Source organism: Lissotriton helveticus, chromosome 4_1 (assembly GCF_964261635.1).
Source record: "Lissotriton helveticus chromosome 4_1, aLisHel1.1, whole genome shotgun sequence".
NCBI classification, from domain to species: domain Eukaryota; kingdom Metazoa; phylum Chordata; class Amphibia; order Caudata; family Salamandridae; genus Lissotriton; species Lissotriton helveticus.
In genome coordinates, this window is record NC_136063.1 from 1,075,811,910 (window position 1) to 1,075,956,088 (window position 144,179).

The following is a 144,179-nucleotide window of genomic DNA, read 5'->3' on the forward strand; positions in this document are numbered from 1 at the left end:
TTTTAACATTTAATCTTTTGACTTTAAATTACTGTTGGATGTGAATTATTACTTTTTCAACTCAAATAAGTGTGTTTAAAGTAATTTCTGTGCCTGAAATAGGTCAAAATTGAAGCTTCTGAGTAAGCAAAACTCTGTAATAAATGGCAATTTTGGTCAATGTGAGGGTTTAAAAAGTAGTTATTCAACATGAGGCCCGATCCAAATGACATTTGGAATCATTTTTGGTAGAGGCCAAAAAATCAATTTTATGATGAAAAACGATGACCCCGGACCAGTCTAACGTTCAAAAAAGTGGTCAATATTGATGAAATTTTAACATTTAATGACTGTTGGATGTGAAGTATTACTTTTTCAACTAAAATTAGTGTGTTTAAAGTGATTTCTGTGCATGAAATTGGTCAAAATTGAAGCTTCTGAGTAAGCAAAACTCTGTAAATATGACAATTTTGGTAACTGTGAGGGTTTAAAAAGTGGTTATTCTACATGAGGCCTGATCCAAATGACATTTTGAATCATGTTTGGTAGAGTCCAAAAAATCAATTTTATGATGAAAAACGATGACCCCGGACCAGTCGAATGTTCAAAAAAGTGGTCAATATTGATAAAATTTTAACATTTAATCTTTTGACTTTAAATTACTGTTGGATGTGAATTATTACTTTTTCAACTTAAATATGTGTGTTTAAAGTCATTTCTGTGCCTGAAATAGGTCAAAATTGAAGCTTCTGAGTAAGCAAAACTCTGTAATAAATGGCAATTTTGGTCACTGTGAGGGTTTAAAAAGTGGTTATTCAACATAAGGCCCGATCCAAATGACATTTTGAATTATTTTTGGTAGAGTCCCAAAAATCAATTTTATGATGAAAAACGATGACCCCGGACCAGTCGAACGTTCAAAAAAGTGGACAATATTGATGAAATTTTAAAATTTAATCTTTTGACTTTAAATGACTGTTGGATGTGAATTATTACTTTTTCAACTAACATAAGTGTGTTTAAAGTGATTTCTGTGCCTGAAATTGGACAAAATTGAAGCTTCTGAGTAAGCAAAACTCTGTAAAAATGGCAATTTTGGCCACTGTGAGGGTTTAAAAAGTGGTTATTCAACATGAGGCCCGATCCAAATGACATTTTGAATTATTTTTGGTAGATTCCCAAAAATCAATTTTATGATGAAAAACTATGACCCCGGACCAGTCGAACGTTCAAAAAAGTGGTCAATATTGATAAAATTTTAACATTTAATCTTTTGACTTTAAATTACTGTTGGATGTGAATTATTACTTTTTCAACTAAAATATGTGTGTTTAAAGTCATTTCTGTGCCTGAAATAGGTCAAAATTGAAGCTTCTGAGTAAGCAAAACTCTGTAAATATGAAAATTTTGGTAACTGTGAGGGTTTAAAAAGTGGTTATTCTACATGAGGCCCGACCCAAATGACATTTTGAATCATTTTTGGTAGAGCCCAAAAAATCAATTTTATGATGAAAAACGATGACCCCGGACCAGTTGAACGTTCAAAAAAGTGGACAATATTGATGAAATTTTAACATTTAATCTTTTGACTTTAAATTACTGTTGGATGTGAATTATTATTTTTTCAACTAAAATATGTGTGTTTAAAGTCATTTCTGTGCCTGAAATAGGTCAAAATTGAAGCTTCTGAGTAAGCAAAACTCTGTAATAAATGGCAATTTTGGTCACTGTGAGGGTTTAAAAAGTGGTTAATTCAACATGAGGCCCGATCCAAATGACATTTTGAATCATTATTTGGTCGTCCAAAAAAAATCAATTTTATGATGAAAAACGATGACCCCGGACCAGTCGAACGTTCAAAAAATTGTCAATATTTATCAAATTTTAACATTTAATCTTTTAACTTTAAATTACTGTTGGATGTGAATTATTACTTTTTCAACTAAAATATGTGTGTTTAAAGTCATTTCTGTGCCTGAAATTGGACAAAATTGAAGCTTCTGAGTAAGCAAAACTCTGTAAAAATGGCAATTTTGGCCACTGTGAGGGTTTAAAAAGTGGTTATTCAACATGAGGCCCGATCCAAATGAGATTTTGAATCATTTTTGGTAGAGCCCAATAAATCAATTTTATGATGAAAAACGATGACCCCGGACCAGTCGAACGTACAAAAAATTGTCAATATTGATGAAATTTTAACATTTAATCTTTTGACTTTAAATTACTGTTGGATGTGAATTATTACTTTTTCAACTCAAATAAGTGTGTTTAAAGTCATTTCTGTGCCTGAAATTGGTCAAAATTGAAGATTTTGAGTAAGCGAAAACTCTGTAAAAATGGCAATTTTGGTCACTGTGAGGGTTTAAAAAGTGGTTATTCAACATGAGGCCCGATCCAAATGACATTTTGAATTATTTTTGGTAGATTCCCAAAAATCAATTTTATGATGAAAAACTATGACCCCGGACCAGTCGAACGTTCAAAAAAGTGGTCAATATTGATAAAATTTTAACATTTAATCTTTTGACTTTAAATTACTGTTGGATGTGAATTATTACTTTTTCAACTAAAATATGTGTGTTTAAAGTCATTTCTGTGCCTGAAATAGGTCAAAATTGAAGCTTCTGAGTAAGCAAAACTCTGTAAATATGACAATTTTGGTAACTGTGAGGGTTTAAAAAGTGGTTATTCTACATGAGGCCCGACCCAAATGACATTTTGAATCATTTTGGTAGAGCCCAAAAAATCAATTTTATGATGAAAAACGATGACCCCGGACCAGTTGAACGTTCAAAAAAGTGGACAATATTGATGAAATTTTAACATTTAATCTTTTGACTTTAAATTACTGTTGGATGTGAATTATTACTTTTTCAACTCAAATAAGTGTGTTTAAAGTCATTTCTGTGCCTGAAATTGGTCAAAATTGAAGCTTTTGAGTAAGCGAAAACTCTGTAAAAATGGCAATTTTGGTCACTGTGAGGGTTTAAAAAGTGAATATTCAACATGAGGCCCTTTCCAAATGAGATTTTGAATCATTTTTGGTAGAGCCCAAAAAATCAATTTTATGATGAAAAACGATGACCCCGGACCAGTCGAACGTACAAAAAATTGTCAATATTGATGAAATTTTAACATTTAATCTTTTGACTTTAAATGACTGTTGGATGTGAATTATTACTTTTTCAACTAAAATTAGTGTGTTTAAAGTGATTTCTGTGCCTGAAATTGGTCAAAATTGAAGCTTCTGAGTAAGCTAAACTCTGTAAATATGACATTTTTGGTAACTGTGAGGGTTTAAAAAGTGGTTATTCTACATGAGGCCCGATCCAAATGACATTTTGAATAATTTTTGGTAGAGCCCAAAAAATCTATTTTATGATGAAAAACGATGACCCCGGACCAGTCGAACGTTCAAAAAATTGTCAATATTGATCAAATTTTAATATTTAATCTTTTGACTTTAAATTACTGTTGGATGTGAATTATTACTTTTTCAACTCAAATAAGTGTGTTTAAAGTAATTTCTGTGCCTGAAATTGGTCAAAATTGAAGCTTTTGAGTAAGCGATAACTCTGTAAAAATGGCAATTTTGGTCACTCTGAGGGTTTAAAAAGTGGTTATTCAACATGAGGCCCGATCCAAATGACATTTTGAAATATTTTTGGTAGAGTCCCAAAAATCAATTTTATGATGAAAAACTATGACCCCGGACCAGTCGAACGTTCAAAAAAGTGGTCAATATTGATAAAATTTTAACATTTAATCTTTTGACTTTAAATTACTGTTGGATGTGAATTATTACTTTTTCAACTCAAATAAGTGTGTTTAAAGTAATTTCTGTGCCTGAAATAGGTCAAAATTGAAGCTTCTGAGTAAGCAAAACTCTGTAATAAATGGCAATTTTGGTCAATGTGAGGGTTTAAAAAGTAGTTATTCAACATGAGGCCCGATCCAAATGACATTTGGAATCATTTTTGGTAGAGGCCAAAAAATCAATTTTATGATGAAAAACGATGACCCCGGACCAGTCTAACGTTCAAAAAAGTGGTCAATATTGATGAAATTTTAACATTTAATGACTGTTGGATGTGAAGTATTACTTTTTCAACTAAAATTAGTGTGTTTAAAGTGATTTCTGTGCATGAAATTGGTCAAAATTGAAGCTTCTGAGTAAGCAAAACTCTGTAAATATGACAATTTTGGTAACTGTGAGGGTTTAAAAAGTGGTTATTCTACATGAGGCCCGATCCAAATGACATTTTGAATCATGTTTGGTAGAGTCCAAAAAATCAATTTTATGATGAAAAACGATGACCCCGGACCAGTCGAATGTTCAAAAAAGTGGTCAATATTGATAAAATTTTAACATTTAATCTTTTGACTTTAAATTACTGTTGGATGTGAATTATTACTTTTTCAACTTAAATATGTGTGTTTAAAGTCATTTCTGTGCCTGAAATAGGTCAAAATTGAAGCTTCTGAGTAAGCAAAACTCTGTAATAAATGGCAATTTTGGTCACTGTGAGGGTTTAAAAAGTGGTTATTCAACATAAGGCCCGATCCAAATGACATTTTGAATTATTTTTGGTAGAGTCCCAAAAATCAATTTTATGATGAAAAACTATGACCCCGGACCAGTCGAACGTTCAAAAAAGTGGTCAATATTGATAAAATTTTAACATTTAATCTTTTGACTTTAAATTACTGTTGGATGTGAATTATTACTTTTTCAACTCAAATAAGTGTGTTTAAAGTAATTTCTGTGCCTGAATTAGGTCAAAATTGAAGCTTCTGAGTAAGCAAAACTCTGTAATAAATGGCAATTTTGGTCAATGTGAGGGTTTAAAAAGTAGTTATTCAACATGAGGCCCGATCCAAATGACATTTGGAATCATTTTTGGTAGAGGCCAAAAAATCAATTTTATGATGAAAAACGATGACCCCGGACCAGTCTAACGTTCAAAAAAGTGGTCAATATTGATGAAATTTTAACATTTAATGACTGTTGGATGTGAAGTATTACTTTTTCAACTAAAATTAGTGTGTTTAAAGTGATTTCTGTGCATGAAATTGGTCAAAATTGAAGCTTCTGAGTAAGCAAAACTCTGTAAATATGACAATTTTGGTAACTGTGAGGGTTTAAAAAGTGGTTATTCTACATGAGGCCCGATCCAAATGACATTTTGAATCATGTTTGGTAGAGTCCAAAAAATCAATTTTATGATGAAAAACGATGACCCCGGACCAGTCGAATGTTCAAAAAAGTGGTCAATATTGATAAAATTTTAACATTTAATCTTTTGACTTTAAATTACTGCTGGATGTGAATTATTACTTTTTCAACTTAAATATGTGTGTTTAAAGTCATTTCTGTGCCTGAAATAGGTCAAAATTGAAGCTTCTGAGTAAGCAAAACTCTGTAATAAATGGCAATTTTGGTCACTGTGAGGGTTTAAAAAGTGGTTGGTTATTCAACATAAGGCCCGATCCAAATGACATTTTGAATTATTTTTGGTAGAGTCCCAAAAATCAATTTTATGATGAAAAACGATGACCCCGGACCAGTCGAACGTTCAAAAAAGTGGACAATATTGATGAAATTTTAAAATTTAATCTTTTGACTTTAAATGACTGTTGGATGTGAATTATTACTTTTTCAACTAACATAAGTGTGTTTAAAGTGATTTCTGTGCCTGAAATTGGACAAAATTGAAGCTTCTGAGTAAGCAAAACTCTGTAAAAATGGCAATTTTGGCCACTGTGAGGGTTTAAAAAGTGGTTATTCAACATGAGGCCCGATCCAAATGACATTTTGAATTATTTTTGGTAGAGCCCAAAAAATCAATTTTATGATGAAAAACGATGACCCCGGACCAGTCGAACGTTCAAAAAAGTGGACAATATTGATGACATTTTAAAATTTAATCTTTTGACTTTAAATGACTGTTGGATGTGAATTATTACTTTTTCAACTCAAATAAGTGTGTTTAAAGTCATTTCTGTGCCTGAAATTGGTCAAAATTGAAGATTTTGAGTAAGCGAAAACTCTAAAAATGGCAATTTTGGTCACTGTGAGGGTTTAAAAAGTGGTTATTCAACATGAGGCCCGATCCAAATGACATTTTGAATTATTTTTGGTAGATTCCCAAAAATCAATTTTATGATGAAAAACTATGACCCCGGACCAGTCGAACGTTCAAAAAAGTGGTCAATATTGATAAAATTTTAACATTTAATCTTTTGACTTTAAATTACTGTTGGATGTGAATTATTACTTTTTCAACTAAAATATGTGTGTTTAAAGTCATTTCTGTGCCTGAAATAGGTCAAAATTGAAGCTTCTGAGTAAGCAAAACTCTGTAAATATGACAATTTTGGTAACTGTGAGGGTTTAAAAAGTGGTTATTCTACATGAGGCCCGACCCAAATGACATTTTGAATCATTTTTGGTAGAGCCCAAAAAATCAATTTTATGATGAAAAACGATGACCCCGGACCAGTTGAACGTTCAAAAAAGTGGACAATATTGATGAAATTTTAACATTTAATCTTTTGACTTTAAATTACTGTTGGATGTGAATTATTACTTTTTCAACTCAAATAAGTGTGTTTAAAGTCATTTCTGTGCCTGAAATTGGTCAAAATTGAAGCTTTTGAGTAAGCGAAAACTCTGTAAAAATGGCAATTTTGGTCACTGTGAGGGTTTAAAAAGTGGTTATTCAACATGAGGCCCGATACAAATGACATTTTGAATCATTTTTGGTAGAGGCCAAAAAATCAATTTTATGATGAAAAACGATGACCCTGGATCAGTCGAACGTACAAAAAAGTGGTCAATATTGATGAAATTTTAACATTTAATCTTTTGACTTTAAATGACTGTTGGATGTGAATTATTACTTTTTCAACTAAAATTAGTGTGTTTAAAGTGATTTCTGTGCCTGAAATTGGTCAAAATTGAAGCTTCTGAGTAAGCTAAACTCTGTAAATATGACATTTTTGGTAACTGTGAGGGTTTAAAAAGTGGTTATTCTACATGAGGCCCGATCCAAATGACATTTTGTATAATTTTTGGTAGAGCCCAAAAAAATCAATTTTATGATGAAAAACGATGACCCCGGACCAGTCGAACGTTCAAAAAATTGTCAATATTGATCAAATTTTAATATTTAATCTTTTGACTTTAAATTACTGTTGGATGTGAATTATTACTTTTTCAACTCAAATAAGTGTGTTTAAAGTAATTTCTGTGCCTGAAATTGGTCAAAAGTGAAGCTTTTGAGTAAGCGATAACTCTGTAAAAATGGCAATTTTGGTCACTGTGAGGGTTTAAAAAGTGGTTATTCAACATGAGGCCCGATCCAAATGACATTTTGAATCATTTTTGGTAGAGGCTAAAAAATCAATTTTATGATGAAAAACGATGACCCTGGACCAGTCGAACGTACAAAAAATTGTCAATATTGATGACATTTTAACATTTAATCTTTTGACTTTAAATTACTGTTGGATGTGAATTATTACTCTTGCAACTAAAATATGTGTGTTTAAAGTCATTTCTGTGCCTGAAATCGGTCAAAATTGAAGCTTCTGAGTAAGCAAAACTCTGTAATAAATGACAATTTTGGTCAATGTGAGGGTTTAAAAAGTAGTTATTCAACATGAGGTCCGATCCAAATGACATTTGGAATCATGTTTGCTAGAGTCCAAAAAATCTATTTTATGATGAAAAACGATGACCAGTCGAACGTTCAAAAAATTGTCAATATTGATCAAATTTTAACATTTAATCTTTTGACTTTAAATTACTGTTGGATGTGAATTATTATTTTTTCAACTAAAATATGTGTGTTTAAAGTCATTTCTGTGCCTGAAATAGGTCAAAATTGAAGCTTCTGAGTAAGCAAAACTCTGTAATAAATGGCAATTTTGGTCACTGTGAGGGTTTAAAAAGTGGTTAATTCAACATGAGGCCCGATCCAAATGACATTTTGAATCATTATTTGGTCGTCCAAAAAAAATCAATTTTATGATGAAAAACGATGACCCCGGACCAGTCGAACGTTCAAAAAATTGTCAATATTTATCAAATTTTAACATTTAATCTTTTGACTTTAAATTACTGTTGGATGTGAATTATTACTTTTTCAACTAAAATATGTGTGTTTAAAGTCATTTCTGTGCCTGAAATTGGACAAAATTGTAGCTTCTGAGTAAGCAAAACTCTGTAAAAATGGCAATTTTGGCCACTGTGAGGGTTTAAAAAGTGGTTATTCAACATGAGGCCCGATCCAAATGAGATTTTGAATCATTTTTGGTAGAGCCCAATAAATCAATTTTATGATGAAAAACGATGACCCCCGACCAGTCGAACGTACAAAAAATTGTCAATATTGATGAAATTTTAACATTTAATCTTTTGACTTTAAATGACTGTTGGATGTGAATTATTACTTTTTCAACTAAAATATGTGTGTTTAAAGTCATTTCTGTGCCTGAAATTGGTCAAAATTGAAGCTTCTGAGTAAGCAAAACTCTGTAAATATGACAAATTTGGTAACTGTGAGGGTTTAAAAAGTGGTTATTCAACATGAGGCCCGATCCAAATGACATTTTGAATTATTTTTGGTAGAGTCCCAAAAATCAATTTTATGATGAAAAACTATGACCCCGGACCAGTCGAACGTTCAAAAAAGTGGTCAATATTGATAACATTTTAACATTTAATCTTTTGACTTTAAATTACTGTTGGATGTGAATTATTACTTTTTCAACTAAAATATGTGTGTTTAAAGTCATATCTGTGCCTGAAATAGGTCAAAATTGAAGCTTCTGAGTAAGCAAAACTCTGTAATAAATGGCAATTTTGGTCAATGTGAGGGTTTAAAAGTAGTTATTCAACATGAGGCCCGATCCAAATGACATTTGGAATCATGTTTGGTAGAGTCCAAAAAATCAATTTTATGATGAAAAACGATGACCCCGGACCAGTCTAACGTTCAAAAAAGTGGTCAATATTGATGAAATTTTAACATTTAATCTTTTGACTTTAAATGACTGTTGGATGTGAAGTATTACTTTTTCAACTAAAATTAGTGTGTTTAAAGTGATTTCTGTGCATGAAATTGGTCAAAATTGAAGCTTCTGAGTAAGCAAAACTCTGTAAATATGACAATTTTGGTAACTGAAAGGGTTTAAAAAGTGGTTATTCTACATGAGGCCCGATCCAAATGACATTTTGAATCATTTTTGGTAGAGCCCCAAAAATCAATTTTATGATGAAAAACTATGACCCCGGACCAGTCGAACGTTCAAAAAAGTGGTCAATATTGATAAAATTTTAACATTTAATATTTTGACTTTAAATTACTGTTGGATGTGAATTATTACTTTTTCCACTAAAATATGTGTGTTTAAAGTCATTTCTGTGCCTGAAATCGGTCAAAAGTGAAGCTTCTGAGTAAGCAAAACTCTGTAATAAATGACAATTTTGGTCAATGTGAGGGTTTAAAAAGTAGTTATTCAACATGAGGTCCGATCCAAATGACATTTGGAATCATGTTTGGTAGAGTCCAAAAAATCTATTTTATGATGAAAAACGATGACCAGTCGAACGTTCAAAAAATTGTCAATATTGATCAAATTTTAACATTTAATCTTTTGACTTTAAATTACTGCTGGATGTGAATTATTATTTTTTCAACTAAAATATGTGTGTTTAAAGTCATTTCTGTGCCTGAAATAGGTCAAAATTGAAGCTTCTGAGTAAGCAAAACTCTGTAATAAATGGCAATTTTGGTCACTGTGAGGGTTTAAAAAGTGGTTAATTCAACATGAGGCCCGATCCAAATGACATTTTGAATCATTATTTGGTCGTCCAAAAAAAATCAATTTTATGATGAAAAACGATGACCCCGGACCAGTCGAACGTTCAAAAAATTGTCAATATTTATCAAATTTTAACATTTAATCTTTTGACTTTAAATTACTGTTGGATGTGAATTATTACTTTTTCAACTAAAATATGTGTGTTTAAAGTCATTTCTGTGCCTGAAATTGGACAAAATTGTAGCTTCTGAGTAAGCAAAACTCTGTAAAAATGGCAATTTTGGCCACTGTGAGGGTTTAAAAAGTGGTTATTCAACATGAGGCCCGATCCAAATGAGATTTTGAATCATTTTTGGTAGAGCCCAATAAATCAATTTTATGATGAAAAACGATGACCCCCGACCAGTCGAACGTACAAAAAATTGTCAATATTGATGAAATTTTAACATTTAATCTTTTGACTTTAAATGACTGTTGGATGTGAATTATTACTTTTTCAACTAAAATATGTGTGTTTAAAGTCATTTCTGTGCCTGAAATTGGTCAAAATTGAAGCTTCTGAGTAAGCAAAACTCTGTAAATATGACAAATTTGGTAACTGTGAGGGTTTAAAAAGTGGTTATTCAACATAAGGCCCGATCCAAATGACATTTTGAATTATTTTTGGTAGAGTCCCAAAAATCAATTTTATGATGAAAAACGATGACCCCGGACCAGTCTAACGTTCAAAAAAGTGGTCAATATTGATGAAATTTTAACATTTAATGACTGTTGGATGTGAAGTATTACTTTTTCAACTAAAATTAGTGTGTTTAAAGTGATTTCTGTGCATGAAATTGGTCAAAATTGAAGCTTCTGAGTAAGCAAAACTCTGTAAATATGACAATTTTGGTAACTGTGAGGGTTTAAAAAGTGGTTATTCTACATGAGGCCTGATCCAAATGACATTTTGAATCATGTTTGGTAGAGTCCAAAAAATCAATTTTATGATGAAAAACGATGACCCCGGACCAGTCGAATGTTCAAAAAAGTGGTCAATATTGATAAAATTTTAACATTTAATCTTTTGACTTTAAATTACTGTTGGATGTGAATTATTACTTTTTCAACTTAAATATGTGTGTTTAAAGTCATTTCTGTGCCTGAAATAGGTCAAAATTGAAGCTTCTGAGTAAGCAAAACTCTGTAATAAATGGCAATTTTGGTCACTGTGAGGGTTTAAAAAGTGGTTATTCAACATAAGGCCCGATCCAAATGACATTTTGAATTATTTTTGGTAGAGTCCCAAAAATCAATTTTATGATGAAAAACGATGACCCCGGACCAGTCGAACGTTCAAAAAAGTGGACAATATTGATGAAATTTTAAAATTTAATCTTTTGACTTTAAATGACTGTTGGATGTGAATTATTACTTTTTCAACTAACATAAGTGTGTTTAAAGTGATTTCTGTGCCTGAAATTGGACAAAATTGAAGCTTCTGAGTAAGCAAAACTCTGTAAAAATGGCAATTTTGGCCACTGTGAGGGTTTAAAAAGTGGTTATTCAACATGAGGCCCGATCCAAATGACATTTTGAATTATTTTTGGTAGAGCCCAAAAAATCAATTTTATGATGAAAAACGATGACCCCGGACCAGTCGAACGTTCAAAAAAGTGGACAATATTGATGACATTTTAAAATTTAATCTTTTGACTTTAAATGACTGTTGGATGTGAATTATTACTTTTTCAACTCAAATAAGTGTGTTTAAAGTCATTTCTGTGCCTGAAATTGGTCAAAATTGAAGATTTTGAGTAAGCGAAAACTCTGTAAAAATGGCAATTTTGGTCACTGTGAGGGTTTAAAAAGTGGTTATTCAACATGAGGCCCGATCCAAATGACATTTTGAATTATTTTTGGTAGATTCCCAAAAATCAATTTTATGATGAAAAACTATGACCCCGGACCAGTCGAACGTTCAAAAAAGTGGTCAATATTGATAAAATTTTAACATTTAATCTTTTGACTTTAAATTACTGTTGGATGTGAATTATTACTTTTTCAACTAAAATATGTGTGTTTAAAGTCATTTCTGTGCCTGAAATAGGTCAAAATTGAAGCTTCTGAGTAAGCAAAACTCTGTAAATATGAAAATTTTGGTAACTGTGAGGGTTTAAAAAGTGGTTATTCTACATGAGGCCCGACCCAAATGACATTTTGAATCATTTTTGGTAGAGCCCAAAAAATCAATTTTATGATGAAAAACGATGACCCCGGACCAGTTGAACGTTCAAAAAAGTGGACAATATTGATGAAATTTTAACATTTAATCTTTTGACTTTAAATTACTGTTGGATGTGAATTATTATTTTTTCAACTAAAATATGTGTGTTTAAAGTCATTTCTGTGCCTGAAATAGGTCAAAATTGAAGCTTCTGAGTAAGCAAAACTCTGTAATAAATGGCAATTTTGGTCACTGTGAGGGTTTAAAAAGTGGTTAATTCAACATGAGGCCCGATCCAAATGACATTTTGAATCATTATTTGGTCGTCCAAAAAAAATCAATTTTATGATGAAAAACGATGACCCCGGACCAGTCGAACGTTCAAAAAATTGTCAATATTTATCAAATTTTAACATTTAATCTTTTAACTTTAAATTACTGTTGGATGTGAATTATTACTTTTTCAACTAAAATATGTGTGTTTAAAGTCATTTCTGTGCCTGAAATTGGACAAAATTGAAGCTTCTGAGTAAGCAAAACTCTGTAAAAATGGCAATTTTGGCCACTGTGAGGGTTTAAAAAGTGGTTTTCAACATGAGGCCCGATCCAAATGAGATTTTGAATCATTTTTGGTAGAGCCCAATAAATCAATTTTATGATGAAAAACGATGACCCCGGACCAGTCGAACGTACAAAAAATTGTCAATATTGATGAAATTTTAACATTTAATCTTTTGACTTTAAATTACTGTTGGATGTGAATTATTACTTTTTCAACTCAAATAAGTGTGTTTAAAGTCATTTCTGTGCCTGAAATTGGTCAAAATTGAAGATTTTGAGTAAGCGAAAACTCTGTAAAAATGGCAATTTTGGTCACTGTGAGGGTTTAAAAAGTGGTTATTCAACATGAGGCCCGATCCAAATGACATTTTGAATTATTTTTGGTAGATTCCCAAAAATCAATTTTATGATGAAAAACTATGACCCCGGACCAGTCGAACGTTCAAAAAAGTGGTCAATATTGATAAAATTTTAACATTTAATCTTTTGACTTTAAATTACTGTTGGATGTGAATTATTACTTTTTCAACTAAAATATGTGTGTTTAAAGTCATTTCTGTGCCTGAAATAGGTCAAAATTGAAGCTTCTGAGTAAGCAAAACTCTGTAAATATGACAATTTTGGTAACTGTGAGGGTTTAAAAAGTGGTTATTCTACATGAGGCCCGACCCAAATGACATTTTGAATCATTTTGGTAGAGCCCAAAAAATCAATTTTATGATGAAAAACGATGACCCCGGACCAGTTGAACGTTCAAAAAAGTGGACAATATTGATGAAATTTTAACATTTAATCTTTTGACTTTAAATTACTGTTGGATGTGAATTATTACTTTTTCAACTCAAATAAGTGTGTTTAAAGTCATTTCTGTGCCTGAAATTGGTCAAAATTGAAGCTTTTGAGTAAGCGAAAACTCTGTAAAAATGGCAATTTTGGTCACTGTGAGGGTTTAAAAAGTGAATATTCAACATGAGGCCCTTTCCAAATGAGATTTTGAATCATTTTTGGTAGAGCCCAAAAAATCAATTTTATGATGAAAAACGATGACCCCGGACCAGTCGAACGTACAAAAAATTGTCAATATTGATGAAATTTTAACATTTAATCTTTTGACTTTAAATGACTGTTGGATGTGAATTATTACTTTTTCAACTAAAATTAGTGTGTTTAAAGTGATTTCTGTGCCTGAAATTGGTCAAAATTGAAGATTTTGAGTAAGCGAAAACTCTGTAAAAATGGCAATTTTGGTCACTGTGAGGGTTTAAAAAGTGGTTATTCAACATGAGGCCCGATCCAAATGACATTTTGAATTATTTTTGGTAGATTCCCAAAAATCAATTTTATGATGAAAAACTATGACCCCGGACCAGTCGAACGTTCAAAAAAGTGGTCAATATTGATAAAATTTTAACATTTAATCTTTTGACTTTAAATTACTGTTGGATGTGAATTATTACTTTTTCAACTAAAATATGTGTGTTTAAAGTCATTTCTGTGCCTGAAATAGGTCAAAATTGAAGCTTCTGAGTAAGCAAAACTCTGTAAATATGACAATTTTGGTAACTGTGAGGGTTTAAAAAGTGGTTATTCTACATGAGGCCCGACCCAAATGACATTTTGAATCATTTTGGTAGAGCCCAAAAAATCAATTTTATGATGAAAAACGATGACCCCGGACCAGTTGAACGTTCAAAAAAGTGGACAATATTGATGAAATTTTAACATTTAATCTTTTGACTTTAAATTACTGTTGGATGTGAATTATTACTTTTTCAACTCAAATAAGTGTGTTTAAAGTCATTTCTGTGCCTGAAATTGGTCAAAATTGAAGCTTTTGAGTAAGCGAAAACTCTGTAAAAATGGCAATTTTGGTCACTGTGAGGGTTTAAAAAGTGAATATTCAACATGAGGCCCTTTCCAAATGAGATTTTGAATCATTTTTGGTAGAGCCCAAAAAATCAATTTTATGATGAAAAACGATGACCCCGGACCAGTCGAACGTACAAAAAATTGTCAATATTGATGAAATTTTAACATTTAATCTTTTGACTTTAAATGACTGTTGGATGTGAATTATTACTTTTTCAACTAAAATTAGTGTGTTTAAAGTGATTTCTGTGCCTGAAATTGGTCAAAATTGAAGCTTCTGAGTAAGCTAAACTCTGTAAATATGACATTTTTGGTAACTGTGAGGGTTTAAAAAGTGGTTATTCTACATGAGGCCCGATCCAAATGACATTTTGAATAATTTTTGGTAGAGCCCAAAAAATCAATTTTATGATGAAAAACGATGACCCCGGACCAGTCGAACGTTCAAAAAATTGTCAATATTGATCAAATTTTAATATTTAATCTTTTGACTTTAAATTACTGTTGGATGTGAATTATTACTTTTTCAACTCAAATAAGTGTGTTTAAAGTAATTTCTGTGCCTGAAATTGGTCAAAATTGAAACTTTTGAGTAAGCGATAACTCTGTAAAAATGGCAATTTTGGTCACTCTGAGGGTTTAAAAAGTGGTTATTCAACATGAGGCCCGATCCAAATGACATTTTGAAATATTTTTGGTAGAGTCCCAAAAATCAATTTTATGATGAAAAACTATGACCCCGGACCAGTCGAACGTTCAAAAAAGTGGTCAATATTGATAAAATTTTAACATTTAATCTTTTGACTTTAAATTACTGTTGGATGTGAATTATTACTTTTTCAACTCAAATAAGTGTGTTTAAAGTAATTTCTGTGCCTGAAATAGGTCAAAATTGAAGCTTCTGAGTAAGCAAAACTCTGTAATAAATGGCAATTTTGGTCAATGTGAGGGTTTAAAAAGTAGTTATTCAACATGAGGCCCGATCCAAATGACATTTGGAATCATTTTTGGTAGAGGCCAAAAAATCAATTTTATGATGAAAAACGATGTTCCCGGACCAGTCTAACGTTCAAAAAAGTGGTCAATATTGATGAAATTTTAACATTTAATGACTGTTGGATGTGAAGTATTACTTTTTCAACTAAAATTAGTGTGTTTAAAGTGATTTCTGTGCATGAAATTGGTCAAAATTGAAGCTTCTGAGTAAGCAAAACTCTGTAAATATGACAATTTTGGTAACTGTGAGGGTTTAAAAAGTGGTTATTCTACATGAGGCCCGATCCAAATGACATTTTGAATCATGTTTGGTAGAGTCCAAAAAATCAATTTTATGATGAAAAACGATGACCCCGGACCAGTCGAATGTTCAAAAAAGTGGTCAATATTGATAAAATTTTAACATTTAATCTTTTGACTTTAAATTACTGTTGGATGTGAATTATTACTTTTTCAACTTAAATATGTGTGTTTAAAGTCATTTCTGTGCCTGAAATAGGTCAAAATTGAAGCTTCTGAGTAAGCAAAACTCTGTAATAAATGGCAATTTTGGTCACTGTGAGGGTTTAAAAAGTGGTTATTCAACATAAGGCCCGATCCAAATGACATTTTGAATTATTTTTGGTAGAGTCCCAAAAATCAATTTTATGATGAAAAACTATGACCCCGGACCAGTCGAACGTTCAAAAAAGTGGTCAATATTGATAAAATTTTAACATTTAATCTTTTGACTTTAAATTACTGTTGGATGTGAATTATTACTTTTTCAACTCAAATAAGTGTGTTTAAAGTAATTTCTGTGCCTGAATTAGGTCAAAATTGAAGCTTCTGAGTAAGCAAAACTCTGTAATAAATGGCAATTTTGGTCAATGTGAGGGTTTAAAAAGTAGTTATTCAACATGAGGCCCGATCCAAATGACATTTGGAATCATTTTTGGTAGAGGCCAAAAAATCAATTTTATGATGAAAAACGATGACCCCGGACCAGTCTAACGTTCAAAAAAGTGGTCAATATTGATGAAATTTTAACATTTAATGACTGTTGGATGTGAAGTATTACTTTTTCAACTAAAATTAGTGTGTTTAAAGTGATTTCTGTGCATGAAATTGGTCAAAATTGAAGCTTCTGAGTAAGCAAAACTCTGTAAATATGACAATTTTGGTAACTGTGAGGGTTTAAAAAGTGGTTATTCTACATGAGGCCCGATCCAAATGACATTTTGAATCATGTTTGGTAGAGTCCAAAAAATCAATTTTATGATGAAAAACGATGACCCCGGACCAGTCGAATGTTCAAAAAAGTGGTCAATATTGATAAAATTTTAACATTTAATCTTTTGACTTTAAATTACTGTTGGATGTGAATTATTACTTTTTCAACTTAAATATGTGTGTTTAAAGTCATTTCTGTGCCTGAAATAGGTCAAAATTGAAGCTTCTGAGTAAGCAAAACTCTGTAATAAATGGCAATTTTGGTCACTGTGAGGGTTTAAAAAGTGGTTATTCAACATAAGGCCCGATCCAAATGACATTTTGAATTATTTTTGGTAGAGTCCCAAAAATCAATTTTATGATGAAAAACTATGACCCCGGACCAGTCGAACGTTCAAAAAAGTGGTCAATATTGATAAAATTTTAACATTTAATCTTTTGACTTTAAATTACTGTTGGATGTGAATTATTACTTTTTCAACTCAAATAAGTGTGTTTAAAGTAATTTCTGTGCCTGAATTAGGTCAAAATTGAAGCTTCTGAGTAAGCAAAACTCTGTAATAAATGGCAATTTTGGTCAATGTGAGGGTTTAAAAAGTAGTTATTCAACATGAGGCCCGATCCAAATGACATTTGGAATCATTTTTGGTAGAGGCCAAAAAATCAATTTTATGATGAAAAACGATGACCCTGGACCAGTCTAACGTTCAAAAAAGTGGTCAATATTGATGAAATTTTAACATTTAATGACTGTTGGATGTGAAGTATTACTTTTTCAACTAAAATTAGTGTGTTTAAAGTGATTTCTGTGCATGAAATTGGTCAAAATTGAAGCTTCTGAGTAAGCAAAACTCTGTAAATATGACAATTTTGGTAACTGTGAGGGTTTAAAAAGTGGTTATTCTACATGAGGCCCGATCCAAATGACATTTTGAATCATGTTTGGTAGAGTCCAAAAAATCAATTTTATGATGAAAAACGATGACCCCGGACCAGTCGAATGTTCAAAAAAGTGGTCAATATTGATAAAATTTTAACATTTAATCTTTTGACTTTAAATTACTGCTGGATGTGAATTATTACTTTTTCAACTTAAATATGTGTGTTTAAAGTCATTTCTGTGCCTGAAATAGGTCAAAATTGAAGCTTCTGAGTAAGCAAAACTCTGTAATAAATGGCAATTTTGGTCACTGTGAGGGTTTAAAAAGTGGTTATTCAACATAAGGCCCGATCCAAATGACATTTTGAATTATTTTTGGTAGAGTCCCAAAAATCAATTTTATGATGAAAAACGATGACCCCGGACCAGTCGAACGTTCAAAAAAGTGGACAATATTGATGAAATTTTAAAATTTAATCTTTTGACTTTAAATGACTGTTGGATGTGAATTATTACTTTTTCAACTAACATAAGTGTGTTTAAAGTGATTTCTGTGCCTGAAATTGGACAAAATTGAAGCTTCTGAGTAAGCAAAACTCTGTAAAAATGGCAATTTTGGCCACTGTGAGGGTTTAAAAAGTGGTTATTCAACATGAGGCCCGATCCAAATGACATTTTGAATTATTTTTGGTAGAGCCCAAAAAATCAATTTTATGATGAAAAACGATGACCCCGGACCAGTCGAACGTTCAAAAAAGTGGACAATATTGATGACATTTTAAAATTTAATCTTTTGACTTTAAATGACTGTTGGATGTGAATTATTACTTTTTCAACTCAAATAAGTGTGTTTAAAGTCATTTCTGTGCCTGAAATTGGTCAAAATTGAAGATTTTGAGTAAGCGAAAACTCTAAAAATGGCAATTTTGGTCACTGTGAGGGTTTAAAAAGTGGTTATTCAACATGAGGCCCGATCCAAATGACATTTTGAATTATTTTTGGTAGATTCCCAAAAATCAATTTTATGATGAAAAACTATGACCCCGGACCAGTCGAACGTTCAAAAAAGTGGTCAATATTGATAAAATTTTAACATTTAATCTTTTGACTTTAAATTACTGTTGGATGTGAATTATTACTTTTTCAACTAAAATATGTGTGTTTAAAGTCATTTCTGTGCCTGAAATAGGTCAAAATTGAAGCTTCTGAGTAAGCAAAACTCTGTAAATATGACAATTTTGGTAACTGTGAGGGTTTAAAAAGTGGTTATTCTACATGAGGCCCGACCCAAATGACATTTTGAATCATTTTTGGTAGAGCCCAAAAAATCAATTTTATGATGAAAAACGATGACCCCGGACCAGTTGAACGTTCAAAAAAGTGGACAATATTGATGAAATTTTAACATTTAATCTTTTGACTTTAAATTACTGTTGGATGTGAATTATTACTTTTTCAACTCAAATAAGTGTGTTTAAAGTCATTTCTGTGCCTGAAATTGGTCAAAATTGAAGCTTTTGAGTAAGCGAAAACTCTGTAAAAATGGCAATTTTGGTCACTGTGAGGGTTTAAAAAGTGGTTATTCAACATGAGGCCCGATACAAATGACATTTTGAATCATTTTTGGTAGAGGCCAAAAAATCAATTTTATGATGAAAAACGATGACCCTGGATCAGTCGAACGTACAAAAAAGTGGTCAATATTGATGAAATTTTAACATTTAATCTTTTGACTTTAAATGACTGTTGGATGTGAATTATTACTTTTTCAACTAAAATTAGTGTGTTTAAAGTGATTTCTGTGCCTGAAATTGGTCAAAATTGAAGCTTCTGAGTAAGCTAAACTCTGTAAATATGACATTTTTGGTAACTGTGAGGGTTTAAAAAGTGGTTATTCTACATGAGGCCCGATCCAAATGACATTTTGTATAATTTTTGGTAGAGCCCAAAAAAATCAATTTTATGATGAAAAACGATGACCCCGGACCAGTCGAACGTTCAAAAAATTGTCAATATTGATCAAATTTTAATATTTAATCTTTTGACTTTAAATTACTGTTGGATGTGAATTATTACTTTTTCAACTCAAATAAGTGTGTTTAAAGTAATTTCTGTGCCTGAAATTGGTCAAAAGTGAAGCTTTTGAGTAAGCGATAACTCTGTAAAAATGGCAATTTTGGTCACTGTGAGGGTTTAAAAAGTGGTTATTCAACATGAGGCCCGATCCAAATGACATTTTGAATCATTTTTGGTAGAGGCTAAAAAATCAATTTTATGATGAAAAACGATGACCCTGGACCAGTCGAACGTACAAAAAATTGTCAATATTGATGACATTTTAACATTTAATCTTTTGACTTTAAATTACTGTTGGATGTGAATTATTACTCTTGCAACTAAAATATGTGTGTTTAAAGTCATTTCTGTGCCTGAAATCGGTCAAAATTGAAGCTTCTGAGTAAGCAAAACTCTGTAATAAATGACAATTTTGGTCAATGTGAGGGTTTAAAAAGTAGTTATTCAACATGAGGTCCGATCCAAATGACATTTGGAATCATGTTTGCTAGAGTCCAAAAAATCTATTTTATGATGAAAAACGATGACCAGTCGAACGTTCAAAAAATTGTCAATATTGATCAAATTTTAACATTTAATCTTTTGACTTTAAATTACTGTTGGATGTGAATTATTATTTTTTCAACTAAAATATGTGTGTTTAAAGTCATTTCTGTGCCTGAAAGAGGTCAAAATTGAAGCTTCTGAGTAAGCAAAACTCTGTAATAAATGGCAATTTTGGTCACTGTGAGGGTTTAAAAAGTGGTTAATTCAACATGAGGCCCGATCCAAATGACATTTTGAATCATTATTTGGTCGTCCAAAAAAAATCAATTTTATGATGAAAAACGATGACCCCGGACCAGTCGAACGTTCAAAAAATTGTCAATATTTATCAAATTTTAACATTTAATCTTTTGACTTTAAATTACTGTTGGATGTGAATTATTACTTTTTCAACTAAAATATGTGTGTTTAAAGTCATTTCTGTGCCTGAAATTGGACAAAATTGTAGCTTCTGAGTAAGCAAAACTCTGTAAAAATGGCAATTTTGGCCACTGTGAGGGTTTAAAAAGTGGTTATTCAACATGAGGCCCGATCCAAATGAGATTTTGAATCATTTTTGGTAGAGCCCAATAAATCAATTTTATGATGAAAAACGATGACCCCCGACCAGTCGAACGTAGAAAAAATTGTCAATATTGATGAAATTTTAACATTTAATCTTTTGACTTTAAATGACTGTTGGATGTGAATTATTACTTTTTCAACTAAAATATGTGTGTTTAAAGTCATTTCTGTGCCTGAAATTGGTCAAAATTGAAGCTTCTGAGTAAGCAAAACTCTGTAAATATGACAAATTTGGTAACTGTGAGGGTTTAAAAAGTGGTTATTCAACATGAGGCCCGATCCAAATGACATTTTGAATTATTTTTGGTAGAGTCCCAAAAATCAATTTTATGATGAAAAACTATGACCCCGGACCAGTCGAACGTTCAAAAAAGTGGTCAATATTGATAAAATTTTAACATTTAATCTTTTGACTTTAAATTACTGTTGGATGTGAATTATTACTTTTTCAACTAAAATATGTGTGTTTAAAGTCATATCTGTGCCTGAAATAGGTCAAAATTGAAGCTTCTGAGTAAGCAAAACTCTGTAATAAATGGCAATTTTGGTCAATGTGAGGGTTTAAAAAGTAGTTATTCAACATGAGGCCCGATCCAAATGACATTTGGAATCATGTTTGGTAGAGTCCAAAAAATCAATTTTATGATGAAAAACGAGGCCCCCGGACCAGTCTAACGTTCAAAAAAGTGGTCAATATTGATGAAATTTTAACATTTAATCTTTTGACTTTAAATGACTGTTGGATGTGAAGTATTACTTTTTCAACTAAAATTAGTGTGTTTAAAGTGATTTCTGTGCATGAAATTGGTCAAAATTGAAGCTTCTGAGTAAGCAAAACTCTGTAAATATGACAATTTTGGTAACTGTGAGGGTTTAAAAAGTGGTTATTCTACATGAGGCCCGATCCAAATGACATTTTGAATCATTTTTGGTAGAGCCCCAAAAATCAATTTTATGATGAAAAACTATGACCCCGGACCAGTCGAACGTTCAAAAAAGTGGTCAATATTGATAAAATTTTAACATTTAATATTTTGACTTTAAATTACTGTTGGATGTGAATTATTACTTTTTCCACTAAAATATGTGTGTTTAAAGTCATTTCTGTGCCTGAAATCGGTCAAAAGTGAAGCTTCTGAGTAAGCAAAACTCTGTAATAAATGACAATTTTGGTCAATGTGAGGGTTTAAAAAGTAGTTATTCAACATGAGGTCCGATCCAAATGACATTTGGAATCATGTTTGGTAGAGTCCAAAAAATCTATTTTATGATGAAAAACGATGACCAGTCGAACGTTCAAAAAATTGTCAATATTGATCAAATTTTAACATTTAATCTTTTGACTTTAAATTACTGCTGGATGTGAATTATTATTTTTTCAACTAAAATATGTGTGTTTAAAGTCATTTCTGTGCCTGAAATAGGTCAAAATTGAAGCTTCTGAGTAAGCAAAACTCTGTAATAAATGGCAATTTTGGTCACTGTGAGGGTTTAAAAAGTGGTTAATTCAACATGAGGCCCGATCCAAATGACATTTTGAATCATTATTTGGTCGTCCAAAAAAAATCAATTTTATGATGAAAAACGATGACCCCGGACCAGTCGAACGTTCAAAAAATTGTCAATATTTATCAAATTTTAACATTTAATCTTTTGACTTTAAATTACTGTTGGATGTGAATTATAACTTTTTCAACTAAAATATGTGTGTTTAAAGTCATTTCTGTGCCTGAAATTGGACAAAATTGTAGCTTCTGAGTAAGCAAAACTCTGTAAAAATGGCAATTTTGGCCACTGTGAGGGTTTAAAAAGTGGTTATTCAACATGAGGCCCGATCCAAATGAGATTTTGAATCATTTTTGGTAGAGCCCAATAAATCAATTTTATGATGAAAAACGATGACCCCCGACCAGTCGAACGTACAAAAAATTGTCAATATTGATGAAATTTTAACATTTAATCTTTTGACTTTAAATGACTGTTGGATGTGAATTATTACTTTTTCAACTAAAATATGTGTGTTTAAAGTCATTTCTGTGCCTGAAATTGGTCAAAATTGAAGCTTCTGAGTAAGCAAAACTCTGTAAATATGACAAATTTGGTAACTGTGAGGGTTTAAAAAGTGGTTATTCAACATAAGGCCCGATCCAAATGACATTTTGAATTATTTTTGGTAGAGTCCCAAAAATCAATTTTATGATGAAAAACGATGACCCCGGACCAGTCGAACGTTCAAAAAAGTGGACAATATTGATGAAATTTTAAAATTTAATTCTTTGACTTTAAATGACTGTTGGATGTGAATTATTACTTTTTCAACTAACATAAGTGTGTTTAAAGTGATTTCTGTGCCTGAAATTGGACAAAATTGAAGCTTCTGAGTAAGCAAAACTCTGTAAAAATGGCAATTTTGGCCACTGTGAGGGTTTAAAAAGTGGTTATTCAACATGAGGCCCGATCCAAATGACATTTTGAATTATTTTTGGTAGAGCCCAAAAAATCAATTTTATGATGAAAAACGATGACCCCGGACCAGTCGAACGTTCAAAAAAGTGGACAATATTGATGACATTTTAAAATTTAATCTTTTGACTTTAAATGACTGTTGGATGTGAATTATTACTTTTTCAACTCAAATAAGTGTGTTTAAAGTCATTTCTGTGCCTGAAATTGGTCAAAATTGAAGATTTTGAGTAAGCGAAAACTCTAAAAATGGCAATTTTGGTCACTGTGAGGGTTTAAAAAGTGGTTATTCAACATGAGGCCCGATCCAAATGACATTTTGAATTATTTTTGGTAGATTCCCAAAAATCAATTTTATGATGAAAAACTATGACCCCGGACCAGTCGAACGTTCAAAAAAGTGGTCAATATTGATAAAATTTTAACATTTAATCTTTTGACTTTAAATTACTGTTGGATGTGAATTATTACTTTTTCAACTAAAATATGTGTGTTTAAAGTCATTTCTGTGCCTGAAATAGGTCAAAATTGAAGCTTCTGAGTAAGCAAAACTCTGTAAATATGACAATTTTGGTAACTGTGAGGGTTTAAAAAGTGGTTATTCTACATGAGGCCCGACCCAAATGACATTTTGAATCATTTTTGGTAGAGCCCAAAAAATCAATTTTATGATGAAAAACGATGACCCCGGACCAGTTGAACGTTCAAAAAAGTGGACAATATTGATGAAATTTTAACATTTAATCTTTTGACTTTAAATTACTGTTGGATGTGAATTATTACTTTTTCAACTCAAATAAGTGTGTTTAAAGTCATTTCTGTGCCTGAAATTGGTCAAAATTGAAGCTTTTGAGTAAGCGAAAACTCTGTAAAAATGGCAATTTTGGTCACTGTGAGGGTTTAAAAAGTGGTTATTCAACATGAGGCCCGATACAAATGACATTTTGAATCATTTTTGGTAGAGGCCAAAAAATCAATTTTATGATGAAAAACGATGACCCTGGATCAGTCGAACGTACAAAAAAGTGGTCAATATTGATGAAATTTTAACATTTAATCTTTTGACTTTAAATGACTGTTGGATGTGAATTATTACTTTTTCAACTAAAATTAGTGTGTTTAAAGTGATTTCTGTGCCTGAAATTGGTCAAAATTGAAGCTTCTGAGTAAGCTAAACTCTGTAAATATGACATTTTTGGTAACTGTGAGGGTTTAAAAAGTGGTTATTCTACATGAGGCCCGATCCAAATGACATTTTGTATAATTTTTGGTAGAGCCCAAAAAAATCAATTTTATGATGAAAAACGATGACCCCGGACCAGTCGAACGTTCAAAAAATTGTCAATATTGATCAAATTTTTATATTTAATCTTTTGACTTTAAATTACTGTTGGATGTGAATTATTACTTTTTCAACTCAAATAAGTGTGTTTAAAGTAATTTCTGTGCCTGAAATTGGTCAAAAGTGAAGCTTTTGAGTAAGCGATAACTCTGTAAAAATGGCAATTTTGGTCACTGTGAGGGTTTAAAAAGTGGTTATTCAACATGAGGCCCGATCCAAATGACATTTTGAATCATTTTTGGTAGAGGCTAAAAAATCAATTTTATGATGAAAAACGATGACCCTGGACCAGTCGAACGTACAAAAAATTGTCAATATTGATGACATTTTAACATTTAATCTTTTGACTTTAAATTACTGTTGGATGTGAATTATTACTCTTGCAACTAAAATATGTGTGTTTAAAGTCATTTCTGTGCCTGAAATCGGTCAAAATTGAAGCTTCTGAGTAAGCAAAACTCTGTAATAAATGACAATTTTGGTCAATGTGAGGGTTTAAAAAGTAGTTATTCAACATGAGGTCCGATCCAAATGACATTTGGAATCATGTTTGCTAGAGTCCAAAAAATCAATTTTATGATGAAAAACGATGACCCCGGACCAGTCGAACGTTCAAAAATTTGTCAATATTTATCAAATTTTAACATTTAATCTTTTGACTTTAAATTACTGTTGGATGTGAATTATTACTTTTTCAACTAAAATATGTGTGTTTAAAGTCATTTCTGTGCCTGAAATTGGACAAAATTGTAGCTTCTGAGTAAGCAAAACTCTGTAAAAATGGCAATTTTGGCCACTGTGAGGGTTTAAAAAGTGGTTATTCAACATGAGGCCCGATCCAAATGAGATTTTGAATCATTTTTGGTAGAGCCCAATAAATCAATTTTATGATGAAAAACGATGACCCCCGACCAGTCGAACGTACAAAAAATTGTCAATATTGATGAAATTTTAACATTTAATCTTTTGACTTTAAATGACTGTTGGATGTGAATTATTACTTTTTCAACTAAAATATGTGTGTTTAAAGTCATTTCTGTGCCTGAAATTTGACAAAATTGTAGCTTCTGAGTAAGCAAAACTCTGTAAAAATGGCAATTTTGGCCACTGTGAGGGTTTAAAAAGTGGTTATTCAACATGAGGCCCGATCCAAATGAGATTTTGAATCATTTTTGGTAGAGCCCAATAAATCAATTTTATGATGAAAAACGATGACCCCCGACCAGTCGAACGTACAAAAAATTGTCAATATTGATGAAATTTTAACATTTAATCTTTTGACTTTAAATGACTGTTGGATGTGAATTATTACTTTTTCAACTAAAATATGTGTGTTTAAAGTCATTTCTGTGCCTGAAATTGGTCAAAATTGAAGCTTCTGAGTAAGCAAAACTCTGTAAATATGACAAATTTGGTAACTGTGAGGGTTTAAAAAGTGGTTATTCAACATGAGGCCCGATCCAAATGACATTTTGAATTATTTTTGGTAGAGTCCCAAAAATCAATTTTATGATGAAAAACTATGACCCCGGACCAGTCGAACGTTCAAAAAAGTGGTCAATATTGATAAAATTTTAACATTTAATCTTTTGACTTTAAATTACTGTTGGATGTGAATTATTACTTTTTCAACTAAAATATGAGTGTTTAAAGTCATTTCTGTGCCTGAAATAGGTCAAAATTGAAGCTTCTGAGTAAGCAAAACTCTGTAATAAATGGCAATTTTGGTCAATGTGAGGGTTTAAAAAGTAGTTATTCAACATGAGGCCCGATCCAAATGACATTTGGAATCATGTTTGGTAGAGTCCAAAAAATCAATTTTATGATGAAAAACGATGACCCCGGACCAGTCTAACGTTCAAAAAAGTGGTCAATATTGATGAAATTTTAACATTTAATCTTTTGACTTTAAATGACTGTTGGATGTGAAGTATTACTTTTTCAACTAAAATTAGTGTGTTTAAAGTGATTTCTGTGCATGAAATTGGTCAAAATTGAAGCTTCTGAGTAAGCAAAACTCTGTAAATATGACAATTTTGGTAACTGTGAGGGTTTAAAAAGTGGTTATTCTACATGAGGCCCGATCCAAATGACATTTTGAATCATTTTTGGTAGAGCCCCAAAAATCAATTTTATGATGAAAAACTATGACCCCGGACCAGTCGAACGTTCAAAAAAGTGGTCAATATTGATAAAATTTTAACATTTAATCTTTTGACTTTAAATTACTGTTGGATGTGAATTATTACTTTTTCCACTAAAATATGTGTGTTTAAAGTCATTTCTGTGCCTGAAATTGGTCAAAATTGAAGGTTCTGAGTAAGCAAAACTCTGTAAATATGACAAATTTGGTAACTGTGAGGGTTTAAAAAGTGGTTATTCAACATGAGGCCCGATCCAAATGACATTTTGAATTATTTATGGTAGAGCCCAAAAAATCAATTTTATGATGAAAAACGATGACCCCGGACCAGTCGAATGTTCAAAAAAGTGGTCAATATTGATAAAATTTTAACATTTAATCTTTTGACTTTAAATTACTGTTGGATGTGAATTATTACTTTTTCAACTAAAATATGTGTGTTTAAAGTCATTTCTGTGCCTGAAATAGGTCAAAATTGAAGCTTCTGAGTAAGCAAAACTCTGTAATAAATGGCAATTTTGGTCACTGTGAGGGTTTAAAAAGTGGTTAATTCAACATGAGGCCCGATCCAAATGACATTTTGAATCATTATTTGGTCGTCCAAAAAAAATCAATTTTATGATGAAAAACGATGACCCCGGACCAGTCGAACGTTCAAAAAATTGTCAATATTTATCAAATTTTAACATTTAATCTTTTAACTTTAAATTACTGTTGGATGTGAATTATTACTTTTTCAACTAAAATATGTGTGTTTAAAGTCATTTCTGTGCCTGAAATTGGTCAAAATTGAAGCTTCTGAGTAAGCAAAACTCTGTAAATATGACAATTTTGGTAACTGTGAGGGTTTAAAAAGTGGTTATTCTACATGAGGCCCGACCCAAATGACATTTTGAATCATTTTTGGTAGAACCCAAAAAATCAATTTTATGATGAAAAACGATGACCCCGGACCAGTTGAACGTTCAAAAAAGTGGACAATATTGATGAAATTTTAACATTTCATCTTTTGACTTTAAATTACTGTTGGATGTGAATTATTACTTTTTCAACTCAAATAAGTGTGTTTAAAGTCATTTCTGTGCCTGAAATTGGTCAAAATTGAAGCTTTTGAGTAAGCGAAAACTCTGTAAAAATGGCAATTTTGGTCACTGTGAGGGTTTAAAAAGTGAATATTCAACATGAGGCCCTTTCCAAATGAGATTTTGAATCATTTTTGGTAGAGCCCAAAAAATCAATTTTATGATGAAAAACGATGACCCCGGACCAGTCGAACGTACAAAAAATTGTCAATATTGATGAAATTTTAACATTTAATCTTTTGACTTTAAATTACTGTTGGATGTGAATTATTACTTTTTCAACTCAAATAAGTGTGTTTAAAGTCATTTCTGTGCCTGAAATTGGTCAAAATTGAAGCTTTTGAGTAAGCGAAAACTCTGTAAAAATGGCAATTTTGGTCACTGTGAGGGTTTAAAAAGTGGGTATTCAACATGAGGCCCGATCCAAATGACATTTTGAATCATTTTTGGTAGAGGCCAAAAAATCAATTTTATGATGAAAAACGATGACCCTGGATCAGTCGAACGTACAAAAAAGTGGTCAATATTGATGAAATTTTAACATTTAATCTTTTGACTTTAAATGACTGTTGGATGTGAATTATTACTTTTTCAACTAAAATTAGTGTGTTTAAAGTGATTTCTGTGCCTGAAATTGGTCAAAATTAAAGCTTCTGAGTAAGCTAAACTCTGTAAATATGACATTTTTGGTAACTGTGAGGGTTTAAAAAGTGGTTATTCTACATGAGGCCCGATCCAAATGACATTTTGAATAATTTTTGGTAGAGCCCAAAAAATCAATTTTATGATGAAAAACTATGACCCCGGACCAGTCGAACGTTCAAAAAAGTGGTCAATATTGATAAAATTTTAACATTTAATCTTTGACTTTAAATTACTGTTGGATGTGAATTATTACTTTTTCAACTAAAATATGTGTGTTTAAAGTCATTTCTGTGCCTGAAATAGGTCAAAATTGAAGCTTCTGAGTAAGCAAAACTCTGTAATAAATGGCAATTTTGGTCAATGTGAGGGTTTAAAAAGTAGTTATTCAACATGAGGCCCGATCCAAATGACATTTGGAATCATGTTTGGTAGAGTCCAAAAAATCAATTTTATGATGAAAAACGATGACCCCGGACCAGTCTAACGTTCAAAAAAGTGGTCAATATTGATGAAATTTTAACATTTAATCTTTTGACTTTAAATGACTGTTGGATGTGAAGTATTACTTTTTCAACTAAAATTAGTGTGTTTAAAGTGATTTCTGTGCATGAAATTGGTCAAAATTGAAGCTTCTGAGTAAGCAAAACTCTGTAAATATGACAATTTTGGTAACTGTGAGGGTTTAAAAAGTGGTTATTCTACATGAGGCCCGATCCAAATGACATTTTGAATCATGTTTGGTAGAGTCCAAAAAATCAATTTTATGATGAAAAACGATGACCCCGGACCAGTCGAATGTTCAAAAAAGTGGTCAATATTGATAAAATTTTAACATTTAATCTTTTGACTTTAAATTACTGTTGGATGTGAATTATTACTTTTTCAACTAAAATATGTGTGTTTAAAGTCATTTCTGTGCCTGAAATTGGACAAAATTGAAGCTTCTGAGTAAGCAAAACTCTGTAAAAATGGCAATTTTGGCCACTGTGAGGGTTTAAAAAGTGGTTATTCAACATGAGGCCCGATCCAAATGAGATTTTGAATCATTTTTGGGAGAGCCCAATAAATCAATTTTATGATGAAAAACGATGACCCCGGACCAGTCGAACGTACAAAAAATTGTCAATATTGATGACATTTTAACATTTAATCTTTTGACTTTAAATTACTGTTGGATGTGAATTATTACTTTTTCAACTCAAATAAGTGTGTTTAAAGTCATTTCTGTGCCTGAAATTGGTCAAAATTGAAGATTTTGAGTAAGCGAAAACTCTGTAAAAATGGCAATTTTGGTCACTGTGAGGGTTTAAAAAGTGGTTATTCAACATGAGGCCCGATCCAAATGACATTTTGAATTATTTTTGGTAGATTCCCAAAAATCAATTTTATGATGAAAAACTATGACCCCGGACCAGTCGAACGTTCAAAAAAGTGGTCAATATTGATAAAATTTTAACATTTAATCTTTTGACTTTAAATTACTGTTGGATGTGAATTATTACTTTTTCAACTAAAATATGTGTGTTTAAAGTCATTTCTGTGCCTGAAATAGGTCAAAATTGAAGCTTCTGAGTAAGCAAAACTCTGTAAATATGACAATTTTGGTAACTGTGAGGGTTTAAAGAGTGGTTATTCTACATGAGGCCCGACCCAAATGACATTTTGAATCATTTTTGGTAGAGCCCAAAAAATCAATTTTATGATGAAAAACGATGACCCCAGACCAGTCGAACGTACAAAAAAGTGGACAATATTGATGAAATTTTAACATATAATCTTTTGACTTTAAATTACTGTTGGATGTGAATTATTACTTTTGCAACTAAAATATGTGTGTTTAAAGTCATTTCTGTGCCTGAAATCGGTCAAAATTGAAGCTCTGAGTAAGCAAAACTCTGTAATAAATGACAATTTTGGTCAATGTGAGGGTTTAAAAAGTAGTTATTCAACATGAGGCCCGATCCAAATGATATTTGGAATCATGTTTGGTAGAGTCCAAAAAATCTGATTTATGATGAAAAACGATGACCAGTCGAACATTCCAAAAATTGTCAATATTGATCAAATTTTAACATTTAATCTTTTGACTTTAAATTACTGTTGGATGTGAATTATTACTTTTGCAACTAAAATATGTGTATTTAAAGTCATTTCTGTGCCTGAAATTGGTCAAAATTGAAGCTTCTGAGTAAGCAAAACTCTGTAAATATGACAAATTTGGTAACTGTGAGGGTTTAAAAAGTGGTTATTCAACATGAGGCCCGATCCAAATGACATTTTGAATTATTTTTGGTAGAGCCCAAAAAATCAATTTTATGATGAAAAACGATGACCCCGGACCAGTCTAACGTTCAAAAAAGTGGTCAATATTGATGAAATTCTAACATTTAATCTTTTGACTTTAAATGACTGTTGGATGTGAAGTATTACTTTTTCAACTAAAATTAGTGTGTTTTAAGTGATTTCTGTGCATGAAATTGGTCAAAATTGAAGCTTCTGAGTAAGCAAAACTCTGTAAATATGACAATTGTGGTAACTGTGAGGGTTTAAAAAGTGGTTATTCTACATGAGGCCCGATCCAAATGACATTTTGAATCATTTTTGGTAGAGCCCCAAAAATCAATTTTATGATGAAAAACTATGACCCCGGACCAGTCGAACATTAAAAAAAGTGGTCAATATTGATAAAATTTTAAAATTTAATCTTTTGACTTTAAATTACTGTTGGATGTGAATTATTACTTTTTCCACTAAAATATGTGTGTTTAAAGTCATTTCTGTGCCTGAAATTGGTCAAAATTGAAGCTTCTGAGTAAGCAAAACTCTGTAATAAATGGCAATTTTGGTCACTGTGAGGGTTTAAAAAGTGGTTAATTCAACATGAGGCCCGATCCAAATGACATTTTGAATCATTATTTGGTCGTCCAAAAAAAATCAATTTTATGATGAAAAACGATGACCCCGGACCAGTCGAACGTTAAAAAATGTTTCAATATTTATCATATTTTAACATTTAATCTTTTGACTTTAAATTACTGTTGGATGTGAATTATTACTTTTTCAACTAAAATATGTGTGTTTAAAGTCATTTCTGTGCCTGAAATTTGACAAAATTGAAGCTTCTGAGTAAGCAAAACTCTGTAAAAATGGTAATTTTGGCCACTGTGAGGGTTTAAAAAGTGGTTATTCAACATGAGGCCCGATCCAAATGACATTTTGAATCATTTTTGGTAGAGCCCAAAAAATCAATTTTATGATGAAAAACGATGACCCCGGACCAGTTGAACGTTCAAAAAAGTGGACAATATTGATGAAATTTTAACATTTAATCTTTTGACTTTAAATTACTGTTGGATGTGAATTATTACTTTTTCAACTCAAATAAGTGTGTTTAAAGTCATTTCTGTGCCAGAAATTGGTCGAAATTGAAGTTTTTGAGTAAGCGAAAACTCTGTAAAAATGGCAATTTTGGTCACTGTGAGGGTTTAAAAAGTGGTTATTCAACATGAGGCCCGATCCAAATGACATTTTGAATCATTTTTGTTAGAGGCCAAAAAATCAATTTTATGATGAAAAACGATGACCCTGGATCAGTCAAACATACAAAAAAGTGGTCAATATTGATGAAATTTTAACATTTAATCTTTTGACTTTAAATGACTGTTGGATGTGAATTATTACTTTTTCAACTAAAATTAGTGTGTTTAAAGTGATTTCTGTGCCTGAAATTGGTCAAAATTAAAGCTTCTGAGTAAGCTAAACTCTGTAAATATGACATTTTTGGTAACTGTGAGGGTTTAAAAAGTGGTTATTCTACATGAGGCCCGATCCAAATGACATTTTGAATAATTTTTGGTAGAGCCCAAAAAATCAATTTTATGATGAAAAACAATGACCCCGGACCAGTCGAACGTTCAAAAAAGTGGTCAATATTGATAAAATTTTAACATTTAATCTTTGACTTTAAATTACTGTTGGATGTGAATTATTACTTTTTCAACTAAAATATGTGTGTTTAAAGTCATTTCTGTGCCTGAAATAGGTCAAAATTGAAGCTTCTGAGTAAGCAAAACTCTGTAATAAATGGCAATTTTGGTCAATGTGAGGGTTTAAAAAGTAGTTATTCAACATGAGGCCCGATCCAAATGACATTTGGAATCATGTTTGGTAGAGTCCAAAAAATCAATTTTATGATGAAAAACGATGACCCCGGACCAGTCTAACGTTCAAAAAAGTGGTCAATATTGATGAAATTTTAACATTTAATCTTTTGACTTTAAATGACTGTTGGATGTGAAGTATTACTTTTTCAACTAAAATTAGTGTGTTTAAAGTGATTTCTGTGCATGAAATTGGTCAAAATTGAAGCTTCTGAGTAAGCAAAACTCTGTAAATATGACAATTTTGGTAACTGTGAGGGTTTAAAAAGTGGTTATTCTACATGAGGCCCGATCCAAATGACATTTTGAATCATGTTTGGTAGAGTCCAAAAAATCAATTTTATGATGAAAAACGATGACCCCGGACCAGTCGAATGTTCAAAAAAGTGGTCAATATTGATAAAATTTTAACATTTAATCTTTTGACTTTAAATTACTGTTGGATGTGAATTATTACTTTTTCAACTAAAATATGTGTGTTTAAAGTCATTTCTGTGCCTGAAATTGGACAAAATTGAAGCTTCTGAGTAAGCAAAACTCTGTAAAAATGGCAATTTTGGCCACTGTGAGGGTTTAAAAAGTGGTTATTCAACATGAGGCCCGATCCAAATGAGATTTTGAATCATTTTTGGTAGAGCCCAATAAATCAATTTTATGATGAAAAACGATGACCCCGGACCAGTCGAACGTACAAAAAATTGTCAATATTGATGACATTTTAACATTTAATCTTTTGACTTTAAATTACTGTTGGATGTGAATTATTACTTTTTCAACTCAAATAAGTGTGTTTAAAGTCATTTCTGTGCCTGAAATTGGTCAAAATTGAAGATTTTGAGTAAGCGAAAACTCTGTAAAAATGGCAATTTTGGTCACTGTGAGGGTTTAAAAAGTGGTTATTCAACATGAGGCCCGATCCAAATGACATTTTGAATTATTTTTGGTAGATTCCCAAAAATCAATTTTATGATGAAAAACTATGACCCCGGACCAGTCGAACGTTCAAAAAAGTGGTCAATATTGATAAAATTTTAACATTTAATCTTTTGACTTTAAATTACTGTTGGATGTGAATTATTACTTTTTCAACTAAAATATGTGTGTTTAAAGTCATTTCTGTGCCTGAAATAGGTCAAAATTGAAGCTTCTGAGTAAGCAAAACTCTGTAAATATGACAATTTTGGTAACTGTGAGGGTTTAAAGAGTGGTTATTCTACATGAGGCCCGACCCAAATGACATTTTGAATCATTTTTGGTAGAGCCCAAAAAATCAATTTTATGATGAAAAACGATGACCCCAGACCAGTCGAACGTACAAAAAAGTGGACAATATTGATGAAATTTTAACATATAATCTTTTGACTTTAAATTACTGTTGGATGTGAATTATTACTTTTGCAACTAAAATATGTGTGTTTAAAGTCATTTCTGTGCCTGAAATCGGTCAAAATTGAAGCTTCTGAGTAAGCAAAACTCTGTAATAAATGACAATTTTGGTCAATGTGAGGGTTTAAAAAGTAGTTATTCAACATGAGGCCCGATCCAAATGATATTTGGAATCATGTTTGGTAGAGTCCAAAAAATCTGATTTATGATGAAAAACGATGACCAGTCGAACATTCAAAAAATTGTCAATATTGATCAAATTTTAACATTTAATCTTTTGACTTTAAATTACTGTTGGATGTGAATTATTACTTTTGCAACTAAAATATGTGTATTTAAAGTCATTTCTGTGCCTGAAATTGGTCAAAATTGAAGCTTCTGAGTAAGCAAAACTCTGTAAATATGACAAATTTGGTAACTGTGAGGGTTTAAAAAGTGGTTATTCAACATGAGGCCCGATCCAAATGACATTTTGAATTATTTTTGGTAGAGCCCAAAAAATCAATTTTATGATGAAAAACGATGACCCCGGACCAGTCTAACGTTCAAAAAAGTGGTCAATATTGATGAAATTCTAACATTTAATCTTTTGACTTTAAATGACTGTTGGATGTGAAGTATTACTTTTTCAACTAAAATTAGTGTGTTTTAAGTGATTTCTGTGCATGAAATTGGTCAAAATTGAAGCTTCTGAGTAAGCAAAACTCTGTAAATATGACAATTTTGGTAACTGTGAGGGTTTAAAAAGTGGTTATTCTACATGAGGCCCGATCCAAATGACATTTTGAATCATTTTTGGTAGAGCCCCAAAAATCAATTTTATGATGAAAAACTATGACCCCGGACCAGTCGAACATTAAAAAAAGTGGTCAATATTGATAAAATTTTAACATTTAATCTTTTGACTTTAAATTACTGTTGGATGTGAATTATTACTTTTTCCACTAAAATATGTGTGTTTAAAGTCATTTCTGTGCCTGAAATTGGTCAAAATTGAAGCTTCTGAGTAAGCAAAACTCTGTAATAAATGGCAATTTTGGTCACTGTGAGGGTTTAAAAAGTGGTTAATTCAACATGAGGCCCGATCCAAATGACATTTTGAATCATTATTTGGTCGTCCAAAAAAAATCAATTTTATGATGAAAAACGATGACCCCGGACCAGTCGAACGTTAAAAAATGTTTCAATATTTATCATATTTTAACATTTAATCTTTTGACTTTAAATTACTGTTGGATGTGAATTATTACTTTTTCAACTAAAATATGTGTGTTTAAAGTCATTTCTGTGCCTGAAATTTGACAAAATTGAAGCTTCTGAGTAAGCAAAACTCTGTAAAAATGGTAATTTTGGCCACTGTGAGGGTTTAAAAAGTGGTTATTCAACATGAGGCCCGATCCAAATGACATTTTGAATCATTTTTGGTAGAGCCCAAAAAATCAATTTTATGATGAAAAACGATGACCCCGGACCAGTTGAACGTTCAAAAAAGTGGACAATATTGATGAAATTTTAACATTTAATCTTTTGACTTTAAATTACTGTTGGATGTGAATTATTACTTTTTCAACTCAAATAAGTGTGTTTAAAGTCATTTCTGTGCCAGAAATTGGTCAAAATTGAAGTTTTTGAGTAAGCGAAAACTCTGTAAAAATGGCAATTTTGGTCACTGTGAGGGTTTAAAAAGTGGTTATTCAACATGAGGCCCGATCCAAATGACATTTTGAATCATTTTTGTTAGAGGCCAAAAAATCAATTTTATGATGAAAAACGATGACCCTGGATCAGTCAAACATACAAAAAAGTGGTCAATATTGATGAAATTTTAACATTTAATCTTTTGACTTTAAATGACTGTTGGATGTGAATTATTACTTTTTCAACTAAAATTAGTGTGTTTAAAGTGATTTCTGTGCCTGAAATTGGTCTAAATTGAAGCTTTTGAGTAAGCTAAACTCTGTAAATATGACATTTTTGGTAACTGTGAGGGTTTAAAAAGTGGTTATTCTACATGAGGCCCGATCCAAATGACATTTTGAATAATTTTTGGTAGAGCCCACAAAATCAATTTTATGATGAAAAACGATGACCCCGGACCAGTCGAACATTCAAAAAATTGTCAATATTGATCAAATTTTAATATTTAATCTTTTGACTTTAAATTACTGTTGGATGTGAATTATTACTTTTTCAACTAAAATATGTGTGTTTAAAGTCATTTCTGTGCCTGAAATTTGACAAAATTGAAGCTTCTGAGTAAGCAAAACTCTGTAAAAATGGTAATTTTGGCCACTGTGAGGGTTTAAAAAGTGGTTATTCAACATGAGGCCCGATCCAAATGACATTTTGAATCATTTTTGGTAGAGCCCAAAAAATCAATTTTATGATGAAAAACGATGACCCCGGACCAGTTGAACGTTCAAAAAAGTGGACAATATTGATGAAATTTTAACATTTAATCTTTTGACTTTAAATTACTGTTGGATGTGAATTATTACTTTTTCAACTCAAATAAGTGTGTTTAAAGTCATTTCTGTGCCAGAAATTGGTCAAAATTGAAGTTTTTGAGTAAGCGAAAACTCTGTAAAAATGGCAATTTTGGTCACTGTGAGGGTTTAAAAAGTGGTTATTCAACATGAGGCCCGATCCAAATGACATTTTGAATCATTTTTGTTAGAGGCCAAAAAATCAATTTTATGATGAAAAACGATGACCCTGGATCAGTCAAACATACAAAAAAGTGGTCAATATTGATGAAATTTTAACATTTAATCTTTTGACTTTAAATGACTGTTGGATGTGAATTATTACTTTTTCAACTAAAATTAGTGTGTTTAAAGTGATTTCTGTGCCTGAAATTGGTCTAAATTGAAGCTTTTGAGTAAGCTAAACTCTGTAAATATGACATTTTTGGTAACTGTGAGGGTTTAAAAAGTGGTTATTCTACATGAGGCCCGATCCAAATGACATTTTGAATAATTTTTGGTAGAGCCCACAAAATCAATTTTATGATGAAAAACGATGACCCCGGACCAGTCGAACATTCAAAAAATTGTCAATATTGATCAAATTTTAATATTTAATCTTTTGACTTTAAATTACTGTTGGATGTGAATTATTACTTTTTCAACTCAAATAAGTGTGTTTAAAGTAATTTCTGTGCCTGAAATTGGTCAAAATTGAAGCTTTTGAGTAAGCGATAACTCTGTAAAAATGGCAATTTTGGTCACTGTGAGGGTTTAAAAAGTGGTTATTCAACATGAGGCCCGATCCAAATGACATTTTGAATCATTTTTGGTAGAGGCTAAAAAATCAATTTTATGATGAAAAACGATGACCCTGGACCAGTCGAACGTACAAAAAATTGTCAATATTGATGACATTTTAACATTTAATCTTTTGACTTTAAATTACTGTTGGATGTGAATTATTACTTTTGCAACTAAAATATGTGTGTTTAAAGTCATTTCTGTGCCTGAAATCGGTCAAAATTGAAGCTTCTGAGTAAGCAAAACTCTGTAATAAATGACAATTTTGGTCAATGTGAGGGTTTAAAAAGTAGTTATTCAACATGAGGCCCTATCCAAATGACATTTGGAATCATGTTTGGTAGAGTCCAAAAAATCTATTTTATGATGAAAAACGATGACCAGTCGAACGTTCAAAAAATTGTCAATATTGATCAAATTTTAATATTTAATCTTTTGACTTTAAATTACTGTTGGATGTGAATTATTACTTTTTCAACTCAAATAAGTGTGTTTAAAGTAATTTCTGTGCCTGAAATTGGTCAAAATTGAAGCTTTTGAGTAAGCGATAACTCTGTAAAAATGGCAATTTTGGTCACTGTGAGGGTTTAAAAAGTGGTTATTCAACATGAGGCCCGATCCAAATGACATTTTGAATCATTTTTGGTAGAGGCTAAAAAATCAATTTTATGATGAAAAACGATGACCCTGGACCAGTCGAACGTACAAAAAATTGTCAATATTGATGACATTTTAACATTTAATCTTTTGACTTTAAATTACTGTTGGATGTGAATTATTACTTTTGCAACTAAAATATGTGTGTTTAAAGTCATTTCTGTGCCTGAAATCGGTCAAAATTGAAGCTTCTGAGTAAGCAAAACTCTGTAATAAATGACAATTTTGGTCAATGTGAGGGTTTAAAAAGTAGTTATTCAACATGAGGCCCTATCCAAATGACATTTGGAATCATGTTTGGTAGAGTCCAAAAAATCTATTTTATGATGAAAAACGATGACCAGTCGAACGTTCAAAAAATTGTCAATATTGATCAAATTTTAACATTTAATCTTTTGACTTTAAATTACTGTTGGATGTGAATTATTACTTTTTCAACTAAAATATGTGTATTTAAAGTCATTTCTGTGCCTGAAATTGGTCAAAATTGAAGCTTCTGAGTAAGCAAAACTCTGTAAATATGACAAATTTGGTAACTGTGAGGGTTTAAAAAGTGGTTATTCAACATGAGGCCCGATCCAAATGACATTTTGAATTATTTTTGGTAGAGCCCAAAAAATCAATTTTATGATGAAAAACGATGACCCCGGACCAGTCGAACGTTCAAAAAAGTGGTCAATATTGATAAAATGTTAACATTTAATCTTTTGACTTTAAATTACTGTTGGATGTGAATGATTACTTTTTCAACAAAATATGTGTGTTTAAAGTCATTTCTGTGCCTGAAATAGGTCAAAATTGAAGCTTCTGAGTAAGCAAAACTCTGTAATAAATGGCAATTTTGGTCACTGTGAGGGTTTAAAAAGTGGTTAATTCAACATGAGGCCCGATCCAAATGACATTTTGAATCATTATTTGGTCGTCCAAAAAAAATCAATTTTATGATGAAAAACGATGACCCCGGACCAGTCGAACGTTCAAAAAATTGTCAATATTTACCAAATTTTAACATTTAATCTTTTGACTTTAAATTACTGTTGGATGTGAATTATTACTTTTTCAACTAAAATATGTGTGTTTAAAGTCATTTCTGAGCCTGAAATTGGACAAAATTGTAGCTTCTGAGTAAGCAAAACTCTGTAAAAATTGCAATTTTGGCCACTGTGAGGGTTTAAAAAGTGGTTATTCAACATGAGGCCCGATCCAAATGAGATTTTGAAACATTTTTGGTAGAGCCCAATAAATCAATTTTATGATGAAAAACGATGAGCCCCGACCAGTCGAACGTACAAAAAATTGTCAATATTGATGAAATTTTAACATTTAATCTTTTGACTTTAAATGACTGTTGGATGTGAATTATTACTTTTTCAACTAAAATATGTGTGTTTAAAGTCATTTCTGTGCCTGAAATTGGTCAAAATTGAAGCTTCTGAGTAAGCAAAACTCTGTAAATATGACAAATTTGGTAACTGTGAGGGTTTAAAAAGTGGTTATTCAACATGAGGCCCGATCCAAATGACATTTTGAATTATTTATGGTAGAGCCCAAAAAATCAATTTTATGATGAAAAACGATGACCCCGGACCAGTCGAACGTACAAAAAATTGTCAATATTGATGAAATTTTAACATTTAATCTTTTGACTTTAAATTACTGTTGGATGTGAATTATTACTTTTTCAACTAAAATATGTGTGTTTAAAGTCATTTCTGTGCCTGAAATAGGTCAAAATTGAAGCTTTTGAGTAAGCAAAACTCTGTAATAAATGGCAATTTTGGTCAATGTGAGGGTTTAAAAAGTAGTTATTCAACATGAGGCCCGATCCAAATGACATTTGGAATCATGTTTGGTAGAGTCCAAAAAATAAATTTTATGATGAAAAACGATGACCCCGGACCAGTCTAACGTTCAAAAAAGTGGTCAATATTGATGAAATTTTAACATTTAATCTTTTGACTTTAAATGACTGTTGGATGTGAAGTATTACTTTTTCAACTAAAATTAGTGTGTTTAAAGTGATTTCTGTGCATGAAATTGGTCAAAATTGAAGCTTCTGAGTAAGCAAAACTCTGTAAATATGACAATTTTGGTAACTGTGAGGGTTTAAAAAGTGGTTATTCTACATGAGGCCCGATCCAAATGACATTTTGAATCATTTTTGGTAGAGCCCAAAAAATCAATTTTATGATGAAAAACGATGACCCCGGACCAGTTGAACGTTCAAAAAAGTGGACAATATTGATGAAATTTTAAAATTTAATCTTTTGACTTTAAATGACTGTTGGATGTGAATTATTACTTTTTCAACTAACATAAGTGTGTTTAAAGTGATTTCTGTGCCTGAAATTGGACAAAATAGAAGCTTCTGAGTAAGCAAAACTCTGTAAAAATGGCAATTTTGGCCACTGTGAGGGTTTAAAAAGTGGTTATTCAACATGAGGCCCTATCCAAATGAGATTTTGAATCATTTTTGGTAGAGCCCAAAAAATCAATTTTATGATGAAAAACGATGACCCCGGACCAGTCGAACGTACAAAAAATTGTCAATATTGATGACATTTTAACATTTAATCTTTTGACTTTAAATTACTGTTGGATGTGAATTATTACTTTTTTAACTCAAATAAGTGTGTTTAAAGTCATTTCTGTGCCTGAAATTGGTCAAAATTGAAGCTTTTGAGTAAGCGAAAACTCTGTAAAAATGGCAATTTTGGTCACTGTGAGGGTTTAAAAAGTGGTTATTCAACATGAGGTCCTTTCCAAATGAGATTTTGAATCATTTTTGGTAGAGCCCAAAAAATCAATTTTATGATGAAAAACGATGACCCCGGACCAGTCGAACGTACAAAAAATTGTCAATATTGATGAAATTTTAACATTTAATCTTTTGACTTTAAATTACTGTTGGATGTGAATTATTACTTTTTCAACTCAAATAAGTGTGTTTAAAGTCATTTCTGTGCCTGAAATTGGTCAAAATTGAAGATTTTGAGTAAGCGAAAACTCTGTAAAAATGGCAATTTTGGTCACTGTGAGGGTTTAAAAAGTGGTTATTCAACATGAGGCCCGATCCAAATGACATTTTGAATTATTTTTGGTAGAGTCTCAAAAATCAATTTTATGATGAAAAACTATGACCCCGGACCAGTCGAACGTTCAAAAAAGTGGTCAATATTGATAAAATTTTAACATTTAAACTTTTGACTTTAAATTACTGTTGGATGTGAATGATTACTTTTTCAACTAAAATATGTGTGTTTAAAGTCATTTCTGTGCCTGAAATAGGTCAAAATTGAAGCTTCTGAGTAAGCAAAACTCTGTAATAAATGGCAATTTTGGTCACTGTGAGGGTTTAAAAAGTGGTTAATTCAACATGAGGCCCGATCCAAATGACATTTTGAATCATTATTTGGTCGTCCAAAAAAAATCAATTTTATGATGAAAAACGATGACCCCGGACCAGTCGAACGTTCAAAAAATTGTCAATATTTATCACATTTTAACATTTAATCTTTTGACTTTAAATTACTGTTGGATGTGAATTATTACTTTTTCAACTAAAATATGTGTGTTTAAAGTCATTTCTGTGCCTGAAATTGGACAAAATTGTAGCTTCTGAGTAAGCAAAACTCTGTAAAAATGGCAATTTTGGCCACTGTGAGGGTTTAAAAAGTGGTTATTCAACATGAGGCCCGATCCAAATGAGATTTTGAATCATTTTTGGTAGAGCCCAATAAATCAATTTTATGATGAAAAACGATGACCCCCGACCAGTTGAACGTACAAAAAATTGTCAATATTGATGAAATTTTAACATTAATCTTGTGACTTTAAATGACTGTTGGATGTGAATTATTACTTTTTCAACTAAAATATGTGTGTTTAAAGTCATTTCTGTGCCTGAAATTGGTCAAAATTGAAGCTTCTGAGTAAGCAAAACTCTGTAAATATGACAAATTTGGTAACTGTGAGGGTTTAAAAAGTGGTTATTCTACATGAGGCCCGATCCAAATGACATTTGGAATCATGTTTGGTAGAGTCCAAAAAATCTATTTTATGATGAAAAACGATGACCCCGGACCAGTCTAACGTTCAAAAAAGTGGTCAATATTGATGAAATTTTAACATTTAATCTTTTGACTTTAAATGACTGTTGGATGTGAAGTATTACTTTTTCAACTAAAATTAGTGTGTTTAAAGTGATTTCTGTGCATGAAATTGGTCAAAATTGAAGCTTCTGAGTAAGCAAAACTCTGTAAATATGACAATTTTGGTAACTGTGAGGGTTTAAAAAGTGGTTATTCTACATGAGGCCCGATCCAAATGACATTTTGAATCATTTTTGATAGAGCCCAAAAAATCAATTTTATGATGAAAAACGATGACGCCGGACCAGTTGAACGTTCAAAAAAGTGGACAATATTGATGAAATTTTAAAATGTATTCTTTTGACTTTAAATGACTGTTGGATGTGAAGTATTACTTTTTCAACTAACATAAGTGTGTTTAAAGTGATTTCTGTGCCTGAAATTGGACAAAATAGAAACTTCTGAGTAAGCAAAACTCTGTAAAAATGGCAATTTTGGCCACTGTGAGGGTTTAAAAAGTGGTTATTCAACATGAGGCCCTATCCAAATGAGATTTTGAATCATTTTTGGTAGAGCCCAAAAAATCAATTTTATGATGAAAAACGATGACCCCGGACCAGTCGAACGTACAAAAAATTGTCAATATTGATGAAATTTTAACATTTAATCTTTTGACTTTAAATTACTGTTGGATGTGAATTATTACTTTTTCAACTCAAATAAGTGTGTTTAAAGTCATTTCTGTGCCTGAAATTGGTCAAAATTGAAGATTTTGAGTAAGCGAAAGCTCTGTAAAAATGGCAATTTTGGTCACTGTGAGGGTTTAAAAAGTGGTTATTCAACATGAGGCCCGATCCAAATGACATTTTGAATTATTTTTGTTAGAGTCTCAAAAATCAATTTTATGATGAAAAACTATGACCCCGGACCAGTCGAACGTTCAAAAAAGTGGTCAATATTGATAAAATTTTAACATTTAATCTTTTGACTTTAAATTACTGTTGGATGTGAATGATTACTTTTTTAACTAAAATATGTGTGTTTAAAGTCATTTCTGTGCCTGAAATAGGTAAAAATTGAAGCTTCTGAGTAAGCAAAACTCTGTAATAAATGGCAATTTTGGTCACTGTGAGGGTTTAAAAAGTGGTTAATTCAACATGAGGCCCGATCCAAATGACATTTTGAATCATTATTTGGTCGTCCAAAAAAAATCAATTTTATGATGAAAAACGATGACCCCGGACCAGTCGAACGTACAAAAAATTGTCAATATTGATGACATTTTAACATTTAATCTTTTGACTTTAAATTACTGTTGGATGTGAATTATTACTTTTTCAACTCAAATAAGTGTGTTTAAAGTCATTTCTGTGCCTGAAATTGGTCAAAATTGAAGATTTTGAGTAAGCGAAAACTCTGTAAAAATGGCAATTTTGGTCACTGTGAGGGTTTAAAAAGTGGTTATTCAACATGAGGCCCGATCCAAATGACATTTTGAATTATTTTTGGTAGAGTCTCAAAAATCAATTTTATGATGAAAAACTATGACCCCGGACCAGTCGAACGTTCAAAAAAGTGGTCAATATTGATAAAATTTTAACATTTAATCTTTTGACTTTAAATTACTGTTGGATGTGAATGATTACTTTTTCAACTAAAATATGTGTGTTTAAAGTCATTTCTGTGCCTGAAATAGGTCAAAATTGAAGCTTCTGAGTAAGCAAAACTCTGTAATAAATGGCAATTTTGGTCACTGTGAGGGTTTAAAAAGTGGTTAATTCAACATGAGGCCCGATCCAAATGACATTTTGAATCATTATTTGGTCGTCCAAAAAAATCAATTTTATGATGAAAAACGATGACCCCGGACCAGTCGAACGTTCAAAAAATTGTCAATATTTATCAAATTTTAACATTTAATCTTTTGACTTTAAATTACTGTTGGATGTGAATTATTACTTTTTCAACTAAAATATGTGTGTTTAAAGTCATTTCTGTGCCTGAAATTGGACAAAATTGTAGCTTCTGAGTAAGCAAAACTCTGTAAAAATGGCAATTTTGGCCACTGTGAGGGTTTAAAAAGTGGTTATTCAACATGAGGCCCGATCCAAATGAGATTTTGAATCATTTTTGGTAGAGCCCAATAAATCAATTTTATGATGAAAAACGATGACCCCCGACCAGTTGAACGTACAAAAAATTGTCAATATTGATGAAATTTTAACATTTAATCTTTTGACTTTAAATGACTGTTGGATGTGAATTATTACTTTTTCAACTAAAATATGTGTGTTTAAAGTCATTTCTGTGCCTGAAATTGGTCAAAATTGAAGCTTCTGAGTAAGCAAAACTCTGTAAATATGACAAATTTGGTAACTGTGAGGGTTTAAAAAGTGGTTATTCAACATGAGGCCCGATCCAAATGACATTTTGAATTATTTTTGGTAGAGCCCAAAAAATCAATTTTATGATGAAAAACGATGACCCCGGACCAGTCTAACGTTCAAAAAAGTGGTCAATATTGATGAAATTTTAACATTTAATCTTTTGACTTTAAATGACTGTTGGATGTGAAGTATTACTTTTTCAACTAAAATTAGTGTGTTTAAAGTGATTTCTGTGCATGAAATTGGTCAAAATTGAAGCTTCTGAGTAAGCAAAACTCTGTAAATATGACAAATTTGGTAACTGTGAGGGTTTAAAAAGTGGTTATTCAACATGAGGCCCGATCCAAATGACATTTTGAATTATTTTTGGTAGAGCCCAAAAAATCAATTTTATGATGAAAAACGATGACCCCGGACCAGTCGAACGTTCAAAAAAGTGGTCAATATTGATAAAATGTTAACATTTAATCTTTTGACTTTAAATTACTGTTGGATGTGAATGATTACTTTTTCAACAAAATATGTGTGTTTAAAGTCATTTCTGTGCCTGAAATAGGTCAAAATTGAAGCTTCTGAGTAAGCAAAACTCTGTAATAAATGGCAATTTTGGTCACTGTGAGGGTTTAAAAAGTGGTTAATTCAACATGAGGCCCGATCCAAATGACATTTTGAATCATTATTTGGTCGTCCAAAAAAAATCAATTTTATGATGAAAAACGATGACCCCGGACCAGTCGAACGTTCAAAAAATTGTCAATATTTACCAAATTTTAACATTTAATCTTTTGACTTTAAATTACTGTTGGATGTGAATTATTACTTTTTCAACTAAAATATGTGTGTTTAAAGTCATTTCTGAGCCTGAAATTGGACAAAATTGTAGCTTCTGAGTAAGCAAAACTCTGTAAAAATTGCAATTTTGGCCACTGTGAGGGTTTAAAAAGTGGTTATTCAACATGAGGCCCGATCCAAATGAGATTTTGAAACATTTTTGGTAGAGCCCAATAAATCAATTTTATGATGAAAAACGATGAGCCCCGACCAGTCGAACGTACAAAAAATTGTCAATATTGATGAAATTTTAACATTTAATCTTTTGACTTTAAATGACTGTTGGATGTGAATTATTACTTTTTCAACTAAAATATGTGTGTTTAAAGTCATTTCTGTGCCTGAAATTGGTCAAAATTGAAGCTTCTGAGTAAGCAAAACTCTGTAAATATGACAAATTTGGTAACTGTGAGGGTTTAAAAAGTGGTTATTCAACATGAGGCCCGATCCAAATGACATTTTGAATTATTTATGGTAGAGCCCAAAAAATCAATTTTATGATGAAAAACGATGACCCCGGACCAGTCGAACGTACAAAAAATTGTCAATATTGATGAAATTTTAACATTTAATCTTTTGACTTTAAATTACTGTTGGATGTGAATTATTACTTTTTCAACTAAAATATGTGTGTTTAAAGTCATTTCTGTGCCTGAAATAGGTCAAAATTGAAGCTTTTGAGTAAGCAAAACTCTGTAATAAATGGCAATTTTGGTCAATGTGAGGGTTTAAAAAGTAGTTATTCAACATGAGGCCCGATCCAAATGACATTTGGAATCATGTTTGGTAGAGTCCAAAAAATAAATTTTATGATGAAAAACGATGACCCCGGACCAGTCTAACGTTCAAAAAAGTGGTCAATATTGATGAAATTTTAACATTTAATCTTTTGACTTTAAATGACTGTTGGATGTGAAGTATTACTTTTTCAACTAAAATTAGTGTGTTTAAAGTGATTTCTGTGCATGAAATTGGTCAAAATTGAAGCTTCTGAGTAAGCAAAACTCTGTAAATATGACAATTTTGGTAACTGTGAGGGTTTAAAAAGTGGTTATTCTACATGAGGCCCGATCCAAATGACATTTTGAATCATTTTTGGTAGAGCCCAAAAAATTAATTTTATGATGAAAAACGATGACCCCGGACCAGTTGAACGTTCAAAAAAGTGGACAATATTGATGAAATTTTAAAATTTAATCTTTTGACTTTAAATGACTGTTGGATGTGAATTATTACTTTTTCAACTAACATAAGTGTGTTTAAAGTGATTTCTGTGCCTGAAATTGGACAAAATAGAAGCTTCTGAGTAAGCAAAACTCTGTAAAAATGGCAATTTTGGCCACTGTGAGGGTTTAAAAAGTGGTTATTCAACATGAGGCCCTATCCAAATGAGATTTTGAATCATTTTTGGTAGAGCCCAAAAAATCAATTTTATGATGAAAAACGATGACCCCGGACCAGTCGAACGTACAAAAAATTGTCAATATTGATGACATTTTAACATTTAATCTTTTGACTTTAAATTACTGTTGGATGTGAATTATTACTTTTTTAACTCAAATAAGTGTGTTTAAAGTCATTTCTGTGCCTGAAATTGGTCAAAATTGAAGCTTTTGAGTAAGCGAAAACTCTGTAAAAATGGCAATTTTGGTCACTGTGAGGGTTTAAAAAGTGGTTATTCAACATGAGGTCCTTTCCAAATGAGATTTTGAATCATTTTTGGTAGAGCCCAAAAAATCAATTTTATGATGAAAAACGATGACCCCGGACCAGTCGAACGTACAAAAAATTGTCAATATTGATGAAATTTTAACATTTAATCTTTTGACTTTAAATTACTGTTGGATGTGAATTATTACTTTTTCAACTCAAATAAGTGTGTTTAAAGTCATTTCTGTGCCTGAAATTGGTCAAAATTGAAGATTTTGAGTAAGCGAAAACTCTGTAAAAATGGCAATTTTGGTCACTGTGAGGGTTTAAAAAGTGGTTATTCAACATGAGGCCCGATCCAAATGACATTTTGAATTATTTTTGGTAGAGTCTCAAAAATCAATTTTATGATGAAAAACTATGACCCCGGACCAGTCGAACGTTCAAAAAAGTGGTCAATATTGATAAAATTTTAACATTTAAACTTTTGACTTTAAATTACTGTTGGATGTGAATGATTACTTTTTCAACTAAAATATGTGTGTTTAAAGTCATTTCTGTGCCTGAAATAGGTCAAAATTGAAGCTTCTGAGTAAGCAAAACTCTGTAATAAATGGCAATTTTGGTCACTGTGAGGGTTTAAAAAGTGGTTAATTCAACATGAGGCCCGATCCAAATGACATTTTGAATCATTATTTGGTCGTCCAAAAAAAATCAATTTTATGATGAAAAACGATGACCCCGGACCAGTCGAACGTTCAAAAAATTGTCAATATTTATCACATTTTAACATTTAATCTTTTGACTTTAAATTACTGTTGGATGTGAATTATTACTTTTTCAACTAAAATATGTGTGTTTAAAGTCATTTCTGTGCCTGAAATTGGACAAAATTGTAGCTTCTGAGTAAGCAAAACTCTGTAAAAATGGCAATTTTGGCCACTGTGAGGGTTTAAAAAGTGGTTATTCAACATGAGGCCCGATCCAAATGAGATTTTGAATCATTTTTGGTAGAGCCCAATAAATCAATTTTATGATGAAAAACGATGACCCCCGACCAGTTGAACGTACAAAAAATTGTCAATATTGATGAAATTTTAACATTAATCTTGTGACTTTAAATGACTGTTGGATGTGAATTATTACTTTTTCAACTAAAATATGTGTGTTTAAAGTCATTTCTGTGCCTGAAATTGGTCAAAATTGAAGCTTCTGAGTAAGCAAAACTCTGTAAATATGACAAATTTGGTAACTGTGAGGGTTTAAAAAGTGGTTATTCTACATGAGGCCCGATCCAAATGACATTTGGAATCATGTTTGGTAGAGTCCAAAAAATCTATTTTATGATGAAAAACGATGACCCCGGACCAGTCTAACGTTCAAAAAAGTGGTCAATATTGATGAAATTTTAACATTTAATCTTTTGACTTTAAATGACTGTTGGATGTGAAGTATTACTTTTTCAACTAAAATTAGTGTGTTTAAAGTGATTTCTGTGCATGAAATTGGTCAAAATTGAAGCTTCTGAGTAAGCAAAACTCTGTAAATATGACAATTTTGGTAACTGTGAGGGTTTAAAAAGTGGTTATTCTACATGAGGCCCGATCCAAATGACATTTTGAATCATTTTTGATAGAGCCCAAAAAATCAATTTTATGATGAAAAACGATGACGCCGGACCAGTTGAACGTTCAAAAAAGTGGACAATATTGATGAAATTTTAAAATGTATTCTTTTGACTTTAAATGACTGTTGGATGTGAAGTATTACTTTTTCAACTAACATAAGTGTGTTTAAAGTGATTTCTGTGCCTGAAATTGGACAAAATAGAAACTTCTGAGTAAGCAAAACTCTGTAAAAATGGCAATTTTGGCCACTGTGAGGGTTTAAAAAGTGGTTATTCAACATGAGGCCCTATCCAAATGAGATTTTGAATCATTTTTGGTAGAGCCCAAAAAATCAATTTTATGATGAAAAACGATGACCCCGGACCAGTCGAACGTACAAAAAATTGTCAATATTGATGAAATTTTAACATTTAATCTTTTGACTTTAAATTACTGTTGGATGTGAATTATTACTTTTTCAACTCAAATAAGTGTGTTTAAAGTCATTTCTGTGCCTGAAATTGGTCAAAATTGAAGATTTTGAGTAAGCGAAAGCTCTGTAAAAATGGCAATTTTGGTCACTGTGAGGGTTTAAAAAGTGGTTATTCAACATGAGGCCCGATCCAAATGACATTTTGAATTATTTTTGTTAGAGTCTCAAAAATCAATTTTATGATGAAAAACTATGACCCCGGACCAGTCGAACGTTCAAAAAAGTGGTCAATATTGATAAAATTTTAACATTTAATCTTTTGACTTTAAATTACTGTTGGATGTGAATGATTACTTTTTTAACTAAAATATGTGTGTTTAAAGTCATTTCTGTGCCTGAAATAGGTAAAAATTGAAGCTTCTGAGTAAGCAAAACTCTGTAATAAATGGCAATTTTGGTCACTGTGAGGGTTTAAAAAGTGGTTAATTCAACATGAGGCCCGATCCAAATGACATTTTGAATCATTATTTGGTCGTCCAAAAAAAATCAATTTTATGATGAAAAACGATGACCCCGGACCAGTCGAACGTACAAAAAATTGTCAATATTGATGACATTTTAACATTTAATCTTTTGACTTTAAATTACTGTTGGATGTGAATTATTACTTTTTCAACTCAAATAAGTGTGTTTAAAGTCATTTCTGTGCCTGAAATTGGTCAAAATTGAAGATTTTGAGTAAGCGAAAACTCTGTAAAAATGGCAATTTTGGTCACTGTGAGGGTTTAAAAAGTGGTTATTCAACATGAGGCCCGATCCAAATGACATTTTGAATTATTTTTGGTAGAGTCTCAAAAATCAATTTTATGATGAAAAACTATGACCCCGGACCAGTCGAACGTTCAAAAAAGTGGTCAATATTGATAAAATTTTAACATTTAATCTTTTGACTTTAAATTACTGTTGGATGTGAATGATTACTTTTTCAACTAAAATATGTGTGTTTAAAGTCATTTCTGTGCCTGAAATAGGTCAAAATTGAAGCTTCTGAGTAAGCAAAACTCTGTAATAAATGGCAATTTTGGTCACTGTGAGGGTTTAAAAAGTGGTTAATTCAACATGAGGCCCGATCCAAATGACATTTTGAATCATTATTTGGTCGTCCAAAAAAATCAATTTTATGATGAAAAACGATGACCCCGGACCAGTCGAACGTTCAAAAAATTGTCAATATTTATCAAATTTTAACATTTAATCTTTTGACTTTAAATTACTGTTGGATGTGAATTATTACTTTTTCAACTAAAATATGTGTGTTTAAAGTCATTTCTGTGCCTGAAATTGGACAAAATTGTAGCTTCTGAGTAAGCAAAACTCTGTAAAAATGGCAATTTTGGCCACTGTGAGGGTTTAAAAAGTGGTTATTCAACATGAGGCCCGATCCAAATGAGATTTTGAATCATTTTTGGTAGAGCCCAATAAATCAATTTTATGATGAAAAACGATGACCCCCGACCAGTTGAACGTACAAAAAATTGTCAATATTGATGAAATTTTAACATTTAATCTTTTGACTTTAAATGACTGTTGGATGTGAATTATTACTTTTTCAACTAAAATATGTGTGTTTAAAGTCATTTCTGTGCCTGAAATTGGTCAAAATTGAAGCTTCTGAGTAAGCAAAACTCTGTAAATATGACAAATTTGGTAACTGTGAGGGTTTAAAAAGTGGTTATTCAACATGAGGCCCGATCCAAATGACATTTTGAATTATTTTTGGTAGAGCCCAAAAAATCAATTTTATGATGAAAAACGATGACCCCGGACCAGTCTAACGTTCAAAAAAGTGGTCAATATTGATGAAATTTTAACATTTAATCTTTTGACTTTAAATGACTGTTGGATGTGAAGTATTACTTTTTCAACTAAAATTAGTGTGTTTAAAGTGATTTCTGTGCATGAAATTGGTCAAAATTGAAGCTTCTGAGTAAGCAAAACTCTGTAAATATGACAATTTTGGTAACTGTGAGGGTTTAAAAAGTGGTTATTCTACATGAGGCCCGATCCAAATGACATTTTGAATCATTTTTGGTAGAGCCCAAAAAATCAATTTTATGATGAAAAACGATGACGCCGGACCAGTTGAACGTTCAAAAAAGTGGACAATATTGATGAAATTTTAAAATGTATTCTTTTGACTTTAAATGACTGTTGGATGTGAATTATTACTTTTTCAACTCAAATAAGTGTGTTTAAAGTCATTTCTGTGCCTGAAATTGGTCAAAATTGAAGATTTTGAGTAAGCGAAAGCTCTGTAAAAATGGCAATTTTGGTCACTGTGAGGGTTTAAAAAGTGGTTATTCAACATGAGGCCCGATCCAAATGACATTTTGAATTATTTTTGTTAGAGTCTCAAAAATCAATTTTATGATGAAAAACTATGACCCCGGACCAGTCGAACGTTCAAAAAAGTGGTCAATATTGATAAAATTTTAACATTTAATCTTTTGACTTTAAATTACTGTTGGATGTGAATGATTACTTTTTTAACTAAAATATGTGTGTTTAAAGTCATTTCTGTGCCTGAAATTGGACAAAATTGTAGCTTCTGAGTAAGCAAAACTCTGTAAAAATGGCAATTTTGGCCACTGTGAGGGTTTAAAAAGTGGTTATTCAACATGAGGCCCGATCCAAATGAGATTTTGAATCATTTTTGGTAGAGCCCAATAAATCAATTTTATGATGAAAAACGATGACCCCCGACCAGTTGAACGTACAAAAAATTGTCAATATTGATGAAATTTTAACATTTAATCTTTTGACTTTAAATGACTGTTGGATGTGAATTATTACTTTTTCAACTAAAATATGTGTGTTTAAAGTCATTTCTGTGCCTGAAATTGGTCAAAATTGAAGCTTCTGAGTAAGCAAAACTCTGTAAATATGACAAATTTGGTAACTGTGAGGGTTTAAAAAGTGGTTATTCAACATGAGGCCCGATCCAAATGACATTTTGAATTATTTTTGGTAGAGCCCAAAAAATCAATTTTATGATGAAAAACGATGACCCCGGACCAGTCTAACGTTCAAAAAAGTGGTCAATATTGATGAAATTTTAACATTTAATCTTTTGACTTTAAATGACTGTTGGATGTGAAGTATTACTTTTTCAACTAAAATTAGTGTGTTTAAAGTGATTTCTGTGCATGAAATTGGTCAAAATTGAAGCTTCTGAGTAAGCAAAACTCTGTAAATATGACAATTTTGGTAACTGTGAGGGTTTAAAAAGTGGTTATTCTACATGAGGCCCGATCCAAATGACATTTTGAATCATTTTTGGTAGAGCCCAAAAAATCAATTTTATGATGAAAAACGATGACGCCGGACCAGTTGAACGTTCAAAAAAGTGGACAATATTGATGAAATTTTAAAATGTATTCTTTTGACTTTAAATGACTGTTGGATGTGAATTATTACTTTTTCAACTCAAATAAGTGTGTTTAAAGTCATTTCTGTGCCTGAAATTGGTCAAAATTGAAGATTTTGAGTAAGCGAAAGCTCTGTAAAAATGGCAATTTTGGTCACTGTGAGGGTTTAAAAAGTGGTTATTCAACATGAGGCCCGATCCAAATGACATTTTGAATTATTTTTGTTAGAGTCTCAAAAATCAATTTTATGATGAAAAACTATGACCCCGGACCAGTCGAACGTTCAAAAAAGTGGTCAATATTGATAAAATTTTAACATTTAATCTTTTGACTTTAAATTACTGTTGGATGTGAATGATTACTTTTTTAACTAAAATATGTGTGTTTAAAGTCATTTCTGTGCCTGAAATAGGTAAAAATTGAAGCTTCTGAGTAAGCAAAACTCTGTAATAAATGGCAATTTTGGTCACTGTGAGGGTTTAAAAAGTGGTTAATTCAACATGAGGCCCGATCCAAATGACATTTTGAATCATTATTTGGTCGTCCAAAAAAAATCAATTTTATGATGAAAAACGATGACCCCGGACCAGTCGAACGTACAAAAAATTGTCAATATTGATGAAATTTTAACATTTAATCTTTTGACTTTAAATGACTGTTGGATGTGAATTATTACTTTTTCAACTAAAATATGTGTGTTTAAAGTCATTTCTGTGCCTGAAATTGGTCAAAATTGAAGCTTCTGAGTAAGCAAAACTCTGTAAATATGACAAATTTGGTAACTGTGAGGGTTTAAAAAGTGGTTATTCAACATGAGGCCCGATCCAAATGACATTTTGAATTATTTTTGGTAGAGCCCAAAAAATCAATTTTATGATGAAAAACGATGACCCCGGACCAGTCGAACGTACAAAAAATTGTCAATATTGATGACATTTTAACATTTAATCTTTTGACTTTAAATTACTGTTGGATGTGAATTATTACTTTTTCAACTCAAATAAGTGTGTTTAAAGTCATTTCTGTGCCTGAAATTGGTCAAAATTGAAGATTTTGAGTAAGCGAAAACTCTGTAAAAATGGCAATTTTGGTCACTGTGAGGGTTTAAAAAGTGGTTATTCAACATGAGGCCCGATCCAAATGACATTTTGAATTATTTTTTGGTAGAGTCTCAAAAATCAATTTTATGATGAAAAACTATGACCCCGGACCAGTCGAACGTTCAAAAAAGTGGTCAATATTGATAAAATTTTAACATTTAATCTTTTGACTTTAAATTACTGTTGGATGTGAATGATTACTTTTTCAACTAAAATATGTGTGTTTAAAGTCATTTCTGTGCCTGAAATAGGTCAAAATTGAAGCTTCTGAGTAAGCAAAACTCTGTAATAAATGGCAATTTTGGTCACTGTGAGGGTTTAAAAAGTGGTTAATTCAACATGAGGCCCGATCCAAATGACATTTTGAATCATTATTTGGTCGTCCAAAAAAATCAATTTTATGATGAAAAACGATGACCCCGGACCAGTCGAACGTTCAAAAAATTGTCAATATTTATCAAATTTTAACATTTAATCTTTTGACTTTAAATTACTGTTGGATGTGAATTATTACTTTTTCAACTAAAATATGTGTGTTTAAAGTCATTTCTGTGCCTGAAATTGGACAAAATTGTAGCTTCTGAGTAAGCAAAACTCTGTAAAAATGGCAATTTTGGCCACTGTGAGGGTTTAAAAAGTGGTTATTCAACATGAGGCCCGATCCAAATGAGATTTTGAATCATTTTTGGTAGAGCCCAATAAATCAATTTTATGATGAAAAACGATGACCCCCGACCAGTTGAACGTACAAAAAATTGTCAATATTGATGAAATTTTAACATTTAATCTTTTGACTTTAAATGACTGTTGGATGTGAATTATTACTTTTTCAACTAAAATATGTGTGTTTAAAGTCATTTCTGTGCCTGAAATTGGTCAAAATTGAAGCTTCTGAGTAAGCAAAACTCTGTAAATATGACAAATTTGGTAACTGTGAGGGTTTAAAAAGTGGTTATTCAACATGAGGCCCGATCCAAATGACATTTTGAATTATTTTTGGTAGAGCCCAAAAAATCAATTTTATGATGAAAAACGATGACCCCGGACCAGTCGAACGTACAAAAAATTGTCAATATTGATGAAATTTTAACATTTAATCTTTTGACTTTAAATTACTGTTGGATGTGAATTATTACTTTTTCAACTCAAATAAGTGTGTTTAAAGTCATTTCTGTGCCTGAAATTGGTCAAAATTGAAGATTTTGAGTAAGCGAAAACTCTGTAAAAATGGCAATTTTGGTCACTGTGAGGGTTTAAAAAGTGGTTATTCAACATGAGGCCCGATCCAAATGACATTTTGAATTATTTTTGGTAGAGTCCCAAAAATCAATTTTATGATGAAAAACTATGACCCCGGACCAGTCGAACGTTCAAAAAAGTGGTCAATATTGATAAAATTTTAACATTTAATCTTTTGACTTTAAATTACTGTTGGATGTGAATTATTACTTTTTCAACTAAAATATGTGTGTTTAAAGTCATTTCTGTGCCCGAAATAGGTCAAAATTGAAGCTTCTGAGTAAGCAAAACTCTGTAATAAATGGCAATTTTGGTCACTGTGAGGGTTTAAAAAGTGGTTAATTCAACATGAGGCCCGATCCAAATGACATTTTGAATCATTATTTGGTCGTCCAAAAAAAATCAATTTTATGATGAAAAACGATGACCCCGGACCAGTCGAACGTTCAAAAAATTGTCAATATTTATCAAATTTTAACATTTAATCTTTTGACTTTAAATTACTGTTGGATGTGAATTATTACTTTTTCAACTAAAATATGTGTGTTTAAAGTCATTTCTGTGCCTGAAATTGGACAAAATTGTAGCTTCTGAGTAAGCAAAACTCTGTAAAAATGGCAATTTTGGCCACTGTGAGGGTTTAAAAAGTGGTTATTCAACATGAGGCCCGATCCAAATGAGATTTTGAATCATTTTTGGTAGAGCCCAATAAATCAATTTTATGATGAAAAACGATGACCCCCGACCAGTTGAACGTACAAAAAATTGTCATATTGATGAAATTTTAACATTTAATCTTTTGACTTTAAATGACTGTTGGATGTGAATTATTACTTTTTCAACTAAAATATGTGTGTTTAAAGTCATTTCTGTGCCTGAAATTGGTCAAAATTGAAGCTTCTGAGTAAGCAAAACTCTGTAAATATGACAAATTTGGTAACTGTGAGGGTTTAAAAAGTGGTTATTCAACATGAGGCCCGATCCAAATGACATTTTGAATTCTTTTTGGTAGAGCCCAAAAAATCAATTTTATGATGAAAAACGATGACCCCGGACCAGTCGAACGTTCAAAAAAGTGGACAATATTGATGACATTTTAAAATTTAATCTTTTGACTTTAAATGATTGTTGGATGTGAATTATTACTTTTTCAACTAACATAAGTGTGTTTAAAGTGATTTCTGTGCCTGAAATTGGTCAAAATTGAAGCTTCTGAGTAAGCAAAACTCTGTAAATATGACAAATTTGGTAACTGTGAGGGTTTAAAAAGTGGTTATTCAACATGAGGCCCGATCCAAATGACATTTTGAATTATTTTTGGTAGAGTCCCAAAAATCAATTTTATGATGAAAAACTATGACCCCGGACCAGTCGAACGTTCAAAAAAGTGGTCAATATTGATAACATTTTAACATTTAATCTTTTGACTTTAAATTACTGTTGGATGTGAATTATTACTTTTTCAACTAAAATATGTGTGTTTAAAGTCATTTCTGTGCCTGAAATAGGTCAAAATTGAAGCTTCTGAGTAAGCAAAACTCTGTAATAAATGGCAATTTTGGTCAATGTGAGGGTTTAAAAAGTGGTTATTCAACATGAGGCCCGATCCAAATGACATTTTGAATTCTTTTTGGTAGAGCCCAAAAAATCAATTTTATGATGAAAAACGATGACCCCGGACCAGTCGAACGTTCAAAAAAGTGGACAATATTGATGAAATTTTAAAATTTAATCTTTTGACTTTAAATGACTGTTGGATGTGAATTATTACTTTTTCAACTAACATAAGTGTGTTTAAAGTGATTTCTGTGCCTGAAATTGGACAAAATTGAAGCTTCTGAGTAAGCAAAACTCTGTAAAAATGGCAATTTTGGCCACTGTGAGGGTTTAAAAAGTGGTTATTCAACATGAGGCCCGATCCAAATGAGATTTTGAATCATTTTTGGTAGAGCCCAATAAATCAATTTTATGATGAAAAACGATGACCCCCGACCAGTTGAACGTACAAAAAATTGTCAATATTGATGAAATTTTAACATTTAATCTTTTGACTTTAAATGACTGTTGGATGTGAATTATTACTTTTTCAACTAAAATATGTGTGTTTAAAGTCATTTCTGTGCCTGAAATTGGTCAAAATTGAAGCTTTTGAGTAAGCGAAAACTCTGTAAAAATGGCAATTTTGGTCACTGTGAGGGTTTAAAAAGTGGTTATTCAACATGAGGTCCTTTCCAAATGAGATTTTGAATCATTTTTGGTAGAGCCCAAAAAATCAATTTTATGATGAAAAACGATGACCCCGGACCAGTCGAACGTACAAAAAATTGTCAATATTGATGAAATTTTAACATTTAATCTTTTGACTTTAAATGACTGTTGGATGTGAATTATTACTTTTTCAACTAAAATATGTGTGTTTAAAGTCATTTCTGTGCCTGAAATTGGTCAAAATTGAAGCTTCTGAGTAAGCAAAACTCTGTAAATATGACAAATTTGGTAACTGTGAGGGTTTAAAAAGTGGTTATTCAACATGAGGCCCGATCCAAATGACATTTTGAATTATTTTTGGTAGAGCCCAAAAAATCAATTTTTTGATGAAAAACGATGACCCCGGACCAGTCGAACGTACAAAAAATTGTCAATATTGATGAAATTTTAACATTTAATCTTTTGACTTTAAATTACTGTTGGGTGTGAATGATTACTTTTTCAACTAAAATATGTGTGTTTAAAGTCATTTCTGTGCCTGAAATAGGTCAAAATTGAAGCTTCTGAGTAAGCAAAACTCTGTAATAAATGGCAATTTTGGTCACTGTGAGGGTTTAAAAAGTGGTTAATTCAACATGAGGCCCGATCCAAATGACATTTTGAATCATTTTTGGTAGAGCCCAAAAAATCAATTTTATGATGAAAAACGATAACGCCGGACCAGTTGAACGTTCAAAAAAGTGGACAATATTGATGAAATTTTAAAATGTATTCTTTTGACTTTAAATGACTGTTGGATGTGAATTATTACTTTTTCAACTAACATAAGTGTGTTTAAAGTGATTTCTGTGCCTGAAATTGGACAAAATAGAAACTTCTGAGTAAGCAAAACTCTGTAAAAATGGCAATTTTGGCCACTGTGAGGGTTTAAAAAGTGGTTATTCAACATGAGGCCCTATCCAAATGACATTTTGAATCATTTTTGGTAGAGCCCAAAAAATCAATTTTATGATGAAAAACGATGACCCCGGACCAGTCGAACGTACAAAAAATTGTCAATATTGATGAAATTTTAACATTTAATCTTTTGACTTTAAATTACTGTTGGATGTGAATTATTACTTTTTCAACTCAAATAAGTGTGTTTAAAGTCATTTCTGTGCCTGAAATTGGTCAAAATTGAAGATTTTGAGTAAGCGAAAGCTCTGTAAAAATGGCAATTTTGGTCACTGTGAGGGTTTAAAAAGTGGTTATTCAACATGAGGCCCGATCCAAATGACATTTTGAATTATTTTTGTTAGAGTCTCAAAAATCAATTTTATGATGAAAAACTATGACCCCGGACCAGTCGAACGTTCAAAAAAGTGGTCAATATTGATAAAATTTTAACATTTAATCTTTTGACTTTAAATTACTGTTGGATGTGAATGATTACTTTTTTAACTAAAATATGTGTGTTTAAAGTCATTTCTGTGCCTGAAATAGGTAAAAATTGAAGCTTCTGAGTAAGCAAAACTCTGTAATAAATGGCAATTTTGGTCACTGTGAGGGTTTAAAAAGTGGTTAATTCAACATGAGGCCCGATCCAAATGACATTTTGAATCATTATTTGGTCGTCCAAAAAAAATCAATTTTATGATGAAAAACGATGACCCCGGACCAGTCGAATGTACAAAAAATTGTCAATATTGATGAAATTTTAACATTTAATCTTTTGACTTTAAATGACTGTTGGATGTGAATTATTACTTTTTCAACTAAAATATGTGTGTTTAAAGTCATTTCTGTGCCTGAAATTGGTCAAAATTGAAGCTTCTGAGTAAGCAAAACTCTGTAAATATGACAAATTTGGTAACTGTGAGGGTTTAAAAAGTGGTTATTCAACATGAGGCCCGATCCAAATGACATTTTGAATTATTTTTGGTAGAGCCCAAAAAATCAATTTTATGATGAAAAACGATGACCCCGGACCAGTCGAACGTACAAAAAATTGTCAATATTGATGACATTTTAACATTTAATCTTTTGACTTTAAATTACTGTTGGATGTGAATTATTACTTTTTCAACTCAAATAAGTGTGTTTAAAGTCATTTCTGTGCCTGAAATTGGTCAAAATTGAAGATTTTGAGTAAGCGAAAACTCTGTAAAAATGGCAATTTTGGTCACTGTGAGGGTTTAAAAAGTGGTTATTCAACATGAGGCCTGATCCAAATGACATTTTGAATTATTTTTGGTAGAGTCTCAAAAATCAATTTTATGATGAAAAACTATGACCCCGGACCAGTCGAACGTTCAAAAAAGTGGTCAATATTGATAAAATTTTAACATTTAATCTTTTGACTTTAAATTACTGTTGGATGTGAATGATTACTTTTTCAACTAAAATATGTGTGTTTAAAGTCATTTCTGTGCCTGAAATAGGTCAAAATTGAAGCTTCTGAGTAAGCAAAACTCTGTAATAAATGGCAATTTTGGTCACTGTGAGGGTTTAAAAAGTGGTTAATTCAACATGAGGCCCGATCCAAATGACATTTTGAATCATTATTTGGTCGTCCAAAAAAATCAATTTTATGATGAAAAACGATGACCCCGGACCAGTCGAACGTTCAAAAAATTGTCAATATTTATCAAATTTTAACATTTAATCTTTTGACTTTAAATTACTGTTGGATGTGAATTATTACTTTTTCAACTAAAATATTTGTGTTTAAAGTCATTTCTGTGCCTGAAATTGGACAAAATTGTAGCTTCTGAGTAAGCAAAACTCTGTAAAAATGGCAATTTTGGCCACTGTGAGGGTTTAAAAAGTGGTTATTCAACATGAGGCCCGATCCAAATGAGATTTTGAATCATTTTTGGTAGAGCCCAATAAATCAATTTTATGATGAAAAACGATGACCCCCGACCAGTTGAACGTACAAAAAATTGTCAATATTGATGAAATTTTAACATTTAATCTTTTGACTTTAAATGACTGTTGGATGTGAATTATTACTTTTTCAACTAAAATATGTGTGTTTAAAGTCATTTCTGTGCCTGAAATTGGTCAAAATTGAAGCTTCTGAGTAAGCAAAACTCTGTAAATATGACAAATTTGGTAACTGTGAGGGTTTAAAAAGTGGTTATTCAACATGAGGCCCGATCCAAATGACATTTTGAATTATTTTTGGTAGAGCCCAAAAAATCAATTTTATGATGAAAAACGATGACCCCGGACCAGTCGAACGTACAAAAAATTGTCAATATTGATGAAATTTTAACATTTAATCTTTTGACTTTAAATTACTGTTGGATGTGAATTATTACTTTTTCAACTCAAATAAGTGTGTTTAAAGTCATTTCTGTGCCTGAAATTGGTCAAAATTGAAGATTTTGAGTAAGCGAAAACTCTGTAAAAATGGCAATTTTGGTCACTGTGAGGGTTTAAAAAGTGGTTATTCAACATGAGGCCCGATCCAAATGACATTTTGAATTATTTTTGGTAGAGTCCCAAAAATCAATTTTATGATGAAAAACTATGACCCCGGACCAGTCGAACGTTCAAAAAAGTGGTCAATATTGATAAAATTTTAACATTTAATCTTTTGACTTTAAATTACTGTTGGATGTGAATTATTACTTTTTCAACTAAAATATGTGTGTTTAAAGTCATTTCTGTGCCTGAAATAGGTCAAAATTGAAGCTTCTGAGTAAGCAAAACTCTGTAATAAATGGCAATTTTGGTCACTGTGAGGGTTTAAAAAGTGGTTAATTCAACATGAGGCCCGATCCAAATGACATTTTGAATCATTATTTGGTCGTCCAAAAAAAATCAATTTTATGATGAAAAACGATGACCCCGGACCAGTCGAACGTTCAAAAAATTGTCAATATTTATCAAATTTTAACATTTAATCTTTTGACTTTAAATTACTGTTGGATGTGAATTATTACTTTTTCAACTAAAATATGTGTGTTTAAAGTCATTTCTGTGCCTGAAATTGGACAAAATTGTAGCTTCTGAGTAAGCAAAACTCTGTAAAAATGGCAATTTTGGCCACTGTGAGGGTTTAAAAAGTGGTTATTCAACATGAGGCCCGATCCAAATGAGATTTTGAATCATTTTTGGTAGAGCCCAATAAATCAATTTTATGATGAAAAACGATGACCCCCGACCAGTTGAACGTACAAAAAATTGTCATATTGATGAAATTTTAACATTTAATCTTTTGACTTTAAATGACTGTTGGATGTGAATTATTACTTTTTCAACTAAAATATGTGTGTTTAAAGTCATTTCTGTGCCTGAAATTGGTCAAAATTGAAGCTTCTGAGTAAGCAAAACTCTGTAAATATGACAAATTTGGTAACTGTGAGGGTTTAAAAAGTGGTTATTCAACATGAGGCCCGATCCAAATGACATTTTGAATTCTTTTTGGTAGAGCCCAAAAAATCAATTTTATGATGAAAAACGATGACCCCGGACCAGTCGAACGTTCAAAAAAGTGGACAATATTGATGACATTTTAAAATTTAATCTTTTGACTTTAAATGATTGTTGGATGTGAATTATTACTTTTTCAACTAACATAAGTGTGTTTAAAGTGATTTCTGTGCCTGAAATTGGTCAAAATTGAAGCTTCTGAGTAAGCAAAACTCTGTAAATATGACAAATTTGGTAACTGTGAGGGTTTAAAAAGTGGTTATTCAACATGAGGCCCGATCCAAATGACATTTTGAATTATTTTTGGTAGAGTCCCAAAAATCAATTTTATGATGAAAAACTATGACCCCGGACCAGTCGAACGTTCAAAAAAGTGGTCAATATTGATAACATTTTAACATTTAATCTTTTGACTTTAAATTACTGTTGGATGTGAATTATTACTTTTTCAACTAAAATATGTGTGTTTAAAGTCATTTCTGTGCCTGAAATAGGTCAAAATTGAAGCTTCTGAGTAAGCAAAACTCTGTAATAAATGGCAATTTTGGTCAATGTGAGGGTTTAAAAAGTAGTTATTCAACATGAGGCCCGATCCAAACGACATTTTGAATCATTATTTGGTCGTCCAAAAAAAATCAATTTTATGATGAAAAACGATGACCCCGGACCAGACGAACGTTCAAAAAATTGTCAATATTTATCAAATTTTAATATTTAATCTTTTGACTTTAAATTACTGTTGGATGTGAATTATTACTTTTTCAACTAAAATATGTGTGTTTAAAGTCATTTCTGTGCCTGAAATTGGACAAAATTGTAGCTTCTGAGTAAGCAAAACTCTGTAAAAACGGCAATTTTGGCCACTGTGAGGGTTTAAAAAGTGGTTATTCAACATGAGGCCCGATCCAAATGAGATTTTGAATCATTTTTGGTAGAGCCCAATAAATCAATTTTATGATGAAAAACGATGACCCCCGACCAGTTGAACGTACAAAAAATTGTCAATATTGATGACATTTTAACATTTAATCTTTTGACTTTAAATTACTGTTGGATGTGAATTATTACTTTTTCAACTCAAATAAGTGTGTTTAAAGTCATTTCTGTGCCTGAAATTGGTCAAAATTGAAGATTTTGAGTAAGCGAAAACTCTGTAAAAATGGCAATTTTGGTCACTGTGAGGGTTTAAAAAGTGGTTATTTAACATGAGGCCCGATCCAAATGACATTTTGAATTATTTTTGGTAGAGTCTCAAAAATCAATTTTATGATGAAAAACTATGACCCCGGACCAGTTGAACGTTCAAAAAAGTGGTCAATATTGATAAAATTTTAACATTTAATCTTTTGACTTTAAATTACTGTTGGGTGTGAATGATTACTTTTTCAACTAAAATATGTGTGTTTAAAGTCATTTCTGTGCCTGAAATAGGTCAAAATTGAAGCTTCTGAGTAAGCAAAACTCTGTAATAAATGGCAATTTTGGTCACTGTGAGGGTTTAAAAAGTGGTTAATTCAACATGAGGCCCAATCCAAATGACATTTTGAATCATTATTTGGTCGTCCAAAAAAAATCAATTTTATGATGAAAAACGATGACCCCGGACCAGTCGAACGTTCAAAAAATTGTCAATATTTATCAAATTTTAACATTTAATCTTTTGACTTTAAATTACTGTTGGATGTGAATTATTACTTTTTCAACTAAAATATGTGTGTTTAAAGTCATTTCTGTGCCTGAAATTGGACAAAATTGTAGCTTCTGAGTAAGCAAAACTCTGTAAAAATGGCAATTTTGGCCACTGTGAGGGTTTAAAAAGTGGTTATTCAACATGAGGCCCGATCCAAATGAGATTTTGAATCATTTTTGGTAGAGCCCAATAAATCAATTTTATGATGAAAAACGATGACCCCCGACCAGTTGAACGTACAAAAAATTGTCAATATTGATGAAATTTTAACATTTAATCTTTTGACTTTAAATGACTGTTGGATGTGAATTATTACTTTTTCAACTAAAATATGTGTGTTTAAAGTCATTTCTGTGCCTGAAATTGGTCAAAATTGAAGCTTTTGAGTAAGCGAAAACTCTGTAAAAATGGCAATTTTGGTCACTGTGAGGGTTTAAAAAGTGGTTATTCAACATGAGGTCCTTTCCAAATGAGATTTTGAATCATTTTTGGTAGAGCCCAAAAAATCAATTTTATGATGAAAAACGATGACCCCGGACCAGTCGAACGTACAAAAAATTGTCAATATTGATGAAATTTTAACATTTAATCTTTTGACTTTAAATGACTGTTGGATGTGAATTATTACTTTTTCAACTAAAATATGTGTGTTTAAAGTCATTTCTGTGCCTGAAATTGGTCAAAATTGAAGCTTCTGAGTAAGCAAAACTCTGTAAATATGACAAATTTGGTAACTGTGAGGGTTTAAAAAGTGGTTATTCAACATGAGGCCCGATCCAAATGACATTTTGAATTATTTTTGGTAGAGCCCAAAAAATCAATTTTTTGATGAAAAACGATGACCCCGGACCAGTCGAACGTACAAAAAATTGTCAATATTGATGAAATTTTAACATTTAATCTTTTGACTTTAAATTACTGTTGGGTGTGAATGATTACTTTTTCAACTAAAATATATGTGTTTAAAGTCATTTCTGTGCCTGAAATAGGTCAAAATTGAAGCTTCTGAGTAAGCAAAACTCTGTAATAAATGGCAATTTTGGTCACTGTGAGGGTTTAAAAAGTGGTTAATTCAACATGAGGCCCAATCCAAATGACATTTTGAATCATTATTTGGTCGTCCAAAAAAAATCAATTTTATGATGAAAAACGATGACCCCGGACCAGTCGAACGTTCAAAAAATTGTCAATATTTATCAAATTTTAACATTTAATCTTTTGACTTTAAATTACTGTTGGATGTGAATTATTACTTTTTCAACTAAAATATGTGTGTTTAAAGTCATTTCTGTGCCTGAAATTGGACAAAATTGTAGCTTCTGAGTAAGCAAAACTCTGTAAAAATGGCAATTTTGGCCACTGTGAGGGTTTAAAAAGTGGTTATTCAACATGAGGCCCGATCCAAATGAGATTTTGAATCATTTTTGGTAGAGCCCAATAAATCAATTTTATGATGAAAAACGATGACCCCCGACCAGTTGAACGTACAAAAAATTGTCAATATTGATGAAATTTTAACATTTAATCTTTTGACTTTAAATGACTGTTGGATGTGAATTATTACTTTTTCAACTAAAATATGTGTGTTTAAAGTCATTTCTGTGCCTGAAATTGGTCAAAATTGAAGCTTTTGAGTAAGCGAAAACTCTGTAAAAATGGCAATTTTGGTCACTGTGAGGGTTTAAAAAGTGGTTATTCAACATGAGGTCCTTTCCAAATGAGATTTTGAATCATTTTTGGTAGAGCCCAAAAAATCAATTTTATGATGAAAAACGATGACCCCGGACCAGTCGAACGTACAAAAAATTGTCAATATTGATGAAATTTTAACATTTAATCTTTTGACTTTAAATGACTGTTGGATGTGAATTATTACTTTTTCAACTAAAATATGTGTGTTTAAAGTCATTTCTGTGCCTGAAATTGGTCAAAATTGAAGCTTCTGAGTAAGCAAAACTCTGTAAATATGACAAATTTGGTAACTGTGAGGGTTTAAAAAGTGGTTATTCAACATGAGGCCCGATCCAAATGACATTTTGAATTATTTTTGGTAGAGCCCAAAAAATCAATTTTTTGATGAAAAACGATGACCCCGGACCAGTCGAACGTACAAAAAATTGTCAATATTGATGAAATTTTAACATTTAATCTTTTGACTTTAAATTACTGTTGGATGTGAATTATTACTTTTTCAACTCAAATAAGTGTGTTTAAAGTCATTTCTGTGCCTGAAATTGGTCAAAATTGAAGATTTTGAGTAAGCGAAAACTCTGTAAAAATGGCAATTTTGGTCACTGTGAGGGTTTAAAAAGTGGTTATTCAACATGAGGCCCGATCCAAATGACATTTTGAATTATTTTTGGTAGAGTCTCAAAAATCAATTTTATGATGAAAAACTATGACCCCGGACCAGTCGAACGTTCAAAAAAGTGGTCAATATTGATAAAATTTTAACATTTAATCTTTTGACTTTAAATTACTGTTGGATGTGAATGATTACTTTTTCAACTAAAATATGTGTGTTTAAAGTCATTTCTGTGCCTGAAATAGGTCAAAATTGAAGCTTCTGAGTAAGCAAAACTCTGTAATAAATGGCAATTTTGGTCACTGTGAGGGTTTAAAAAGTGGTTAATTCAACATGAGGCCCGATCCAAATGACATTTTGAATCATTATTTGGTCGTCCAAAAAAAATCAATTTTATGATGAAAAACGATGACCCCGGACCAGTCGAACGTTCAAAAAATTGTCAATATTTATCAAATTTTAACATTTAATCTTTTGACTTTAAATTACTGTTGGATGTGAATTATTACTTTTTCAACTAAAATATGTGTGTTTAAAGTCATTTCTGTGCCTGAAATTGGACAAAATTGTAGCTTCTGAGTAAGCAAAACTCTGTAAAAATGGCAATTTTGGCCACTGTGAGGGTTTAAAAAGTGGTTATTCAACATGAGGCCCGATCCAAATGAGATTTTGAATCATTTTTGGTAGAGCCCAATAAATCAATTTTATGATGAAAAACGATGACCCCCGACCAGTTGAACGTACAAAAAATTGTCAATATTGATGAAATTTTAACATTTAATCTTTTGACTTTAAATGACTGTTGGATGTGAATTATTACTTTTTCAACTAAAATATGTGTGTTTAAAGTCATTTCTGTGCCTGAAATTGGTCAAAATTGAAGCTTTTGAGTAAGCGAAAACTCTGTAAAAATGGCAATTTTGGTCACTGTGAGGGTTTAAAAAGTGGTTATTCAACATGAGGTCCTTTCCAAATGAGATTTTGAATCATTTTTGGTAGAGCCCAAAAAATCAATTTTATGATGAAAAACGATGACCCCGGACCAGTCGAACGTACAAAAAATTGTCAATATTGATGAAATTTTAACATTTAATCTTTTGACTTTAAATGACTGTTGGATGTGAATTATTACTTTTTCAACTAAAATATGTGTGTTTAAAGTCATTTCTGTGCCTGAAATTGGTCAAAATTGAAGCTTCTGAGTAAGCAAAACTCTGTAAATATGACAAATTTGGTAACTGTGAGGGTTTAAAAAGTGGTTATTCAACATGAGGCCCGATCCAAATGACATTTTGAATTATTTTTGGTAGAGCCCAAAAAATCAATTTTTTGATGAAAAACGATGACCCCGGACCAGTCGAACGTACAAAAAATTGTCAATATTGATGAAATTTTAACATTTAATCTTTTGACTTTAAATTACTGTTGGGTGTGAATGATTACTTTTTCAACTAAAATATATGTGTTTAAAGTCATTTCTGTGCCTGAAATAGGTCAAAATTGAAGCTTCTGAGTAAGCAAAACTCTGTAATAAATGGCAATTTTGGTCACTGTGAGGGTTTAAAAAGTGGTTAATTCAACATGAGGCCCAATCCAAATGACATTTTGAATCATTATTTGGTCGTCCAAAAAAAATCAATTTTATGATGAAAAACGATGACCCCGGACCAGTCGAACGTTCAAAAAATTGTCAATATTTATCAAATTTTAACATTTAATCTTTTGACTTTAAATTACTGTTGGATGTGAATTTTTACTTTTTCAACTAAAATATGTGTGTTTAAAGTCATTTCTGTGCCTGAAATTGGACAAAATTGTAGCTTCTGAGTAAGCAAAACTCTGTAAAAATGGCAATTTTGGCCACTGTGAGGGTTTAAAAAGTGGTTATTCAACATGAGGCCCGATCCAAATGAGATTTTGAATCATTTTTGGTAGAGCCCAATAAATCAATTTTATGATGAAAAACGATGACCCCCGACCAGTTGAACGTACAAAAAATTGTCAATATTGATGAAATTTTAACATTTAATCTTTTGACTTTAAATGACTGTTGGATGTGAATTATTACTTTTTCAACTAAAATATGTGTGTTTAAAGTCATTTCTGTGCCTGAAATTGGTCAAAATTGAAGCTTTTGAGTAAGCGAAAACTCTGTAAAAATGGCAATTTTGGTCACTGTGAGGGTTTAAAAAGTGGTTATTCAACATGAGGTCCTTTCCAAATGAGATTTTGAATCATTTTTGGTAGAGCCCAAAAAATCAATTTTATGATGAAAAACGATGACCCCGGACAAGTCGAACGTACAAAAAATTGTCAATATTGATGAAATTTTAACATTTAATCTTTTGACTTTAAATGACTGTTGGATGTGAATTATTACTTTTTCAACTAAAATATGTGTGTTTAAAGTCATTTCTGTGCCTGAAATTGGTCAAAATTGAAGCTTCTGAGTAAGCAAAACTCTGTAAATATGACAAATTTGGTAACTGTGAGGGTTTAAAAAGTGGTTATTCAACATGAGGCCCGATCCAAATGACATTTTGAATTATTTTTGGTAGAGCCCAAAAAATCAATTTTTTGATGAAAAACGATGACCCCGGACCAGTCGAACGTACAAAAAATTGTCAATATTGATGAAATTTTAACATTTAATCTTTTGACTTTAAATTACTGTTGGATGTGAATTATTACTTTTTCAACTCAAATAAGTGTGTTTAAAGTCATTTCTGTGCCTGAAATTGGTCAAAATTGAAGATTTTGAGTAAGCGAAAACTCTGTAAAAATGGCAATTTTGGTCACTGTGAGGGTTTAAAAAGTGGTTATTCAACATGAGGCCCGATCCAAATGACATTTTGAATTATTTTTGGTAGAGTCTCAAAAATCAATTTTATGATGAAAAACTATGACCCCGGACCAGTCGAACGTTCAAAAAAGTGGTCAATATTGATAAAATTTTAACATTTAATCTTTTGACTTTAAATTACTGTTGGATGTGAATGATTACTTTTTCAACTAAAATATGTGTGTTTAAAGTCATTTCTGTGCCTGAAATAGGTCAAAATTGAAGCTTCTGAGTAAGCAAAACTCTGTAATAAATGGCAATTTTGGTCACTGTGAGGGTTTAAAAAGTGGTTAATTCAACATGAGGCCCGATCCAAATGACATTTTGAATCATTATTTGGTCGTCCAAAAAAATCAATTTTATGATGAAAAACGATGACCCCGGACCAGTCGAACGTTCAAAAAATTGTCAATATTTATCAAATTTTAACATTTAATCTTTTGACTTTAAATTACTGTTGGATGTGAATTATTACTTTTTCAACTAAAATATGTGTGTTTAAAGTCATTTCTGTGCCTGAAATTGGACAAAATTGTAGCTTCTGAGTAAGCAAAACTCTGTAAAAATGGCAATTTTGGCCACTGTGAGGGTTTAAAAAGTGGTTATTCAACATGAGGCCCGATCCAAATGAGATTTTGAATCATTTTTGGTAGAGCCCAATAAATCAATTTTATGATGAAAAACGATGACCCCCGACCAGTTGAACGTACAAAAAATTGTCAATATTGATGAAATTTTAACATTTAATCTTTTGACTTTAAATGACTGTTGGATGTGAATTATTATTTTTTCAACTAAAATATGTGTGTTTAAAGTCATTTCTGTGCCTGAAATTGGTCAAAATTGAAGCTTCTGAGTAAGCAAAACTCTGTAAATATGACAAATTTGGTAACTGTGAGGGTTTAAAAAGTGGTTATTCAACATGAGGCCCGATCCAAATGACATTTTGAATTATTTTTGGGAGAGCCCAAAAAATCAATTTTATGATGAAAAACGATGACCCCGGACCAGTCGAACGTACAAAAAATTGTCAATATTGATGAAATTTTAACATTTAATCTTTTGACTTTAAATTACTGTTGGATGTGAATTATTACTTTTTCAACTCAAATAAGTGTGTTTAAAGTCATTTCTGTGCCTGAAATTGGTCAAAATTGAAGATTTTGAGTAAGCGAAAACTCTGTAAAAATGGCAATTTTGGTCACTGTGAGGGTTTAAAAAGTGGTTATTCAACATGAGGCCCGATCCAAATGACATTTTGAATTATTTTTGGTAGAGTCCCAAAAATCAATTTTATGATAAAAAACTATGACCCCGGACCAGTCGAACGTTCAAAAAAGTGGTCAATATTGATAAAATTTTAACATTTAATCTTTTGACTTTAAATTACTGTTGGATGTGAATTATTACTTTTTCAACTAAAATATGTGTGTTTAAAGTCATTTCTGTGCCTGAAATAGGTCAAAATTGAAGCTTCTGAGTAAGCAAAACTCTGTAATAAATGGCAATTTTGGTCAATGTGAGGGTTTAAAAAGTAGTTATTCAACATGAGGCCCGATCCAAATGACATTTTGAATTATTTTTGGTAGAGCCCAAAAAATCAATTTTATGATGAAAAACTATGACCCCGGACCAGTTGAACGTTCAAAAAAGTGGTCAATATTGATAAAATTTTAACATTTAATCTTTTGACTTTAAATTACTGTTGGGTGTGAATTATTACTTTTTCAACTAAAATATGTGTGTTTAAAGTCATTTCTGTGCCTGAAATTGGTCAAAATTGAAGCTTTTGAGTAAGCGAAAACTCTGTAAAAATGGCAATTTTGGTCACTGTGAGGGTTTAAAAAGTGGTTATTCAACATGAGGTCCTTTCCAAATGAGATTTTGAATCATTTTTGGTAGAGCCCAAAAAATCAATTTTATGATGAAAAACGATGACCCCGGACCAGTCGAACGTACAAAAAATTGTCAATATTGATGAAATTTTAACATTTAATCTTTTGACTTTAAATGACTGTTGGATGTGAATTATTACTTTTTCAACTAAAATATGTGTGTTTAAAGTCATTTCTGTGCCTGAAATTGGTCAAAATTGAAGCTTCTGAGTAAGCAAAACTCTGTAAATATGACAAATTTGGTAACTGTGAGGGTTTAAAAAGTGGTTATTCAACATGAGGCCCGATCCAAATGACATTTTGAATTATTTTTGGTAGAGCCCAAAAAATCAATTTTTTGATGAAAAACGATGACCCCGGACCAGTCGAACGTACAAAAAATTGTCAATATTGATGAAATTTTAACATTTAATCTTTTGACTTTAAATTACTGTTGGGTGTGAATGATTACTTTTTCAACTAAAATATATGTGTTTAAAGTCATTTCTGTGCCTGAAATAGGTCAAAATTGAAGCTTCTGAGTAAGCAAAACTCTGTAATAAATGGCAATTTTGGTCACTGTGAGGGTTTAAAAAGTGGTTAATTCAACATGAGGCCCAATCCAAATGACATTTTGAATCATTATTTGGTCGTCCAAAAAAAATCAATTTTATGATGAAAAACGATGACCCCGGACCAGTCGAACGTTCAAAAAATTGTCAATATTTATCAAATTTTAACATTTAATCTTTTGACTTTAAATTACTGTTGGATGTGAATTATTACTTTTTCAACTAAAATATGTGTGTTTAAAGTCATTTCTGTGCCTGAAATTGGACAAAATTGTAGCTTCTGAGTAAGCAAAACTCTGTAAAAATGGCAATTTTGGCCACTGTGAGGGTTTAAAAAGTGGTTATTCAACATGAGGCCCGATCCAAATGAGATTTTGAATCATTTTTGGTAGAGCCCAATAAATCAATTTTATGATGAAAAACGATGACCCCCGACCAGTTGAACGTACAAAAAATTGTCAATATTGATGAAATTTTAACATTTAATCTTTTGACTTTAAATGACTGTTGGATGTGAATTATTACTTTTTCAACTAAAATATGTGTGTTTAAAGTCATTTCTGTGCCTGAAATTGGTCATAATTGAAGCTTTTGAGTAAGCGAAAACTCTGTAAAAATGGCAATTTTGGTCACTGTGAGGGTTTAAAAAGTGGTTATTCAACATGAGGTCCTTTCCAAATGAGATTTTGAATCATTTTTGGTAGAGCCCAAAAAATCAATTTTATGATGAAAAACGATGACCCCGGACCAGTCGAACGTACAAAAAATTGTCAATATTGATGAAATTTTAACATTTAATCTTTTGACTTTAAATGACTGTTGGATGTGAATTATTACTTTTTCAACTAAAATATGTGTGTTTAAAGTCATTTCTGTGCCTGAAATTGGTCAAAATTGAAGCTTCTGAGTAAGCAAAACTCTGTAAATATGACAAATTTGGTAACTGTGAGGGTTTAAAAAGTGGTTATTCAACATGAGGCCCGATCCAAATGACATTTTGAATTATTTTTGGTAGAGCCCAAAAAATCAATTTTTTGATGAAAAACGATGACCCCGGACCAGTCGAACGTACAAAAAATTGTCAATATTGATGAAATTTTAACATTTAATCTTTTGACTTTAAATTACTGTTGGATGTGAATTATTACTTTTTCAACTCAAATAAGTGTGTTTAAAGTCATTTCTGTGCCTGAAATTGGTCAAAATTGAAGATTTTGAGTAAGCGAAAACTCTGTAAAAATGGCAATTTTGGTCACTGTGAGGGTTTAAAAAGTGGTTATTCAACATGAGGCCCGATCCAAATGACATTTTGAATTATTTTTGGTAGAGTCTCAAAAATCAATTTTATGATGAAAAACTATGACCCCGGACCAGTCGAACGTTCAAAAAAGTGGTCAATATTGATAAAATTTTAACATTTAATCTTTTGACTTTAAATTACTGTTGGATGTGAATGATTACTTTTTCAACTAAAATATGTGTGTTTAAAGTCATTTCTGTGCCTGAAATAGGTCAAAATTGAAGCTTCTGAGTAAGCAAAACTCTGTAATAAATGGCAATTTTGGTCACTGTGAGGGTTTAAAAAGTGGTTAATTCAACATGAGGCCCGATCCAAATGACATTTTGAATCATTATTTGGTCGTCCAAAAAAATCAATTTTATGATGAAAAACGATGACCCCGGACCAGTCGAACGTTCAAAAAATTGTCAATATTTATCAAATTTTAACATTTAATCTTTTGACTTTAAATTACTGTTGGATGTGAATTATTACTTTTTCAACTAAAATATGTGTGTTTAAAGTCATTTCTGTGCCTGAAATTGGACAAAATTGTAGCTTCTGAGTAAGCAAAACTCTGTAAAAATGGCAATTTTGGCCACTGTGAGGGTTTAAAAAGTGGTTATTCAACATGAGGCCCGATCCAAATGAGATTTTGAATCATTTTTGGTAGAGCCCAATAAATCAATTTTATGATGAAAAACGATGACCCCCGACCAGTTGAACGTACAAAAAATTGTCAATATTGATGAAATTTTAACATTTAATCTTTTGACTTTAAATGACTGTTGGATGTGAATTATTATTTTTTCAACTAAAATATGTGTGTTTAAAGTCATTTCTGTGCCTGAAATTGGTCAAAATTGAAGCTTCTGAGTAAGCAAAACTCTGTAAATATGACAAATTTGGTAACTGTGAGGGTTTAAAAAGTGGTTATTCAACATGAGGCCCGATCCAAATGACATTTTGAATTATTTTTGGGAGAGCCCAAAAAATCAATTTTATGATGAAAAACGATGACCCCGGACCAGTCGAACGTACAAAAAATTGTCAATATTGATGAAATTTTAACATTTAATCTTTTGACTTTAAATTACTGTTGGATGTGAATTATTACTTTTTCAACTCAAATAAGTGTGTTTAAAGTCATTTCTGTGCCTGAAATTGGTCAAAATTGAAGATTTTGAGTAAGCGAAAACTCTGTAAAAATGGCAATTTTGGTCACTGTGAGGGTTTAAAAAGTGGTTATTCAACATGAGGCCCGATCCAAATGACATTTTGAATTATTTTTGGTAGAGTCCCAAAAATCAATTTTATGATAAAAAACTATGACCCCGGACCAGTCGAACGTTCAAAAAAGTGGTCAATATTGATAAAATTTTAACATTTAATCTTTTGACTTTAAATTACTGTTGGATGTGGATTATTACTTTTTCAACTAAAATATGTGTGTTTAAAGTCATTTCTGTGCCTGAAATAGGTCAAAATTGAAGCTTCTGAGTAAGCAAAACTCTGTAATAAATGGCAATTTTGGTCAATGTGAGGGTTTAAAAAGTAGTTATTCAACATGAGGCCCGATCCAAATGACATTTTGAATTATTTTTGGTAGAGCCCAAAAAATCAATTTTATGATGAAAAACTATGACCCCGGACCAGTTGAACGTTCAAAAAAGTGGTCAATATTGATAAAATTTTAACATTTAATCTTTTGACTTTAAATTACTGTTGGGTGTGAATGATTACTTTTTCAACTAAAATATGTGTGTTTAAAGTCATTTCTGTGCCTGAAATAGGTCAAAATTGAAGCTTCTGAGTAAGCAAAACTCTGTAATAAATGGCAATTTTGGTCACTGTGAGGGTTTAAAAAGTGGTTAATTCAACATGAGGCCCAATCCAAATGACATTTTGAATCATTATTTGGTCGTCCAAAAAAAATCAATTTTATGATGAAAAACGATGACCCCGGACCAGTCGAACGTTCAAAAAATTGTCAGTATTTATCAAATTTTAACATTTAATCTTTTGACTTTAAATTACTGTTGGATGTGAATTATTACTTTTTCAACTAAAATATGTGTGTTTAAAGTCATTTCTGTGCCTGAAATTGGTCAAAATTGAAGCTTTTGAGTAAGCGAAAACTCTGTAAAAATGGCAATTTTGGTCACTGTGAGGGTTTAAAAAGTGGTTATTCAACATGAGGTCCTTTCCAAATGAGATTTTGAATCATTTTTGGTAGAGCCCAAAAAATCAATTTTATGATGAAAAACGATGACCCCGGACCAGTCGAACGTACAAAAAATTGTCAATATTGATGAAATTTTAACATTTAATCTTTTGACTTTAAATGACTGTTGGATGTGAATTATTACTTTTTCAACTAAAATATGTGTGTTTAAAGTCATTTCTGTGCCTGAAATTGGTCAAAATTGAAGCTTCTGAGTAAGCAAAACTCTGTAAATATGACAAATTTGGTAACTGTGAGGGTTTAAAAAGTGGTTATTCAACATGAGGCCCGATCCAAATGACATTTTGAATTATTTTTGGTAGAGCCCAAAAAATCAATTTTTTGATGAAAAACGATGACCCCGGACCAGTCGAACGTACAAAAAATTGTCAATATTGATGAAATTTTAACATTTAATCTTTTGACTTTAAATTACTGTTGGATGTGAATTATTACTTTTTCAACTCAAATAAGTGTGTTTAAAGTCATTTCTGTGCCTGAAATTGGTCAAAATTGAAGATTTTGAGTAAGCGAAAACTCTGTAAAAATGGCAATTTTGGTCACTGTGAGGGTTTAAAAAGTGGTTATTCAACATGAGGCCCGATCCAAATGACATTTTGAATTATTTTTGGTAGAGTCTCAAAAATCAATTTTATGATGAAAAACTATGACCCCGGACCAGTCGAACGTTCAAAAAAGTGGTCAATATTGATAAAATTTTAACATTTAATCTTTTGACTTTAAATTACTGTTGGATGTGAATGATTACTTTTTCAACTAAAATATGTGTGTTTAAAGTCATTTCTGTGCCTGAAATAGGTCAAAATTGAAGCTTCTGAGTAAGCAAAACTCTGTAATAAATGGCAATTTTGGTCACTGTGAGGGTTTAAAAAGTGGTTAATTCAACATGAGGCCCGATCCAAATGACATTTTGAATCATTATTTGGTCGTCCAAAAAAATCAATTTTATGATGAAAAACGATGACCCCGGACCAGTCGAACGTTCAAAAAATTGTCAATATTTATCAAATTTTAACATTTAATCTTTTGACTTTAAATTACTGTTGGATGTGAATTATTACTTTTTCAACTAAAATATGTGTGTTTAAAGTCATTTCTGTGCCTGAAATTGGACAAAATTGTAGCTTCTGAGTAAGCAAAACTCTGTAAAAATGGCAATTTTGGCCACTGTGAGGGTTTAAAAAGTGGTTATTCAACATGAGGCCCGATCCAAATGAGATTTTGAATCATTTTTGGTAGAGCCCAATAAATCAATTTTATGATGAAAAACGATGACCCCGGACCAGTTGAACGTACAAAAAATTGTCAATATTGATGAAATTTTAACATTTAATCTTTTGACTTTAAATGACTGTTGGATGTGAATTATTATTTTTTCAACTAAAATATGTGTGTTTAAAGTCATTTCTGTGCCTGAAATTGGTCAAAATTGAAGCTTCTGAGTAAGCAAAACTCTGTAAATATGACAAATTTGGTAACTGTGAGGGTTTAAAAAGTGGTTATTCAACATGAGGCCCGATCCAAATGACATTTTGAATTATTTTTGGGAGAGCCCAAAAAATCAATTTTATGATGAAAAACGATGACCCCGGACCAGTCGAACGTACAAAAAATTGTCAATATTGATGAAATTTTAACATTTAATCTTTTGACTTTAAATTACTGTTGGATGTGAATTATTACTTTTTCAACTCAAATAAGTGTGTTTAAAGTCATTTCTGTGCCTGAAATTGGTCAAAATTGAAGATTTTGAGTAAGCGAAAACTCTGTAAAAATGGCAATTTTGGTCACTGTGAGGGTTTAAAAAGTGGTTATTCAACATGAGGCCCGATCCAAATGACATTTTGAATTATTTTTGGTAGAGTCCCAAAAATCAATTTTATGATAAAAAACTATGACCCCGGACCAGTCGAACGTTCAAAAAAGTGGTCAATATTGATAAAATTTTAACATTTAATCTTTTGACTTTAAATTACTGTTGGATGTGGATTATTACTTTTTCAACTAAAATATGTGTGTTTAAAGTCATTTCTGTGCCTGAAATAGGTCAAAATTGAAGCTTCTGAGTAAGCAAAACTCTGTAATAAATGGCAATTTTGGTCAATGTGAGGGTTTAAAAAGTAGTTATTCAACATGAGGCCCGATCCAAATGACATTTTGAATTATTTTTGGTAGAGCCCAAAAAATCAATTTTATGATGAAAAACTATGACCCCGGACCAGTTGAACGTTCAAAAAAGTGGTCAATATTGATAAAATTTTAACATTTAATCTTTTGACTTTAAATTACTGTTGGGTGTGAATGATTACTTTTTCAACTAAAATATGTGTGTTTAAAGTCATTTCTGTGCCTGAAATAGGTCAAAATTGAAGCTTCTGAGTAAGCAAAACTCTGTAATAAATGGCAATTTTGGTCACTGTGAGGGTTTAAAAAGTGGTTAATTCAACATGAGGCCCAATCCAAATGACATTTTGAATCATTATTTGGTCGTCCAAAAAAAATCAATTTTATGATGAAAAACGATGACCCCGGACCAGTCGAACGTTCAAAAAATTGTCAGTATTTATCAAATTTTAACATTTAATCTTTTGACTTTAAATTACTGTTGGATGTGAATTATTACTTTTTCAACTAAAATATGTGTGTTTAAAGTCATTTCTGTGCCTGAAATTGGACAAAATTGTAGCTTCTGAGTAAGCAAAACTCTGTAAAAATGGCAATTTTGGCCACTGTGAGGGTTTAAAAAGTGGTTATTCAACATGAGGCCCGATCCAAATGAGATTTTGAATCATTTTTGGTAGAGCCCAATAAATCAATTTTATGATGAAAAACGATGACCCCCGACCAGTTGAACGTACAAAAAATTGTCAATATTGATGAAATTTTAACATTTAATCTTTTGACTTTAAATGACTGTTGGATGTGAATTATTACTTTTTCAACTCAAATAAGTGTGTTTAAAGTCATTTCTGTGCCTGAAATTGGTCAAAATTGAAGATTTTGAGTAAGCGAAAACTCTGTAAAAATGGCAATTTTGGTCACTGTGAGGGTTTAAAAAGTGGTTATTCAACATGAGGCCCGATCCAAATGACATTTTGAATTATTTTTGGTAGAGTCCCAAAAATCAATTTTATGATGAAAAACTATGACCCCGGACCAGTCGAACGTTCAAAAAAGTGGTCAATATTGATAAAATTTTAACATTTAATCTTTTGACTTTAAATTACTGTTGGATGTGAATTATTACTTTTTCAACTCAAATAAGTGTGTTTAAAGTCATTTCTGTGCCTGAAATTGGTCAAAATTGAAGATTTTGAGTAAGCGAAAACTCTGTAAAAATGGCAATTTTGGCCACTGTGAGGGTTTAAAAAGTGGTTATTCAACATGAGGTCCTTTCCAAATGAGATTTTGAATCATTTTTGGTAGAGCCCAAAAAATCAATTTTATGATGAAAAACGATGACCCCGGACCAGTCGAACGTACAAAAAATTGTCAATATTGATGAAATTTTAACATTTAATCTTTTGACTTTAAATTACTGTTGGATGTGAATTATTACTTTTTCAACTAAAATATGTGTGTTTAAAGTCATTTCTGTGCCTGAAATAGGTCAAAATTGAAGCTTCTGAGTAAGCAAAACTCTGTAATAAATGGCAATTTTGGTCAATGTGAGGGTTTAAAAAGTAGTTATTCAACATGAGGCCCGATCCAAATGACATTTTGAATTATTTTTGGTAGAGCCCAAAAAATCAATTTTATGATGAAAAACGATGACCCCGGACCAGTCGAACGTACAAAAAATTGTCAATATTGATGAAATTTTAACATTTAATCTTTTGACTTTAAATTACTGTTGGATGTGAATTATTACTTTTTCAACTCAAATAAGTGTGTTTAAAGTCATTTCTGTGCCTGAAATTGGTCAAAATTGTAGCTTCTGAGTAAGCAAAACTCTGTAAAAATGGCAATTTTGGCCACTGTGAGGGTTTAAAAAGTGGTTATTCAACATGAGGCCCGATCCAAATGAGATTTTGAATCATTTTTGGTAGAGCCCAATAAATCAATTTTATGATGAAAAACGATGACCCCCGACCAGTTGAACGTACAAAAAATTGTCAATATTGATGAAATTTTAACATTTAATCTTTTGACTTTAAATGACTGTTGGATGTGAATTATTATTTTTTCAACTAAAATATGTGTGTTTAAAGTCATTTCTGTGCCTGAAATTGGTCAAAATTGAAGCTTCTGAGTAAGCAAAACTCTGTAAATATGACAAATTTGGTAACTGTGAGGGTTTAAAAAGTGGTTATTCAACATGAGGCCCGATCCAAATGACATTTTGAATTATTTTTGGGAGAGCCCAAAAAATCAATTTTATGATGAAAAACGATGACCCCGGACCAGTCGAACGTACAAAAAATTGTCAATATTGATGAAATTTTAACATTTAATCTTTTGACTTTAAATTACTGTTGGATGTGAATTATTACTTTTTCAACTCAAATAAGTGTGTTTAAAGTCATTTCTGTGCCTGAAATTGGTCAAAATTGAAGATTTTGAGTAAGCGAAAACTCTGTAAAAATGGCAATTTTGGTCACTGTGAGGGTTTAAAAAGTGGTTATTCAACATGAGGCCCGATCCAAATGACATTTTGAATTATTTTTGGTAGAGTCCCAAAAATCAATTTTATGATAAAAAACTATGACCCCGGACCAGTCGAACGTTCAAAAAAGTGGTCAATATTGATAAAATTTTAACATTTAATCTTTTGACTTTAAATTACTGTTGGATGTGAATTATTACTTTTTCAACTAAAATATGTGTGTTTAAAGTCATTTCTGTGCCTGAAATAGGTCAAAATTGAAGCTTCTGAGTAAGCAAAACTCTGTAATAAATGGCAATTTTGGTCAATGTGAGGGTTTAAAAAGTAGTTATTCAACATGAGGCCCGATCCAAATGACATTTTGAATTATTTTTGGTAGAGCCCAAAAAATCAATTTTATGATGAAAAACGATGACCCCGGACCAGTCGAACGTACAAAAAATTGTCAATATTGATGAAATTTTAACATTTAATCTTTTGACTTTAAATTACTGTTGGATGTGAATTATTACTTTTTCAACTCAAATAAGTGTGTTTAAAGTCATTTCTGTGCCTGAAATTGGTCAAAATTGAAGATTTTGAGTAAGCGAAAACTCTGTAAAAATGGCAATTTTGGTCACTGTGAGGGTTTAAAAAGTGGTTATTCAACATGAGGCCCGATCCAAATGACATTTTGAATTATTTTTGGTAGAGCCCAATAAATCAATTTTATGATGAAAAACGATGACCCCCGACCAGTTGAACGTACAAAAAATTGTCAATATTGATGAAATTTTAACATTTAATCTTTTGACTTTAAATGACTGTTGGATGTGAATTATTACTTTTTCAACTAAAATATGTGTGTTTAAAGTCATTTCTGTGCCTGAAATTGGTCAAAATTGAAGCTTCTGAGTAAGCAAAACTCTGTAAATATGACAAATTTGGTAACTGTGAGGGTTTAAAAAGTGGTTATTCAACATGAGGCCCGATCCAAATGACATTTTGAATTATTTTTGGTAGAGTCCCAAAAATCAATTTTATGATGAAAAACTATGACCCCGGACCAGTCGAACGTTCAAAAAAGTGGTCAATATTGATAAAATTTTAACATTTAATCTTTTGACTTTAAATTACTGTTGGATGTGAATTATTACTTTTTCAACTCAAATAAGTGTGTTTAAAGTCATTTCTGTGCCTGAAATTGGTCAAAATTGAAGATTTTGAGTAAGCGAAAACTCTGTAAAAATGGCAATTTTGGCCACTGTGAGGGTTTAAAAAGTGGTTATTCAACATGAGGCCCGATCCAAATGAGATTTTGAATCATTTTTGGTAGAGCCCAATAAATCAATTTTATGATGAAAAACGATGACCCCGGACCAGTCGAACGTACAAAAAATTGTCAATATTGATGAAATTTTAACATTTAATCTTTTGACTTTAAATTACTGTTGGATGTGAATTATTACTTTTTCAACTCAAATAAGTGTGTTTAAAGTCATTTCTGTGCCTGAAATTGGTCAAAATTGAAGATTTTGAGTAAGCGAAAACTCTGTAAAAATGGCAATTTTGGTCACTGTGAGGGTTTAAAAAGTGGTTATTCAACATGAGGCCCGATCCAAATGACATTTTGAATTATTTTTGGTAGAGCCCAATAAATCAATTTTATGATGAAAAACGATGACCCCCGACCAGTTGAACGTACAAAAAATTGTCAATATTGATGAAATTTTAACATTTAATCTTTTGACTTTAAATGACTGTTGGATGTGAATTATTACTTTTTCAACTAAAATATGTGTGTTTAAAGTCATTTCTGTGCCTGAAATTGGTCAAAATTGAAGCTTCTGAGTAAGCAAAACTCTGTAAATATGACAAATTTGGTAACTGTGAGGGTTTAAAAAGTGGTTATTCAACATGAGGCCCGATCCAAATGACATCTTGAATTATTTTTGGGAGAGCCCAAAAAATCAATTTTATGATGAAAAACGATGACCCCGGACCAGTCGAACGTACAAAAAATTGTCAATATTGATGAAATTTTAACATTTAATCTTTTGACTTTAAATTACTGTTGGATGTGAATTATTACTTTTTCAACTCAAATAAGTGTGTTTAAAGTCATTTCTGTGCCTGAAATTGGTCAAAATTGAAGATTTTGAGTAAGCGAAAACTCTGTAAAAATGGCAATTTTGGTCACTGTGAGGGTTTAAAAAGTGGTTATTCAACATGAGGCCCGATCCAAATGACATTTTGAATTATTTTTGGTAGAGTCCCAAAAATCAATTTTATGATGAAAAACTATGACCCCGGACCAGTCGAACGTTCAAAAAAGTGGTCAATATTGATAAAATTTTAACATTTAATCTTTTGACTTTAAATTACTGTTGGATGTGAATTATTACTTTTTCAACTCAAATAAGTGTGTTTAAAGTCATTTCTGTGCCTGAAATTGGTCAAAATTGAAGATTTTGAGTAAGCGAAAACTCTGTAAAAATGGCAATTTTGGCCACTGTGAGGGTTTAAAAAGTGGTTATTCAACATGAGGCCCGATCCAAATGAGATTTTGAATCATTTTTGGTAGAGCCCAATAAATCAATTTTATGATGAAAAACGATGACCCCCGACCAGTTGAACGTACAAAAAATTGTCAATATTGATGACATTTTAACATTTAATCTTTTGACTTTAAATTACTGTTGGATGTGAATTATTACTTTTTCAACTCAAATAAGTGTGTTTAAAGTCATTTCTGTGCCTGAAATTGGTCAAAATTGAAGCTTTTGAGTAAGCGAAAACTCTGTAAAAATGGCAATTTTGGTCACTGTGAGGGTTTAAAAAGTGGTTATTCAACATGAGGTCCTTTCCAAATGAGATTTTGAATCATTTTTGGTAGAGCCCAAAAAATCAATTTTATGATGAAAAACGATGACCCCGGACCAGTCGAACGTACAAAAAATTGTCAATATTGATGAAATTTTAACATTTAATCTTTTGACTTTAAATGACTGTTGGATGTGAATTATTACTTTTTCAACTAAAATATGTGTGTTTAAAGTCATTTCTGTGCCTGAAATTGGTCAAAATTGAAGCTTCTGAGTAAGCAAAACTCTGTAAATATGACAAATTTGGTAACTGTGAGGGTTTAAAAAGTGGTTATTCAACATGAGGCCCGATCCAAATGACATTTTGAATTATTTTTGGTAGAGCCCAAAAAATCAATTTTTTGATGAAAAACGATGACCCCGGACCAGTCGAACGTACAAAAAATTGTCAATATTGATGAAATTTTAACATTTAATCTTTTGACTTTAAATTACTGTTGGATGTGAATTATTACTTTTTCAACTCAAATAAGTGTGTTTAAAGTCATTTCTGTGCCTGAAATTGGTCAAAATTGAAGATTTTGAGTAAGCGAAAACTCTGTAAAAATGGCAATTTTGGTCACTGTGAGGGTTTAAAAAGTGGTTATTCAACATGAGGCCCGATCCAAATGACATTTTGAATTATTTTTGGTAGAGTCTCAAAAATCAATTTTATGATGAAAAACTATGACCCCGGACCAGTTGAACGTTCAAAAAAGTGGTCAATATTGATAAAATTTTAACATTTAATCTTTTGACTTTAAATTACTGTTGGGTGTGAATGATTACTTTTTCAACTAAAATATGTGTGTTTAAAGTCATTTCTGTGCCTGAAATAGGTCAAAATTGAAGCTTCTGAGTAAGCAAAACTCTGTAATAAATGGCAATTTTGGTCACTGTGAGGGTTTAAAAAGTGGTTAATTCAACATGAGGCCCAATCCAAATGACATTTTGAATCATTATTTGGTCGTCCAAAAAAAATCAATTTTATGATGAAAAACGATGACCCCGGACCAGTCGAACGTTCAAAAAATTGTCAATATTTATCAAATTTTAACATTTAATCTTTTGACTTTAAATTACTGTTGGATGTGAATTATTACTTTTTCAACTAAAATATGTGTGTTTAAAGTCATTTCTGTGCCTGAAATTGGACAAAATTGTAGCTTCTGAGTAAGCAAAACTCTGTAAAAATGGCAATTTTGGCCACTGTGAGGGTTTAAAAAGTGGTTATTCAACATGAGGCCCGATCCAAATGAGATTTTGAATCATTTTTGGTAGTGCCCAATAAATCAATTTTATGATGAAAAACGATGACCCCCGACCAGTTGAACGTACAAAAAATTGTCAATATTGATGAAATTTTAACATTTAATCTTTTGACTTTAAATGACTGTTGGATGTGAATTATTACTTTTTCAACTAAAATATGTGTGTTTAAAGTCATTTCTGTGCCTGAAATTGGTCAAAATTGAAGCTTTTGAGTAAGCGAAAACTCTGTAAAAATGGCAATTTTGGTCACTGTGAGGGTTTAAAAAGTGGTTATTCAACATGAGGTCCTTTCCAAATGAGATTTTGAATCATTTTTGGTAGAGCCCAAAAAATCAATTTTATGATGAAAAACGATGACCCCGGACCAGTCGAACGTACAAAAAATTGTCAATATTGATGAAATTTTAACATTTAATCTTTTGACTTTAAATGACTGTTGGATGTGAATTATTACTTTTTCAACTAAAATATGTGTGTTTAAAGTCATTTCTGTGCCTGAAATTGGTCAAAATTGAAGCTTCTGAGTAAGCAAAACTCTGTAAATATGACAAATTTGGTAACTGTGAGGGTTTAAAAAGTGGTTATTCAACATGAGGCCCGATCCAAATGACATTTTGAATTATTTTTGGTAGAGCCCAAAAAATCAATTTTTTGATGAAAAATGATGACCCCGGACCAGTCGAACGTACAAAAAATTGTCAATATTGATGAAATTTTAACATTTAATCTTTTGACTTTAAATTACTGTTGGATGTGAATTATTACTTTTTCAACTCAAATAAGTGTGTTTAAAGTCATTTCTGTGCCTGAAATTGGTCAAAATTGAAGATTTTGAGTAAGCGAAAACTCTGTAAAAATGGCAATTTTGGTCACTGTGAGGGTTTAAAAAGTGGTTATTCAACATGAGGCCCGATCCAAATGACATTTTGAATTATTTTTGGTAGAGTCTCAAAAATCAATTTTATGATGAAAAACTATGACCCCGGACCAGTCGAACGTTCAAAAAAGTGGTCAATATTGATAAAATTTTAACATTTAATCTTTTGACTTTAAATTACTGTTGGATGTGAATGATTACTTTTTCAACTAAAATATGTGTGTTTAAAGTCATTTCTGTGCCTGAAATAGGTCAAAATTGAAGCTTCTGAGTAAGCAAAACTCTGTAATAAATGGCAATTTTGGTCACTGTGAGGGTTTAAAAAGTGGTTAATTCAACATGAGGCCCGATCCAAATGACATTTTGAATCATTATTTGGTCGTCCAAAAAAATCAATTTTATGATGAAAAACGATGACCCCGGACCAGTCGAACGTTCAAAAAATTGTCAATATTTATCAAATTTTAACATTTAATCTTTTGACTTTAAATTACTGTTGGATGTGAATTATTACTTTTTCAACTAAAATATGTGTGTTTAAAGTCATTTCTGTGCCTGAAATTGGACAAAATTGTAGCTTCTGAGTAAGCAAAACTCTGTAAAAATGGCAATTTTGGCCACTGTGAGGGTTTAAAAAGTGGTTATTCAACATGAGGCCCGATCCAAATGAGATTTTGAATCATTTTTGGTAGAGCCCAATAAATCAATTTTATGATGAAAAACGATGACCCCCGACCAGTTGAACGTACAAAAAATTGTCAATATTGATGAAATTTTAACATTTAATCTTTTGACTTTAAATGACTGTTGGATGTGAATTATTATTTTTTCAACTAAAATATGTGTGTTTAAAGTCATTTCTGTGCCTGAAATTGGTCAAAATTGAAGCTTCTGAGTAAGCAAAACTCTGTAAATATGACAAATTTGGTAACTGTGAGGGTTTAAAAAGTGGTTATTCAACATGAGGCCCGATCCAAATGACATTTTGAATTATTTTTGGGAGAGCCCAAAAAATCAATTTTATGATGAAAAACGATGACCCCGGACCAGTCGAACGTACAAAAAATTGTCAATATTGATGAAATTTTAACATTTAATCTTTTGACTTTAAATTACTGTTGGATGTGAATTATTACTTTTTCAACTCAAATAAGTGTGTTTAAAGTCATTTCTGTGCCTGAAATTGGTCAAAATTGAAGATTTTGAGTAAGCGAAAACTCTGTAAAAATGGCAATTTTGGTCACTGTGAGGGTTTAAAAAGTGGTTATTCAACATGAGGCCCGATCCAAATGACATTTTGAATTATTTTTGGTAGAGTCCCAAAAATCAATTTTATGATAAAAAACTATGACCCCGGACCAGTCGAACGTTCAAAAAAGTGGTCAATATTGATAAAATTTTAACATTTAATCTTTTGACTTTAAATTACTGTTGGATGTGAATTATTACTTTTTCAACTAAAATATGTGTGTTTAAAGTCATTTCTGTGCCTGAAATAGGTCAAAATTGAAGCTTCTGAGTAAGCAAAACTCTGTAATAAATGGCAATTTTGGTCAATGTGAGGTTTTAAAAAGTAGTTATTCAACATGAGGCCCGATCCAAATGACATTTTGAATTATTTTTGGTAGAGCCCAAAAAATCAATTTTATGATGAAAAACTATGACCCCGGACCAGTTGAACGTTCAAAAAAGTGGTCAATATTGATAAAATTTTAACATTTAATCTTTTGACTTTAAATTACTGTTGGGTGTGAATGATTACTTTTTCAACTAAAATATGTGTGTTTAAAGTCATTTCTGTGCCTGAAATAGGTCAAAATTGAAGCTTCTGAGTAAGCAAAACTCTGTAATAAATGGCAATTTTGGTCACTGTGAGGGTTTAAAAAGTGGTTAATTCAACATGAGGCCCAATCCAAATGACATTTTGAATCATTATTTGGTCGTCCAAAAAAAATCAATTTTATGATGAAAAACGATGACCCCGGACCAGTCGAACGTTCAAAAAATTGTCAATATTTATCAAATTTTAACATTTAATCTTTTGACTTTAAATTACTGTTGGATGTGAATTATTACTTTTTCAACTAAAATATGTGTGTTTAAAGTCATTTCTGTGCCTGAAATTGGACAAAATTGTAGCTTCTGAGTAAGCAAAACTCTGTAAAAATGGCAATTTTGGCCACTGTGAGGGTTTAAAAAGTGGTTATTCAACATGAGGCCCGATCCAAATGAGATTTTGAATCATTTTTGGTAGAGCCCAATAAATCAATTTTATGATGAAAAACGATGACCCCCGACCAGTTGAACGTACAAAAAATTGTCAATATTGATGAAATTTTAACATTTAATCTTTTGACTTTAAATGACTGTTGGATGTGAATTATTACTTTTTCAACTCAAATAAGTGTGTTTAAAGTCATTTCTGTGCCTGAAATTGGTCAAAATTGAAGATTTTGAGTAAGCGAAAACTCTGTAAAAATGGCAATTTTGGCCACTGTGAGGGTTTAAAAAGTGGTTATTCAACATGAGGTCCTTTCCAAATGAGATTTTGAATCATTTTTGGTAGAGTCCAAAAAATCAATTTTATGATGAAAAACGATGACCCCGGACCAGTCGAACGTACAAAAAATTGTCAATATTGATGAAATTTTAACATTTAATCTTTTGACTTTAAATTACTGTTGGATGTGAATTATTACTTTTTCAACTAAAATATGTGTGTTTAAAGTCATTTCTGTGCCTGAAATAGGTCAAAATTGAAGCTTCTGAGTAAGCAAAACTCTGTAATAAATGGCAATTTTGGTCAATGTGAGGGTTTAAAAAGTAGTTATTCAACATGAGGCCCGATCCAAATGACATTTTGAATTATTTTTGGTAGAGCCCAAAAAATCAATTTTATGATGAAAAACGATGACCCCGGACCAGTCGAACGTACAAAAAATTGTCAATATTGATGAAATTTTAACATTTAATCTTTTGACTTTAAATTACTGTTGGATGTGAATTATTACTTTTTCAACTCAAATAAGTGTGTTTAAAGTCATTTCTGTGCCTGAAATTGGTCAAAATTGTAGCTTCTGAGTAAGCAAAACTCTGTAAAAATGGCAATTTTGGCCACTGTGAGGGTTTAAAAAGTGGTTATTCAACATGAGGCCCGATCCAAATGAGATTTTGAATCATTTTTGGTAGAGCCCAATAAATCAATTTTATGATGAAAAACGATAACCCCCGACCAGTTGAACGTACAAAAAATTGTCAATATTGATGAAATTTTAACATTTAATCTTTTGACTTTAAATACCTGTTGGATGTGAATTATTATTTTTTCAACTAAAATATGTGTGTTTAAAGTCATTTCTGTGCCTGAAATTGGTCAAAATTGAAGCTTCTGAGTAAGCAAAACTCTGTAAATATGACAATTTGGTAACTGTGAGGGTTTAAAAAGTGGTTATTCAACATGAGGCCCGATCCAAATGACATTTTGAATTATTTTTGGGAGAGCCCAAAAAATCAATTTTATGATGAAAAACGATGACCCCGGACCAGTCGAACGTACAAAAAATTGTCAATATTGATGAAATTTTAACATTTAATCTTTTGACTTTAAATTACTGTTGGATGTGAATTATTACTTTTTCAACTCAAATAAGTGTGTTTAAAGTCATTTCTGTGCCTGAAATTGGTCAAAATTGAAGATTTTGAGTAAGCGAAAACTCTGTAAAAATGGCAATTTTGGTCACTGTGAGGGTTTAAAAAGTGGTTATTCAACATGAGGCCCGATCCAAATGACATTTTGAATTATTTTTGGTAGAGTCCCAAAAATCAATTTTATGATAAAAAACTATGACCCCGGACCAGTCGAACGTTCAAAAAAGTGGTCAATATTGATAAAATTTTAACATTTAATCTTTTGACTTTAAATTACTGTTGGATGTGAATTATTACTTTTTCAACTAAAATATGTGTGTTTAAAGTCATTTCTGTGCCTGAAATAGGTCAAAATTGAAGCTTCTGAGTAAGCAAAACTCTGTAATAAATGGCAATTTTGGTCAATGTGAGGGTTTAAAAAGTAGTTATTCAACATGAGGCCCGATCCAAATGACATTTTGAATTATTTTTGGTAGAGCCCAAAAAATCAATTTTATGATGAAAAACGATGACCCCGGACCAGTCGAACGTACAAAAAATTGTCAATATTGATGAAATTTTAACATTTAATCTTTTGACTTTAAATTACTGTTGGATGTGAATTATTACTTTTTCAACTCAAATAAGTGTGTTTAAAGTCATTTCTGTGCCTGAAATTGGTCAAAATTGAAGATTTTGAGTAAGCGAAAACTCTGTAAAAATGGCAATTTTGGTCACTGTGAGGGTTTAAAAAGTGGTTATTCAACATGAGGCCCGATCCAAATGACATTTTGAATTATTTTTGGTAGAGCCCAATAAATCAATTTTATGATGAAAAACGATGACCCCCGACCAGTTGAACGTACAAAAAATTGTCAATATTGATGAAATTTTAACATTTAATCTTTTGACTTTAAATGACTGTTGGATGTGAATTATTACTTTTTCAACTAAAATATGTGTGTTTAAAGTCATTTCTGTGCCTGAAATTGGTCAAAATTGAAGCTTCTGAGTAAGCAAAACTCTGTAAATATGACAAATTTGGTAACTGTGAGGGTTTAAAAAGTGGTTATTCAACATGAGGCCCGATCCAAATGACATCTTGAATTATTTTTGGGAGAGCCCAAAAAATCAATTTTATGATGAAAAACGATGACCCCGGACCAGTCGAACGTACAAAAAATTGTCAATATTGATGAAATTTTAACATTTAATCTTTTGACTTTAAATTACTGTTGGATGTGAATTATTACTTTTTCAACTCAAATAAGTGTGTTTAAAGTCATTTCTGTGCCTGAAATTGGTCAAAATTGAAGATTTTGAGTAAGCGAAAACTCTGTAAAAATGGCAATTTTGGTCACTGTGAGGGTTTAAAAAGTGGTTATTCAACATGAGGCCCGATCCAAATGACATTTTGAATTATTTTTGGTAGAGTCCCAAAAATCAATTTTATGATGAAAAACTATGACCCCGGACCAGTCGAACGTTCAAAAAAGTGGTCAATATTGATAAAATTTTAACATTTAATCTTTTGACTTTAAATTACTGTTGGATGTGAATTATTACTTTTTCAACTCAAATAAGTGTGTTTAAAGTCATTTCTGTGCCTGAAATTTGTCAAAATTGAAGATTTTGAGTAAGCGAAAACTCTGTAAAAATGGCAATTTTGGCCACTGTGAGGGTTTAAAAAGTGGTTATTCAACATGAGGCCCGATCCAAATGAGATTTTGAATCATTTTTGGTAGAGCCCAATAAATCAATTTTATGATGAAAAACGATGACCCCCGACCAGTTGAACGTACAAAAAATTGTCAATATTGATGACATTTTAACATTTAATCTTTTGACTTTAAATTACTGTTGGATGTGAATTATTACTTTTTCAACTCAAATAAGTGTGTTTAAAGTCATTTCTGTGCCTGAAATTGGTCAAAATTGAAGCTTTTGAGTAAGCGAAAACTCTGTAAAAATGGCAATTTTGGTCACTGTGAGGGTTTAAAAAGTGGTTATTCAACATGAGGTCCTTTCCAAATGAGATTTTGAATCATTTTTGGTAGAGCCCAAAAAATCAATTTTATGATGAAAAACGATGACCCCGGACCAGTCGAACGTACAAAAAATTGTCAATATTGATGAAATTTTAACATTTAATCTTTTGACTTTAAATTACTGTTGGATGTGAATTATTACTTTTTCAACTCAAATAAGTGTGTTTAAAGTCATTTCTGTGCCTGAAATTGGTCAAAATTGAAGATTTTGAGTAAGCGAAAACTCTGTAAAAATGGCAATTTTGGTCACTGTGAGGGTTTAAAAAGTGGTTATTCAACATGAGGCCCGATCCAAATGACATTTTGAATTATTTTTGGTAGAGTCTCAAAAATCAATTTTATGATGAAAAACTATGACCCCGGACCAGTCGAACGTTCAAAAAAGTGGTCAATATTGATAAAATTTTAACATTTAATCTTTTGACTTTAAATTACTGTTGGATGTGAATGATTACTTTTTCAACTAAAATATGTGTGTTTAAAGTCATTTCTGTGCCTGAAATAGGTCAAAATTGAAGCTTCTGAGTAAGCAAAACTCTGTAATAAATGGCAATTTTGGTCACTGTGAGGGTTTAAAAAGTGGTTAATTCAACATGAGGCCCGATCCAAATGACATTTTGAATCATTATTTGGTCGTCCAAAAAAAAATCAATTTTATGATGAAAAATGATGACCCCGGACCAGTCGAACGTTCAAAAAATTGTCAATATTTATCAAATTTTAACATTTAATCTTTTGACTTTAAATTACTGTTGGATGTGAATTATTACTTTTTCAACTAAAATATGTGTGTTTAAAGTCATTTCTGTGCCTGAAATTGGACAAAATTGTAGCTTCTGAGTAAGCAAAACTCTTTAAAAATGGCAATTTTGGCCACTGTGAGGGTTTAAAAAGTGGTTATTCAACATGAGGCCCGATCCAAATGAGATTTTGAATCATTTTTGGTAGAGCCCAATAAATCAATTTTATGATGAAAAACGATGACCCCCGACCAGTTGAACGTACAAAAAATTGTCAATATTGATGAAATTTTAACATTTAATCTTTTGACTTTAAATGACTGTTGGATGTGAATTATTACTTTTTCAACTAAAATATGTGTGTTTAAAGTCATTTCTGTGCCTGAAATTGGTCAAAATTGAAGCTTCTGAGTAAGCAAAACTCTGTAAATATGACAAATTTGGTAACTGTGAGGGTTTAAAAAGTGGTTATTCAACATGAGGCCCGATCCAAATGACATTTTGAATTATTTTTGGTAGAGCCCAAAAAATCAATTTTATGATGAAAAACGATGACCCCGGACCAGTCGAACGTACAAAAAATTGTCAATATTGATGAAATTTTAACATTTAATCTTTTGACTTTAAATTACTGTTGGATGTGAATTATTACTTTTTCAACTCAAATAAGTGTGTTTAAAGTCATTTCTGTGCCTGAAATTGGTCAAAATTGAAGATTTTGAGTAAGCGAAAACTCTGTAAAAATGGCAATTTTGGTCACTGTGAGGGTTTAAAAAGTGGTTATTCAACATGAGGCCCGATCCAAATGACATTTTGAATTATTTTTGGTAGAGTCCCAAAAATCAATTTTATGATGAAAAACTATGACCCCGGACCAGTCGAACGTTCAAAAAAGTGGTCAATATTGATAAAATTTTAACATTTAATCTTTTGACTTTAAATGACTGTTGGATGTGAATTATTACTTTTTCAACTAAAATATGTGTGTTTAAAGTCATTTCTGTGCCTGAAATTGGTCAAAATTGAAGCTTCTGAGTAAGCAAAACTCTGTAAATATGACAAATTTGGTAACTGTGAGGGTTTAAAAAGTGGTTATTCAACATGAGGCCCGATCCAAATGACATTTTGAATTATTTTTGGTAGAGCCCAAAAAAATCAATTTTATGATGAAAAACGATGACCCCGGACCAGTCGAACGTACAAAAAATTGTCAATATTGATGAAATTTTAACATTTAATCTTTTGACTTTAAATTACTGTTGGATGTGAATTATTACTTTTTCAACTCAAATAAGTGTGTTTAAAGTCATTTCTGTGCCTGAAATTGGTCAAAATTGAAGATTTTGAGTAAGCGAAAACTCTGTAAAAATGGCAATTTTGGTCACTGTGAGGGTTTAAAAAGTGGTTATTCAACATGAGGCCCGATCCAAATGACATTTTGAATTATTTTTGGTAGAGTCCCAAAAATCAATTTTATGATGAAAAACTATGACCCCGGACCAGTCGAACGTTCAAAAAAGTGGTCAATATTGATAAAATTTTAACATTTAATCTTTTGACTTTAAATGACTGTTGGATGTGAATTATTACTTTTTCAACTAAAATATGTGTATTTAAAGTCATTTCTGTGCCTGAAATTGGTCAAAATTGAAGCTTCTGAGTAAGCAAAACTCTGTAAATATGACAAATTTGGTAACTGTGAGGGTTTAAAAAGTGGTTATTCAACATGAGGCCCGATCCAAATGACATTTTGAATTATTTTTGGTAGAGCCCAAAAAATCAATTTTATAATGAAAAACGATGACCCCGGACCAGTCGAACGTACAAAAAATTGTCAATATTGATGAAATTTTAACATTTAATCTTTTGACTTTAAATTACTGTTGGATGTGAATTATTACTTTTTCAACTCAAATAAGTGTGTTTAAAGTCATTTCTGTGCCTGAAATTGGTCAAAATTGAAGATTTTGAGTAAGCGAAAACTCTGTAAAAATGGCAATTTTGGTCACTGTGAGGGTTTAAAAAGTGGTTATTCAACATGAGGCCCGATCCAAATGACATTTTGAATTATTTTTGGTAGAGTCTCAAAAATCAATTTTATGATGAAAAACTATGACCCAGGACCAGTCGAACGTTCAAAAAAGTGGTCAATATTGATAAAATTTTAACATTTAATCTTTTGACTTTAAATTACTGTTGGATGTGAATGATTACTTTTTCAACTAAAACATGTGTGTTTAAAGTCATTTCTGTGCCTGAAATAGGTAAAAATTGAAGCTTCTGAGTAAGCAAAACTCTGTAATAAATGGCAATTTTGGTCACTGTGAGGGTTTAAAAAGTGGTTAATTCAACATGAGGCCCGATCCAAATGAGATTTTGAATCATTTTTGGTAGAGCCCAATAAATCAATTTTATGATGAAAAACGATGACCCCCGACCAGTTGAACGTACAAAAAATTGTCAATATTGATGACATTTTAACATTTAATCTTTTGACTTTAAATTACTGTTGGATGTGAATTATTACTTTTTCAACTCAAATAAGTGTGTTTAAAGTCATTTCTGTGCCTGAAATTGGTCAAAATTGAAGCTTTTGAGTAAGCGAAAACTCTGTAAAAATGGCAATTTTGGTCACTGTGAGGGTTTAAAAAGTGGTTATTCAACATGAGGTCCTTTCCAAATGAGATTTTGAATCATTTTTGGTAGAGCCCAAAAAATCAATTTTATGATGAAAAACGATGACCCCGGACCAGTCGAACGTACAAAAAATTGTCAATATTGATGAAATTTTAACATTTAATCTTTTGACTTTAAATTACTGTTGGATGTGAATTATTACTTTTTCAACTAAAATATGTGTGTTTAAAGTCATTTCTGTGCCTGAAATTGGACAAAATTGAAGCTTCTGAGTAAGCAAAACTCTGTAAAAATGGCAATTTTGGCCACTGTGAGGGTTTAAAAAGTGGTTATTCAACATGATGCCCGATCCAAATGAGATTTTGAATCATTTTTGGTAGATCCCAATAAATCAATTTTATGATGAAAAACGATGACCCCGGACCAGTCGAACGTACAAAAAATTGTCAATATTGATGAAATTTTAACATTTAATCTTTTGACTTTAAATGACTGTTGGATGTGAATTATTACTTTTTCAACTAAAATATGTGTGTTTAAAGTCATTTCTGTGCCTGAAATTGGTCAAAATTGAAGCTTTTGAGTAAGCGAAAACTCTGTAAAAATGGCAATTTTGGTCACTGTGAGGGTTTAAAAAGTGGTTATTCAACATGAGGTCCTTTCCAAATGAGATTTTGAATCATTTTTGGTAGAGCCCAAAAAATCAATTTTATGATGAAAAACGATGACCCCGGACCAGTCGAACGTACAAAAAATTGTCAATATTGATGAAATTTTAACATTTAATCTTTTGACTTTAAATGACTGTTGGATGTGAATTATTACTTTTTCAACTAAAATATGTGTGTTTAAAGTCATTTCTGTGCCTGAAATTGGTCAAAATTGAAGCTTCTGAGTAAGCAAAACTCTGTAAATATGACAAATTTGGTAACTGTGAGGGTTTAAAAAGTGGTTATTCAACATGAGGCCCGATCCAAATGACATTTTGAATTATTTTTGGTAGAGCCCAAAAAATCAATTTTTTGATGAAAAATGATGACCCCGGACCAGTCGAACGTACAAAAAATTGTCAATATTGATGAAATTTTAACATTTAATCTTTTGACTTTAAATTACTGTTGGATGTGAATTATTACTTTTTCAACTCAAATAAGTGTGTTTAAAGTCATTTCTGTGCCTGAAATTGGTCAAAATTGAAGATTTTGAGTAAGCGAAAACTCTGTAAAAATGGCAATTTTGGTCACTGTGAGGGTTTAAAAAGTGGTTATTCAACATGAGGCCCGATCCAAATGACATTTTGAATTATTTTTGGTAGAGTCTCAAAAATCAATTTTATGATGAAAAACTATGACCCCGGACCAGTCGAACGTTCAAAAAAGTGGTCAATATTGATAAAATTTTAACATTTAATCTTTTGACTTTAAATTACTGTTGGATGTGAATGATTACTTTTTCAACTAAAATATGTGTGTTTAAAGTCATTTCTGTGCCTGAAATAGGTCAAAATTGAAGCTTCTGAGTAAGCAAAACTCTGTAATAAATGGCAATTTTGGTCACTGTGAGGGTTTAAAAAGTGGTTAATTCAACATGAGGCCCGATCCAAATGACATTTTGAATCATTATTTGGTCGTCCAAAAAAATCAATTTTATGATGAAAAACGATGACCCCGGACCAGTCGAACGTTCAAAAAATTGTCAATATTTATCAAATTTTAACATTTAATCTTTTGACTTTAAATTACTGTTGGATGTGAATTATTACTTTTTCAACTAAAATATGTGTGTTTAAAGTCATTTCTGTGCCTGAAATTGGACAAAATTGTAGCTTCTGAGTAAGCAAAACTCTGTAAAAATGGCAATTTTGGCCACTGTGAGGGTTTAAAAAGTGGTTATTCAACATGAGGCCCGATCCAAATGAGATTTTGAATCATTTTTGGTAGAGCCCAATAAATCAATTTTATGATGAAAAACGATGACCCCCGACCAGTTGAACGTACAAAAAATTGTCAATATTGATGAAATTTTAACATTTAATCTTTTGACTTTAAATGACTGTTGGATGTGAATTATTATTTTTTCAACTAAAATATGTGTGTTTAAAGTCATTTCTGTGCCTGAAATTGGTCAAAATTGAAGCTTCTGAGTAAGCAAAACTCTGTAAATATGACAAATTTGGTAACTGTGAGGGTTTAAAAAGTGGTTATTCAACATGAGGCCCGATCCAAATGACATTTTGAATTATTTTTGGGAGAGCCCAAAAAATCAATTTTATGATGAAAAACGATGACCCCGGACCAGTCGAACGTACAAAAAATTGTCAATATTGATGAAATTTTAACATTTAATCTTTTGACTTTAAATTACTGTTGGATGTGAATTATTACTTTTTCAACTCAAATAAGTGTGTTTAAAGTCATTTCTGTGCCTGAAATTGGTCAAAATTGAAGATTTTGAGTAAGCGAAAACTCTGTAAAAATGGCAATTTTGGTCACTGTGAGGGTTTAAAAAGTGGTTATTCAACATGAGGCCCGATCCAAATGACATTTTGAATTATTTTTGGTAGAGTCCCAAAAATCAATTTTATGATAAAAAACTATGACCCCGGACCAGTCGAACGTTCAAAAAAGTGGTCAATATTGATAAAATTTTAACATTTAATCTTTTGACTTTAAATTACTGTTGGATGTGAATTATTACTTTTTCAACTAAAATATGTGTGTTTAAAGTCATTTCTGTGCCTGAAATAGGTCAAAATTGAAGCTTCTGAGTAAGCAAAACTCTGTAATAAATGGCAATTTTGGTCAATGTGAGGTTTTAAAAAGTAGTTATTCAACATGAGGCCCGATCCAAATGACATTTTGAATTATTTTTGGTAGAGCCCAAAAAATCAATTTTATGATGAAAAACTATGACCCCGGACCAGTTGAACGTTCAAAAAAGTGGTCAATATTGATAAAATTTTAACATTTAATCTTTTGACTTTAAATTACTGTTGGGTGTGAATGATTACTTTTTCAACTAAAATATGTGTGTTTAAAGTCATTTCTGTGCCTGAAATAGGTCAAAATTGAAGCTTCTGAGTAAGCAAAACTCTGTAATAAATGGCAATTTTGGTCACTGTGAGGGTTTAAAAAGTGGTTAATTCAACATGAGGCCCAATCCAAATGACATTTTGAATCATTATTTGGTCGTCCAAAAAAAATCAATTTTATGATGAAAAACGATGACCCCGGACCAGTCGAACGTTCAAAAAATTGTCAATATTTATCAAATTTTAACATTTAATCTTTTGACTTTAAATTACTGTTGGATGTGAATTATTACTTTTTCAACTAAAATATGTGTGTTTAAAGTCATTTCTGTGCCTGAAATTGGACAAAATTGTAGCTTCTGAGTAAGCAAAACTCTGTAAAAATGGCAATTTTGGCCACTGTGAGGGTTTAAAAAGTGGTTATTCAACATGAGGCCCGATCCAAATGAGATTTTGAATCATTTTTGGTAGAGCCCAATAAATCAATTTTATGATGAAAAACGATGACCCCCGACCAGTTGAACGTACAAAAAATTGTCAATATTGATGAAATTTTAACATTTAATCTTTTGACTTTAAATGACTGTTGGATGTGAATTATTACTTTTTCAACTCAAATAAGTGTGTTTAAAGTCATTTCTGTGCCTGAAATTGGTCAAAATTGAAGATTTTGAGTAAGCGAAAACTCTGTAAAAATGGCAATTTTGGCCACTGTGAGGGTTTAAAAAGTGGTTATTCAACATGAGGTCCTTTCCAAATGAGATTTTGAATCATTTTTGGTAGAGTCCAAAAAATCAATTTTATGATGAAAAACGATGACCCCGGACCAGTCGAACGTACAAAAAATTGTCAATATTGATGAAATTTTAACATTTAATCTTTTGACTTTAAATTACTGTTGGATGTGAATTATTACTTTTTCAACTAAAATATGTGTGTTTAAAGTCATTTCTGTGCCTGAAATAGGTCAAAATTGAAGCTTCTGAGTAAGCAAAACTCTGTAATAAATGGCAATTTTGGTCAATGTGAGGGTTTAAAAAGTAGTTATTCAACATGAGGCCCGATCCAAATGACATTTTGAATTATTTTTGGTAGAGCCCAAAAAATCAATTTTATGATGAAAAACGATGACCCCGGACCAGTCGAACGTACAAAAAATTGTCAATATTGATGAAATTTTAACATTTAATCTTTTGACTTTAAATTACTGTTGGATGTGAATTATTACTTTTTCAACTCAAATAAGTGTGTTTAAAGTCATTTCTGTGCCTGAAATTGGTCAAAATTGTAGCTTCTGAGTAAGCAAAACTCTGTAAAAATGGCAATTTTGGCCACTGTGAGGGTTTAAAAAGTGGTTATTCAACATGAGGCCCGATCCAAATGAGATTTTGAATCATTTTTGGTAGAGCCCAATAAATCAATTTTATGATGAAAAACGATAACCCCCGACCAGTTGAACGTACAAAAAATTGTCAATATTGATGAAATTTTAACATTTAATCTTTTGACTTTAAATGACTGTTGGATGTGAATTATTATTTTTTCAACTAAAATATGTGTGTTTAAAGTCATTTCTGTGCCTGAAATTGGTCAAAATTGAAGCTTCTGAGTAAGCAAAACTCTGTAAATATGACAATTTGGTAACTGTGAGGGTTTAAAAAGTGGTTATTCAACATGAGGCCCGATCCAAATGACATTTTGAATTATTTTTGGGAGAGCCCAAAAAATCAATTTTATGATGAAAAACGATGACCCCGGACCAGTCGAACGTACAAAAAATTGTCAATATTGATGAAATTTTAACATTTAATCTTTTGACTTTAAATTACTGTTGGATGTGAATTATTACTTTTTCAACTCAAATAAGTGTGTTTAAAGTCATTTCTGTGCCTGAAATTGGTCAAAATTGAAGATTTTGAGTAAGCGAAAACTCTGTAAAAATGGCAATTTTGGTCACTGTGAGGGTTTAAAAAGTGGTTATTCAACATGAGGCCCGATCCAAATGACATTTTGAATTATTTTTGGTAGAGTCCCAAAAATCAATTTTATGATAAAAAACTATGACCCCGGACCAGTCGAACGTTCAAAAAAGTGGTCAATATTGATAAAATTTTAACATTTAATCTTTTGACTTTAAATTACTGTTGGATGTGAATTATTACTTTTTCAACTAAAATATGTGTGTTTAAAGTCATTTCTGTGCCTGAAATAGGTCAAAATTGAAGCTTCTGAGTAAGCAAAACTCTGTAATAAATGGCAATTTTGGTCAATGTGAGGGTTTAAAAAGTAGTTATTCAACATGAGGCCCGATCCAAATGACATTTTGAATTATTTTTGGTAGAGCCCAAAAAATCAATTTTATGATGAAAAACGATGACCCCGGACCAGTCGAACGTACAAAAAATTGTCAATATTGATGAAATTTTAACATTTAATCTTTTGACTTTAAATTACTGTTGGATGTGAATTATTACTTTTTCAACTCAAATAAGTGTGTTTAAAGTCATTTCTGTGCCTGAAATTGGTCAAAATTGAAGATTTTGAGTAAGCGAAAACTCTGTAAAAATGGCAATTTTGGTCACTGTGAGGGTTTAAAAAGTGGTTATTCAACATGAGGCCCGATCCAAATGACATTTTGAATTATTTTTGGTAGAGCCCAATAAATCAATTTTATGATGAAAAACGATGACCCCCGACCAGTTGAACGTACAAAAAATTGTCAATATTGATGAAATTTTAACATTTAATCTTTTGACTTTAAATGACTGTTGGATGTGAATTATTACTTTTTCAACTAAAATATGTGTGTTTAAAGTCATTTCTGTGCCTGAAATTGGTCAAAATTGAAGCTTCTGAGTAAGCAAAACTCTGTAAATATGACAAATTTGGTAACTGTGAGGGTTTAAAAAGTGGTTATTCAACATGAGGCCCGATCCAAATGACATCTTGAATTATTTTTGGGAGAGCCCAAAAAATCAATTTTATGATGAAAAACGATGACCCCGGACCAGTCGAACGTACAAAAAATTGTCAATATTGATGAAATTTTAACATTTAATCTTTTGACTTTAAATTACTGTTGGATGTGAATTATTACTTTTTCAACTCAAATAAGTGTGTTTAAAGTCATTTCTGTGCCTGAAATTGGTCAAAATTGAAGATTTTGAGTAAGCGAAAACTCTGTAAAAATGGCAATTTTGGTCACTGTGAGGGTTTAAAAAGTGGTTATTCAACATGAGGCCCGATCCAAATGACATTTTGAATTATTTTTGGTAGAGTCCCAAAAATCAATTTTATGATGAAAAACTATGACCCCGGACCAGTCGAACGTTCAAAAAAGTGGTCAATATTGATAAAATTTTAACATTTAATCTTTTGACTTTAAATTACTGTTGGATGTGAATTATTACTTTTTCAACTCAAATAAGTGTGTTTAAAGTCATTTCTGTGCCTGAAATTTGTCAAAATTGAAGATTTTGAGTAAGCGGAAACTCTGTAAAAATGGCAATTTTGGCCACTGTGAGGGTTTAAAAAGTGGTTATTCAACATGAGGCCCGATCCAAATGAGATTTTGAATCATTTTTGGTAGAGCCCAATAAATCAATTTTATGATGAAAAACGATGACCCCCGACCAGTTGAACGTACAAAAAATTGTCAATATTGATGACATTTTAACATTTAATCTTTTGACTTTAAATTACTGTTGGATGTGAATTATTACTTTTTCAACTCAAATAAGTGTGTTTAAAGTCATTTCTGTGCCTGAAATTGGTCAAAATTGAAGCTTTTGAGTAAGCGAAAACTCTGTAAAAATGGCAATTTTGGTCACTGTGAGGGTTTAAAAAGTGGTTATTCAACATGAGGTCCTTTCCAAATGAGATTTTGAATCATTTTTGGTAGAGCCCAAAAAATCAATTTTATGATGAAAAACGATGACCCCGGACCAGTCGAACGTACAAAAAATTGTCAATATTGATGAAATTTTAACATTTAATCTTTTGACTTTAAATTACTGTTGGATGTGAATTATTACTTTTTCAACTCAAATAAGTGTGTTTAAAGTCATTTCTGTGCCTGAAATTGGTCAAAATTGAAGATTTTGAGTAAGCGAAAACTCTGTAAAAATGGCAATTTTGGTCACTGTGAGGGTTTAAAAAGTGGTTATTCAACATGAGGCCCGATCCAAATGACATTTTGAATTATTTTTGGTAGAGTCTCAAAAATCAATTTTATGATGAAAAACTATGACCCCGGACCAGTCGAACGTTCAAAAAAGTGGTCAATATTGATAAAATTTTAACATTTAATCTTTTGACTTTAAATTACTGTTGGATGTGAATGATTACTTTTTCAACTAAAATATGTGTGTTTAAAGTCATTTCTGTGCCTGAAATAGGTCAAAATTGAAGCTTCTGAGTAAGCAAAACTCTGTAATAAATGGCAATTTTGGTCACTGTGAGGGTTTAAAAAGTGGTTAATTCAACATGAGGCCCGATCCAAATGACATTTTGAATCATTATTTGGTCGTCCAAAAAAAAATCAATTTTATGATGAAAAACGATGACCCCGGACCAGTCGAACGTTCAAAAAATTGTCAATATTTATCAAATTTTAACATTTAATCTTTTGACTTTAAATTACTGTTGGATGTGAATTATTACTTTTTCAACTAAAATATGTGTGTTTAAAGTCATTTCTGTGCCTGAAATTGGACAAAATTGTAGCTTCTGAGTAAGCAAAACTCTTTAAAAATGGCAATTTTGGCCACTGTGAGGGTTTAAAAAGTGGTTATTCAACATGAGGCCCGATCCAAATGAGATTTTGAATCATTTTTGGTAGAGCCCAATAAATCAATTTTATGATGAAAAACGATGACCCCCGACCAGTTGAACGTACAAAAAATTGTCAATATTGATGAAATTTTAACATTTAATCTTTTGACTTTAAATGACTGTTGGATGTGAATTATTACTTTTTCAACTAAAATATGTGTGTTTAAAGTCATTTCTGTGCCTGAAATTGGTCAAAATTGAAGCTTCTGAGTAAGCAAAACTCTGTAAATATGACAAATTTGGTAACTGTGAGGGTTTAAAAAGTGGTTATTCAACATGAGGCCCGATCCAAATGACATTTTGAATTATTTTTGGTAGAGCCCAAAAAATCAATTTTATGATGAAAAACGATGACCCCGGACCAGTCGAACGTACAAAAAATTGTCAATATTGATGAAATTTTAACATTTAATCTTTTGACTTTAAATTACTGTTGGATGTGAATTATTACTTTTTCAACTCAAATAAGTGTGTTTAAAGTCATTTCTGTGCCTGAAATTGGTCAAAATTGAAGATTTTGAGTAAGCGAAAACTCTGTAAAAATGGCAATTTTGGTCACTGTGAGGGTTTAAAAAGTGGTTATTCAACATGAGGCCCGATCCAAATGACATTTTGAATTATTTTTGGTAGAGTCCCAAAAATCAATTTTATGATGAAAAACTATGACCCCGGACCAGTCGAACGTTCAAAAAAGTGGTCAATATTGATAAAATTTTAACATTTAATCTTTTGACTTTAAATGACTGTTGGATGTGAATTATTACTTTTTCAACTAAAATATGTGTGTTTAAAGTCATTTCTGTGCCTGAAATTGGTCAAAATTGAAGCTTCTGAGTAAGCAAAACTCTGTAAATATGACAAATTTGGTAACTGTGAGGGTTTAAAAAGTGGTTATTCAACATGAGGCCCGATCCAAATGACATTTTGAATTATTTTTGGTAGAGCCCAAAAAAATCAATTTTATGATGAAAAACGATGACCCCGGACCAGTCGAACGTACAAAAAATTGTCAATATTGATGAAATTTTAACATTTAATCTTTTGACTTTAAATTACTGTTGGATGTGAATTATTACTTTTTCAACTCAAATAAGTGTGTTTAAAGTCATTTCTGTGCCTGAAATTGGTCAAAATTGAAGATTTTGAGTAAGCGAAAACTCTGTAAAAATGGCAATTTTGGTCACTGTGAGGGTTTAAAAAGTGGTTATTCAACATGAGGCCCGATCCAAATGACATTTTGAATTATTTTTGGTAGAGTCCCAAAAATCAATTTTATGATGAAAAACTATGACCCCGGACCAGTCGAACGTTCAAAAAAGTGGTCAATATTGATAAAATTTTAACATTTAATCTTTTGACTTTAAATGACTGTTGGATGTGAATTATTACTTTTTCAACTAAAATATGTGTATTTAAAGTCATTTCTGTGCCTGAAATTGGTCAAAATTGAAGCTTCTGAGTAAGCAAAACTCTGTAAATATGACAAATTTGGTAACTGTGAGGGTTTAAAAAGTGGTTATTCAACATGAGGCCCGATCCAAATGACATTTTGAATTATTTTTGGTAGAGCCCAAAAAATCAATTTTATAATGAAAAACGATGACCCCGGACCAGTCGAACGTACAAAAAATTGTCAATATTGATGAAATTTTAACATTTAATCTTTTGACTTTAAATTACTGTTGGATGTGAATTATTACTTTTTCAACTCAAATAAGTGTGTTTAAAGTCATTTCTGTGCCTGAAATTGGTCAAAATTGAAGATTTTGAGTAAGCGAAAACTCTGTAAAAATGGCAATTTTGGTCACTGTGAGGGTTTAAAAAGTGGTTATTCAACATGAGGCCCGATCCAAATGACATTTTGAATTATTTTTGGTAGAGTCTCAAAAATCAATTTTATGATGAAAAACTATGACCCAGGACCAGTCGAACGTTCAAAAAAGTGGTCAATATTGATAAAATTTTAACATTTAATCTTTTGACTTTAAATTACTGTTGGATGTGAATGATTACTTTTTCAACTAAAACATGTGTGTTTAAAGTCATTTCTGTGCCTGAAATAGGTAAAAATTGAAGCTTCTGAGTAAGCAAAACTCTGTAATAAATGGCAATTTTGGTCACTGTGAGGGTTTAAAAAGTGGTTAATTCAACATGAGGCCCGATCCAAATGAGATTTTGAATCATTTTTGGTAGAGCCCAATAAATCAATTTTATGATGAAAAACGATGACCCCCGACCAGTTGAACGTACAAAAAATTGTCAATATTGATGACATTTTAACATTTAATCTTTTGACTTTAAATTACTGTTGGATGTGAATTATTACTTTTTCAACTCAAATAAGTGTGTTTAAAGTCATTTCTGTGCCTGAAATTGGTCAAAATTGAAGCTTTTGAGTAAGCGAAAACTCTGTAAAAATGGCAATTTTGGTCACTGTGAGGGTTTAAAAAGTGGTTATTCAACATGAGGTCCTTTCCAAATGAGATTTTGAATCATTTTTGGTAGAGCCCAAAAAATCAATTTTATGATGAAAAACGATGACCCCGGACCAGTCGAACGTACAAAAAATTGTCAATATTGATGAAATTTTAACATTTAATCTTTTGACTTTAAATTACTGTTGGATGTGAATTATTACTTTTTCAACTAAAATATGTGTGTTTAAAGTCATTTCTGTGCCTGAAATTGGACAAAATTGAAGCTTCTGAGTAAGCAAAACTCTGTAAAAATGGCAATTTTGGCCACTGTGAGGGTTTAAAAAGTGGTTATTCAACATGATGCCCGATCCAAATGAGATTTTGAATCATTTTTGGTAGATCCCAATAAATCAATTTTATGATGAAAAACGATGACCCCGGACCAGTCGAACGTACAAAAAATTGTCAATATTGATGAAATTTTAACATTTAATCTTTTGACTTTAAATGACTGTTGGATGTGAATTATTACTTTTTCAACTGAAATATGTGTGTTTAAAGTCATTTCTGTGCCTGAAATTGGTCAAAATTGAAGCTTCTGAGTAAGCAAAACTCTGTAAATATGACAAATTTGGTAACTGTGAGGGTTTAAAAAGTGGTTATTCAACATGAGGCCCGATCCAAATGACATTTTGAATTATTTTGGTAGAGCCCAAAAAATCAATTTTATGATGAAAAACGATGACCCCGGACCAGTCGAACGTACAAAATATTGTCAATATTGATGACATTTTAACATTTAATCTTTTGACTTTAAATTACTGTTGGATGTGAATTATTACTTTTTCAACTCAAATAAGTGTGTTTAGTCATTTCTGTGCCTGAAATTGGTCAAAATTGAAGATTTTGAGTAAGCGAAAACTCTGTAAAAATGGCAATTTTGGTCACTGTGAGGGTTTAAAAAGTGGTTATTCAACATGAGGCCCGATCCAAATGACATTTTGAATTATTTTTGGTAGAGTCCCAAAAATCAATTTTATGATGAAAAACTATGACCCCGGACCAGTCGAACGTTAAAAAAAGTGGTCAATATTGATAAAATTTTAACATTTAATCTTTTGACTTTAAATTACTGTTGGATGTGAATTATTACTTTTTCAACTAAAATATGTGTGTTTAAAGTCATTTCTGTGCTGAAATAGGTCAAAATGGAAGCTTCTGAGTAAGCAAAACTCTGTAATAAATGGCAATTTTGGTCAATGTGAGGGTTTAAAAAGTAGTTATTCAACATGAGGCCCGATCCAAATGACATTTTGAATTATTTTTGGTAGAGCCCAAAAAATCAATTTTATGATGAAAAACTATGACCCCGGACCAGTTGAACGTTCAAAAAAGTGGTCAATATTGATAAAATTTTAACATTTAATCTTTTGACTTTAAATTACTGTTGGGTGTGAATGATTACTTTTTCAACTAAAATATGTGTGTTTAAAGTCATTTCTGTGCCTGAAATAGGTCAAAATTGAAGCTTCTGAGTAAGCAAAACTCTGTAAATATGACAATTTTGGTAACTGTGAGGGTTTAAAAAGTGGTTATTCTACATGTGGCCCGATCCAAATGACATTTTGAATCATTTTTGGTAGAGCCCAAAAATCAATTTTATGATAAAAAACTATGACCCCGGACCAGTCGAACGTTCAAAAAAGTGGTCAATATTGATAAAATTTTAACATTTAATCTTTTGACTTTAAATTACTGTTGGATGTGAATTATTACTTTTTCAACTAAAATATGTGTGTTTAAAGTCATTTCTGTGCCTGAAATAGGTTAAAATTGAAGCTTCTGAGTAAGCAAAACTCTGTAATAAATGGCAATTTTGGTCAATGTGAGGGTTTAAAAAGTAGTTATTCAACATGAGGCCCGATCCAAATGACATTTTGAATTATTTTTGGTAGAGCCCAAAAAATCAATTTTATGATGAAAAACTATGACCCCGGACCAGTTGAACGTTCAAAAAAGTGGTCAATATTGATAAAATTTTAACATTTAATCTTTTGACTTTAAATTACTGTTGGGTGTGAATGATTACTTTTTCAACTAAAATATGTGTGTTTAAAGTCATTTCTGTGCCTGAAATAGGTCAAAATTGAAGCTTCTGAGTAAGCAAAACTCTGTAATAAATGGCAATTTTGGTCACTGTGAGGGTTTAAAAAGTGGTTAATTCAACATGAGGCCCAATCCAAATGACATTTTGAATCATTATTTGGTCGTCCAAAAAAAATCAATTTTATGATGAAAAACGATGACCCCGGACCAGTCGAACGTTCAAAAAATTGTCAATATTTATCAAATTTTAACATTTAATCTTTTGACTTTAAATTACTGTTGGATGTGAATTATTACTTTTTCAACTAAAATATGTGTGTTTAAAGTCATTTCTGTGCCTGAAATTGGACAAAATTGTAGCTTCTGAGTAAGCAAAACTCTGTAAAAATGGCAATTTTGGCCACTGTGAGGGTTTAAAAAGTGGTTATTCAACATGAGGCCCGATCCAAATGAGATTTTGAATCATTTTTGGTAGAGCCCAATAAATCAATTTTATGATGAAAAACGATGACCCCCGACCAGTTGAACGTACAAAAAATTGTCAATATTGATGAAATTTTAACATTTAATCTTTTGACTTTAAATGACTGTTGGATGTGAATTATTACTTTTTCAACTCAAATAAGTGTGTTTAAAGTCATTTCTGTGCCTGAAATTGGTCAAAATTGAAGATTTTGAGTAAGCGAAAACTCTGTAAAAATGGCAATTTTGGCCACTGTGAGGGTTTAAAAAGTGGTTATTCAACATGAGGTCCTTTCCAAATGAGATTTTGAATCATTTTTGGTAGAGTCCAAAAAATCAATTTTATGATGAAAAACGATGACCCCGGACCAGTCGAACGTACAAAAAATTGTCAATATTGATGAAATTTTAACATTTAATCTTTTGACTTTAAATTACTGTTGGATGTGAATTATTACTTTTTCAACTAAAATATGTGTGTTTAAAGTCATTTCTGTGCCTGAAATAGGTCAAAATTGAAGCTTCTGAGTAAGCAAAACTCTGTAATAAATGGCAATTTTGGTCAATGTGAGGGTTTAAAAAGTAGTTATTCAACATGAGGCCCGATCCAAATGACATTTTGAATTATTTTTGGTAGAGCCCAAAAAATCAATTTTATGATGAAAAACGATGACCCCGGACCAGTCGAACGTACAAAAAATTGTCAATATTGATGAAATTTTAACATTTAATCTTTTGACTTTAAATTACTGTTGGATGTGAATTATTACTTTTTCAACTCAAATAAGTGTGTTTAAAGTCATTTCTGTGCCTGAAATTGGTCAAAATTGTAGCTTCTGAGTAAGCAAAACTCTGTAAAAATGGCAATTTTGGCCACTGTGAGGGTTTAAAAAGTGGTTATTCAACATGAGGCCCGATCCAAATGAGATTTTGAATCATTTTTGGTAGAGCCCAATAAATCAATTTTATGATGAAAAACGATAACCCCCGACCAGTTGAACGTACAAAAAATTGTCAATATTGATGAAATTTTAACATTTAATCTTTTGACTTTAAATGACTGTTGGATGTGAATTATTATTTTTTCAACTAAAATATGTGTGTTTAAAGTCATTTCTGTGCCTGAAATTGGTCAAAATTGAAGCTTCTGAGTAAGCAAAACTCTGTAAATATGACAAATTTGGTAACTGTGAGGGTTTAAAAAGTGGTTATTCAACATGAGGCCCGATCCAAATGACATTTTGAATTATTTTTGGGAGAGCCCAAAAAATCAATTTTATGATGAAAAACGATGACCCCGGACCAGTCGAACGTACAAAAAATTGTCAATATTGATGAAATTTTAACATTTAATCTTTTGACTTTAAATTACTGTTGGATGTGAATTATTACTTTTTCAACTCAAATAAGTGTGTTTAAAGTCATTTCTGTGCCTGAAATTGGTCAAAATTGAAGATTTTGAGTAAGCGAAAACTCTGTAAAAATGGCAATTTTGGTCACTGTGAGGGTTTAAAAAGTGGTTATTCAACATGAGGCCCGATCCAAATGACATTTTGAATTATTTTTGGTAGAGTCCCAAAAATCAATTTTATGATGAAAAACTATGACCCCGGACCAGTCGAACGTTCAAAAAAGTGGTCAATATTGATAAAATTTTAACATTTAATCTTTTGACTTTAAATTACTGTTGGATGTGAATGATTACTTTTTCAACTAAAACATGTGTGTTTAAAGTCATTTCTGTGCCTGAAATAGGTAAAAATTGAAGCTTCTGAGTAAGCAAAACTCTGTAATAAATGGAAATTTTGGTCACTGTGAGGGTTTAAAAAGTGGTTAATTCAACATGAGGCCCGATCCAAATGACATTTTGAATCATTATTTGGTCGTCCAAAAAAAATCAATTTTATGATGAAAAACGATGACCCCGGACCAGTCGAACGTTCAAAAAATTGTCAATATTTATCAAATTTTAACATTTAATCTTTTGACTTTAAATTACTGTTGGATGTGAATTATTACTTTTTCAACTAAAATATGTGTGTTTAAAGTCATTTCTGTGCCTGAAATTGGACAAAATTGTAGCTTCTGAGTAAGCAAAACTCTGTAAAAATGGCAATTTTGGCCACTGTGAGGGTTTAAAAAGTGGTTATTCAACATGAGGCCCGATCCAAATGAGATTTTGAATCATTTTTGGTAGAGCCCAATAAATCAATTTTATGATGAAAAACGATGACCCCCGACCAGTTGAACGTACAAAAAATTGTCAATATTGATGACATTTTAACATTTAATCTTTTGACTTTAAATTACTGTTGGATGTGAATTATTACTTTTTCAACTCAAATAAGTGTGTTTAAAGTCATTTCTGTGCCTGAAATTGGTCAAAATTGAAGCTTTTGAGTAAGCGAAAACTCTGTAAAAATGGCAATTTTGGTCACTGTGAGGGTTTAAAAAGTGGTTATTCAACATGAGGTCCTTTCCAAATGAGATTTTGAATCATTTTTGGTAGAGCCCAAAAAATCAATTTTATGATGAAAAACGATGACCCCGGACCAGTCGAACGTACAAAAAATTGTCAATATTGATGAAATTTTAACATTTAATCTTTTGACTTTAAATTACTGTTGGATGTGAATTATTACTTTTTCAACTCAAATAAGTGTGTTTAAAGTCATTTCTGTGCCTGAAATTGGTCAAAATTGAAGATTTTGAGTAAGCGAAAACTCTGTAAAAATGGCAATTTTGGTCACTGTGAGGGTTTAAAAAGTGGTTATTCAACATGAGGCCCGATCCAAATGACATTTTGAATTATTTTTGGTAGAGTCTCAAAAATCAATTTTATGATGAAAAACTATGACCCCGGACCAGTCGAACGTTCAAAAAAGTGGTCAATATTGATAAAATTTTAACATTTAATCTTTTGACTTTAAATTACTGTTGGATGTGAATGATTACTTTTTCAACTAAAATATGTGTGTTTAAAGTCATTTCTGTGCCTGAAATAGGTCAAAATTGAAGCTTCTGAGTAAGCAAAACTCTGTAATAAATGGCAATTTTGGTCACTGTGAGGGTTTAAAAAGTGGTTAATTCAACATGAGGCCCGATCCAAATGACATTTTGAATCATTATTTGGTCGTCCAAAAAAAAAATCAATTTTATGATGAAAAACGATGACCCCGGACCAGTCGAACGTTCAAAAAATTGTCAATATTTATCAAATTTTAACATTTAATCTTTTGACTTTAAATTACTGTTGGATGTGAATTATTACTTTTTCAACTAAAATATGTGTGTTTAAAGTCATTTCTGTGCATGAAATTGGACAAAATTGTAGCTTCTGAGTAAGCAAAACTCTTTAAAAATGGCAATTTTGGCCACTGTGAGGGTTTAAAAAGTGGTTATTCAACATGAGGCCCGATCCAAATGAGATTTTGAATCATTTTTGGTAGAGCCCAATAAATCAATTTTATGATGAAAAACGATGACCCCCGACCAGTTGAACGTACAAAAAATTGTCAATATTGATGAAATTTTAACATTTAATCTTTTGACTTTAAATGACTGTTGGATGTGAATTATTACTTTTTCAACTAAAATATGTGTGTTTAAAGTCATTTCTGTGCCTGAAATTGGTCAAAATTGAAGCTTCTGAGTAAGCAAAACTCTGTAAATATGACAAATTTGGTAACTGTGAGGGTTTAAAAAGTGGTTATTCAACATGAGGCCCGATCCAAATGACATTTTGAATTATTTTTGGTAGAGCCCAAAAAATCAATTTTATGATGAAAAACGATGACCCCGGACCAGTCGAACGTACAAAAAATTGTCAATATTGATGAAATTTTAACATTTAATCTTTTGACTTTAAATTACTGTTGGATGTGAATTATTACTTTTTCAACTCAAATAAGTGTGTTTAAAGTCATTTCTGTGCCTGAAATTGGTCAAAATTGAAGATTTTGAGTAAGCGAAAACTCTGTAAAAATGGCAATTTTGGTCACTGTGAGGGTTTAAAAAGTGGTTATTCAACATGAGGCCCGATCCAAATGACATTTTGAATTATTTTTGGTAGAGTCCCAAAAATCAATTTTATGATGAAAAACTATGACCCCGGACCAGTCGAACGTTCAAAAAAGTGGTCAATATTGATAAAATTTTAACATTTAATCTTTTGACTTTAAATGACTGTTGGATGTGAATTATTACTTTTTCAACTAAAATATGTGTGTTTAAAGTCATTTCTGTGCCTGAAATTGGTCAAAATTGAAGCTTCTGAGTAAGCAAAACTCTGTAAATATGACAAATTTGGTAACTGTGAGGGTTTAAAAAGTGGTTATTCAACATGAGGCCCGATCCAAATGACATTTTGAATTATTTTTGGTAGAGCCCAAAAAAATCAATTTTATGATGAAAAACGATGACCCCGGACCAGTCGAACGTACAAAAAATTGTCAATATTGATGAAATTTTAACATTTAATCTTTTGACTTTAAATTACTGTTGGATGTGAATTATTACTTTTTCAACTCAAATAAGTGTGTTTAAAGTCATTTCTGTGCCTGAAATTGGTCAAAATTGAAGATTTTGAGTAAGCGAAAACTCTGTAAAAATGGCAATTTTGGTCACTGTGAGGGTTTAAAAAGTGGTTATTCAACATGAGGCCCGATCCAAATGACATTTTGAATTATTTTTGGTAGAGTCCCAAAAATCAATTTTATGATGAAAAACTATGACCCCGGACCAGTCGAACGTTCAAAAAAGTGGTCAATATTGATAAAATTTTAACATTTAATCTTTTGACTTTAAATGACTGTTGGATGTGAATTATTACTTTTTCAACTAAAATATGTGTATTTAAAGTCATTTCTGTGCCTGAAATTGGTCAAAATTGAAGCTTCTGAGTAAGCAAAACTCTGTAAATATGACAAATTTGGTAACTGTGAGGGTTTAAAAAGTGGTTATTCAACATGAGGCCCGATCCAAATGACATTTTGAATTATTTTTGGTAGAGCCCAAAAAATCAATTTTATAATGAAAAACGATGACCCCGGACCAGTCGAACGTACAAAAAATTGTCAATATTGATGAAATTTTAACATTTAATCTTTTGACTTTAAATTACTGTTGGATGTGAATTATTACTTTTTCAACTCAAATAAGTGTGTTTAAAGTCATTTCTGTGCCTGAAATTGGTCAAAATTGAAGATTTTGAGTAAGCGAAAACTCTGTAAAAATGGCAATTTTGGTCACTGTGAGGGTTTAAAAAGTGGTTATTCAACATGAGGCCCGATCCAAATGACATTTTGAATTATTTTTGGTAGAGTCTCAAAAATCAATTTTATGATGAAAAACTATGACCCAGGACCAGTCGAACGTTCAAAAAAGTGGTCAATATTGATAAAATTTTAACATTTAATCTTTTGACTTTAAATTACTGTTGGATGTGAATGATTACTTTTTCAACTAAAACATGTGTGTTTAAAGTCATTTCTGTGCCTGAAATAGGTAAAAATTGAAGCTTCTGAGTAAGCAAAACTCTGTAATAAATGGCAATTTTGGTCACTGTGAGGGTTTAAAAAGTGGTTAATTCAACATGAGGCCCGATCCAAATGACATTTTGAATCATTATTTGGTCGTCCAAAAAAAATCAATTTTATGATGAAAAACGATGACCCCGGACCAGTCGAACGTTCAAAAAATTGTCAATATTTATCAAATTTTAACATTTAATCTTTTGACTTTAAATTACTGTTGGATGTGAATTATTACTTTTTCAACTAAAATATGTGTGTTTAAAGTCATTTCTGTGCCTGAAATTGGACAAAATTGTAGCTTCTGAGTAAGCAAAACTCTGTAAAAATGGCAATTTTGGCCACTGTGAGGGTTTAAAAAGTGGTTATTCAACATGAGGCCCGATCCAAATGAGATTTTGAATCATTTTTGGTAGAGCCCAATAAATCAATTTTATGATGAAAAACGATGACCCCCGACCAGTTGAACGTACAAAAAATTGTCAATATTGATGACATGTTAACATTTAATCTTTTGACTTTAAATTACTGTTGGATGTGAATTATTACTTTTTCAACTCAAATAAGTGTGTTTAAAGTCATTTCTGTGCCTGAAATTGGTCAAAATTGAAGCTTTTGAGTAAGCGAAAACTCTGTAAAAATGGCAATTTTGGTCACTGTGAGGGTTTAAAAAGTGGTTATTCAACATGAGGTCCTTTCCAAATGAGATTTTGAATCATTTTTGGTAGAGCCCAAAAAATCAATTTTATGATGAAAAACGATGACCCCGGACCAGTCGAACGTACAAAAAATTGTCAATATTGATGAAATTTTAACATTTAATCTTTTGACTTTAAATTACTGTTGGATGTGAATTATTACTTTTTCAACTCAAATAAGTGTGTTTAAAGTCATTTCTGTGCCTGAAATTGGTCAAAATTGAAGATTTTGAGTAAGCGAAAACTCTGTAAAAATGGCAATTTTGGTCACTGTGAGGGTTTAAAAAGTGGTTATTCAACATGAGGCCCGATCCAAATGACATTTTGAATTATTTTTGGTAGAGTCTCAAAAATCAATTTTATGATGAAAAACTATGACCCCGGACCAGTCGAACGTTCAAAAAAGTGGTCAATATTGATAAAATTTTAACATTTAATCTTTTGACTTTAAATTACTGTTGGATGTGAATGATTACTTTTTCAACTAAAATATGTGTGTTTAAAGTCATTTCTGTGCCTGAAATAGGTCAAAATTGAAGCTTCTGAGTAAGCAAAACTCTGTAATAAATGGCAATTTTGGTCACTGTGAGGGTTTAAAAAGTGGTTAATTCAACATGAGGCCCGATCCAAATGACATTTTGAATCATTATTTGGTCGTCCAAAAAAAAAATCAATTTTATGATGAAAAACGATGACCCCGGACCAGTCGAACGTTCAAAAAATTGTCAATATTTATCAAATTTTAACATTTAATCTTTTGACTTTAAATTACTGTTGGATGTGAATTATTACTTTTTCAACTAAAATATGTGTGTTTAAAGTCATTTCTGTGCATGAAATTGGACAAAATTGTAGCTTCTGAGTAAGCAAAACTCTTTAAAAATGGCAATTTTGGCCACTGTGAGGGTTTAAAAAGTGGTTATTCAACATGAGGCCCGATCCAAATGAGATTTTGAATCATTTTTGGTAGAGCCCAATAAATCAATTTTATGATGAAAAACGATGACCCCCGACCAGTTGAACGTACAAAAAATTGTCAATATTGATGAAATTTTAACATTTAATCTTTTGACTTTAAATGACTGTTGGATGTGAATTATTACTTTTTCAACTAAAATATGTGTGTTTAAAGTCATTTCTGTGCCTGAAATTGGTCAAAATTGAAGCTTCTGAGTAAGCAAAACTCTGTAAATATGACAAATTTGGTAACTGTGAGGGTTTAAAAAGTGGTTATTCAACATGAGGCCCGATCCAAATGACATTTTGAATTATTTTTGGTAGAGCCCAAAAAATCAATTTTATGATGAAAAACGATGACCCCGGACCAGTCGAACGTACAAAAAATTGTCAATATTGATGAAATTTTAACATTTAATCTTTTGACTTTAAATTACTGTTGGATGTGAATTATTACTTTTTCAACTCAAATAAGTGTGTTTAAAGTCATTTCTGTGCCTGAAATTGGTCAAAATTGAAGATTTTGAGTAAGCGAAAACTCTGTAAAAATGGCAATTTTGGTCACTGTGAGGGTTTAAAAAGTGGTTATTCAACATGAGGCCCGATCCAAATGACATTTTGAATTATTTTTGGTAGAGTCCCAAAAATCAATTTTATGATGAAAAACTATGACCCCGGACCAGTCGAACGTTCAAAAAAGTGGTCAATATTGATAAAATTTTAACATTTAATCTTTTGACTTTAAATGACTGTTGGATGTGAATTATTACTTTTTCAACTAAAATATGTGTGTTTAAAGTCATTTCTGTGCCTGAAATTGGTCAAAATTGAAGCTTCTGAGTAAGCAAAACTCTGTAAATATGACAAATTTGGTAACTGTGAGGGTTTAAAAAGTGGTTATTCAACATGAGGCCCGATCCAAATGACATTTTGAATTATTTTTGGTAGAGCCCAAAAAAATCAATTTTATGATGAAAAACGATGACCCCGGACCAGTCGAACGTACAAAAAATTGTCAATATTGATGAAATTTTAACATTTAATCTTTTGACTTTAAATTACTGTTGGATGTGAATTATTACTTTTTCAACTCAAATAAGTGTGTTTAAAGTCATTTCTGTGCCTGAAATTGGTCAAAATTGAAGATTTTGAGTAAGCGAAAACTCTGTAAAAATGGCAATTTTGGTCACTGTGAGGGTTTAAAAAGTGGTTATTCAACATGAGGCCCGATCCAAATGACATTTTGAATTATTTTTGGTAGAGTCCCAAAAATCAATTTTATGATGAAAAACTATGACCCCGGACCAGTCGAACGTTCAAAAAAGTGGTCAATATTGATAAAATTTTAACATTTAATCTTTTGACTTTAAATGACTGTTGGATGTGAATTATTACTTTTTCAACTAAAATATGTGTATTTAAAGTCATTTCTGTGCCTGAAATTGGTCAAAATTGAAGCTTCTGAGTAAGCAAAACTCTGTAAATATGACAAATTTGGTAACTGTGAGGGTTTAAAAAGTGGTTATTCAACATGAGGCCCGATCCAAATGACATTTTGAATTATTTTTGGTAGAGCCCAAAAAATCAATTTTATAATGAAAAACGATGACCCCGGACCAGTCGAACGTACAAAAAATTGTCAATATTGATGAAATTTTAACATTTAATCTTTTGACTTTAAATTACTGTTGGATGTGAATTATTACTTTTTCAACTCAAATAAGTGTGTTTAAAGTCATTTCTGTGCCTGAAATTGGTCAAAATTGAAGATTTTGAGTAAGCGAAAACTCTGTAAAAATGGCAATTTTGGTCACTGTGAGGGTTTAAAAAGTGGTTATTCAACATGAGGCCCGATCCAAATGACATTTTGAATTATTTTTGGTAGAGTCTCAAAAATCAATTTTATGATGAAAAACTATGACCCAGGACCAGTCGAACGTTCAAAAAAGTGGTCAATATTGATAAAATTTTAACATTTAATCTTTTGACTTTAAATTACTGTTGGATGTGAATGATTACTTTTTCAACTAAAACATGTGTGTTTAAAGTCATTTCTGTGCCTGAAATAGGTAAAAATTGAAGCTTCTGAGTAAGCAAAACTCTGTAATAAATGGCAATTTTGGTCACTGTGAGGGTTTAAAAAGTGGTTAATTCAACATGAGGCCCGATCCAAATGACATTTTGAATCATTATTTGGTCGTCCAAAAAAAATCAATTTTATGATGAAAACGATGACCCCGGACCAGTCGAACGTTCAAAAAATTGTCAATATTTATCAAATTTTAACATTTAATCTTTTGACTTTAAATTACTGTTGGATGTGAATTATTACTTTTTCAACTAAAATATGTGTGTTTAAAGTCATTTCTGTGCCTGAAATTGGACAAAATTGTAGCTTCTGAGTAAGCAAAACTCTGTAAAAATGGCAATTTTGGCCACTGTGAGGGTTTAAAAAGTGGTTATTCAACATGAGGCCCGATCCAAATGAGATTTTGAATCATTTTTGGTAGAGCCCAATAAATCAATTTTATGATGAAAAACGATGACCCCCGACCAGTTGAACGTACAAAAAATTGTCAATATTGATGACATTTTAACATTTAATCTTTTGACTTTAAATTACTGTTGGATGTGAATTATTACTTTTTCAACTCAAATAAGTGTGTTTAAAGTCATTTCTGTGCCTGAAATTGGTCAAAATTGAAGCTTTTGAGTAAGCGAAAACTCTGTAAAAATGGCAATTTTGGTCACTGTGAGGGTTTAAAAAGTGGTTATTCAACATGAGGTCCTTTCCAAATGAGATTTTGAATCATTTTTGGTAGAGCCCAAAAAATCAATTTTATGATGAAAAACGATGACCCCGGACCAGTCGAACGTACAAAAAATTGTCAATATTGATGAAATTTTAACATTTAATCTTTTGACTTTAAATTACTGTTGGATGTGAATTATTACTTTTTCAACTAAAATATGTGTGTTTAAAGTCATTTCTGTGCCTGAAATTGGACAAAATTGAAGCTTCTGAGTAAGCAAAACTCTGTAAAAATGGCAATTTTGGCCACTGTGAGGGTTTAAAAAGTGGTTATTCAACATGATGCCCGATCCAAATGAGATTTTGAATCATTTTTGGTAGATCCCAATAAATCAATTTTATGATGAAAAACGATGACCCCGGACCAGTCGAACGTACAAAAAATTGTCAATATTGATGAAATTTTAACATTTAATCTTTTGACTTTAAATGACTGTTGGATGTGAATTATTACTTTTTCAACTGAAATATGTGTGTTTAAAGTCATTTCTGTGCCTGAAATTGGTCAAAATTGAAGCTTCTGAGTAAGCAAAACTCTGTAAATATGACAAATTTGGTAACTGTGAGGGTTTAAAAAGTGGTTATTCAACATGAGGCCCGATCCAAATGACATTTTGAATTATTTTGGTAGAGCCCAAAAAATCAATTTTATGATGAAAAACGATGACCCCGGACCAGTCGAACGTACAAAATATTGTCAATATTGATGAAATTTTAACATTTAATCTTTTGACTTTAAATTACTGTTGGATGTGAATTATTACTTTTTCAACTCAAATAAGTGTGTTTAGTCATTTCTGTGCCTGAAATTGGTCAAAATTGAAGATTTTGAGTAAGCGAAAACTCTGTAAAAATGGCAATTTTGGTCACTGTGAGGGTTTAAAAAGTGGTTATTCAACATGAGGCCCGATCCAAATGACATTTTGAATTATTTTTGGTAGAGTCCCAAAAATCAATTTTATGATGAAAAACTATGACCCCGGACCAGTCGAACGTTAAAAAAAGTGGTCAATATTGATAAAATTTTAACATTTAATCTTTTGACTTTAAATTACTGTTGGATGTGAATTATTACTTTTTCAACTAAAATATGTGTGTTTAAAGTCATTTCTGTGCTGAAATAGGTCAAAATGGAAGCTTCTGAGTAAGCAAAACTCTGTAATAAATGGCAATTTTGGTCAATGTGAGGGTTTAAAAAGTAGTTATTCAACATGAGGCCCGATCCAAATGACATTTGGAATCATGTTTGGTAGAGTCCAAAAAATCAATTTTATGATGAAGAACGATGACCCCGGACCAGTCTAACGTTCAAAAAAGTGGTCAATATTGATGAAATTTTAACATTTAATCTTTTGACTTTAAATGACTGTTGGATGTGAAGTATTACTTTTTCAACTAAAATAAGTGTGTTTAAAGTGATTTCTGTGCATGAAATTGGTCAAAATTGAAGCTTCTGAGTAAGCAAAACTCTGTAAATATGACAATTTTGGTAACTGTGAGGGTTTAAAAAGTGGTTATTCTACATGTGGCCCGATCCAAATGACATTTTGAATCATTTTTGGTAGAGCCCAAAAAATCAATTTTATGATGAAAAACGATGACCCCGGACCAGTCGAACGTTAAAAAAAGTGGACAATATTGATGAAATTTTAAATTTTAATCTTTTGACTTTAAATGACTGTTGGATGTGAATTATTACTTTTTCAACTAACATAAGTGTGTTTAAAGTGATTTCTGTGCCTGAAATTGGACAAAATAGAAGCTTCTGAGTAAGCAAAACTCTGTAAAAATGGCAATTTTGGCCACTGTGAGGGTTTAAAAAGTGGTTATTCAACATGAGGCCCTATCCAAATGAGATTTTGAATCATTTTTGGTAGAGCCCAAAAAATCAATTTTATGATGAAAAACGATGACCCCGGACCAGTCGAACGTACAAAAAATTGTCAATATTGATGAAATTTTAACATTTAATCTTTTGACTTTAAATTACTGTTGGATGTGAATTATTACTTTTTCAACTCAAATAAGTGTGTTTAAAGTAATTTCTGTGCCTGAAATTGGTCAAAATTGAAGCTTTTGAGTAAGCGAAAACTCTGTAAAAATGGCAATTTTGGTCACTGTGAGGGTTCAAAAAGTGGTTATTCAACATGAGGCCCGATCCAAATGAGATTTTGAATCATTTTGGTAGAGCCCAATAAATCAATTTTATGATGAAAAACGATGACCCCCGACCAGTTGAACGTACAAAAAATTGTCAATATTGATGAAATTTTAACATTTAATCTTTTGACTTTAAATGACTGTTGGATGTGAATTATTACTTTTTCAACTAAAATATGTGTATTTAAAGTCATTTCTGTGCCTGAAATTGGTCAAAATTGAAGCTTCTGAGTAAGCAAAACTCTGTAAATATGACAAATTTGGTAACTGTGAGGGTTTAAAAAGTGGTTATTCAACATGAGGCCCGATCCAAATGACATTTTGAATTATTTTTGGTAGAGCCCAAAAAATCAATTTTATAATGAAAAACGATGACCCCGGACCAGTCGAACGTACAAAAAATTGTCAATATTGATGAAATTTTAACATTTAATCTTTTGACTTTAAATTACTGTTGGATGTGAATTATTACTTTTTCAACTCAAATAAGTGTGTTTAAAGTCATTTCTGTGCCTGAAATTGGTCAAAATTGAAGATTTTGAGTAAGCGAAAACTCTGTAAAAATGGCAATTTTGGTCACTGTGAGGGTTTAAAAAGTGGTTATTCAACATGAGGCCCGATCCAAATGACATTTTGAATTATTTTTGGTAGAGTCTCAAAAATCAATTTTATGATGAAAAACTATGACCCAGGACCAGTCGAACGTTCAAAAAAGTGGTCAATATTGATAAAATTTTAACATTTAATCTTTTGACTTTAAATGACTGTTGGATGTGAATTATTACTTTTTCAACTAAAATATGTGTATTTAAAGTCATTTCTGTGCCTGAAATTGGTCAAAATTGAAGCTTCTGAGTAAGCAAAACTCTGTAAATATGACAAATTTGGTAACTGTGAGGGTTTAAAAAGTGGTTATTCAACATGAGGCCCGATCCAAATGACATTTTGAATTATTTTTGGTAGAGCCCAAAAAATCAATTTTATAATGAAAAACAATGACCCCGGACCAGTCGAACGTACAAAAAATTGTCAATATTGATGAAATTTTAACATTTAATCTTTTGACTTTAAATTACTGTTGGATGTGAATTATTACTTTTTCAACTCAAATAAGTGTGTTTAAAGTCATTTCTGTGCCTGAAATTGGTCAAAATTGAAGATTTTGAGTAAGCGAAAACTCTGTAAAAATGGCAATTTTGGTCACTGTGAGGGTTTAAAAAGTGGTTATTCAACATGAGGACCGATCCAAATGACATTTTGAATTATTTTTGGTAGAGTCTCAAAAATCAATTTTATGATGAAAAACTATGACCCAGGACCAGTCGAACGTTCAAAAAAGTGGTCAATATTGATAAAATTTTAACATTTAATCTTTTGACTTTAAATTACTGTTGGATGTGAATGATTACTTTTTCAACTAAAACATGTGTGTTTAAAGTCATTTCTGTGCCTGAAATAGGTAAAAATTGAAGCTTCTGAGTAAGCAAAACTCTGTAATAAATGGCAATTTTGGTCACTGTGAGGGTTTAAAAAGTGGTTAATTCAACATGAGGCCCGATCCAAATGACATTTTGAATCATTATTTGGTCGTCCAAAAAAAATCAATTTCATGATGAAAAACGATGACCCCGGACCAGTCGAACGTTCAAAAAATTGTCAATATTTATCAAATTTTAACATTTAATCTTTTGACTTTAAATTACTGTTGGATGTGAATTATTACTTTTTCAACTAAAATATGTGTGTTTAAAGTCATTTCTGTGCCTGAAATTGGACAAAATTGTAGCTTCTGAGTAAGCAAAACTCTGTAAAAATGGCAATTTTGGCCACTGTGAGGGTTTAAAAAGTGGTTATTCAACATGAGGCCCGATCCAAATGAGATTTTGAATCATTTTTGGTAGAGCCCAATAAATCAATTTTATGATGAAAAACGATGACCCCCGACCAGTTGAACGTACAAAAAATTGTCAATATTGATGACATTTTAACATTTAATCTTTTGACTTTAAATTACTGTTGGATGTGAATTATTACTTTTTCAACTCAAATAAGTGTGTTTAAAGTCATTTCTGTGCCTGAAATTGGTCAAAATTGAAGCTTTTGAGTAAGCGAAAACTCTGTAAAAATGGCAATTTTGGTCACTGTGAGGGTTTAAAAAGTGGTTATTCAACATGAGGTCCTTTCCAAATGAGATTTTGAATCATTTTTGGTAGAGCCCAAAAAATCAATTTTATGATGAAAAACGATGACCCCGGACCAGTCGAACGTACAAAAAATTGTCAATATTGATGAAATTTTAACATTTAATCTTTTGACTTTAAATTACTGTTGGATGTGAATTATTACTTTTTCAACTAAAATATGTGTGTTTAAAGTCATTTCTGTGCCTGAAATTGGACAAAATTGAAGCTTCTGAGTAAGCAAAACTCTGTAAAAATGGCAATTTTGGCCACTGTGAGGGTTTAAAAAGTGGTTATTCAACATGATGCCCGATCCAAATGAGATTTTGAATCATTTTTGGTAGATCCCAATAAATCAATTTTATGATGAAAAACGATGACCCCGGACCAGTCGAACGTACAAAAAATTGTCAATATTGATGAAATTTTAACATTTAATCTTTTGACTTTAAATGACTGTTGGATGTGAATTATTACTTTTTCAACTGAAATATGTGTGTTTAAAGTCATTTCTGTGCCTGAAATTGGTCAAAATTGAAGCTTCTGAGTAAGCAAAACTCTGTAAATATGACAAATTTGGTAACTGTGAGGGTTTAAAAAGTGGTTATTCAACATGAGGCCCGATCCAAATGACATTTTGAATTATTTTGGTAGAGCCCAAAAAATCAATTTTATGATGAAAAACTATGACCCCGGACCAGTCGAACGTTAAAAAAAGTGGTCAATATTGATAAAATTTTAACATTTAATCTTTTGACTTTAAATTACTGTTGGATGTGAATTATTACTTTTTCAACTAAAATATGTGTGTTTAAAGTCATTTCTGTGCTGAAATAGGTCAAAATGGAAGCTTCTGAGTAAGCAAAACTCTGTAATAAATGGCAATTTTGGTCAATGTGAGGGTTTAAAAAGTAGTTATTCAACATGAGGCCCGATCCAAATGACATTTGGAATCATGTTTGGTAGAGTCCAAAAAATCAATTTTATGATGAAGAACGATGACCCCGGACCAGTCTAACGTTCAAAAAAGTGGTCAATATTGATGAAATTTTAACATTTAATCTTTTGACTTTAAATGACTGTTGGATGTGAAGTATTACTTTTTCAACTAAAATAAGTGTGTTTAAAGTGATTTCAGTGCATGAAATTGGTCAAAATTGAAGCTTCTGAGTAAGCAAAACTCTGTAAATATGACAATTTTGGTAACTGTGAGGGTTTAAAAAGTGGTTATTCTACATGTGGCCCGATCCAAATGACATTTTGAATCATTTTTGGTAGAGCCCAAAAAATCAATTTTATGATGAAAAACGATGACCCCGGACCAGTCGAACGTTAAAAAAAGTGGACAATATTGATGAAATTTTAAATTTTAATCTTTTGACTTTAAATGACTGTTGGATGTGAATTATTACTTTTTCAACTAACATAAGTGTGTTTAAAGTGATTTCTGTGCCTGAAATTGGACAAAATAGAAGCTTCTGAGTAAGCAAAACTCTGTAAAAATGGCAATTTTGGCCACTGTGAGGGTTTAAAAAGTGGTTATTCAACATGAGGCCCTATCCAAATGAGATTTTGAATCATTTTTGGTAGAGCCCAAAAAATCAATTTTATGATGAAAAACGATGACCCCGGACCAGTCGAACGTACAAAAAATTGTCAATATTGATGAAATTTTAACATTTAATCTTTTGACTTTAAATTACTGTTGGATGTGAATTATTACTTTTTCAACTCAAATAAGTGTGTTTAAAGTAATTTCTGTGCCTGAAATTGGTCAAAATTGAAGCTTTTGAGTAAGCGAAAACTCTGTAAAAATGGCAATTTTGGTCACTGTGAGGGTTCAAAAAGTGGTTATTCAACATGAGGCCCGATCCAAATGAGATTTTGAATCATTTTTGGTAGAGCCCAATAAATCAATTTTATGATGAAAAACGATGACCCCCGACCAGTTGAACGTACAAAAAATTGTCAATATTGATGAAATTTTAACATTTAATCTTTTGACTTTAAATGACTGTTGGATGTGAATTATTACTTTTTCAACTAAAATATGTGTATTTAAAGTCATTTCTGTGCCTGAAATTGGTCAAAATTGAAGCTTCTGAGTAAGCAAAACTCTGTAAATATGACAAATTTGGTAACTGTGAGGGTTTAAAAAGTGGTTATTCAACATGAGGCCCGATCCAAATGACATTTTGAATTATTTTTGGTAGAGCCCAAAAAATCAATTTTATAATGAAAAACGATGACCCCGGACCAGTCGAACGTACAAAAAATTGTCAATATTGATGAAATTTTAACATTTAATCTTTTGACTTTAAATTACTGTTGGATGTGAATTATTACTTTTTCAACTCAAATAAGTGTGTTTAAAGTCATTTCTGTGCCTGAAATTGGTCAAAATTGAAGATTTTGAGTAAGCGAAAACTCTGTAAAAATGGCAATTTTGGTCACTGTGAGGGTTTAAAAAGTGGTTATTCAACATGAGGCCCGATCCAAATGACATTTTGAATTATTTTTGGTAGAGTCTCAAAAATCAATTTTATGATGAAAAACTATGACCCAGGACCAGTCGAACGTTCAAAAAAGTGGTCAATATTGATAAAATTTTAACATTTAATCTTTTGACTTTAAATTACTGTTGGATGTGAATGATTACTTTTTCAACTAAAATATGTGTGTTTAAAGTCATTTCTGTGCCTGAAATAGGTAAAAATTGAAGCTTCTGAGTAAGCAAAACTCTGTAATAAATGGCAATTTTGGTCACTGTGAGGGTTTAAAAAGTGGTTAATTCAACATGAGGCCCGATCCAAATGACATTTTGAATCATTATTTGGTCGTCCAAAAAAAATCAATTTTATGATGAAAAACGATGACCCCGGACCAGTCGAACGTTCAAAAAATTGTCAATATTTATCAAATTTTAACATTTAATCTTTTGACTTTAAATTACTGTTGGATGTGAATTATTACTTTTTCAACTAAAATATGTGTGTTTAAAGTCATTTCTGTGCCTGAAATTGGACAAAATTGTAGCTTCTGAGTAAGCAAAACTCTGTAAAAATGGCAATTTTGGCCACTGTGAGGGTTTAAAAAGTGGTTATTCAACATGAGGCCCGATCCAAATGAGATTTTGAATCATTTTTGGTAGAGCCCAATAAATCAATTTTATGATGAAAAACGATGACCCCCGACCAGTTGAACGTACAAAAAATTGTCAATATTGATGACATTTTAACATTTAATCTTTTGACTTTAAATTACTGTTGGATGTGAATTATTACTTTTTCAACTCAAATAAGTGTGTTTAAAGTCATTTCTGTGCCTGAAATTGGTCAAAATTGAAGCTTTTGAGTAAGCGAAAACTCTGTAAAAATGGCAATTTTGGTCACTGTGAGGGTTTAAAAAGTGGTTATTCAACATGAGGTCCTTTCCAAATGAGATTTTGAATCATTTTTGGTAGAGCCCAAAAAATCAATTTTATGATGAAAAACGATGACCCCGGACCAGTCGAACGTACAAAAAATTGTCAATATTGATGAAATTTTAACATTTAATCTTTTGACTTTAAATTACTGTTGGATGTGAATTATTACTTTTTCAACTAAAATATGTGTGTTTAAAGTCATTTCTGTGCCTGAAATTGGACAAAATTGAAGCTTCTGAGTAAGCAAAACTCTGTAAAAATGGCAATTTTGGCCACTGTGAGGGTTTAAAAAGTGGTTATTCAACATGATGCCCGATCCAAATGAGATTTTGAATCATTTTTGGTAGATCCCAATAAATCAATTTTATGATGAAAAACGATGACCCCGGACCAGTCGAACGTACAAAAAATTGTCAATATTGATGAAATTTTAACATTTAATCTTTTGACTTTAAATGACTGTTGGATGTGAATTATTACTTTTTCAACTGAAATATGTGTGTTTAAAGTCATTTCTGTGCCTGAAATTGGTCAAAATTGAAGCTTCTGAGTAAGCAAAACTCTGTAAATATGACAAATTTGGTAACTGTGAGGGTTTAAAAAGTGGTTATTCAACATGAGGCCCGATCCAAATGACATTTTGAATTATTTTGGTAGAGCCCAAAAAATCAATTTTATGATGAAAAACGATGACCCCGGACCAGTCGAACGTACAAAATATTGTCAATATTGATGAAATTTTAACATTTAATCTTTTGACTTTAAATTACTGTTGGATGTGAATTATTACTTTTTCAACTCAAATAAGTGTGTTTAGTCATTTCTGTGCCTGAAATTGGTCAAAATTGAAGATTTTGAGTAAGCGAAAACTCTGTAAAAATGGCAATTTTGCTCACTGTGAGGGTTTAAAAAGTGGTTATTCAACATGAGGCCCGATCCAAATGACATTTTGAATTATTTTTGGTAGAGTCCCAAAAATCAATTTTATGATGAAAAACTATGACCCCGGACCAGTCGAACGTTAAAAAAAGTGGTCAATATTGATAAAATTTTAACATTTAATCTTTTGACTTTAAATTACTGTTGGATGTGAATTATTACTTTTTCAACTAAAATATGTGTGTTTAAAGTCATTTCTGTGCTGAAATAGGTCAAAATGGAAGCTTCTGAGTAAGCAAAACTCTGTAATAAATGGCAATTTTGGTCAATGTGAGGGTTTAAAAAGTAGTTATTCAACATGAGGCCCGATCCAAATGACATTTGGAATCATGTTTGGTAGAGTCCAAAAAATCAATTTTATGATGAAGAACGATGACCCCGGACCAGTCTAACGTTCAAAAAAGTGGTCAATATTGATGAAATTTTAACATTTAATCTTTTGACTTTAAATGACTGTTGGATGTGAAGTATTACTTTTTCAACTAAAATAAGTGTGTTTAAAGTGATTTCTGTGCATGAAATTGGTCAAAATTGAAGCTTCTGAGTAAGCAAAACTCTGTAAATATGACAATTTTGGTAACTGTGAGGGTTTAAAAAGTGGTTATTCTACATGTGGCCCGATCCAAATGACATTTTGAATCATTTTTGGTAGAGCCCAAAAAATCAATTTTATGATGAAAAACGATGACCCCGGACCAGTCGAACGTTAAAAAAAGTGGACAATATTGATGAAATTTTAAATTTTAATCTTTTGACTTTAAATGACTGTTGGATGTGAATTATTACTTTTTCAACTAACATAAGTGTGTTTAAAGTGATTTCTGTGCCTGAAATTGGACAAAATAGAAGCTTCTGAGTAAGCAAAACTCTGTAAAAATGGCAATTTTGGCCACTGTGAGGGTTTAAAAAGTGGTTATTCAACATGAGGCCCTATCCAAATGAGATTTTGAATCATTTTTGGTAGAGCCCAAAAAATCAATTTTATGATGAAAAACGATGACCCCGGACCAGTCGAACGTACAAAAAATTGTCAATATTGATGAAATTTTAACATTTAATCTTTTGACTTTAAATTACTGTTGGATGTGAATTATTACTTTTTCAACTCAAATAAGTGTGTTTAAAGTAATTTCTGTGCCTGAAATTGGTCAAAATTGAAGCTTTTGAGTAAGCGAAAACTCTGTAAAAATGGCAATTTTGGTCACTGTGAGGGTTCAAAAAGTGGTTATTCAACATGAGGCCCGATCCAAATGAGATTTTGAATCATTTTTGGTAGAGCCCAATAAATCAATTTTATGATGAAAAACGATGACCCCCGACCAGTTGAACGTACAAAAAATTGTCAATATTGATGACATTTTAACATTTAATCTTTTGACTTTAAATTACTGTTGGATGTGAATTATTACTTTTTCAACTCAAATAAGTGTGTTTAAAGTCATTTCTGTGCCTGAAATTGGTCAAAATTGAAGCTTTTGAGTAAGCGAAAACTCTGTAAAAATGGCAATTTTGGTCACTGTGAGGGTTTAAAAAGTGGTTATTCAACATGAGGTCCTTTCCAAATGAGATTTTGAATCATTTTTGGTAGAGCCCAAAAAATCAATTTTATGATGAAAAACGATGACCCCGGACCAGTCGAACGTACAAAAAATTGTCAATATTGATGAAATTTTAACATTTAATCTTTTGACTTTAAATTACTGTTGGATGTGAATTATTACTTTTTCAACTCAAATAAGTGTGTTTAAAGTCATTTCTGTGCCTGAAATTGGTCAAAATTGAAGATTTTGAGTAAGCGAAAACTCTGTAAAAATGGCAATTTTGGTCACTGTGAGGGTTTAAAAAGTGGTTATTCAACATGAGGCCCGATCCAAATGACATTTTGAATTATTTTTGGTAGAGTCTCAAAAATCAATTTTATGATGAAAAACTATGACCCCGGACCAGTCGAACGTTCAAAAAAGTGGTCAATATTGATAAAATTTTAACATTTAATCTTTTGACTTTAAATTACTGTTGGATGTGAATGATTACTTTTTCAACTAAAATATGTGTGTTTAAAGTCATTTCTGTGCCTGAAATAGGTCAAAATTGAAGCTTCTGAGTAAGCAAAACTCTGTAATAAATGGCAATTTTGGTCACTGTGAGGGTTTAAAAAGTGGTTAATTCAACATGAGGCCCGATCCAAATGAGATTTTGAATCATTTTTGGTAGAGCCCAATAAATCAATTTTATGATGAAAAACGATGACCCCCGACCAGTTGAACGTACAAAAAATTGTCAATATTGATGAAATTTTAACATTTAATCTTTTGACTTTAAATGACTGTTGGATGTGAATTATTACTTTTTCAACTAAAATATGTGTGTTTAAAGTCATTTCTGTGCCTGAAATTGGTCAAAATTGAAGCTTCTGAGTAAGCAAAACTCTGTAAATATGACAAATTTGGTAACTGTGAGGGTTTAAAAAGTGGTTATTTAACATGAGGCCCGATCCAAATGACATTTTGAATTATTTTTGGTAGAGCCCAAAAAATCAATTTTATGATGAAAAACGATGACCCCGGACCAGTCGAACGTACAAAAAATTGTCAATATTGATGAAATTTAACATTTAATCTTTTGACTTTAAATTACTGTTGGATGTGAATTATTACTTTTTCAACTCAAATAAGTGTGTTTAAAGTCATTTCTGTGCCTGAAATTGGTCAAAATTGAAGATTTTGAGTAAGCGAAAACTCTGTAAAAATGGCAATTTTGGTCACTGTGAGGGTTTAAAAAGTGGTTATTCAACATGAGGCCCGATCCAAATGACATTTTGAATTATTTTTGGTAGAGTCCCAAAAATCAATTTTATGATGAAAAACTATGACCCCGGACCAGTCGAACGTTCAAAAAAGTGGTCAATATTGATAAAATTTTAACATTTAATCTTTTGACTTTAAATGACTGTTGGATGTGAATTATTACTTTTTCAACTAAAATATGTGTGTTTAAAGTCATTTCTGTGCCTGAAATTGGTCAAAATTGAAGCTTCTGAGTAAGCAAAACTCTGTAAATATGACAAATTTGGTAACTGTGAGGGTTTAAAAAGTGGTTATTCAACATGAGGCCCGATCCAAATGACATTTTGAATTATTTTTAGTAGAGCCCAAAAAAATCAATTTTATGATGAAAAACGATGACCCCGGACCAGTCGAACGTACAAAAAATTGTCAATATTGATGAAATTTTAACATTTAATCTTTTGACTTTAAATTACTGTTGGATGTGAATTATTACATTTTCAACTCAAATAAGTGTGTTTAAAGTCATTTCTGTGCCTGAAATTGGTCAAAATTGAAGATTTTGAGTAAGCGAAAACTCTGTAAAAATGGCAATTTTGGTCACTGTGAGGGTTTAAAAAGTGGTTATTCAACATGAGGCCCGATCCAAATGACATTTTGAATTATTTTTGGTAGAGTCCCAAAAATCAATTTTATGATGAAAAACTATGACCCCGGACCAGTCGAACGTTAAAAAAAGTGGTCAATATTGATAAAATTTTAACATTTAATCTTTTGACTTTAAATTACTGTTGGATGTGAATTATTACTTTTTCAACTAAAATATGTGTGTTTAAAGTCATTTCTGTGCCTGAAATAGGTCAAAATGGAAGCTTCTGAGTAAGCAAAACTCTGTAATAAATGGCAATTTTGGTCAATGTGAGGGTTTAAAAAGTAGTTATTCAACATGAGGCCCGATCCAAATGACATTTGGAATCATGTTTGGTAGAGTCCAAAAAATCAATTTTATGATGAAGAACGATGACCCCGGACCAGTCTAACGTTCAAAAAAGTGGTCAATATTGATGAAATTTTAACATTTAATCTTTTGACTTTAAATGACTGTTGGATGTGAAGTATTACTTTTTCAACTAAAATAAGTGTGTTTAAAGTGATTTCTGTGCATGAAATTGGTCAAAATTGAAGCTTCTGAGTAAGCAAAACTCTGTAAATATGACAATTTTGGTAACTGTGAGGGTTTAAAAAGTGGTTATTCTACATGTGGCCCGATCCAAATGACATTTTGAATCATTTTTGGTAGAGCCCAAAAAATCAATTTTATGATGAAAAACGATGACCCCGGACCAGTCGAACGTTAAAAAAAGTGGACAATATTGATGAAATTTTAAATTTTAATCTTTTGACTTTAAATGACTGTTGGATGTGAATTATTACTTTTTCAACTAACATAAGTGTGTTTAAAGTGATTTCTGTGCCTGAAATTGGACAAAATAGAAGCTTCTGAGTAAGCAAAACTCTGTAAAAATGGCAATTTTGGCCACTGTGAGGGTTTAAAAAGTGGTTATTCAACATGAGGCCCTATCCAAATGAGATTTTGAATCATTTTTGGTAGAGCCCAAAAAATCAATTTTATGATGAAAAACGATGACCCCGGACCAGTCGAACGTACAAAAAATTGTCAATATTGATGAAATTTTAACATTTAATCTTTTGACTTTAAATTACTGTTGGATGTGAATTATTACTTTTTCAACTCAAATAAGTGTGTTTAAAGTAATTTCTGTGCCTGAAATTGGTCAAAATTGAAGCTTTTGAGTGAGCGAAAACTCTGTAAAAATGGCAATTTTGGTCACTGTGAGGGTTCAAAAAGTGGTTATTCAACATGAGGCCCGATCAAATGACATTTTGAATCATTTTTGGTAGAGCCCAAAAAATCAATTTTATGATGAAAAACGATGACCCCGGACCAGTTGAACGTTCAAAAAAGTGGACAATATTGATGAAATTTTAAAATGTAATCTTCTGACTTTAAATGACTGTTGGATGTGAATTATTACTTTTTCAACTAAAATTAGTGTGTTTAAAATGATTTCTGTGCCTGAAATTGGTCAAAATTGAAGCTTCTGAGTAAGCTAAACTCTGTAAATATGACATTTTTGGTAACTGTGAGGGTTTAAAAAGTGGTTATTCTACATGAGGCCCGATCCAAATGACATTTTGAATCATTTTTGGTAGAGCCCAAAAAATCAATTTTATGATGAAAAACGATGACCCCGGACCAGTCGAACGTACAAAAAATTGTCAATATTGATGAAATCTTAACATTTAATCTTTTGACTTTAAATTACTGTTGGATGTGAATTATTACTTTTTCAACTCAAATAAGTGTGTTTAAAGTCATTTCTGTTCCTGAAATTGGTCAAAATTGAAGATTTTGAGTAAGCAAAACTCTGTAAAAATGGCAATTTTGGCCACTGTGAGGGTTTAAAAAGTGGTTATTCAACATGAGGCCCAATCCAAATGAGATTTTGAATAATTTTTGGTAGAGCCCAATAAATCAATTTTATGATGAAAAACGATGACCCCGGACCAGTCGAACGTACAAAAAATTGTCAATGTTGATGAAATTTTAACATTTAATCTTTTGACTTTAAATGACTGTTGGATGTGAATTATTACTTTTTCAACTAAAATATGTGTGTTTAAAGTCAATTCTGTGCCTGAAATTGGTCAAAATTGAAGCTTCTGAATAAGCAAAACTCTGTAAATATGACAAATTTGGTAACTGTGAGGGTTTAAAAAGTGGTTATTCAACATGAGGCCCGATCCAAATGACATTTTGAATTATTTTTGGTAGAGTCTCGAAAATCAATTTTATGATGAAAAACTATGACCCCGGACCAGTCGAACGTTCAAAAAAGTGGTCAATATTGATAAAATTTTAACATTTAATCTTTTGACTTTAAATTACTGTTGGATGTGAATGATTACTTTTTCAACTAAAATATGTGTGTTTAAAGTCATTTCTGTGCCTGAAATAGGTCAAAATTGAAGCTTCTGAGTAAGCAAAACTCTGTAATAAATGGCAATTTTGGTCACTGTGAGGGTTTAAAAAGTGGTTAATTCAACATGAGGCCCGATCCAAATGACATTTTGAATCATTATTTGGTCGTCCAAAAAAAATCAATTTTATGATGAAAAACGATGACCCCGGACCAGTCGAACGTTCAAAAAATTGTCAATATTTATCAAATTTTAACATTTAATCTTTTGACTTTAAATTACTGTTGGATGTGAATTATTACTTTTTCAACTAAAATATGTGTGTTTAAAGTCATTTCTGTGCCTGAAATTGGACAAAATTGTAGCTTCTGAGTAAGCAAAACTCTGTAAAAATGGCAACTTTGGCCACTGTGAGGGTTTAAAAAGTGGTTATTCAACATGAGGCCCGATCCAAATGAGATTTTGAATCATTTTTGGTAGAGCCCAATAAATCAATTTTATGATCAAAAACGATGACCCCCGACCAGTTGAACGTACAAAAAATTGTCAATATTGATGACATTTTAACATTTAATCTTTTGACTTTAAATGACTGTTGGATGTGAATTATTACTTTTTCAACTAAAATATGTGTGTTTAAAGTCATTTCTGTGCCTGAAATTGGTCAAAATTGAAGCTTCTGAGTAAGCAAAACTCTGTAAATATGACAAATTTGGTAACTGTGAGGGTTTAAAAAGTGGTTATAACATGAGGCCCGATCCAAATGACATTTTGAATTATTTTTGGTAGAGCCCAAAAAATCAATTTTATGATGAAAAACGATGACCCCGGACCAGTCGAACGTACAAAAAATTGTCAATATTGATGAAATTTTAACATTTAATCTTTTGACTTTAAATTACTGTTGGATGTGAATTATTACTTTTTCAACTCAAATAAGTGTGTTTAAAGTCATTTCTGTGCCTGAAATTGGTCAAAATTGAAGATTTTGAGTAAGCGAAAACTCTGTAAAAATGGCAATTTTGGTCACTGTGAGGGTTTAAAAAGTGGTTATTCAACATGAGGCCCGATCCAAATGACATTTTGAATTATTTTTGGTAGAGCCCAAAAAATCAATTTTATGATGAAAAACGATGACCCCGGACCAGTCGAACGTACAAAAAATTGTCAATATTGATGAAATTTTAACATTTCATCTTTTGACTTTAAATTACTGTTGGATGTGAATTATTACTTTTTCAACTCAAATAAGTGTGTTTAAAGTCATTTCTGTGCCTGAAATTGGTCAAAATTGAAGATTTTGAGTAAGCGAAAACTCTGTAAAAATGGCAATTTTGGTCACTGTGAGGGTTTAAAAAGTGGTTATTCAACATGAGGCCCGATCCAAATGACATTTTGAATTATTTTTGGTAGAGTCCCAAAAATCAATTTTATGATGAAAAACTATGACCCCGGACCAGTCGAACGTTCAAAAAAGTGGTCAATATTGATAAAATTTTAACATTTAATCTTTTGACTTTAAATGACTGTTGGATGTGAATTATTACTTTTTCAACTAAAATATGTGTATTTAAAGTCATTTCTGTGCCTGAAATTGGTCAAAATTGAAGCTTCTGAGTAAGCAAAACTCTGTAAATATGACAAATTTGGTAACTGTGAGGGTTTAAAAAGTGGTTATTCAACATGAGGCCCGATCCAAATGACATTTTGAATTATTTTTGGTAGAGCCCAAAAAATCAATTTTATGATGAAAAACGATGACCCCGGACCAGTCGAACGTACAAAAAATTGTCAATATTGATGAAATTTTAACATTTAATCTTTTGACTTTAAATTACTGTTGGATGTGAATTATTACTTTTTCAACTCAAATAAGTGTGTTTAAAATCATTTCTGTGCCTGAAATTGGTCAAAATTGAAGATTTTGAGTAAGCGAAAACTCTGTAAAAATGGCAATTTTGGTCACTGTGAGGGTTTAAAAAGTGGTTATTCAACATGAGGCCCGATCCAAATGACATTTTGAATTATTTTTGGTAGAGTCTCAAAAATCAATTTTATGATGAAAAACTATGACCCAGGACCAGTCGAACGTTCAAAAAAGTGGTCAATATTGATAAAATTTTAACATTTAATCTTTTGACTTTAAATTACTGTTGGATGTGAATGATTACTTTTTCAACTAAAATATGTGTGTTTAAAGTCATTTCTGTGCCTGAAATAGGTAAAAATTGAAGCTTCTGAGTAAGCAAAACTCTGTAATAAATGGCAATTTTGGTCACTGTGAGGGTTTAAAAAGTGGTTAATACAACATGAGGCCCGATCCAAATGACATTTTGAATCATTATTTGGTCGTCCAAAAAAAATCAATTTTATGATGAAAAACGATGACCCCGGACCAGTCGAACGTTCAAAAAATTGTCAATATTTATCAAATTTTAACATTTAATCTTTTGACTTTAAATTACTGTTGGATGTGAATTATTACTTTTTCAACTAAAATATGTGTGTTTAAAGTCATTTCTGTGCCTGAAATTGGACAAAATTGTAGCTTCTGAGTAAGCAAAACTCTGTAAAAATGGCAATTTTGGCCACTCTGAGGGTTTAAAAAGTGGTTATTCAACATGAGGCCCGATCCAAATGAGATTTTGAATCATTTTTGGTAGAGCCCAATAAATCAATTTTATGATGAAAAACGATGACCCCCGACCAGTTGAACGTACAAAAAATTGTCAATATTGATGACATTTTAACATTTAATCTTTTGACTTTAAATTACTGTTGGATGTGAATTATTACTTTTTCAACTGAAATAAGTGTGTTTAAAGCCATTTCTGTGCCTGAAATTGGTCAAAATTGAAGCTTTTGAGTAAGCGAAAACTCTGTAAAAATGGCAATTTTGGTCACTGTGAGGGTTTAAAAAGTGGTTATTCAACATGAGGTCCTTTCCAAATGAGATTTTGAATCATTTTTGGTAGATCCCAATAAATCAATTTTATGATGAAAAACGATGACCCCGGACCAGTCGAACGTACAAAAAATTGTCAATATTGATGAAATTTTAACATTTAATCTTTTGACTTTAAATGACTGTTGGATGTGAATTATTACTTTTTCAACTGAAATATGTGTGTTTAAAGTCATTTCTGTGCCTGAAATTGGTCAAAATTGAAGCTTCTGAGTAAGCAAAACTCTGTAAATATGACAAATTTGGTAACTGTGAGGGTTTAAAAAGTGGTTATTCAACATGAGGCCCGATCCAAATGACATTTTGAATTATTTTGGTAGAGCCCAAAAAATCAATTTTATGATGAAAAACGATGACCCCGGACCAGTCGAACGTACAAAATATTGTCAATATTGATGAAATTTTAACATTTAATCTTTTGACTTTAAATTACTGTTGGATGTGAATTATTACTTTTTCAACTCAAATAAGTGTGTTTAAAGTCATTTCTGTGCCTGAAATTGGTCAAAATTGAAGATTTTGAGTAAGCGAAAACTCTGTAAAAATGGCAATTTTGGTCACTGTGAGGGTTTAAAAAGTGGTTATTCAACATGAGGCCCGATCCAAATGACATTTTGAATTATTTTTGGTAGAGTCCCAAAAATCAATTTTATGATGAAAAACTATGACCCCGGACCAGTCGAACGTTAAAAAAAGTGGTCAATATTGATAAAATTTTAACATTTAATCTTTTGACTTTAAATTACTGTTGGATGTGAATTATTACTTTTTCAACTAAAATATGTGTGTTTAAAGTCATTTCTGTGCCTGAAATAGGTCAAAATGGAAGCTTCTGAGTAAGCAAAACTCTGTAATAAATGGCAATTTTGGTCAATGTGAGGGTTTAAAAAGTAGTTATTCAACATGAGGCCCGATCCAAATGACATTTGGAATCATGTTTGGTAGAGTCCAAAAAATCAATTTTATGATGAAGAACGATGACCCCGGACCAGTCTAACGTTCAAAAAAGTGGTCAATATTGATGAAATTTTAACATTTAATCTTTTGACTTTAAATGACTGTTGGATGTGAAGTATTACTTTTTCAACTAAAATAAGTGTGTTTAAAGTGATTTCTGTGCATGAAATTGGTCAAAATTGAAGCTTCTGAGTAAGCAAAACTCTGTAAATATGACAATTTTGGTAACTGTGAGGGTTTAAAAAGTGGTTATTCTACATGTGGCCCGATCCAAATGACATTTTGAATCATTTTTGGTAGAGCCCAAAAAATGAATTTTATGATGAAAAACGATGACCCCGGACCAGTCGAACGTTAAAAAAAGTGGACAATATTGATGAAATTTTAAATTTTAATCTTTTGACTTTAAATGACTGTTGGATGTGAATTATTACTTTTTCAACTAACATAAGTGTGTTTAAAGTGATTTCTGTGCCTGAAATTGGACAAAATAGAAGCTTCTGAGTAAGCAAAACTCTGTAAAAATGGCAATTTTGGCCACTGTGAGGGTTTAAAAAGTGGTTATTCAACATGAGGCCCTATCCAAATGAGATTTTGAATCATTTTTGGTAGAGCCCAAAAAATCAATTTTATGATGAAAAACGATGACCCCGGACCAGTCGAACGTACAAAAAATTGTCAATATTGATGAAATTTTAACATTTAATCTTTTGACTTTAAATTACTGTTGGATGTGAATTATTACTTTTTCAACTCAAATAAGTGTGTTTAAAGTAATTTCTGTGCCTGAAATTGGTCAAAATTGAAGCTTTTGAGTGAGCGAAAACTCTGTAAAAATGGCAATTTTGGTCACTGTGAGGGTTCAAAAAGTGGTTATTCAACATGAGGCCCGATCCAAATGACATTTTGAATCATTTTTGGTAGAGCCCAAAAAATCAATTTTATGATGAAAAACGATGACCCCGGACCAGTTGAACGTTCAAAAAAGTGGACAATATTGATGAAATTTTAAAATGTAATCTTCTGACTTTAAATGACTGTTGGATGTGAATTATTACTTTTTCAACTAAAATTAGTGTGTTTAAAATGATTTCTGTGCCTGAAATTGGTCAAAATTGAAGCTTCTGAGTAAGCTAAACTCTGTAAATATGACATTTTTGGTAACTGTGAGGGTTTAAAAAGTGGTTATTCTACATGAGGCCCGATCCAAATGACATTTTGAATCATTTTTGGTAGAGCCCAAAAAATCAATTTTATGATGAAAAACGATGACCCCGGACCAGTCGAACGTACAAAAAATTGTCAATATTGATGAAATTTTAACATTTAATCTTTTGACTTTAAATTACTGTTGGATGTGAATTATTACTTTTTCAACTCAAATAAGTGTGTTTAAAGTAATTTCTGTGCCTGAAATTGGTCAAAATTGAAGATTTTGAGTAAGCAAAACTCTGTAAAAATGGCAATTTTGGCCACTGTGAGGGTTTAAAAAGTGGTTATTCAACATGAGGCCCAATCCAAATGAGATTTTGAATCATTTTTGGTAGAGCCCAAAAAATCAATTTTATGATGAAAAACGATGACCCCGGACCAGTCGAACGTACAAAAAATTGTCAATGTTGATGAAATTTTAACATTTAATCTTTTGACTTTAAATGACTGTTGGATGTGAATTATTACTTTTTCAACTAAAATATGTGTGTTTAAAGTCAATTCTGTGCCTGAAATTGGTCAAAATTGAAGCTTCTGAATAAGCAAATTTCTGTAAATATGACAAATTTGGTAACTGTGAGGGTTTAAAAAGTGGTTATTCAACATGAGGCCCTATCCAAATGACATTTTGAATTATTTTTGGTAGAGTCCCAAAAATCAATTTTATGATGAAAAACTATGACCCCGGACCAGTCGAACGTTAAAAAAAGTGGTCAATATTGATAAAATTTTAACATTTAATCTTTTGACTTTAAATTACTGTTGGATGTGAATTATTACTTTTTCAACTAAAATATGTGTGTTTAAAGTCATTTCTGTGCCTGAAATAAGTCAAAATTGAATCTGAGTAAGCAAAACTCTGTAATAAATGGCAATTTTGGTCAATGTGAGGGTTTAAAAAGTAGTTATTCAACATGAGGCCCGATCCAAATGACATTTGGAATCATGTTTGGTAGAGTCCAAAAAATCAATTTTATGATGAAAAACGATGACCCCGGACCAGTCTAACGTTCAAAAAAGTGGTCAATATTGATGAAATTTTAACATTTAATCTTTTGACTTTAAATGACTGTTGGATGTGAAGTATTACTTTTTCAACTCAAATAAGTGTGTTTAAAGTGATTTCTGTGCATGAAATTGGTCAAAATTGAAGCTTCTGAGTAAGCAAAACTCTGTAAATATGACAATTTTGGTAACTGTGAAGGTTTAAAAAGTGGTTATTCTACATGTGGCCCGATCCAAATGACATTTTGAATCATTTTTGGTAGAGCCCTAAAAATCAATTTTATGATGAAAAACGATGACCCCGGACCAGTTGAACGTTCAAAAAAGTGGACAATATTGATGAAATTTTAAAATTTAATCTTTTGACTTTAAATGACTGTTGGATGTGAATTATTACTTTTTCAACTAACATAAGTGTGTTTAAAGTGATTTCTGTGCCTGAAATTGGACAAAATAGAAGCTTCTGAGTAAGCAAAACTCTGTAAAAATGGCAATTTTGGCCACTGTGAGGGTTTAAAAAGTGGTTATTCAACATGAGGCCCTATCCAAATGAGATTTTGAATCATTTTTGGTAGAGCCCAAAAAATCTATTTTATGATGAAAAACGATGACCCCGGACCAGTCGAACGTACAAAAAATTGTCAATATTGATGAAATGTTAACATTTAATCTTTTGACTTTAAATTACTGTTGGATGTGAATTATTACTTTTTCAACTCAAATAAGTGTGTTTAAAGTCATTTCTGTGCCTGAAATTGGTCAAAATTGAAGCTTTTGAGTAAGCGAAAACTCTGTAAAAATGGCAATTTTGGTCACTGTGAGGGTTTAAAAAGTGGTTATTCAACATGAGGTCCTTTCCAAATGAGATTTTGAATCATTTTTGGTAGAGCCCAAAAAATCAATTTTATGATGAAAAACGATGACCCCGGACCAGTCGAACGTACAAAAAATTGTCAATATTGATGAAATTTTAACATTTAATCTTTTGACTTTAAATTACTGTTGGATGTGAATTATTACTTTTTCAACTCAAATAAGTGTGTTTAAAATGATTTCTGTGCCTGAAATTGGTCAAAATTGAAGCTTCTGTGTAAGCTAAACTCTGTAAATATGACATTTTTGGTAACTGTGAGGGTTTAAAAAGTGGTTATTCTACATGAGGCCCGATCCAAATGACATTTTGAATCATTTTTGGTAGAGCCCAAAAAATCAATTTTATGATGAAAAACGATGACCCCGGACCAGTCGAACGTACAAAAAATTGTCAATATTGATGAAATTTTAACATTTAATCTTTTGACTTTAAATTACTGTTGGATGTGAATTATTACTTTTTCAACTCAAATAAGTGTGTTTAAAGTCATTTCTGTGCCTGAAATTGGTCAAAATTGAAGATTTTGAGTAAGCAAAACTCTGTAAAAATGGCAATTTTGGCCACTGTGAGGGTTTAAAAAGTGGTTATTCAACATGAGGCCCAATCCAAATGAGATTTTGAATCATTTTTGGTAGAGCCCAAAAAATCAATTTTATGATGAAAAACGATGACCCCGGACCAGTCGAACGTACAAAAAATTGTCAATGTTGATGAAATTTTAACATTTAATCTTTTGACTTTAAATGACTGTTGGATGTGAATTATTACTTTTTCAACTAAAATATGTGTGTTTAAAGTCAATTCTGTGCCTGAAATTGGTCAAAATTGAAGCTTCTGAATAAGCAAAACTCTGTAAATATGACAAATTTGGTAACTGTGAGGGTTTAAAAAGTGGTTATTCAACATGAGGCCCTATCCAAATGACATTTTGAATTATTTTTGGTAGAGTCCCAAAAATCAATTTTATGATGAAAAACTATGACCCCGGACCAGTCGAACGTTAAAAAAAGTGGTCAATATTGATAAAATTTTAACATTTAATCTTTTGACTTTAAATTACTGTTGGATGTGAATTATTACTTTTTCAACTAAAATATGTGTGTTTAAAGTCATTTCTGTGCCTGAAATAAGTCAAAATTGAAGCTTCTGAGTAAGCAAAACTCTGTAATAAATGGCAATTTTGGTCAATGTGAGGGTTTAAAAAGTAGTTATTCAACATGAGGCCCGATCCAAATGACATTTGGAATCATGTTTGGTAGAGTCCAAAAAATCAATTTTATGATGAAAAACGATGACCCCGGACCAGTCTAACGTTCAAAAAAGTGGTCAATATTGATGAAATTTTAACATTTAATCTTTTGACTTTAAATGACTGTTGGATGTGAAGTATTACTTTTTCAACTAAAATAAGTGTGTTTAAAGTGATTTCTGTGCATGAAATTGGTCAAAATTGAAGCTTCTGAGTAAGCAAAACTCTGTAAATATGACAATTTTGGTAACTGTGAAGGTTTAAAAAGTGGTTATTCTACATGTGGCCCGATCCAAATGACATTTTGAATCATTTTTGGTAGAGCCCTAAAAATCAATTTTATGATGAAAAACGATGACCCCGGACCAGTTGAACGTTCAAAAAAGTGGACAATATTGATGAAATTTTAAAATTTAATCTTTTGACTTTAAATGACTGTTGGATGTGAATTATTACTTTTTCAACTAACATAAGTGTGTTTAAAGTGATTTCTGTGCCTGAAATTGGACAAAATAGAAGCTTCTGAGTAAGCAAAACTCTGTAAAAATGGCAATTTTGGCCACTGTGAGGGTTTAAAAAGTGGTTATTCAACATGAGGCCCTATCCAAATGAGATTTTGAATCATTTTTGGTAGAGCCCAAAAAATCTATTTTATGATGAAAAACGATGACCCCGGACCAGTCGAACGTACAAAAAATTGTCAATATTGATGAAATGTTAACATTTAATCTTTTGACTTTAAATTACTGTTGGATGTGAATTATTACTTTTTCAACTCAAATAAGTGTGTTTAAAGTCATTTCTGTGCCTGAAATTGGTCAAAATTGAAGCTTTTGAGTAAGCGAAAACTCTGTAAAAATGGCAATTTTGGTCACTGTGAGGGTTTAAAAAGTGGTTATTCAACATGAGGTCCTTTCCAAATGAGATTTTGAATCATTTTTGGTAGAGCCCAAAAAATCAATTTTATGATGAAAAACGATGACCCCGGACCAGTCGAACGTACAAAAAATTGTCAATATTGATGAAATTTTAACATTTAATCTTTTGACTTTAAATTACTGTTGGATGTGAATTATTACTTTTTCAACTCAAATAAGTGTGTTTAAAGTCATTTCTGTGCCTGAAATTGGTCAAAATTGAAGCTTTTGAGTAAGCGAAAACTCTGTAAAAATGGCAATTTTGGTCACTGTGAGGGTTTAAAAAGTGGTTATTCAACATGAGGCCCGATCCAAATGACATTTTGAATCATTTTTGGTAGAGGCCAAAAAATCAATTTTATGATGAAAAACGATGACCCCGGACCAGTCGAACGTACAAAATATTGTCAATATTGATGAAATTTTAACATTTAATCTTTTGACTTTAAATTACTGTTGGATGTGATTTATTACTTTTTCAACTCAAATAAGTGTGTTTAAAGTCATTTCTGTGCCTGAAATTGGTCAAAATTGAAGATTTTGAGTAAGCGAAAACTCTGTAAAAATGGCAATTTTGGTCACTGTGAGGGTTTAAAAAGTGGTTATTTAACATGAGGCCCGATCCAAATGACATTTTGAATTATTTTTGGTAGAGTCCCAAAAATCAATTTTATGATGAAAAACTATGACCCCGGACCAGTCGAACGTTAAAAAAAGTGGTCAATATTGATAAAATTTTAACATTTAATCTTTTGACTTTAAATTACTGTTGGATGTGAATTATTACTTTTTCAACTAAAATATGTGTGTTTAAAGTCATTTCTGTGCCTGAAATAGGTCAAAATTGAAGCTTCTGAGTAAGCAAAACTCTGTAATAAATGGCAATTTTGGTCAATGTGAGGGTTTAAAAAGTAGTTATTCAACATGAGGCCCGATCCAAATGACATTTGGAATCATGTTTGGTAGAGTCCAAAAAATCAATTTTATGATGAAAAACGATGACCCCGGACCAGTCTAACGTTCAAAAAAGTGGTCAATATTGATGAAATGTTAACATTTAATCTTTTGACTTTAAATGACTGTTGGATGTGAAGTATTACTTTTTCAACTAAAATAAGTGTGTTTAAAGTGATTTCTGTGCATGAAATTGGTCAAAATTGAAGCTTCTGAGTAAGCAAAACTCTGTAAATATGACAATTTTGGTAACTGTGAGGGTTTAAAAAGTGGTTATTCTACATGTGGCCCGATCCAAATGACATTTTGAATCATTTTTGGTAGAGCCCAAAAAATCAATTTTATGATGAAAAACGATGACCCCGGACCAGTTGAACGTTCAAAAAAGTGGACAATATTGATGAAATTTTAAAATTTAATCTTTTGACTTTAAATGACTGTTGAATGTGAATTATTACTTTTTCATCTAACATAAGTGTGTTTAAAGTGATTTCTGTGCCTGAAATTGGACAAAATAGAAGCTTCTGAGTAAGCAAAACTCTGTAAAAATGGCAATTTTGGCCACTGTGAGGGTTTAAAAAGTGGTTATTCAACATGAGGCCCTATCCAAATGAGATTTTGAATCATTTTTGGTAGAGCCCAAAAAATCTATTTTATGATGAAAAACGATGACCCCGGACCAGTCGAACGTACAAAAAATTGTCAATATTGATGAAATTTTAACATTTAATCTTTTGACTTTAAATTACTGTTGGATGTGAATTATTACTTTTTCAACTCAAATAAGTGTGTTTAAAGTCATTTCTGTGCCTAAAATTGGTCAAAATTGAAGCTTTTGAGTAAGCGAAAACTCTGTAAAAATGGCAATTTTGGTCACTGTGAGGGTTTAAAAAGTGGTTATTCAACATGAGGTCCTTTCCAAATGAGATTTTGAATCATTTTTGGTAGAGCCCAAAAAATCAATTTTATGATGAAAAACGATGACCCCGGACCAGTCGAACGTACAAAAAATTGTCAATATTGATGAAATTTTTACATTTAATCTTTTGACTTTAAATTACTGTTGGATGTGAATTATTACTTTTTCAACTCAAATAAGTGTGTTTAAAGTAATTTCTGTGCCTGAAATTGGTCAAAATTGAAGCTTTTGAGTAAGCGAAAACTCTGTAAAAATGGCAATTTTGGTCACTGTGAGGGTTTAAAAAGTGGTTATTCAACATGAGGCCCGATCCAAATGACATTTTGAATCATTTTTGGTAGAGCCCAAAAAATCAATTTTATGATGAAAAACGATGACCCCGGACCAGTTGAACGTTCAAAAAAGTGGACAATATTGATGAAATTTTAAAATTTAATCTTCTGACTTTGAATGACTGTTGGATGTGAATTATTACTTTTTTAACTAAAATTAGTGTGTTTAAAGTGATTTCTGTGCCTGAAATTGGTCAAAATTGAAGCTTCTGAGTAAGCTAAACTCTGTAAATATGACATTTTTGGTAACTGTGAGGGTTTAAAAAGTGGTTATTCTACATGAGGCCCGATCCAAATGACATTTTGAATCATTTTTGGTAGAGCCCAAAAAATCAATTTTATGATGAAAAACGATGACCCCGGACCAGTCGAACGTACAAAAAATTGTCAATATTGATGAAATTTTAACATTTAATCTTTTGACTTTAAATTACTGTTGGATGTGAATTATTACTTTTTCAACTCAAATAAGTGTGTTTAAAGTCATTTCTGTGCCTGAAATTGGTCAAAATTGAAGATTTTGAGTAAGCGAAAACTCTGTAAAAATGGCAATTTTGGTCACTGTGAGGGTTTAAAAAGTGGTTATTCAACATGAGGCCCGATCCAAATGACATTTTGAATTATTTTTGGTAGAGTCCCAAAAATCGATTTTATGATGAAAAACTATGACCCCGGACCAGTCGAACGTTAAAAAAAGTGGTCAATATTGATAAAATTTTAACATTTAATCTTTTGACTTTAAATTACTGTTGGATGTGAATTATTACTTTTTCAACTAAAATATGTGTGTTTAAAGTCATTTCTGTGCCTGAAATAGGTCAAAATTGAAGCTTCTGAGTAAGCAAAACTCTGTAATAAATGGCAATTTTGGTCAATGTGAGGGTTTAAAAAGTAGTTATTCAACATGAGGCCCGATCCAAATGACATTTGGAATCATGTTTGGTAGAGTCCAAAAAATCAATTTTATGATGAAAAACGATGACCCCGGACCAGTCTAACGTTCAAAAAAGTGGTCAATATTGATGAAATTTTAACATTTAATCTTTTGACTTTAAATGACTGTTGGATGTGAAGTATTACTTTTTCAACTAAAATAAGTGTGTTTAAAGTGATTTCTGTGCATGAAATTGGTCAAAATTGAAGCTTCTGAGTAAGCAAAACTCTGTAAATATGACAATTTTGGTAACTGTGAGGGTTTAAAAAGTGGTTATTCTACATGTGGCCCGATCCAAATGACATTTTGAATCATTTTTGGTTGTCCAAAAAAAATCAATTTTATGATGAAAAACGATGACCCCGGACCAGTCGAACGTACAAAAAATTGTCAATATTGATGAAATTTTAACATTTAATCTTTTGACTTTAAATTACTGTTGGATGTGAATTATTACTTTTTCAACTGAAATATGTGTGTTTAAAGTCATTTCTGTGCCTGAAATTGGTCAAAATTGAAGCTTCTGAGTAAGCAAAACTCTGTAAATATGACAAATTTGGTAACTGTGAGGGTTTAAAAAGTGGTTATTCAACATGAGGCCCGATCCAAATGACATTTTGAATTATTTTGGTAGAGCCCAAAAAATCAATTTTATGATGAAAAACGATGACCCCGGACCAGTCGAACGTACAAAATATTGTCAATATTGATGAAATTTTAACATTTAATCTTTTAAATTTAAATTACTGTTGGATGTGAATTATTACTTTTTCAACTCAAATAAGTGTGTTTAGTCATTTCTGTGCCTGAAATTGGTCAAAATTGAAGATTTTGAGTAAGCGAAAACTCTGTAAAAATGGCAATTTTGGTCACTGTGAGGGTTTAAAAAGTGGTTATTCAACATGAGGCCCGATCCAAATGACATTTTGAATTATTTTTGGTAGAGTCCCAAAAATCAATTTTATGATGAAAAACTATGACCCCGGACCAGTCGAACGTTAAAAAAAGTGGTCAATATTGATAAAATTTTAACATTTAATCTTTTGACTTTAAATTACTGTTGGATGTGAATTATTACTTTTTCAACTAAAATATGTGTGTTTAAAGTCATTTCTGTGCTGAAATAGGTCAAAATGGAAGCTTCTGAGTAAGCAAAACTCTGTAATAAATGGCAATTTTGGTCAATGTGAGGGTTTAAAAAGTAGTTATTCAACATGAGGCCCGATCCAAATGACATTTGGAATCATGTTTGGTAGAGTCCAAAAAATCAATTTTATGATGAAGAACGATGACCCCGGACCAGTCTAACGTTCAAAAAAGTGGTCAATATTGATGAAATTTTAACATTTAATCTTTTGACTTTAAATGACTGTTGGATGTGAAGTATTACTTTTTCAACTAAAATAAGTGTGTTTAAAGTGATTTCTGTGCATGAAATTGGTCAAAATTGAAGCTTCTGAGTAAGCAAAACTCTGTAAATATGACAATTTTGGTAACTGTGAGGGTTTAAAAAGTGGTTATTCTACATGTGGCCCGATCCAAATGACATTTTGAATCATTTTTGGTAGAGCCCAAAAAATCAATTTTATGATGAAAAACGATGACCCCGGACCAGTCGAACGTTAAAAAAAGTGGACAATATTGATGAAATTTTAAATTTTAATCTTTTGACTTTAAATGACTGTTGGATGTGAATTATTACTTTTTCAACTAACATAAGTGTGTTTAAAGTGATTTCTGTGCCTGAAATTGGACAAAATAGAAGCTTCTGAGTAAGCAAAACTCTGTAAAAATGG